Source organism: Pomacea canaliculata, linkage group LG3, assembly GCF_003073045.1.
Source record: "Pomacea canaliculata isolate SZHN2017 linkage group LG3, ASM307304v1, whole genome shotgun sequence".
In the NCBI taxonomy this organism is placed as follows: domain Eukaryota; kingdom Metazoa; phylum Mollusca; class Gastropoda; order Architaenioglossa; family Ampullariidae; genus Pomacea; species Pomacea canaliculata.
The window spans coordinates 24,849,608-24,971,503 of NC_037592.1; the positions used below are offsets into that span (position 1 = coordinate 24,849,608).

General features: G+C 40.9%; 14 protein-coding genes, 2 long non-coding RNA genes, 1 other non-coding gene and 1 pseudogene across 20 annotated transcripts; 8 read left to right on the top strand and 10 right to left on the bottom strand.

Annotated features, from left to right (window-relative positions):
* Positions 1–7,417: 7,417 nt before the first annotated feature.
* Positions 7,418–20,142, bottom strand: LOC112559581 (leucine-rich repeat-containing protein 74B-like). Its single transcript, XM_025230913.1, has 11 exons — positions 19,894–20,142; positions 19,491–19,595; positions 19,251–19,344; positions 19,006–19,055; positions 18,570–18,651; positions 12,900–12,985; positions 12,560–12,754; positions 11,877–11,972; positions 9,665–9,937; positions 9,043–9,128; positions 7,418–8,609 (listed from the first exon to the last, which is right to left on the bottom strand). Exons 1-11 carry the CDS (start codon positions 20,056–20,058, stop codon positions 8,381–8,383), a joined length of 1,461 nt encoding a protein of 486 aa, XP_025086698.1. The 5' UTR covers positions 20,059–20,142; the 3' UTR covers positions 7,418–8,380.
* LOC112560546 lies at positions 14,277–16,045 on the bottom strand. 2 transcript variants are annotated; one of them, XR_003098556.1, is made up of 4 exons: positions 16,025–16,045; positions 15,321–15,415; positions 14,766–14,881; positions 14,277–14,337 (listed from the first exon to the last, which is right to left on the bottom strand). It is a non-coding gene; the product is annotated as an uncharacterized LOC112560546 (long non-coding RNA). The 2 variants fall into 2 exon arrangements; XR_003098555.1 differs by having other exon boundaries at positions 15,321–15,418.
* LOC112560545 lies at positions 16,044–17,235 on the bottom strand. The gene is made up of 3 exons (XR_003098554.1): positions 17,058–17,235; positions 16,735–16,851; positions 16,044–16,171 (listed from the first exon to the last, which is right to left on the bottom strand). It is a non-coding gene; the product is annotated as an uncharacterized LOC112560545 (long non-coding RNA).
* Positions 18,178–18,259, top strand: Trnas-gcu. The gene has a single exon. It is a non-coding gene; the product is annotated as a tRNA-Ser (tRNA).
* A 2,998-nt stretch (positions 20,143–23,140) lies between the features above and the next one.
* On the bottom strand, positions 23,141–24,684 carry LOC112559278 (mitochondrial import inner membrane translocase subunit Tim9-like). The gene is made up of 3 exons (XM_025230389.1): positions 24,529–24,684; positions 23,756–23,851; positions 23,141–23,446 (listed from the first exon to the last, which is right to left on the bottom strand). The coding sequence occupies exons 1-3, from the start codon at positions 24,562–24,564 to the stop codon at positions 23,189–23,191; spliced, it is 390 nt and encodes a 129-aa protein (XP_025086174.1). The 5' UTR covers positions 24,565–24,684; the 3' UTR covers positions 23,141–23,188.
* Positions 24,652–44,289, top strand: LOC112559276 (post-GPI attachment to proteins factor 2-like). Its single transcript, XM_025230387.1, has 5 exons — positions 24,652–24,945; positions 26,748–27,012; positions 27,824–27,930; positions 37,755–37,863; positions 38,337–44,289. Exons 1-5 carry the CDS (start codon positions 24,781–24,783, stop codon positions 38,564–38,566), a joined length of 876 nt encoding a protein of 291 aa, XP_025086172.1. The 5' UTR covers positions 24,652–24,780; the 3' UTR covers positions 38,567–44,289.
* Positions 44,290–44,622: 333 nt separating this feature from the next.
* On the bottom strand, positions 44,623–51,723 carry LOC112559274 (annotated as a pseudogene).
* LOC112559275 (alpha-amylase-like) lies at positions 46,513–60,622 on the top strand. Of its 3 annotated transcripts, none has more exons than XM_025230384.1 (15): positions 46,513–46,644; positions 53,801–53,925; positions 54,237–54,373; positions 54,843–54,994; positions 55,143–55,374; positions 55,535–55,738; positions 55,914–56,179; positions 56,385–56,622; positions 56,837–57,011; positions 57,454–57,582; positions 57,774–57,881; positions 58,915–59,025; positions 59,659–59,766; positions 60,074–60,209; positions 60,481–60,622. In XM_025230384.1, exons 2-14 carry the CDS (start codon positions 53,877–53,879, stop codon positions 60,121–60,123), a joined length of 1,959 nt encoding a protein of 652 aa, XP_025086169.1. In that variant the 5' UTR covers positions 46,513–46,644; positions 53,801–53,876; the 3' UTR covers positions 60,124–60,209; positions 60,481–60,622. The 3 variants fall into 3 exon arrangements, with proteins under 3 accessions (XP_025086169.1, XP_025086171.1, XP_025086170.1); XM_025230385.1 differs by lacking the exon at positions 46,513–46,644 and adding an exon at positions 53,352–53,370; XM_025230386.1 differs by lacking the exon at positions 57,774–57,881.
* Positions 60,623–60,997: 375 nt separating this feature from the next.
* On the top strand, positions 60,998–62,426 carry LOC112559582 (alpha-amylase-like). Its single transcript, XM_025230914.1, has 4 exons — positions 60,998–61,201; positions 61,390–61,593; positions 61,884–62,111; positions 62,373–62,426. The coding sequence occupies exons 1-4, from the start codon at positions 60,998–61,000 to the stop codon at positions 62,424–62,426; spliced, it is 690 nt and encodes a 229-aa protein (XP_025086699.1).
* A 164-nt stretch (positions 62,427–62,590) lies between these two features.
* LOC112559277 (alpha-amylase-like) lies at positions 62,591–65,424 on the top strand. The gene is given in 6 exon segments (XM_025230388.1): positions 62,591–62,737; positions 62,933–63,107; positions 63,862–64,119; positions 64,397–64,611; positions 64,613–64,629; positions 65,123–65,424. Coding segments are annotated over 6 exon segments (1,050 nt in total). The 3' UTR covers positions 65,361–65,424.
* A 396-nt stretch (positions 65,425–65,820) lies between these two features.
* Positions 65,821–69,529, bottom strand: LOC112560559. The gene is made up of 4 exons (XM_025232478.1): positions 68,869–69,529; positions 67,918–68,238; positions 67,234–67,407; positions 65,821–66,896 (listed from the first exon to the last, which is right to left on the bottom strand). Exons 1-4 carry the CDS (start codon positions 69,298–69,300, stop codon positions 66,573–66,575), a joined length of 1,251 nt encoding a protein of 416 aa, XP_025088263.1. The 5' UTR covers positions 69,301–69,529; the 3' UTR covers positions 65,821–66,572.
* Positions 69,530–74,934: 5,405 nt separating this feature from the next.
* LOC112559583 (iduronate 2-sulfatase-like) lies at positions 74,935–79,682 on the top strand. The gene is given in 11 exon segments (XM_025230915.1): positions 74,935–75,267; positions 75,513–75,697; positions 76,115–76,292; positions 76,635–76,720; positions 77,164–77,359; positions 77,729–77,889; positions 78,213–78,279; positions 78,282–78,338; positions 78,765–79,045; positions 79,251–79,406; positions 79,408–79,682. Coding segments are annotated over 11 exon segments (1,680 nt in total). The 5' UTR covers positions 74,935–75,182; the 3' UTR covers positions 79,636–79,682.
* A 1,061-nt stretch (positions 79,683–80,743) lies between these two features.
* LOC112559502 (iduronate 2-sulfatase-like) lies at positions 80,744–85,244 on the bottom strand. Its single transcript, XM_025230811.1, has 8 exons — positions 85,073–85,244; positions 84,464–84,600; positions 83,906–84,083; positions 83,569–83,657; positions 82,986–83,196; positions 82,373–82,533; positions 82,001–82,127; positions 80,744–81,561 (listed from the first exon to the last, which is right to left on the bottom strand). Exons 1-8 carry the CDS (start codon positions 85,137–85,139, stop codon positions 80,858–80,860), a joined length of 1,674 nt encoding a protein of 557 aa, XP_025086596.1. The 5' UTR covers positions 85,140–85,244; the 3' UTR covers positions 80,744–80,857.
* Positions 85,245–86,286: 1,042 nt separating this feature from the next.
* LOC112559503 (iduronate 2-sulfatase-like) lies at positions 86,287–90,823 on the bottom strand. The gene is given in 9 exon segments (XM_025230812.1): positions 86,287–87,096; positions 87,618–87,744; positions 87,988–88,148; positions 88,594–88,738; positions 88,740–88,805; positions 89,178–89,266; positions 89,556–89,733; positions 90,110–90,246; positions 90,721–90,823. Coding segments are annotated over 9 exon segments (1,674 nt in total). The 5' UTR covers positions 90,788–90,823; the 3' UTR covers positions 86,287–86,392.
* Positions 90,824–94,788: 3,965 nt separating this feature from the next.
* Positions 94,789–95,458, bottom strand: LOC112559508 (iduronate 2-sulfatase-like). The gene has a single exon (XM_025230815.1). It carries the CDS (start codon positions 95,422–95,424, stop codon positions 94,888–94,890), a length of 537 nt encoding a protein of 178 aa, XP_025086600.1. The 5' UTR covers positions 95,425–95,458; the 3' UTR covers positions 94,789–94,887.
* Positions 95,459–95,726: 268 nt separating this feature from the next.
* Positions 95,727–107,806, bottom strand: LOC112559504 (iduronate 2-sulfatase-like). Its single transcript, XM_025230813.1, is given in 9 exon segments — positions 95,727–95,984; positions 97,240–97,366; positions 100,374–100,534; positions 101,928–102,110; positions 102,113–102,140; positions 103,241–103,329; positions 103,798–103,975; positions 104,383–104,525; positions 107,171–107,806. Coding segments are annotated over 9 exon segments (1,203 nt in total). The 5' UTR covers positions 107,244–107,806; the 3' UTR covers positions 95,727–95,763.
* A 150-nt stretch (positions 107,807–107,956) lies between these two features.
* On the top strand, positions 107,957–111,061 carry LOC112559507 (thioredoxin domain-containing protein 9-like). The gene is given in 4 exon segments (XM_025230814.1): positions 107,957–108,061; positions 109,087–109,158; positions 109,952–110,020; positions 110,022–111,061. Coding segments are annotated over 3 exon segments (663 nt in total). The 5' UTR covers positions 107,957–108,061; positions 109,087–109,098; the 3' UTR covers positions 110,556–111,061.
* A 1,581-nt stretch (positions 111,062–112,642) lies between these two features.
* On the top strand, positions 112,643–120,830 carry LOC112560661 (histamine H3 receptor-like). Its single transcript, XM_025232664.1, has 3 exons — positions 112,643–113,773; positions 118,805–119,292; positions 119,599–120,830. Exons 2-3 carry the CDS (start codon positions 118,951–118,953, stop codon positions 120,685–120,687), a joined length of 1,431 nt encoding a protein of 476 aa, XP_025088449.1. The 5' UTR covers positions 112,643–113,773; positions 118,805–118,950; the 3' UTR covers positions 120,688–120,830.
* Positions 120,831–121,896: the final 1,066 nt, after the last annotated feature.

A 121,896-nucleotide genomic window follows, 5' to 3' on the forward strand; every position in this document is an offset into this window, starting at 1 on the left:
ATTGCACGCTGCTGCGACATGCAGACGTGCGCGACAATCAATATGTCTGCTCGTGCTGCATCATAGCCCCGATCCCCCCTTCCATCCTTCCCCCACCCACCCCGCGGCCCCGCCACAACCCGCCTGGCTGTTCAGTCATCCTTGGTTCCTCCCCTTCCCTCTTTCTTTACCCCTGTCCACCCCCTTCCCCAACAATTCCTCCCGTTCCTGAACCGGTGTTACGAACTCCGGAAAGGCCAAGGTCGGGTCAAAGTCTCTGGTTCACGTTTCATATAGAATACACAGGTCGCACCGGCTATAGGCATGCGCTTGTCAGCGACTACAGGAATGTGATGTAGGATTAAACTATCAAATCATGTAGGCTCATCGAAAACATTTAAAAAGAGATGTCTTGGAACATTCAAGAATGCTCAGCATTTCCACCGTTTCAAGATATGTCGCTGTAATGTAACACATCTAATGTAACACATCTACACACGCACATTAAAGTTAAACATAGGCATGCAACATTTTCATTAATGTCATCAGAAAAAAGTTGCTGTTAAAAATCAGATTAAGGTTAAACCAGAGATGAGCGACTTGTTTGTTTAATAGGTTAAAAGATGTTGAAGAAGATCACGCCAAGCAACATATTGTAATGCGGCCCAAACCAACAACAATATTTCATTACATGTATTACAATTGCGCAAACACCTATAGGTGCTAAGTTACACTCACCGACACCTGTCAAGAAGTGCGACACCTGCAGACTAGGTGACCTTGCCCCTGTTGTCTTGACGTCATTGCTCGCACGGTTGTAAGTTCGTTCCATAATCGCCAAGATATATGTTTGTAAACCCTATCACGTTTGTGAAAGAGATAGCTTTTAAATTCGATCATGCTTAGCAAAGCTTCAGTCATGCCTGCTGATTGTACGGATATGAATTCAATCATGCATTGTGACCGAGGCTTGTGGGGAAGTCAATCGTTCTTCTCAATCGAATCACGTGAGCGTTGGTTTGATCTTTAGTGATCTCTGAAATCCGGCCAGTTGTCGTGAAGCCGAAGGCGTTTCCTGTTCTTTGAATAAATGGTGTAAGCATTCATTCATTCCATACATTCATCTTTGTACCGGGTTTTCTTAGTCTCCTGCTTCTTTCACATGTCTATCACTGAGTTTGCCTGTTTTCGTATGTCTACCCTAGTTCCTTATTTTCTCGTTTTCTTTTAATTTCTTTTTTACTTTAGGGTAGAAAAAATAAAATGGAGAAACGTACCTTTGACAGTAGTCATAGCTCTGATACAGCATTTTCATTGAAATTTCAGTCTTGATTTATTATTATTGTTGTTGTTGGTAGTAATGGGTGTGACAAATATATCGGTATACCGTTACCAGCTTCTTCGCTTTAATAGAGATCAGCTAGCTTCCGTTTAAAAAAAGCAATTCATAGAGAGGGGACATCGAGAGTGAAGAGTGAAGACAGAATACCATACATTCCTCTGCGGCCACTCCCTTCTTTACTTTCAATATGCAGGCGAGGTTGTCAGGCAATGGCTTATAGCACTGCGTGGAGTTGTCAAAGCTCAAAAGATTTTCAACTGTTTTCTTTCGAAAGACATTGTGAACGCTGATTTAAAAAAAAGAACAATATCTCTTAAAAACATGAAGAAGATATTTTTGACAAGAGCTGCATCAGAATGATCCCAAACTCGCACAAAAGCACATTAAGTTGCCATGTTTTTCAGCCATACAAAAACAACTTGGGAAAGACCTCCTAAATATATGAAATGAAATTCTTTGACACTAGCAGACGGAATCAAGGATGCATAGAAAACCATTTTTCTGTAATATGAGATCAAGGAAGGTAGGGAGATGACCCACGACCTCGGTGTTTTTTCCTGCTTCACTTGATGGTAGATATTTTCATTACACAAAGTCTAAAAAGTACCTACATCGAAGACGGAGATAAGGTTCTTTTAATCGGTTCTTTTTCGCCGTGTCCGCAAGAAAAAAAAACCAACAAAAAAAACAAAACGAAAAATGTTTAATCTGCATCATTTAAAAAAGTATCTTAATTATGATTACAATTCCCTCTATTAATATTCTTTGGCGCTGTCATTCCTTTGTTTTCCTGAGTTTTGTTTTCTTTCTTACCTTCTTTTAACGGTGTTTACTTTTTTCTTTTACTTTCAACATCCTTCTGTCTCTCTCTCTCTTACACACACACACATATGAAGCCAATAGAGGCAGAAAATAATTGATGGAGAACGAACATGCAGCTGAAAGAAGCCCGTACTGTCATCAACGTATCTTTCTTGTCGTCCATTCGGCGATTTTTATTTCTTTGATGAACAAAGCATCACGCCCGACAGGGGGCTAAGGGACACAATCGAATGATTGCTAGGTATCTGAAGCCGTGCAGGGCCAGCCAGCAAGGACACGCCTTAAAATCGAGCTAGCTTGTGTTATAATTGTGTAAAAATTCACCTATTAAGAATGAGCGAGATTTGCATTCAGTTTCTGTTCTGTCGATGTGCTGTTCTTTGGGCGTGGTAGATAAACTTTCGCTCGATCTTTTTCTTTTCCTTTTGAAACCTGGAAACTGCAGATGTGTGCATGAATGATCGACCTCTTCGGCAAAGTCGCTAAAGGTTGACTTGAGTAGACAAAGAAAGAAAGACACCGATACCAGGACATTACGGTTTGGATAGGGTCCAACAAGTGTATTTTTCAACTATTCAGCACATTCCAAAAAGTGATTATTTCTAGAGTCGATCGTCCTCTGTAACCTGTTCAGCTATATGTCACGCTTGTCCACACATGCGCGCGCGCACACACCCAACCTACCATTGTATTTGTGAGATACTGTAACAAAGGATTAATTTCAGATTGACGACGACGACCATGATGATATATCTGCATTCAATTACATTACCACCTGTTCCCCAAAGGAAAATATTTACTTACTTTAATTTTATATATGGATCCATAACGGGAGGATACCGACACAGGCATTAGTTCCCCCAGTGTCCATCACACAAAATATCAGGGGACCAATCGACCTGACGAACCGGGACATGCGTCTCCATTACAGAATTAGGGAGGGAGAGATAATTATGAAAAGAGTTTAGCTGGGCACCTCGCTACCAGATACGTGGATGTCCCATCTACCCGATATACTGGCCTTTATTACATAGAAGGACATGGGGTGGATAAATAAGAAAAGGTCATAGAATAGAAAGGAAGGGAGAGAAGGTAACAATGGGTAAATTCCAAAAGATAATCTGTATCTCGCAAACAGTTCTTCCTTACAACAATACTTTGTGTATTCTACTGCAAATTGATAACATTAACCGAAGCTAAACTTAACCTAAATATCTACTTCTGTTTAGAAGTTATCATGGATTAAGATCGGCATTGTACATTCTCTCCTCTTCCCTACCGCTCACCTGTCGGCCCTCCTCACAATGTGTGATTGTTGTCACTACATCTCTGCTTCTGTCATTTACTGATATGTTTAGGCGTGCACCTAACAATCTTTTCGTAAACACTTCACTTCGGATAACAGAATCTTGTTTTTGGATAGCCTTATATACTATCTCTCTCTCGATCTCTCTTTGCTTGACTTGTCAGCCTGCTCTTGATTTTCTTCCCTTTTTGACATTTATTTCTATTATCGTCTTAGTTGCTGGCACGGCGTTAAAAACAAACAAACAAACAAACAAACAAATCAATTTCTATTATCGTAATTTGTATTTCCTCGTTGTTGTTTGATCTGATCATCTGCACTGCAACATGTGAGACGCGTGTAATGACTTCAATTGTATTGTTTGCTGCACTAAACAAATCATCATGGTCATCATCATCATCACTGTTGTTGTTTGAAAAGTACAGAAGCAGAAACTTATCAAGTGACTCAGACCGTATGCGTCAGTTTGTGTCGGTATGATGTCAGCCTCTAGCTGACCTTTGTGGTCGAAAGCGTTAATGAGATCCGTCTTGAAGAGCTGCAGCCGTTATTCCTCTAGAGAAAGGAAGAGCAATGAGTGGTGTGGAACAGCTGGCTGCGTCATCCAAACACTCACGACAGCCTGGACACAATCCCCTTTCACTGAGATGGGGCTGAGACTGAGACCAGTCAGTCGCCGCACTCTTAGTTTCATTTCTGGGGTTTAAATTCTCCACCGTTTGGTTGACTCAGATTGTAGAGATGGTAGCCTATAATAAATAATTATTTTGTGGTGGCCAAATGACTGTGAACACTTAAATTTTTTTATGTCCTGTCTCAATTTTTTTTAAATGCTACTGAAAGAAGTGGATATTACATGAGAGACAGCATTCATTAGAGCTAGATCTCTTAAAACACGGGTTCTTAAAAAAAAAAAAATAATAATTCCAATATATATACGGTATTTAATAAAATGAAAGAAATTAAATTCGACACCTTGCAAGGGAAAAGTGGTTGATTCATTTTTTTCCCTCCAATTTTCTGGAATACCAACATTATTCCAATGTCGTCAGTTTGAGATCGTCCGTCAGACAAAGGGTCAACATCCGACGATACGATTGGTCGACACCTACGAGACAATCAGCTGTTCCAAACGGCCTTCGCCTGTCTCTGGGAATACGTCAGCACCGCTAGCGACAGCCAGACAAAGGCTTTGCCTCGCGCGCTGCGATTGGCTGCAAGCTCGCGCGTGCTCGCGATGACTTCACCCCGGTCGTCTGCTGTTGGTTTTTGTCTCAGCGTAAAAGTTCCCCCCACTACGGCGATCGATCAGCGCAAGACTTCAAGGTAGAGGCACGTCTCCTAACAAGTTTGATTCCGCGACATCGTTCACTAAATGAGCCGGACGAAAAAAACAAAACAAAAAAAAAAAAAAAAGGGAGAGAAAAACGTACCGGTGGTTGCGGTGTTGGGAAGATGGTGGTGGTGGCAGGGGGGAACTCATTGTTGGGAGGAAGGTTTCAAAGGGCACAACAATCAACGGCCGTGACAAAGGGCGTTGTTTCTCTAACGCGTGACGAAACGGAGAAAAAAAATGATTAACTACAGAAATAGGCTCACAGTTAATCTCTCCTTTTCAATTAAAAAAGAAATAATATGGGAACATCTGGAAATTGCTTGGCTACCTCAGTCGCTTTGTGTATGTGTTTTACAATTGTATATATATTCTTTGCTGTTTATCTCCCTTTCTTTTGTTCTTTACCTCCCTATGTCTCCTTCTTTCCCAGTCCGTTGGTCTTTTTGTCCGTCAGCCAGCCAATCTCACATGCATGCTCACAACCACAAAGAAATTAAAATAAAGGACAACGACTGAAAGGGAGAGAGAGAGAAAAAAAGAGAGTACTGATAATCATACTAACGACTAGTGGGGACAGAATAAGGGGAATAGACATTCCGACATACACTCTCCTCTTCTCAAGAAAATATCCTATTGTTTGATTCCGTGCGAGATGAGGTTCTTTTGATCACCTTGTACAGCGCACTCTTTTTTGGACTGACGTCAGAGAACTCTTGAGTAGAAGGTAGTATTGGCCTAAAAATAACCTTAAAATGCTATCTCCCATAATTACGGTGCACGTCGAGGGCGGTTACAACGGGCTTTTGAGGCGGAGACGGCCAAGCACCAGGCGGCCTTGTCGGCTCGAGAGGTTGTCGTCGGCGCCAAGTGGCATTGTTTTGTGCTCTCGTGCACTCGGTGCACTGTGGCGGTTCTGTGCCAAAGCACATGATGCTGTGCACTGAGCCACCGGCAATCCTTACCCCCCTTGGTGTGCTGCCAACATTCGTAACCGAATAAAGAAAGAGACCAGAAACAACGAGTAACAACGCAAGAAATAAATAAAGAACGCAAGAAAAAAGAAATTAAAGATAGGAGCAAAGGAAACATGGAGACAAGACCCCTGCGAAACGTTGCACATCCCAACGAGGCACACACACACAGATTTTGAACCCGTGGCTATGGATCGACCGTCGGCTGTAGTTTGTCTGCCGACCCCGACCTCTGAAGTATGTGCCTGTGAGTTTAAGACATTGCTCCTTGCAACGGTTCATAAATAAGACCCCAGAAAACTAAACAGGGAGGTGAAAACTAAACAGAAAGGGCCTGTCAAACAGCAACAACAACATTATTTTTATTCCATTTTTTATTGTGGGATTCGAAAGTATTGTTCTTGGGGTTCACCGACCCTCGAGGCCTAAAAATGTTTGCAACCACATATTTCCACTGCTCCCGATCTTTAATTTATGCCAGCTGGCTGCTCTGCACGCGCATACACACAAACAAGAATAATGAATAAATAATATTCATATCAGACACGTACATCAAAACTCACACGCACAAAGATGTGAGTTGGAGCACACACTCGCACAACCACATGAACTCAGATGTTGCTGGGTGAAATGACCTGACGCTCAGATGACGTTTTTGCACTGCAGAGGGTGGGATGAACGCGCTGCGCTGTCGCGAGATCGATGACCAGAATCTTCTGTAAGCCAGGAGAATGAAGAAGTCGCTTTGCCTTTTAAAAGAATCACAGTTGCTTAACGACACCCATCTATACACCTTCTTCTGCCTCCCTTACAGCACAGGCGTCAGATTTCACGTTGTCGGCGTCGATATTTCCTGCAGGAACGTCAGCATGCAGAGATATATTACATTACCTGCTGGAGTCAATACAACTTTCACAGACTACTTCTCTGTCTCGCAATATGTGTATGTGTGAGAGTGCATTTTAGGGGGAAAATAAAGGAACTGAAGTAATGCAATGCTGTCATATGTTTGTGTTTGTGTTGACGACTCTTTATGGAATTATAACACTGCTGATATCAAAAGCTCCATGAAACCTTGCATGAACATTAACATACAATTTCATAATTTTAGCCGTCTCCGAGCTTTTAGTAAACATCCTATTTTTCCTCAACTACTTAACTGTTTCATCCGACTCCAACCCGTCTAATGCTCCTTTTCAGCCAAAAATTATTTCTGAAGTAAAAGTTGATGTGTAGTGATCTTCACGAATTTGTTTCTTTCCACCGTGTGTTTGTTTTCTCTTGTTAGTTCCTCCTTCTTTCCTTTGCTTTTTCCCTTCCAAAACACTTTAATTCCATGTAGGGGGGGGGGAAAGGGGGGATAAGTCACTTACGATTCTCAGTCGTTTTGGTTGTATTCATTATCGTCCTATAAAAGCATTGATTCTCTGCTTTTGTTTGTCTAACGTTCTTCTTCTGCGTGGGGTCAAGGGTATCACACTGCAATTTTTTTGCACTCAAGAATCTGGGTGGTTCTTCCTGGTTCATGTTGCTCCAATACAGTTAGTCTCTCAGATTTGTTGGGGAAAAAAAAATCAGAAAAAAAGAAGAAAAAAAAATGACTCCGGTCTTTTTTCAAGAGGTGGTGTGGGTTTTGGATGTCTATGCCACAAGGAAACTTACCTTTTATTATAGTGTGTCATCACATTTTTCAAGGGCCTTAATTCGTACTCGCTTACAGTCATCGTAACCTGCCATGTGACCTAACCAGCAGCGCCACCACCTCAGTCTTTGCTTGCATTCATTCCACACCACGGCCCAATGCAAGAACAAAAAACCCTAATCAAATGCCCGAACACCGTTCATAAGAAATATAATACTGCATGAAAAGGATATTTATTTGTTATGATTAAGGCAGGGAATACGGTTTAGTTTCTTTTTAAGGAAATTAAGCTTTCCATCGAAAAGCATAGTCCGTAACGTCATGTATAAATACATGTATGTACATGTTGATACAACCGTTCACGTGGCATTATCTCGGTTTAAATATGTTGTAAATAACTACCACTGTTAAGAGTTGTGTGCTCTCTGCGGGGCAATTCCTCCCTGGGCCATCAACATCAGTTTAGATTACAGTGGATCTGAAGCTTTCAGCCATAACAATTTTCATCAAGCGCTGCTGTCCACAGCTATCAGCTACACCTTCTGGAAAGGTCCCCGTTCCCTCCGCCCTCCGGGTCATGACGATGTCGATGAGAAAAGGTAAAAGTGGATATTAACTTGCCAGTGGCAGTCCTTGGATGTCAACATTCATCTCGGCTCAATCGTGACGAGAAAAAAATTCCACAAAAAACAGCAAAAACAACCCACCAAAATGAAAAGCAAACCATTAAGGCATAAAACCCCTTCAAAACAAAACTGTTTTCTCTTCCAGAAAAACAAAACAAAAGAAAAACAACCCTTTAAAAAGCTTGATTTTTTAAGAAAGCATGAGAAGTACTATATCTGCAATTTAGGATTCTTCCCTTTTATTTTGGACGTAGATGCCAGAAAATAAAAGATTTGATTGTAATAATAATACAAACAAAATGAAGAAGATAAATAAATAACAGGTAAATCTGTTGACATCCAATGACTTCCCCTGCTCAATTATTCTCAGCTGGCCTTGACCCGTCTTCAGGACTGCCGACAGACGGAAGCTGTGTTGCAGAGTCATCCACCTTGACGGCAAGCGTGACGGGATCGACGTGCGCTTGTTTGAAAGATCGAGAGTATCTGGTAAAATTCTCTCCCCTTTGCTTGCGTTCAGCCTTTGAGTTTTTTGCGTGGTTTCGTGAGAGCCGTTTCATTTTCTTGTCACCTGTCATGAACTCCCTGGTGAAAGTAGTCAGATAGTTTTTAAAAAAAAAATTTAGCTACCTTCAAAAAAACCTAACATAATGCATTTACTGATGTTCAACGTCGCCTACATTCTAACATATCAATAATATTAGTTAAAATCGTATGCTCTTATTTTTGGTTGGACTTTTCATCCTTTCCCCTTCCCCGCTGATTCCTGTCTTCTCATACATTTTCATTAATGTATGGATTGTCAAAAATGTATTTTTTATTATTTGATCTTTTGCTTTGCATCATAAATGTAGAACAGACAACGAGCTCGGAATGACTACAAGACGGAAAATTACAAGGTAAACATGGCTGTGGTTAGTAACTGTTTCTTTTTATTCTTTAGCCACTTTTATCTTTTTTCCCTTCGATGCCAAGTATATTTTATAATCTGAGAAAGTGTCAAAGTCTGAGTACTCACGAAATGTCGATGGTGCCATCCCCGTTCGTATCCATGAAGCTTATAATTTTGTCTATCACGCTCCCTGTAACCGGAATGCCAGCTTCCTGGAAACATCAGTAGGGGCAAGAAAGATGCAGAATTTGAGAGGTACCCTCTGAGATGTAACATGTGCGTGAGTGTCCTCATACACACGCGCGTGCATGGTGGTAGCATCACAACATATGCTGCTAACTCGTGGAGAAATTTCTCACCCAGTTATCACAATCATAAAAAATTATATAATATTCAGAATAAGATAAACTTTATACTCGTATTAATCACATTCAAGATTTGCAACCCAAAGGTGTGACAAAAATCCCAGTGTCTTCTTTGATTAATGTCTTTGTTTTGTAGTGAACTAGTGTTAATTTTTCCTTTCTTTAGTTCGAGGTCTAGAAGTTAAAAACAACATAACTTTTACTTATTCTGTTAGCCTTGTAAATAAAGATTTGTCATCTCTCTCTCGGCTCCTCTACCTTTTTGTACTTTGTTAAGAACCATATCTCAAGCATTGGGCATAAGATATTGTTGCCGCCTCTGTATTTTTTTTTAGATGGCTGCTGACACCCTTACCCCCCTGGTTCCTACACCACTGAGGTACCTGGAAGAGAAGGTTGAGCTCTTCGCGACAAACACCTTCGTTGTTATCTTTGTTGATTTTGTGGAAGAAGTCCGACGCTCGCATCTTCTCCTTGAGAAGATAAAACATGTGCAGGGGGTCCAGATTGTAGGCTCCTGGCGCCTGAATCCTCCTCAGCATCTCTTCACGACTGAGGGACTTCACGGGGAGGATGATGTCATAGTTTACCTGCAGATGTCGAGTCTTTCGCACGTCGTCCAAGATGGCTTGAAAATCGCGATCGACAACAACTCCCTACAAAATAAATAAATCGGAACATAATGGAAAAGGTAAGGGAAAGAGGGAAGAGAGAGAGATGTTGGAATTCTTCTGCAGGCGAGGATGGTTACCATGGGTCAGGAGGTGTCTGCGCGCGTGTGTGCTATCTGTCTGCAAGATTGGTTTATCATGAACGTTACCCTCCTCTCTCTCTCTCACACACAGAGCAGTACATTAGTATAATCACCGATAATTAAGATATGAATCGGGATACATAAAACTGTAACAGGATACCACGAAAGACTCGCGAAAAAATAAAAGACTCACGAGTTTATAATGTATAAATAAGATATTAATTATTATATATTTTATACAATTATATTATAATAAAAGACATAATACTTGAGAAATTACAGAGAAGGGTTCAGGAGTCAGATGAGAAAGAGATCATAATGAGATTACGACATCACAAAACAGAGAGAAAAAAAATCAAGGGGCATTGCAACGAGAGCCAAATCAGAGCCAGACAAGCATTAGACGGATTATTAAAAACGAGACACTAAAAGACAGAACAAGCAAACTAAACTTAAAAAAAAAACCAGTTCAAAGCACAGGAAGATCACAAAAAGGTAGAGCCACAGAAAAAAAGAGAATTGGTTGAATGAGACATCACAAAGGACGCCTGATCGAAATACCAACACTGTAAAAGAGGTGCACAAAAAAAAAGAAAAAACAAAGCAAAAGAAAAAAAAAAACAACCAAATATACAAAACCACACGAGACAAGATAATAGGGACCACCAGAAAATAGAACATGGCGTCTTGTTTTCGCTGTAATCATGTTGAGAGGATAAGAGGGTGCAACATCCTGCAGCTACTCCGTCATATTAGTTGTTCTTTTGATAGAAAAAAAAAATCCCTGAAAGTTGAGGCTAACGGCAGACACATGATACGCAAGAGTACCGGGGAGAAATAGCTGTTTGCTACTCAAGCCTTGATTTGCTGCTGGTCGCCATTTCTTATGAAGTCCAACTTTTGTGCCCGCGAATGTCTGGCATGTTGTGTCTTAAAAATATAATGTCGCAAAAGGTTAATTTTTTAAATTTTTTTTTCCCATTACGAACATCGGAACTCCTCCATCATAAGAAAACTGAAGCAGACCCTTTATTTCTTGTAAGCCACAAGATTTCCATCCGCTGTTTCTATGTGTGTCACTACTGTTTGTTTGCATGGAAGGAGGGTGCATGTATGTATTTATGCACATATGCATCTACGGATAGATGGAAGTAAATGGGGTTGTATCACCTGTAAGTAACCACAGCGTAAATATATACTGACTAGAAGCTACAAGTTACTGAGATTTTACTAAAGCTTTATTATAAAATAAGGTGTCAGAACAAAACCTTACAAATACCATCTCTTATAATGCCAGATGATCAAAGAGACAGGTCAAGCCGCTGGACATCACGCGCTTAGTCGTGACCTGTTTGCGCGACCGGCATGCGTATCCTAGTGACATCGTATCGAGGGCTGGACAGGCCAAGACATGCAATCAGTCACAGGTTCTAGCAAAACTGTGTCAAAGGGTAGCAGCTGCTTTGTATAATGTGCGCGACCGGAGTCTTCTGTGTGTGGAATATCGGGACAATAATGCTTGCCCACTTTTATCAGCTTCTAGTACGTGTTGAAACCTGCGTTGACACATGAGATAAGGATTTCAGAAGAGAAAACTTCTTAGGTGGTGAAAGTAACGACGGCGCACGCACATTCACATATAAATATAGATGTGCATGAGCAATGACTTGAAAACTGAGAACAAGACACGTGTACATGCACCATGAGCACAAACGCGTGCATGTGTGTGTATGTGTGTGTCCCGCGTGAGTGTAAGAGAGAGAGAATGTGCACGGACATTTGAAAGAGCGTTTGGGGTAGGTTTTTTTGTTTTGCTAAGGGAGGTAATCCAACAGCCTTACCTCCATGTCGAGAAGTTCAAGGGCGACAGTCGGGTGGGCATGTATCGAATTCATCAAGACACTCGTGAACGAGGCGGTGATCGGATTGTTTCCAATCTGGACATTCCTGACGCAAATAAAGCTACTTAATTCAATCTTGTAAGGACTAATAAGATCCACCAACAACAAATGAAGCTACTTAATGCCGTATTCTTGTAAGGACTAACAAGATCCACCACCACCACCACCATCACTAGAGATTCATGTATGAACATCTGTTTTACTAAATCATGTCATGCTGAAAGTTACATATACAGAACTTTGTTAAACATTCATCAATATATAATGATGGGATTTTTGGAAGTGCACAGCACGAATATATGCTGTGGATAAAGATTCCATGAGATGAATGGATGCTGTGGATAAAGATGCTTCGAGATGATTGACTGCTGTGGATACAAAAGCCATGGGATTAACGGTTGCTGTGGGTAAAGATACCGTGCGATCGGAGATTCAGATGAATAGATGCTGTAGATAAAGGATGAACAAGTGCAGATAGAGATACCAACTAAGACGCAAGGCATGAGTGGATACTGTAGACACAGATGTCTAGATGAGTAGAGATGCTGGGTGACATGAGTGAATGTTGTAGATATATATGCCACTGCAAGAAGAGACGAGGAACTGGACTACTTTCCGCTGACCTTTAGCACACGGAGGGTCTTGTTGAGTACGAGGCCTCTGACGAGCTCTAGAAGGGCAGGTGGATGAATCCTATTGCACGTGAGATCCAGTTCCCGCATCACATGGTTCCGTGCCAGAGCGTCGCCCAGAGCCACACAACCCTCAAACCCAAAGCCGTTCCATGCCAGGTCCACTCTCTGGAGTGACTGGTTGACCTAAAAAACGAAATCAGTATTACTAGTTCGCTATCGTGCAACGAAATGCGTGAACTAAAGGCAGCAACCTTTGGATGGATGTAGTTTAGTGGTAGTAATTTCGTGACCTTCGTACGCCTCTTCCAATATTTTGGTGCACACCCACCTCCAGACCTTTGGCCACGCAAATAGCGCCAATGCGTCTGATATGGTTCCATCGCAGTTCCAGCTCTTGCAAACTTCGATTCTTCCCTGAAAAATAATGCAGATGTATCTATGAATAGTCGTGTACTGGGTAGTACTCATGTAAGGTGTGAATCAAGATAGAATGAGACAATAAATAAGCTTGAACCAACAAAGGGAATTAAATCAATTTTTATATCACTAATTAGTCGACATTTATTTCCCCTGCTAAGTCGAAGGCAACATGATATAAGAATTAGGTAAGGGCCTTTCTTAGCCGAGCAGATCGTCTCACCAAGACCGAATACCTGAAGGTGCAGGCGATAGAAACAAGACCTATACCCAGCCTGCAAGAGTTCATCGGCCCCGAACGGGCCCGTTTCGGGCTGAGAAATGGGGCCGTTAAGGGAAGTTACACTCCCAGCCCGCCGTATTATGGGAGCCTAAAGTGCATCGGCCCCTTGCGGGCTTGGGAGAAATAACTCCCTCAGCCCTTCAAAGCCCCACCCTAAAAACACCTCGCAGCCCTTCCATAGTCCCTCAGCCCTCCAAAGCCCCACCCTAAAAACACCTCGCAGCCCTTCCATAGTCCCTCAGCCCTCCAAAGCCCCAGCCTAAAAACACCTCGCAGCCCTTCCATAGTCCCTCAGCCCTCCAAAGTCCCAACCTAAAAAACACCTCGCAGCCCTTCCATAGTCCCTCAGCCCTCCATAGCCCCACCCTAAAAACACCTCGCAGCCCTTCCATAGTCCCTCAGCCCTCCATAGCCCCACCCTAAAAACACCTCGCAGCCCTTCCATAGTCCCTCAGCCCTCCATAGCCCCACCCTAAAAACACCTCATAGCCCTTCAAAGCCCCTCTCAGCCCTCCAAAGCCCCATCCTAAAAAACACCTTTCAGCCCTTCAAAGCACTTGGTAAATACCAGCAGAACAAAAATAGACATGATTCAACAATTTATTAAATACAAGCAGATACACAAGGTTTTCATATTAATTTACAACAAAGAAATTTTCACAAATGCCTGACCAAAAAATATTCATTGCAATTTATCATATACATATACAAGCAAAAAAAATAAAGGGTTTTAATATTTATTACAACAAAGAATTTGAGTCTTCAAAAACTTCAGGCTAATTGTTGCGAATACCTGACCCCCCAAAAAAGAAAAAAAAAATCATTACAATCTTCAAAACAATTTATCATATACAAGCAAAAGATAAACAAGGATTGAATATTTATTTACAACAAAGAATTTGTCACAAATGCCTGACCCCCACCTCCAAAAAAAGAAAAAAGTCATTACAATCTTCAAAAACAACTTATCATATACATATACAAGCAAAAAATATACATGGTTTTAACATTATTTACAACCAAGAATTTGAGTCTTTACAGTCTTCAGGCTAGTTGTCGCGAATACCTGACCAAAAGAAAAAAAAAAAAAGAAAAAAATCATTACAATCTTCAAAACATAACATATACAAGCAAGCAAAAAATATACATGGTTTTAACATTTATTTACAACAAAGAATTTGAGTCTTTAAAGTCTTCAGGCTAGTTGTCGGGAATACCTGACTAAAAAAAAAAAAAATCCTTACAATCTTCAAAACAATGTACTATATACAACACAAAAAGGAGAGAAGAAAATTTATTATATACAAAGAAATTTATTTATATACAAGCCAAAACTAAACATGGTTTTAACATTTATTTACAACAAGAATTTGAGTCTTCAAAGTCTTCAGGCTAGTTGTTGCGAAAGAAGCTTTAATTAGATTTCACAACAGCCACTTTCCCCCCTAAATTCTCTACACACAGATTCCTCTTCCAGCCTATCAAATTTCTCACCTGAAACATGGGATTGCTGCTGGAGTCATTACTTGTTCACCTACATTTCGTAACTTGATTCATATGTGGAGCAAGCTTCGAAACATTTCTCTGTGCTCCTCAACAGCATGACCCATCTGCAATCAAAATATTAGTCCTTTAATGATAAGCAAAACAAGGCATTTCAATTTATTCACTTCTTACCGATGTGCCATTCAGTTGAAGTAAAACGTATTTCTGTTTCTTACTATTTATGAGCTTTAAAGCAGCTAGGAGGCAACAGGAAGTTGATGGCCAACACCACTTATGTAAATAGATTCATGTAGGCTTGCTTCTAGTGTTGATTACTATTTGTGGATTAGAAAGGAAAACTAATAAGAGGTAGAATCACTAGAAACCATATCACATCAAAGCAGTTGCACTTGTAAACAGGTGTACAACATGCAGAGATTACAGAACAGGGTAATAGGCAGGGTTAACTTTCTTCATAAACAAATCATGAATGATAAAGCCATGCTTACATTGATAAATTAAACACATGCATAGTTATTTTCTTTGATTTCTTATTGCACTGACCATCAGATGGCTTTGTCCTTGGACTTGTTCCTCCATTCTTGCCAGTTACTTCCAAACTATTTGTAAGCAGTGGCAGATATAATATCCCCAGGCTGCTGCTGTGCACAAGGGAAATTGTGATGGTTAAAAGTCAAATACAAAATGTTTCATTGTAATGCATTTGTACATGAAACTACAGTCTACTTCAGGGTCATATGCAACCCAAACAGGAAACATATTGACTTGCAAAAAACAAAACAAAAACAATCAAGTATGCTCTCAGTATCCCAACCTTTGCCCTACATAACTAGCACCACAATTTCTACCTGCCTGCCCCACTATTTCTTCAAAGAAGCATTTTGACTAAAAGAGCCAGCTCTGTAGTAACAATTATCTCGTTATGAGTAGCAACATCTTTCATGTATTGATGAAATGTCAGTAGTTTTCAGTGTATGGTTAGATATGCTATCTCTCTCTCTCTTACATATCTATATGTAAAGTTTTCAATCTACTTGAACAGGAACATTAAAAATGGAAAAATTAAAATTTTGACAAGCTATCAAGTGACAGGACACTTAAATGAAAGTGGAGCATTTATCTTGTGAGACTGACTTATAGCTAAACCCAGTCAGACTCACTGCAAGAATCTCTCTCCTTGCAAAATAAAGTACTTAAGCTCACATAATAAAAAGTAGCAATTTAAGAAGCCACTTCAAAACACTTACTGGTACAGCAATAATCCTGTTCATATGCAGAGTGATGAAATATTTTAGTTCTTTTATAATTCCACTCATTCCAGATTGGGAATAACCAGTCTCGTCATATACCATGTCAGTTGATTTTCTTACAACCCTTCCAGGATCTTGAATATCCTACACAAATAAAGTTAAAGCATCCTACACAACATGTTAATTTATGGCATTGTCACAACTCTTCATGAAAAACTCTAATTACTGTTATCTTATCACGTGTGTGCACATTTATGCAGAAACAATCTGCAGCCTGTGTTGTCTCTTTTTCTAATATATATCCTACAGTGCCCAAAGATTACTTGAAGTTATCACTAAAGTTTCAAATAGATGAAATTTTAAGCTAATGAGGTAATTGGTTTGGTTGTGTTTACATTGTGTTTAACTAAACTGTAACTGTGGTCAGTCTTCATGTTTGCAATAATGTACAACAGCTTACAACAATGTTATTTTATATATTATAATTGCAGAATGCAAACACAATAGAACACACTTTAAGCATTCATTGTAAAAGTATGCAAATATTATAAAACTGACTACTTTATATGAAAGAAAAAAGTATATATAACACATTTTACCAAACTGAAACACTAATGTATTTCACTCTGTCAGGAATACTGTTTGCTGTTCTCAATGATTAAGAAATGTGTAGTCTTATTTTACAACATGGAACGGTTTATACGCACACTATACATTCAGCTTGGCTCATCTTCAGCCACGCTGTGGAGTTATCTGTTGACTGTTTTGTAGTCGGCATTATTACAATGCTTTGACTAAGCACGATCCCCGATCTTCAGCATTTCCTAGAAAGTGAAATAACCAAAGTCAGCATTAAAAAAAAACAAACAAACAAACAAACAAAAAAACGATTACAATAATCTTTCAATACACGATCGAGTGTTCAAATTTCAATAGAAGGTAAATTGCTAAGAACTATTATAGGGTCAATTAATTATAAGGATTGTTTGAAACACTAATATTTTGCTTCGAGAATTTATACATAAAATACCTTGTGTTAGCCATGCGGCATCTTCCTACAGCGAGCACATGGCACAAAGCGGAAGTAGCACGCAACAAATCGACGATTCGGGCTGAACTATACAAATTAAATTAAACTAATACCAGAAATCCTGATACTGTACAGACAGTTTCAACTGGTATGAATAATTCGTGTTATAATATTTTACAGAATTTTAGGGTACACTTTACACTTAATTCACAAACTCACCGAGAGTGCGATGACCAAAGCGGTTGTTGCAGGTAGAAGCCCATCGGGCGGCGAGTGTGGAGTCTGACAGCCGGTCAGCAAATGCGGGCGCGAGGTCAGAGGGCGGAGTGAAAAGTCCGACATACGGGTCACTGTCAGCGCGTAACGGCTACGCCCTATGGGCGTTCGGTCAGTTAGGAGCGGGATAGCCCGTAGCCCTTACTTTCACCCGTCCCCCCGATCGGGGCCCTTCAAAATCTGAAAGCTTATGCAGGCTGGGTAGGCGGTACGTGACAATGGGAGATCGAGTTCTGTACGAATGGCTGGAGGGGGATGGAGGAAGGAGGAGCGAACGCTTTTGCAAACTAAGGTACATGTACTAGTTTGGTTAGCAAGTATACCTTATACGCATTAGCCCAAGGACCTTCTAGAAAGCTTTCCTGATCGGATGACATATAAGTAGAGGTATCTCAAGTTGAAGAGAGAGAAAGTTTAGAGAGATGGAGAGAAGGCTGAGAAGCCCTATGCAACGGGAACTATCATTCCACCCTTGGATCATGACTCGCAATCGAGAGAGCGCAGGGGAAAGGTGCACGCGAGTCACCGGCCTTGCAGCAGCTCGAAGTACATAAAAAAATAGTAGTCCCTCATAATGACAATTAGATACAAACGACGACACAAGGAATAATAATAATAATAAAAGCGAGAATTTATAGGGGTAGATGTCATACAGTGCGCATTTATTTCTGTACTGGATCTCTTGAACAGTCCTATCCCTTTCATACCCTTCTCAATATATATAAGCATATCACTTCTTCATATATAAGTAATCACTTGCAAAAATGCACGAACGCGCGAGCACACATCACACGTGGAAAAAAAAGAAAGATAGTTTTTAAATATTTGACACGTGTTACTAACTGACGAGGTGGCCGAGAGGTTAAGGCGATGGACTGCTAATCCATTGGGGTCTCCCCGCGTGGGTTCGAATCCCATCCTCGTCGAGGTTACTTTTTTTTCCCAATTAGTTGGAAAAGGCTCAAAAAACAAAAAGTCGAACAGTCAAGTGCACAGAACTAGCGATTATGAGTCATATAAACTACTCATAAACTAAACTTTTAGCTGATCCCTTGATCTAAATATGACATATCAAACTGAGATCGAGTCCCCCGAGGGCCGCATGGGTCACATTTGTGTTGTCATGAGGGACGCACTCGTGTACAGTGTCTTTTGTGCGAGACACAGGTGTACTTGCAAAGGGTGTGCCTGATTCAAATCACGCCGTTTTGCTGGCTAAACGTAGCAACCTCATACCGATTGCAGCGCCAACTGTCCGTCCACCCGACTCTCTGAGTTCGTTGTGATTCAAGACGAGGACGCGAAGACTGTTGTTTTTCTATAAAGCGAAAGAGAGAGAGAGAGAGATTCAAGTTGTAACATGATACAGGGTAAATGCCTATAGCAACTGTCATGGACTTCATAGTTCGCGTCATCAAAGATGAAAACACACACACACAACGGATATTTCATACATGCACTTTCCACTGCAGCACTGAGCAGAAATTTCTTTAAATATTTTGTAGCGTGTATCTTTATCTCTCTCTCACACACACATTTTGTAGGTTTATTCTGAATCACGATATATGTTTAATTTATCTTCCTTGGGGAGAAGAAACATTTAAAGCACTGACTTGAGAGGCTTAAAAACAAACAAACAAACAAAAACAAACACCCTTCCCCCACAACATACCAACAAGAAATCCGCTATTGCACGAGCATCTCCATCCGTCAACTTGTTATCTGCAACAAAAATTATGAACCTGTGATAATGATGAACGGTAATAAAAAAAGGATGGCACTGTATACTGATCTTTCTTTTGTCTGGAGGAGAAGAAGAAAGTATAAGAAACAAGTGCTTACAAAATCTTTGAGAACAATGGGACATCCCCTAGCAAGTTAACTAAAATATAGACACCAAGAAGCAGGTATAGGTACTTGACAGATTCAGCCATGTTAGGTTGCTGTCGTTGCTGACAAAGTCTGAAAGGCGGCGCAAGCCTGTTCCAGTGAGACAGTTGTTACCCGCGTCCTGGAAGAAAGAGTAAATAATAATGTGTGTGGAGAGAGAGCGAGAGCATGATGCTCTTGAAACGAAAGAAGAAAAGAATTACAGATAGGGAGCCAATTACACCAACAAACAGGAAGGTGGGCAAACCTACGAACAGACAGACTTACGAGGGTCTGGATGCTGATGCGGGTTAACACAGCAATGACGTATTCACTTTCGTGCGCTCCGATGGTATTGCCGGACACATCGAGTCCGCGCGCCTGTCGCTCGTGCTACAAGCGAAAGAAAATAAATAAACAAACAGTGGAAGGAAAATAATTCTCGCGAGGAAGTGAATACCTGATGACACGTGACCATTGAAGCGAATGTTTCATACAATTTCCACTAAAGCACTAAGCAGAAATTTCTTTAAATATTTTATATCATGTATCTTCATCAAGATCCCACCTGGAACAATGTATGCCTGTCTCTTCCTTTCTGCCCTTCTGTGTGTGAGAGAGAGAAGGTCAAAGATGAGAGAAAAGGGAAAAATTAGGAGGACAGTGGGAAAGAGAGAGCGATTGGCACTACCATGAGGGCTAGGCAGGTGGCTTTCAGCTCACGCAGAGTCAAACCGAGATCTCGGAAAGTCAGGAAGTCTCGACCAAACTGCCCGATGACCGCGCGCTGGGGCACCACGCCCAACTTGACCGCAGCACGTCGGTACGTCCGATGACTTGCTGTCACGTCCGGCATGTCCCCAGCACGGCTGTACGTCACGTATTTTCCCGTGACCGCCGGGGCCTTGTGTTGCAGCGTCGTTACAGCTTTGGAAATAAAAAACCCACTACCCTTAAATTACAGGTACCTTTACAGTCTGTCATCACAATCATGTCTCATCACATTTCTTTTTATTATACAGGCTAACGGATTGCGTGGCGATCGAGTCATACTGTACGATTCATGATCTTGTAATATATAGCATGCAATAAAATACAGCAAAATTTTTTTAAACCGTAGGGAAAAAAAAGGACTCAGAGGAACAAGGAGATACAGTAGCCTAATTCACTCTGTCTTGGGATCGGGTCTCGTCTCTGTCATCCCGTTCTGGCAACTGTTCTGCCTTGGCAGACATTGTTGCTAGTTTAACATAAAGCACCAGTTCTCATCTACCCACCATCAACACAGCGAACCACTTACAATTCGCTGCTCCTACGACCATCTTTCATTATTTCAACACGATCTAGCGTTCTTTCGCTTTGTTTTGATGATTTGGAAAAGTAATTTTAAAAAAATCGCAAGATAACATGTTTTGTGTAATTATACTCACCTGAAGTAGGTTCTTCAACATTTCCTGATACCATTTCGCTCATGACGAGGGTTCCATGTAGGTGCCGATCCACTAGTGCTAACTTTGCCTCCGATTCCGTGCACGAGCTCAAATTTGAGGGCAGACATGAGACGTCCAGAGGTACCTCGCGTTCATCTTCTGACATTGCTGTTTATTTTCTTCAGACACGAAAGTCTTCAAAAGATATTTTCTTTTTCTCTTAAAGTTCTGCTTTTTAAGGCAAAAATGACAGTGAGGGATAGATGGGTTACTAAAAGAATAATCCAGATCGTAGCATCAGTAGCGAGTTACATAGTTTTCGATATTGCCATGTCTCAGATTGTCCTTTATAGATTGCAGCTGTTGATAACTTGCTCTTGGCCTTAATGTGTGTGTAATGTGGCTGGCTGACCTGAATGCAGTACGAACACGCAGGGTTTTAACATCTGTGTTTAATTGTTTTTCATCCGTCTTAACTTTTTTCTTTTAAACTTTAATTTCCCAATGGAAATTCAAGACAATTGAAAACTGCAAGCGGCAGCACATCTCGACTCTGAGAACCCAAAGGACGACGAAGGCCTTTTTGAAGTAAACTCGCTTTGTATACTGCTATTAGCATGCAAAAATGCCAGGAGCAAACAGCGACGCATTGAACACACAACTCAAGAACACAACCTGCTGCTCCCGCTGGATGTTTTTGTGTCTTGTAGGGTGGGGTGGGGTTTATCACCATGGCACTGCGTCTAATTTTGTGAAGCTTCTTCTGATCGCTCTGACAGCAGCGATGCCTGAGAGGCTTAAGTAGCTGTCACCTCAGCTTGACATCGACGTCTGGATCTGTACCAAGCCAGAATACCATGTAAATGTCTCATCTTGAGGATCCATCTCTAGCTGGATGTTCATTGAATAGGAAATGTTAGCATTCTTTTTTTAAAAAAGAAAATGAACTAAACATGACTGTATCTAATATTTGCTTCCTGAAGAAAAGGTAACAGCTTTCATAGGTATAACATTAAAGCACCATCTCATCATTTTCTACTGAAAATTGCACATGCTAAGAGATCAGGAGTAAGTTACTGATAAATTTTTCAACCTTGTCATAAAAAATTAATGGTCAGTCTAACCCCCTCTCCGATCACCTACTCCTTTCATAATACTTTAATGCACATCTGTTGTCCTGTTTTTTATAAGCAGATATAAACTTCTTGCCTTAGTGCTGGGAAAGAACCATTGTAGTCTCTCTGGAGATTGCATTGGTTCTTGGTCTTATTAATCATTGGTAAATTTAGGTGTCTTCTGCATGGAACATGAAAGTCTGGTCTATTCAATTTTGCAAGGCTGAGATAAGGAGTAGCTGCATTCGCAAGTTTTTACTTAGTTACTTACTCACACTTTTAAGTTTTGTTTGCATTATATCTGACTGCAATATTCAGAGAAAGATGCATAAGAAGCTAATGAAATTTTTTTTATAAAGAAGGACATGGTAATTAAATGTGGCATGGTTTGCATTAGCTAGTTTAATGGCACTTTGCAGTCTGCAAACTTAACACTAAAGCCAAAGACAAGCAAACATATTTATTCTGTAAGTCTAATCCAGACCTGTACCCAGCCAACAAACTACACAAGTTCAAATATGTTCATTCATATGCATGCACTTGTGTGTCCTCTTATAACACAAATAACAGCCACCTTTCACATACAAAACAGTGCTGCCGTTAAACCCAGTGTAAAAATTGTAGCTTCCTTTTGATTCTACATTAAAAAAACAGCCAAAAGCCAATCTTAGTAAAAATTATTTTCAGATAACTGAATTTAGTCTATTACAAGAGATTCATTCCCCAAAGCTGAGTGAATAACTTATGCACCATTCATAGGATCTATGCCTATAAACATCAGAATTGTCACGTGCATTTTAAAAAAAGGTCAAATCTTCATATCCTGCTACATCACAAAAGTAGGCTTCCAATGCCGAGTCAGCTGCTACTCAGAATTCAGGTGTCTTGCCAGTCTCGGACAATGTACATGAAGAGGTTCTTGCATTAACTACAGATTTCAATCAGCATTTAGATCAAGCCATATGTGCTTGCATTATCTTCCCCCTTCCTCGACCGATTAAAATAATCACAATGCACCACCATGAAGAAACCTTACCCTAAGTAGTCGATTGAATTTTTTTACATGGAGATAACCAGTAAAGGACTAATCTGCAACTCTATTTTAAGCTCTTTATTCAAGATATTAATCTTACAATTTAGTGTTCTTATGTTGCATTTACTGCACACAATAATTCCAGATAATTCCCCCCTTTTCTCCTCCCCTACCCATACAAACAGGTACCCAACCTAACATTATTGGCATGATGCTCTTATAAATGAATAATTATCATACTGAAATAAGCATAACTATTCTGTTGACTACATTCTACATTTCCTCTCACTCACTCTCTTAATCTCATGTACACTCCCCCCAGACAGGTATCAGCAGACAAGAACACATAATAACAACACATGTATTTCTAAACACTTTATTTCTAATCCTAGTAATTACTTATATTAACTATTCTGTGGTTGTGGTTGATGTCACTGAATCCTGCTTTAGCATCTTGTCTGCAACAGATGTCAAGTCTGAGGCACTTGAAAGCTGAGCAGCAGCTGACTCTGCTGGTATAGGTGTTGTTCCCCCTTGCACATCAGCTACCGCTGCTGCTGCTGCTGCTGCAATTTTCTGTTTTTTGTTTTGATAGTCCATAAAGATAAGCATATGCCTTTGATTGAAACCAATATACTTGTCAGAGCAACAGTTCACACACTGCACCTGGAGAAATAAAACAAATTTAGGCATGACTGCTCATTTTTAAGTGGGAGAAAAGTCTCTGTAGGCACTACAAGCACAGAGTTCAGAGCTATAAACAAATAAAATTTTATTCTGTAATTAAACTCCACAGCAATTATTTTAACAACTTATATATTTTTCAGCTTGGAACTTCTTGCTGATATGCAAAATATGCAATTTGACTTTGTATTATTTTAACAATAAAAGTTAAAAAGAAATACAAGTTGGATAACAAGGTTATTTCAATTTTATTTATAGTTAAAAAAATAAGATAGTAAAATAAGAATGTACCTCCTCTGTAGTCAAATCTCGGTAGTTGAAATTTTTGACACATGCGTCAAAGCAATGATGTGTGAGCTTGTTGTAGAGTTCCAAGAAATCCCTCATCTGTAGGCAGTACAGAAACTAATGAGCACTAAAATTATGGCAGAACTGATTTACCTCTAAATTACCTCTGTTAAATATACCTTTATACCCTCTTACGTTGTCAACCTCGCCTCTTGCTCAATGTCTGTTTTATTTTGTATGTGCTCAGTTTACCTAGTTGAAGAAGTAAAAACCTGACATCCACCCTTTCTTTAGATTTTTTTTCACAAAATAGTGTCAATTACAATCTAAAATGTAGTTTACAACTTTGTCGAGATCCATTTGATTATCATTAACACAGTGAACAAACTGTTATCAGAATGCATTAATGAAGGTTCAAAAATTTACCAAGTATTTCGACATTCAGACTGGTGTCAATGACACGCACTAACACCGATATGTTCCTCTGTGTGTGTGTATTTGTTTGGTTTTTTTTTTTTTAAAGGGGTGACCTGTATCACAAGCACGATGCAGACATTTATATATATCTTAGTCTTAAAGAACGAAATACTAATGTGCTGCGTTATTTTCAATGCAACTGTTACTGCTAAAAGTCAATAGTAACATGAAAAAAGATGCAATCCTCGGCTTAAGTTCCATCAAGCAACTCATCATTTAGTTAAAGATCTAATATATTTGACTGCTAAAAGTTAACGTAATATATTATATTTATGGGATGGATTCAGGTGTAAACTTACAGTCCGGTTGTGAACTTCGTCTGGAAATTGATTCATCTTGGTTGTCTTTACTTAGCCTCGGGAAGTAGAAAACTCTTCTGTTTCGGAACTATGAAGAGTGCGTTCTTATTTGGCTTTAATTCCCAAATTCATCTTTTTAGTGGCTTAGTTCCGGTTAAACTGATGCGCGGACCGCCGGCAACGCGCAGTCAGATAAATAACTAACCATTGTTGAGATTTAAGTAAACATTAAGTTATCTGAAACAAATAACAATGGATCAGATTCACCAAAAAGGGGTGGCACATGGTATTCTTTTTCAACTAAGGGTGTGGCATTTTGGGCTGATGACTGTGTCATTACCTGCAGTCTCTTTAGCATTCTGTTTCATTACTGGTTTTATTTTTAGTTTCGACGATGTCAACGAAACGATGTGCGAGGTAAATATAACTAGCTTGGTTTGATCGATTGATGAACTGGGAAGATTCAGGCAGTTATGTTTATTTAGCTTGAAGGGATAATTTTTATTGATAATATGAGAGTTGCCCATGCATTATTATAATGATATTTCCTCCTGGGGGTTTTTTCTTTTCTGTTTGTAAAGTATTTATTGCTTTGGTAACGCAAATATAAATATGTAATAAAACAGCCTTACCTTTCTGGCAGTTTCTTTAGTGGGTTTTATATGTCAAATTCATTCCATGGTGATGATCTTTGGTGATGTTAAAACAACCCCTGACAAATATAGTTGCTTTTGATTTTGCCGTTTGCCCTTAATTAAACTTGGAGGCCAGCTCTCCATGCTGAAACGTAATCATCTTCAGAGCATCCACAGGACATTACAGCTTGATGTCTAGGGGCATTGGCGATGGCCTGATCTCTACCTTCAGTCAGTTGTCCCTTTACCGGTACTTGTCGTATGGGAAAGCACATAGACAGACCACGGACGTGTATAGGTTGACTGTATGCCCAGACCAACATTTGGTCTTTTGCGAAGTTCTCTGCTGCTAGTCTCGGCGAGCAATTGACAGTCAGACTTCCACTTCAAACAAATCTTGGTTTTCAATAGATTTAGACTTTTGTCAGAACAGCCTATAGCATGAATGAGAGTGGCTCGCCACTCATCTTGCTCTTTTGATATACAGTACCTGCCCGCAGAAGCGAAAAAAAACTTACACCGAATTATTTGACACTTGCACAGTGGCATCCTTCCACGCAATAATATAAACCACCTCCTGACTGTTTATTTATTGTTGTTACTATCGGAGACTCTGCTGACATAGCCATTGTCGTCGTTTGCTGAACCAGAAACTGTTTTGTCGATAGCCTCATTCTAGAAGTTAATTGAAAAAAGAAATCCAGGGGATAGATTCATGGATAGACATGGCAGCAGAAAGGGCTTGCCACTCTTGCCTATTTTGGGTGATAGTGAGCAGCTCCTTTACAGAATGACCAGTCCAGTCTTTGATGTTCGTAAGCCATTTCCTCCTCTGGCTACTGCAGCATCCACTACCCTCTAAGGTGCCTTGAAGGATCGTCTTTGACAAGGTGTCATTCTGCCCAAAGAAGACCTGCGTGTGTCGCTTGACTGTTGCTAGTAGAGGTTCCTGGTGTCCAACAACTATGGCAGCCTTGTTTGGTATAAAGTTGTTGGTTCTGTGCTCTCTATGAGATCCGGAGTAGCCTCCTCAGGAAATTGTTTTCAAAAGCCTGGATTCTTCTGTTCATTTTGGGGATGCTCATGCGTCACATCTGTTGAGCACGATCAGTACTACAAGGGATTTGTACAGATTGTACTTGATGCTATGGCTATGCCAGATCCCATCCAGCTTAGCCATCACCGCCATTGCTGTTATGATCCTGATCTGGATATCTAGTGTGGAGCTGCCATTCTTGGTGGTTCCCAAGTACTTCAAGCTGCTTACCTCTTCGAAGTGTATCCTATTTATGTAGATCTCCTCTGCTTTGCCATTGATGATAACTTTGCTCTTTTCAGAAGTGGTCTCCATTGCAGATGCGAAACTTTCTTACTTACTAATAAACATGGCATTTAACACAGAATTCCTTTTGTAATCTGCTGCAAAATAGTTATTTTGCTTGGTCACATAATACAATTTTAGATTAAAAATATAAAACAGGTGATGTTTATCAATCTTTTGATCATATGAATATATATATATTCTCAAGTGTAGCGCAAGCTTGCTACTTTCAACATTTAATTTTTGTTTGATTATTTGCACAGGTAAAAAATTTTATCCCATCGATCAGTGCTGTGACAGGCATCACACCACAGACATATGTCTGGCGAATATGCATTGCTCTTCACTGTGCACCCCGCTTTACGATTGCTTTCTTCTACTACAATTATTATCTACAACGTCTGCAGAATGTGCATGAAAAATATCAGGGTTTTTTCAAAATTCTGATCAAATTGAATTTCTGGCTTAACACTGTGGAGAATGCCTCATTGGTTGGTGTTACTTATGTGACAAATAGAGAAAACTATCGTAAGTAGTTACTATTTTTTCTTTACATGCGTGTGCATGACAAATACACCCATTCTTGTGTGCATTTACTTTTGTTTAAAGACTTGTGGGGGTACAAAATGTTTTTATGGTGACAGTGTCAAAGTCAATGCAAGATACTATTTTCCCCTTCCATTATCGAGATATGCTCCTAGAAACATTACCATAAACCTCAGAAAGAGCTCAAAATTGTGAGGTTATATTTGTGCATAGAAATGCCTAATTAACTGTGGTCCCAGCTCTCAAAGTGGCTAAGACCTGACTGGGGAGGATTGTCTAACCAGATTTGGGAAATAGTGTTTTGCATTGAGCTTCGTCTAATCACTAGAAAAAATGTCCACCTCATTTGCCTTATAATGATGTATTATCACCTGCATAGTGCATGCACACAGAAGCAGTTGCAGGTATCATTTATTCCTCTAAATTATTATATTCCTTTAAGATTTTTCATGCTGTTATAAGTAGTGCAAGTTTATCTGCATTTAAGTGTTTTTCATACTGTAAAAAATTTTGTAGAAGAATGCAGATTGATTTTCTGAACTGCTTCCCTTCTATCATAACAATGTTTAATAAGTTTCATTTACTGCAATAGAAAGTCACCTGAATTATTGTTAACAGTTTGTATAAAGTGAACAAAGCTTGACAATTACCTTGTCTTCCTTTGTACATTAAAGATGTCCAACAAGCAGATGGCTAGATGTTAGAGACCTGTGTAGAACAATTTGAGGAAAGGTAGAAAAGCTTCTGGCCTATAACAAACATTTTCACTTGCTTTTTCTTTATTTTTTTTCAGCCATTCATGAAAAGATTTTTGTTGTTTTCATGGTGACATCACTGTGCTACATGCTGAGCAACCTTATCTGCTTCAGGATGTCTCGTGGACAGACCATGACCCAAGATGTAAAATCTTTGTCCAGTCAAAAATTTTTAAGAGTTTTATTGACCACATTCTGTAAACATCAGTATACATGTTAATATTATTGTCTTCTTGATTATCAACTTCAAGAAACTGCTTTAATTAATGTGAATCAAAATCTGTTTCACTGACATGTGAAAATGAGTACTTACCAGATATCAGTTTTTATATAGAAAGTTTATTTTAAAATGTCTTGCCTGATAAGACCTTCCACCTAAACTTTTATACATTCTCATTCCCCCATGGGCCTAGCTTGTGTCAGGGGTGAACACCCAGCCTCTCTCTGCCTGGGTGACTGTGCAGGCCCACCCCTTTCTCTTCTGTTATTCTTTTTTCTCTCTCACCAGCCCTTTCACCTATACTTTTTTTTTAACAAGCCCTCTTCCTGTCAAGCTACAGTTTTATCTTTCCCATCTTCTGCTACACTAATCTTTCTCCTGTCCTCTTTTTCCACAATGCCTTTCTTTTGATGTATCTCTTTTCTCTGTGGCCTTCTTGAGGTTCCCTGCATTTGCCATTCAGGGCGACCCATGTCAGGGGAGGATGGGATAATGGAGGTTGAGGTCCCTGATAGGTTGTAGCCCTTTATACCAACACACCTCTTTGGCCCAGACTTCTCATAGATGGCAGGTTTGTGTGGGCTACACCAATCAATCCACTGGTTGTGCATTGCCCTAGCTTTGCTAGAAGGCCGTGGCCAGAGTCAATCTGGTGTTCCTTTCTGAAGGCCAGAGTATACTCCTTCTGTATTCCTGATGCAACCCTGCTAGAAATGCCCTAAGTGGTACCATTCGGTCGCATCTCCTTGTTGGACTCCTTAGAAGAGCAAATGGAACAAAGTAAACTTTTGATTATGGCCAAAAAAATCAAACTTGGGCAAAAGAATAAGATTCAAGATTCAAGATTCTTTTATTCTGTCGCCCTCCAGGGGGTATTGAGAAATTAGGAAGTATCAATGCATATACATTCACATTCTTATCATTAAATATATGGGTCTCTCATTTACATATATTCAAAATCATCCACTCATTCTTTCCTTTTTCAATCATTTCGTGTAAACTTGGATATTTGTAAATCGGGGGTGTAGGTTAAAGCATCTGGACATATCAGAACATAGGATAACACTCTCTTTTCTCCCTCACTCTCTTTCACAGGTTTCTGTATTCTTTACTATTTCTTTATCACAGGGTAATGCACTCCCATCCATCCCTGTGTACAATTATATCCACACACACACACGTTTTATCAATTTAACTAATTTACTGTCTTATATATCTTACAAATTGAGATAGTCTACTAAGGTCTTTTTATTTTTTGAGGCTAATAAAGATTGAATTTGTAAGCATTTGGGTACGAGTATAGTAGCTGTAAGTATTTTTTTCGCTGGTATCAAATTTTGTACAATTAAAAAGATAGTGGAATTCATCCCCTATGTCCTTGGTGTTGCAGAGTCTACAGAACCTTTCATTTCTATGATATCTGTTTGCCTACCTTTATTCACTGGAAAGTGGTTATTCAATGACCTAAATTTTATTAAGGGAGGTATCATGTGGGTAGGATTTTTAAGTAGGGTTCTAGTAAGAAGCTGCTTTTTAAACATTCTATAATTTGAGTATATTTGTTGGAGTCTAGTTCCCCTAACCAATTCTGGTTATACTGGTCCTGTAGGACCTATCTACTTTCTTCTTGAACCAATCACTGTTATGTTTATGCTTTTCTGGTTTTCCATATATTCCACTTAGGCCAAGGTCTTGCAGCGTTTGTCTGGATATACTATATATATAGCTAGACTTAAGAATGTTGTTTCGTGTAGATTTAAGAGCATTCTATATGTAGTGCTTGATAGTTTATTACTGTTGCTAATCAATTTAAACCAAACTAAGCATCCTACTTTTAAATAGAAGACTAACAGGGAAGCGATCCACATTCTCCAAGCACTATACAAGATGGGTGGACTTTCTTATTTGAGGAGACCATTTTAATAAATCTTAGCTGTTAGTTTACCACAAATGTCACTAATTTCCTGATGCCCATATTTCACAACCATAGGTAATACTGAAGGAACAATTCTGTCAAACATGTCGAGTTGAAATATCTAGTGGTAGCTGTGACTTTTACATTTTTTCAGTAAAGCAAACATGGCTCTTGAGCTCTGTCATATAGGTCTTTTTGTGCGACTAGAAATTTTATTGTAGTTAGTTTCAGGCCAAGATAGGAAGTAATAGTCTACATTTCAAGTTTCTCACCGTTATAAACAAATGTTGGTTTCTTTCTTATTTTACCTCTAGAGAAATAACTATTTTTGTTTTGTCTGAGTTAATTGTCAGGTTCCACTTGTCACAGTAATTTTTCATGCTGTCTAAGGCATTCTGTAGATTTTCTGTGTTTCGGATAAAATAACAGTATCATCTGCATATAGGAGTATGATAAATTTAAGAAGCACATCAGTTTCTTGGGGTGAGGTATTTGGTGTCAGTTTGGCTAGTTCTGGGACACTAACAGAGTCTGCTAAGAGGATCGTTTTCAGATCATTAAGATAAATTGCAAAAATAGAGGAGATATGTTCTCCCCTTGTCTGACACCATGACTACTTTTAAAAAACTCTGACTGGTTTCCATAATCTTAACACAGGATTTTGCCTTTTTGTATATATCTTGATTATATTCATTGAATCTTCCCTTCGCTCCAAGATCTAGCAATTTTCCCACAAAGTAAGTTCTATCTAGCTGTCGAATGCTTTCTGGTAATCTATAAACGCGCAGAAAACTCGTTTTTTTCTACTTAGTAAAATTTCGAGGATGCTTTGCATGTGAATAGGTGGTCAAGGGTGGATAACCCCTGCCGAAAGCCTGCTTGTTTCCTGTCCTATGAGATCATTTTCCTCTAGGTAATGTTTTAAGCGTACATTAAGGACACTTGTGAATAGCTTACCAAAACAGCTAAGGATTTAATGCCACGTAGGTTATTTGGATCACTTTGTTCTCCTTTGTTTTAAAAACTGGTGTTATAATACCTGTTGCCCATTCTGTGGGGCATGACCTGTTGCTAATATGAGGTTAAAGATGGCTGTGAATAGGGTCAGAGTCTTTTGGTTGAGAAAATTTGAAAAAATCTTTATTATATTGTCATTTCCACAAGCTTTATTTCCTTTTAGCTTTTTTAGGCTTAGCAACCTCACTCTCTGTTATCACTGTTGAGATATTATTGCTAGTTTCAGTGGTATCACAAGTAGGTCAGTTTCAGGTGATTGTAATGCCAGGATTTGTTTATCTCATGAAGTGCTGTAAAAATTCATTACAGGTTGGGGTTTCCTTCTTTATTTATCACTGTATTCTTGTTCAGAATGTTCCAGAAACCTTTGGGTCCTTACTTCTTAAGTGTCTAATTTTCCTAAACCATTTTGCTGGTAGAGTTTAAAACTGCTTTCTTATTTCTCTCTTGTAATTCCTGTCCAGCTCATTCATTGCGTGATTGGGATTTCTGGTTGTTACACGTTTCGTTATCTTGGCGCCGTGCTTTAAAGAAAAACAAAAAAATGTTTGTGCGTCTTTCCTGCGACAGTTGGGGTTAAACCATGGTTTGTTTTAGGTTTTTGATAGGACTTGCTGTTTCTTTGGGTGCTGCATAAGGGCAGTACGGCACATCTACTAGCACTATCCAGCATAATATTACATACCTCTTGGGTTAGTGCATCAATCTTGTGTAAGTCTACTTCATGATTTCTTTGTAACAGCTCGTTGACTTCATTTTAAGTGGCTAATCTTTGTTGAATCTAGGGAACTAATAAAGTCATCTTTCATTCTGTTTTCCATTTGCTTCTTTAGTGTTGTTCCTTCTTACTTTATCATCATTTAGTAAGGATACTTGGTTGAAGGTTTTGTTTGGAAGGTAGTTTGAGGTGGAGTTCTAGTGGACAGTGAATATCAGATATAACTTCATTAAATTCTAGGACATTAAATCTTTCAATTATATTAAGAGTTCTCTAGACAGTATGAAGTATCTACTATGCTTGAGTTTTTACAGGTAGCTTTCCTGTGTTTTTGTCGGACCTGCTCTCCATTGACAATTGGCAAGGTTTGTTTCTGCATAATTCAATTAGTTTTTTACCATTGTATTATACTTTTGTCTTGGGAGACACGTTTGGTAGATCATAATAATTATTGACTACAATCAGGGTTCAGTGGTTCATCACTCAGGTTTCTGAGATTTGCCCAGTTCTAGCATTTAGGTCTCCCATTATACATATATGTTCTGTTTTAAGAGCAAGAAGGGTCTCCTCGAGTTCACTAAATGCATCTAAATTTACATAGTGTGACCCTTCAGGTGGTATGCCTACATGCCCACAACATAATATTCCTGTCCTATGCTTCCTTTTTTACTTTAGAAATAGCATCCTGGTTTAGCTTGATCAACAAAAGAAATAACTGCACACTATCGTATCTATATTATTTTTCCAGATTGCTCTTCAAAAATATTACATATTGAGCGAGCGATTCCTTACTAGCATAAGAACACCTCCGATCTTCTTACGCATTTGCTACGTTCTTGTAGAAAGACACATAGCCATCAATGTGGATCGAATCAGTGTTGGTCTAACTTGCTTTCACACAGGCAACAAATATCGTATTGACTTAATCAAGTCTTCTAGCGTCTGGGAAAGTTAACTTCGAGGTAACGCCACATTACATCAGGGTAAGGCAGGACAAAAGATTTACTGAGTCCACAGGTTTCTTGGGTAGGTACTACTACCGTAGGCCACGACGGCATGGAATGTCATAACGTGCATATGCCAGTCGCAATGTTCAGTACATTGTTGGCTCGCTAGTTGCAAGACACAGAGTTATCCCCCCTTGGGCTGGCTAGGCCTGATGATCGGTCGTAAGGGTTTTCATCTTCAGGTTCAAGGGGAGATGCTCGCTGCCCGGGACTCGGACAGTACTCCAATCCAAGAGAGGCGTAGTCGAATAGCCTTCACCCCAAGCTTGAAGAGGTCATCTGTCTCGTCGCTATTGTTTTGGATGATCTGTCTCCAGAAAGTCCAGGTCGGAGGAGATTTCTTGTGCACATATTTGCGGACGTCTATAGTTTCACACCCCAATTTTGTAGCCAGTCTCGTTTGACATAACCGAAGCAGCCTGGCGCGAAGAGGAGTTGATGTCATGTTATGAAGGTGCGCTCGTAAACCGGGGTTTACTTTTTTAAATTCTTTTTCTTTACCAATCACTTCATTCCTTTTGCGCCTAGAGACAAACTTGACCAGCACAGGTCGGGTCCCCCTGGTTGCCTTTCCTGCGCGTGGACCACAGCAATGTCAGTAGCAGAGACGTCTACTCCAGTATCTTTGAGTACTTTGATTGCTTTCTGCTCCACTTGTTCTGCGTTCTCCCCATTCAGCGGAATACCAAACACTCTAACTGATTCACGACGACTGTACTGCTGCAACCTATCGTTTCGTAGGTCAGTTTACGTACAGCAGCTAGTAGTCTTTCACTCCCTGGTTGTTGTTGTGCCTGTAACGAGGTGGCTCTGTGTAAGCGATTGTCGAGCTCGCCGTCACGCCTTTTATTACCTCCCCTACCATAACGGATAGAGCTGTCGCGAGGATGGGAATCATTTCCCAATATGATCACTTTCATCACCACTCGCAGGTTTGATAGATTGACAATGCCCTCATTTACTTTCGAAAGGATCTCATCCTGGAATGACGAAGACCGCCGTCCATTAGTTTCCTGCAGCTTTTACCGTTGAATGCAGAGGTAGAGGCATACTGCAACAAGCACAGAGCTGGTGAAAATGACGAGGATGAGGAGGGAGCGGCGTCGCGGTATTTTAGTTTTTCAGTTTCTGTGGGTTCTCCTTGCTAGCAGAAAAGGGTGATGAGAACAAACTTTTCTTTGCTTTCCCCGGAAAGACATAGCAACCTGCTAATACTGGGTCAAAGGGAGGTTAGCGCACACTTACCAGCGCAGGGGCCGGTATGACGACGTGAGAATCAGGTAGACTAGGTCAATTTCGCACAAGGCACATAAAACTTATATCCGGTGGATCAGCACTTCAAATCCTTCCAAGAGGGAAAAAAACCATGGCACTATTACACCACAACAATAGTAATTATCCAAAAGTTCAGCAAGAAATCATAGAGCTCGAAAACACAGGTGCTACCTCCACTGAGCACAGCTCACCTCTAAGAGAAAATGAGTCTTTGGATAGTGAGGATGAGATGTGAGTGGATGTTGAGGAGGCCTAGCCCCGTTTTCTTGTAGTGGATAGTGCATAGCTAGCCCAGCTGCTCTCGTCCCTTTCCCATTTTGCAATTGCTAGGGGTTTAAAAATATTTCTTCCACTGGTTTTACTTCTATCAAGAGCTTGCGCTCTGAACAATTCCTCATTCAGTGTGCAACCCAGAAAGCCTCAGAGGCCCTGCATTGATGGGATGGAAAACAGTTTATAGATAGACCTATTAAAGTAACACCACACTGATCCCTCAACTCTTCCAAGGGGGTTGTCTGTTGCCCTGCGCTTGCTGGGATATTGGAGGTGAACATCAAATCATAAATGGCATCCCAGAGTTTTTTTGGCTATGCAGAGGGTCCACCTCAGTAAGGATGGAAAATCTGTACCAGCTATCTTTCTGACCTTCTGCTTCCCCCAAATACCTGACTTCATTGAGGTTGGGTTTCTGCATATTAAAATCTCTGTTCATTCCTTCACTATTTTACTACTTCAACTGTTAGCGTTATGGTCAAGGAGCCATCTTCTGTAAGTCGCAAGTCTGCTGATTTTGCTGCAGCATGCAACAAAGCTGATTGTTCCTTAAGCGTCCACTGAGAGGGTGTCCATGTTGCTTCATCTAAAGACTGAAATGGCAAGAAGAGGCAGCCATTTGTCTAGTGTTTCTTATTCTAATGCTTGCCGCCTTGTGGGTGGCAACCAGAGAGCAACTTTTACTCCAGGCTCCACTTCCTACTCTTCAGCTGTTGCAAAAACATTTGTCAGTTACTGTTTCTATCCAGACTCATAATATGAGTCTTTTCTGAGGGCCCTGTCCCAGTCCATCATGCTATGCCTCCTCCTCCTCCTTTTACAAGCAGTGGTGGCACCTGGTCATCACAAACAACACAACATCACAGTCCACGCAACCTACACCGGTCAGAAACACTACACGCCAACAAGCATGCAACACAAAATCTCCCAAAAGTTAAAATACTGTGGCAACACCACTGGGACACTTGGGCCAAAATAAGTTACATGCCATTCTTTCCTGTCTTTCTGGCTTCCCACCTTTGGCCATTCTGTGCAGGGGGAGGAGACGATATTGGCCAGACTTCGGGTCGCACATCTGTGCCTTGCATACCCCTGTCAGTCTGCCCATGGTGTCTGGGACATTTTACTGTGTTTGTAGATACTAGGTGAAAAGCATTCCACGCTCGCTTTGCATCACCCTGCTGCAAGTTATTGAACTGATCATCTTTGAAGAGCTCTCAAATCAGAGGAGCCACAAAAACTCCCTCATTAATCTTTACCTTGGTGAGTCAAGGAAATTTTTCATACAGATATCGGAAAGCTGCCGGAGTCTGTCCATGGCCTTCATGAAGTTCTTCATCAAACCTAGTTTGATGTGAAAGGGTGGTATCAAGATTTTGTGAGCCTCGACCAGAGCTGGGTGCTAGATATATTTTTCTCTCTATCTGCTACATTTTGTCTTTGAGTCCATTCCTTCCGCAAGTAGTGCATTCCCTTGTTCGGCTATCTCACTCACATAAGAAATATGTATTTTATATGTTTCTGCGGTCCCGTTAAAGGGCAATGATCTTCAAATTACTACAGAGGTGCCAGCTGTACTTGCTATCTTCTTCATTCCTATTCGCCCCCAGTGGAGCATAGGGCCGCAACCACACCCCACCATCGGACCCGGTCCTGGGCATCCCTTTCCAGTTGGGACCATGTCATGCCAGCTGTCTCTGCCTCTCTGTGGACTGATCGTCTCCACGTCTGTCTGGGTCTCCCAACCTTGCGCCTCCCATGTGGGTTTCAGCCCAGAGCTTGTCGTGTTATATCGTCGGCTGGCTTTCGTAGAATGTGGCCAATCCAGCCCCACTTCCGCTTCTTGATGTCTTGGCTGGCAGGGTTTTGGTTGGCTGTCTCCCACAGGTCTGCATTGGAGATCTTCTCAGGCCATCGGATGTTAAGGATGCGGTGCAGACATTTGTTGATGAATGTCTGTATCTTGTTGGTGATGGCATTTGTCACCCGCCATGTTTCAGATCCATACAGAAGGACTGACTTTACATTGGTATTGTAGATGCGGATCTTGGTGTGTAGAGACAAAGCCTTGGAGAATTCAGTAGCTGCTTTAAGTTATCATATGTCTCTTTCATGTGAACAGCTGCACTAATGGAATAGATGAAAGACGGTTTCCATTGTGCAAAAGCACAGTATTAAGACTCAGTTTGAAGAGTCTACCAATAGTCTCCATTCTTGTGGGTCATGAGTGATTTCTAAAGCTTTCATGATGTCCTCAGTATTGGAACAGAATACCAGATTACCATCCTTTCTGAAGAAAGGCTCCAACTGCTGGTGGCACTTTCGATATGAAGTAGTTGTAACGTCTCCTAGAGGATTCCCTTGTTGGAGTCTTGAACCTAGCAATACTGCTTTGTTCTTGGATAAGTCCAAATCATGAATCAGGTCATGTGTTATTTTATGTGGGGTTTATGATGCACCACAGTGAAAATCTGGATCACTGCATTCTGACTGACAAGGAGAAGAATAAGTCAGCTCACCCACTAACTCATCAGCTGAACCAAAGAATATTCTGGTGAAAGTTCTGGAATAGGAAGTCCCTCACCATGTGGAACTGGTCTCAATGCAGACAGAATGTTGGGGTAGACTTTCAATCTTCTTTTGCTTCGTTATCCCGCCGAAAAGTGAAGGAACCAAGCAGAAGTCAGGGGTATGTCATCACAGTCATTTGTGTGGCTGCTTGGCTCTCTCCACACCATGGGGACAGCAAATGGCATTGATGATCTTTTGCCATTCATATCAACCATCATCAAAACGGGACAAAATTTTTCATGCTCATATTTGTGTTCAGCACACCAAGATACCAGAGATTAGGACTTTTTTAAGTCAGCAATAATTTCATTGTTGACCAATGTTATCGATTCCTTTTTACTGAAGGCTCTTTTTGGTTTTCTTGTTTAGGTCCATTGTCAGCTATTTTTTCATTTTTAAAGATGATAGGGCTTTACCGTAAGATTTTTATGTCCTGTTAGATTTTGGTTTCAGATTCTGGTTTGTTGGTGGCTTTTTTAGGCCACGACACTCTATGCTTTATAATTTTGTTCCTTGTGTTGGCTTTTGCTGTTAAGGATGTTATCACATCACCTGGGATTTTTGGTCTTAACCTTTTTATGTAACATTATGTTTTCTCGCCGTAATATAGCCTTAGTTGCTGGCTTTGTTAAAAAAAACAAGTAAATTGTCGCATATCTTGCAACAAATTGTTTACATGTTCAGACCATCAATTTTGTTTTGAGATTTGGAGATCTCTTTTATAATTAAAACACATTTCTTTGCAATGAGAAACACTGTTCCAAAATTGGATTATGATTAACAAGACTCAGTTGCATAGAAAGATGTATTATCTGAAAAAAATGATTATGATCTCAGTATATCACAAGTGATTTTGTGAGATGATATGGGATTACCACATTATTTGCATTGGGAATCTGCAGTGTATATATATATCACATAATCAGTACCACTTTCAGTAATTTCACTTACATATACACTATTGATTTTACAGGAACATAGATCTTATTTCTGGAAGAAAGTAATGTTTGCATCCATCATGAGTGCCACTGCTGGACTTTTATACTTCTTTGCACGACACCGTTTGCTTTGTGAACCAGGAGGTAGGTTATGTGTCTGAGAAAGAGTACTGTTACGCACTGCTTAACAATGTCGATACTATCTGAGAAATATCACTAGATGATTTGTCACTGTGCATAGAGGGTACATACAAATACAGCTGTTTATTATTGTTATTAAGTATTATGTGCAGGATATGATTGGGCTTTTTACACTACTGGGAGTCTAGTAGGTTTGTTTACACCAGTGTTATAATGTTATAAGGCTACCATCATATATGCAAGCCATCATTGAGCAAAACTTAATGCCTCACATGACTACATGCATCAACTTGAGCAAGTCTGTATATTATGCAGTTGCCTAGATTGGTTTTATCACTAAAATATCTTGTGAAAGGATAAATACAAAATGTAGCTTAAAAACTTTATTTTTTAGGGTTTGTTATCATACACACACATACATATTACCAATGTGACAAGTTTGTAACATTTTGTATTTTTTTTTGTTCTTGTTTCAGCATTTAGCTACTTTTCAGTCTGCGAGTATATTATTGCATACACCAATATGGGCTACCACATGACAGCTGTCTTAGACTTTAAGGACAAGGTGTTACTTTTTGGAACATACACACCTCAAGCTGGCAATGGTTCCATAACCAACAATAACAACATTATCAGGGACAAATGTAAAGTTCCTATGGTACTACCACACAATACAATAAGTGGAAACAAGAAGAAGAGGAACTGATGCTGATAAAATGTAGCACATTTGTTTCGATTGTGTCAGGCTAGTTTCTTTTTTCTGACACATCTGACCTTCATCAGTTTTATGAACAACTGTCACTTTTAATCATTGATTTTGTGGGTGACTGATGCATATTTTTTGAGCTTATGATGGTATAAATAAAAGAAAAAAAATTTGTGGTGTATATCAGATCAGGTTTTGGTTATGTAAGAAAGAGCATGCTATTGAGACATTTTTCATTTTTATAATTTTTACACTTGTAAACATCAGTTTTGGACAGAGATACACAAAAAGTAAGCAGCATAAGCATGACCTCTGTGCTTCTGACAAAACTGTTTAATGGGTACATTATATGTTCATTACAGCCATTTGTTTTAGTCTTTAATTTTTAATTAGTTTGCTGAGTTTGTGACAAAATTCTTTCAATATAGTTGTTTTATTTTCAACCATTATTTTGTCACACTTATGCACTTAACCCATGTTTGGAATTTGAAGAACTTTATCTTAGATTAGAAGTAGATATTGTACTAAATTTGCAATTCAGAGAATGTCTACGAGTTTGTAAAAATCTGCCATTGTTTAGTGAATATTATGTCAATAGGAAATATGTACTGTTAGTCTCTTAGGGTGCATTTATTCAGTCACGATGGGCTTGAATGATTTGCTTTCATACTTCCAAAACCTTTCTCAGTGTCTGTTACAGTAAATATGCATGTCTTGTGGATTGAAAACAGTCTAAAGGCTTAGCTCAAACCAAAGAGATTTCTTTTATTTGCACAGGGAATAAGGGGTTTAGTCTCAAGTCAACATCAGTCTGATCATTTTACAATTATATGACATATGCCAACAGCATGACTATATTTTTTTTTCAGGGATATGAAACCTTTATATAACACAAACATTTTACTTCTCATTTGTATGTAGTGCTCAGGTCGAGTTGTGAGTCTATGTTATAATTCATTAAGATTTTTTCCTGTCATCTTTAACTATGTCAGTTCTTTTGTGAAAATGCATTTTTTTCTTAACTTGAGATGTTGTATCATTATGGTTGGTCCTGATCATTTTTGTCTTCTTATGATCATTATGTATTCTCCTTTTTTTGTCCATAAATCCTAAGAAACAATGGCTTATTAAAAAGTTTAATGAAGAATGTTTTTATAATAGATACAGGTTAGCATTTTTTGAATTGCAAAAATCATAATTAATTATTTGGATGAGAAATTTACAAAGATTTTTGAGGTGTATTAAACATGAACATTTAAACAATGGCTTATTAAAAAGTTTGATGAAGAATGTTTTTATAATAGATACAGGTTAGCATATTTTGAATTGCAAAAATCATAATTATTTGGATGAGAAATTTACAAAGATTTTTGAGGTGTATTAAACACGAACATTTATTTTAGGTCATTCTGAAGCTGTGCATGTTTTCTAACTATGTAGTACTCATTTTCACGTTTTTATTGAGTCCTGTGTAAGTTTTAACATATGTGTACTTTCAGCTAAATTTTGTTTATGTTGAAATTGGGAAGAATTTTTAATCTGATAAGTTTATGATGATTCTTTGTGCCTTCGAACCTTCTGCCTGATGTTATAGTTGTTTACTTTTATTTTTGTCGGAATCAAAAATTAGAAAGGAGATATGATTTCTGAAGAAGCTATACAGTGCAATCATGTTTATAATTTATGTTGTAAGTGTGTGGACATATGTTGGAGAGCTTGTGTAGATGAATGTTGTGAAGAATTATGCACACAGCTCTATGGGTGTGTGTGTGCTATCCTTTTCCTTCATCAGTTGTTCTTTAAAACTATTCATATGATTCCTGCATACTGAACGTGTAATTCATTGTGAAAGGACCCCTTTTAAACTGTGCAGTGATGTGATTATTTGACATGATGCAGTTTTTTATTATTTATTTCCAGATGTGTCATATTTATGCAGTTTTCTGGAATTTGAAGAGCCATTATCTTACAAATAGACAAACTAACAATTACAATTTGGAATTGCCCAAGAAGTTCTTGTGACAAAATCCCTTTGTTTTGTGAAAGTAATGATGATATTTGCAGGCAGTATGTGCATTCTCTCACAGTTTGTTCATTCAGTTATTATGGATTTGAAAGACTGCAGCATCAACAATTCTTTTTGATGTCTTGTTATGAGTGATATGTTTGTGACTGGACTTTAAACTTTGCCAGTTGCTGATGGGGAAGGAGATATAAGCAGATTTCTTGCAGTTTTCTGCTTTTTGGCCGAGTCACTTCTAGATGTAGATATTCAGTACCCAGCATTCTTTTGAAAAAGTGATGTGTATGGGCGCATGTTTGTGTAACAGATTTGCTCTACAGTGATTTATGAAATTTCATTTACATAGCCGTTTTTAAAAACTGTTACAAGAACGTAGCCGACTTCGTGTCATTTTCATTGATCTTAAAAGTGAAACACTTTCATGACTTCTACTGGTTTATGAGCTATAATTGTTTCACATTTTATAAACAATATGAAGACCAAGCAGGGATAAATCAAGATTTGAAAGCTGTTTGTAGAAAGTTACTGAACTGCAAAACATTTTAGGTTATTTTGAATTTAATTACTTCTTAACTGAATGTTGATCACCTCAGTCTTTGTGATCCTGGGTTCTGACTGATCCAAAACTGGTGGAAGTAATGAACAATAGCTGATGCTCTCTGGCACATGATCTGTTGAAGCTACTTCATTTTTTCAATCTCGATTTTAGCTTTGTATTATTTGCAATTTTATTATAATATGTTACTCTTTTTAATATCTTTGAACTTAAAGTTCTCTCTATAAAGTCTGCAGGCATTTGAATCTACTGCTACCGCAAACAGTGAATTTTCAGGGTATTTTTTGTGATACCACTAAAGGAATTGTGTCACACTTGTGCTCTCCTCTTGTCCCCTGTTTGCCTTAGTTTCTGGCACAGCATAAATCTCAACCATCCATGCTCTCTGTGCATGCATGCTAAAACACACTTGTCTATGTGTGTGTTCTTTCTAGGCTTGATTACTGCAACTCCTTGCTCGCAGAATGCTTCTCATACCTCATTCATAAACTCCAGAAAGTACAGAACTTTGCTGCACATCTGGTGCTTAGAGCTAGGAAACAGAACTATGCCACTCCTTTCCTTTGTTTTCTGCACTCTCTACCCATCTGCTCTTGCATCCAGTACAAACTGTCCTTGCTGTGTTTTAATTTCTTTGCAGGCTTCTGCTCTATTTTTCAGAAGTTCTCCTCCCTACATTCCAGCCAGAAAACTCCGCTCTTTGTCTGATGACCGTATCCTAACTGTTCTTGTGACCAGAGCAATATGTGGTCACTTGATTTTTAGTTACTGTGCAGCAAAACAATCAAACAATCAAACTCTCTCTCCTTCCATATCTGCCACCTACCCACTAAAAACGCAGCTCTTCTATGAGCATTACTCCTAACAACAGTGCACACAATGCTGGTCCTATCTTCTACCCCTTCCCCCTCCTTTCTTCTATTGTCTGCTTCCCCTACTGATCTTTCTCTTCAGAATCATGATATCCCCAGTTTTTGTTACTTGATTGCTCATTTCATTTTTTTATATTTGTCTTTTATTAGTCATCAGTAATGTTGTTTATCCTTCCGTCCTTCGTATGTTGTCCATGTCTCGTTCTTCGTCTCAAATGCTTAGAGCATGCTCCTTACAAGCATGAGTGCGCACTATATAAATCATACAATTATTATTATATTGTCTCTCGTGAAAGAGCTATTGTAATTTCAGGCAGTCAGCTGAAGCTAGAGATTCCCACAACTGTGTATTCCTTAAGGTCTAATGGATGCTGTTTTTTCTAATGACTTGGGGCAAGATACTGTTTGCCAAATCTGGGCAGATACTCCCCTTGCGTTCTTGATAGATGCCTACAAATGTCACCATGCACAGAAAGAAGTCAAGCTCATGATGTCATATTTGTAAACAGAGGTATATTCTCCCCGATTTCCTGTTGGCTGAAGCCTTTACAGTTTAAACACATCTATGTTCAATCCTAATGTCTGTGGTGTTTACTTCTTTATGTATGTGGTGTGCTTAAATGCACACTTATCACCCAGATTTGCATAAATAGTATCTTAAGCATCTTGCACAAATTTTAATCCACTCGCAAGAAAAAGAACTGCACCCTTCTAGACGTTAAAACACCATGAACTACATTTTGATGGCCTTCTGAAGCCAGTTTGAAAACATAGTTGATAACTAACTGCTTATTATCATCAATCATCACTTATAGGTTCATTGGAAAGGTCAGCCTTAAAGTATTTATTGTTCTAAAGAACAAGATTCTAAAGATACCTGGTAACCTGGGCTATTTAGTTTCAAAACATTCAGTCAGTGAATTGCTCATTCTTGTGATGATGTATTATTTCCTCTGTATATACGTGTATGCTTATTTAATCTTTTTTTCGATTTTGTGAGAATATCTTGAGAGGAAGCATCCTACAAGTTGTCTCTTGATAAGAGTGTTGAGTGCTTTTTTTACTTTTTTTCTTTTTTTTTTTTAAAAAAGTGGCATTCAGTTTATTTGTATGCAATACAAAATAGTGATGCTAATCTATTCCAATGTACAAAAAATAAATAAATAAAACCCCTAGAATTTCTGGCTCTTGTTAGAGATAAAATTCATTTAAATATTTGGAAGTTTTTTTTTTTTAAAACAAGGATTCCAAAAGATCTATTTCTGTCTTTGCTTAAAATTTTGTTGGATAGCAGCACTTATTCTTGCAGGAAGCAGTCTATGGAAAGCTGTCTCTTTTATTTTTGCTTTCAGCATGCTGCACAAAACCCATTCTCTCTGTTTTTGATTCTTGGAATTACAGTGCTCCTCTTTTTTTGTACAGAAAGTCTCACAAGATAACATGTGCAAAGACGTCATAAATAAAAGACAGTTCAAAGAATGAACTGTAGTAAACTGAATAGTCTGTACTTTTTACATTTTTCTATTTCAGTCATATTTTAGGTTTATCTATTAATGGAACACTTCCTATTCTGGTGCTAATTTCCTCAGGTACATTAATTCTGTGTGCACCTCTCAGGATGTTGCACAAACATCATTAAACATTTTGATACTGAAGTTGCAACTCAGTAACACAAATAAAATAACAGTTAAATAGGCAATTAGAGATTTTGAACATCTGCAAGCGTGCACTGAACTAAATAAATGTAACATTTTTGTTGGAAAAAAGCATAAGTAAAATTACTTCACTGCACTGAAATTTGTAATCATATCCTTTAGCCTAACCAATTCAGGTTCAACTCCTTCCATTATGTTTGGTTGTTCTGTGGCTTTATCTACTGTTTAGATTTTGAGATCTGATTATATCATCTGCTTGGTCTGATGTACCTTCTTATTTGTATGTCATTCTTAACTAATGTGGTTACTTAAAATGAAATACTAACACTCCTATCATCACCATGTGACTATTTACCCTAGATGACTGTTTTTCTGGTTGCAGCGAGCCTGCACTTCGGTCTCATTGGTAATCAGTTTTTTCACTTAGTATCGATTATTTTTCTTGGACAGTGTTCTGTTGGGGAGGAAAGGGGTTGGAACACAGGACAGTTTTTATTGTTAAACATGTATGTTTGATAGAGCAATGTGAGCCTCGCTTCCATTGGCTTACAGCACCATATTATTTATTATTATTAGTGCATTGGTAGGCAGTGGAATATTAAAAGAAATCATAAGTTTTAAAAGTATAGGTTTATTTTTATTTATGATTCTGATACTTTCATGAGGAGAACTAGAATTAATTGTTTCAATTACAGGCAGTTTCAGCTGATGCATTTTCTTAATATTTATTATGTTTGCAACATGCCAAGCTTTGTCATTTTCTGCCTTGGAAAGTTTGTACAATATTTTAATATATAATAACAAAAGTTAATAAGTTTAAAAGTTGACGGGAATTAATATGTAACACACACAGATGTCCAATTTGTTTAAATTTGATTTAGAGCTGCTGCAGCTAATGAATTAAAATACGATATACATTCATTTCCCCAGCATTATTAGTCCATATTATGCAATCTTTTAACACATTTTTATTTGGGTTATCTTGTTTTAATTATGACAATGGGTTAATGGAGCAAGATCCAGAATTAAAGTGAAAGACATTGACGTAGCCACAGCGGGCAATGTGATTTTTTGATGAATATGGAGGAGTTCCACCCCCTGATCCAGTGCAGGAGTTTGAAGAAATGTCTCCCTCCCAGCTTCCAACAATTGCTTTTAATTCGAAATAGCTGTTTTCAGTTTTTGAACAGTCCATGTCCACATCAATCAACCAGTAATGCTGACCATATCTGAAAAGAAAACATTTGTCAATTTTATTCACATACAAGCTCATACATTTCTCAAGCAGATTATTTTTACGGCAGCCTTACAGTTTTGCTTTGTTTCTGTGTTTCATATTGTTTCTGGTTCTTTAACAAAAAAATTTTTTTTTGCAGTTTTTTCACCAGATATACCTCATGTCTTTGTCTCCAACAAGTTGTCCAGTTAAACAAAAACCAAGAAACATGAAAGCCTGACAGGACAATAGAATAGCAGGACAACTGACGTGTTGAACTGGCTGTAGCCAGCGTTGGAGCGGTCATTTGTTGTCCAGACGGCAGGAGTGCCATCAGCCGGCTTTCCCTGGTAACTCCCTTGACCACTCTCGGCGCCATACCAGTCTAGATAGTTATCACCCTGGCTCCAAGCGTTGATGTTGTTGAAGTGCGGGTTGTTGTCGTACTTGCGGTGCTTGATCGGGATGGCGCACGCGCTGCTGCCTGCGTCGCTGGTGCAGCCTGCGGCAGAAAAGAGACATCTCTTGAGAATCTATGGTAAATCTATTTGTCTGTTTGCTTTTGGTTTCTTATAATTATAGTTGCTTATTGCGCCGACTTTTTTGCACGAGGATCTGCACGATTGATTCTACCAGAACGGTGCGTGTGGTCGATGCCGCCCCTGATGAAGAGGTCCTGGCCTGGAGAAGTCTGTTTCTCGATCAGTATAACGGTCCGTCGCCAGCTATCAGAGCCGTAGTTCACCGTAGTCTGTGGCACATTCTGAGGAGCGGAAGTGACAGAACCTCCAGAGCCTGTAGACGTTGAAGGACCTCCTGAAAAGGATCTTCAAATTTGAGCAAAACTAGATTTTCTTTAAAAACAAATTAAACTAGACAGAACAAAAGAAGAGAATTATCACCTCCCCCCAAAAAAACAAACAAACAACAAAACAATACAAACCCAACAACAACAAACTAACCAGAATAATAATAAAGACAACAGGAACATTAATAATCAAAAAGGGTTAAATAATATTACTTCATTCATTTTTGGAATGTCAAACCATCCGGTGTTCTGCGGACCACATTAAACGGTGTTGCAGTTTCTTTGTTTCTAAAATTCCAGTCAAAAGTAAGCAAACACACTGTATGTATGCCCCATTCAGATATCTTTGACAGATACATTGCAGCTGCTTTTGAGTTTCACTCTCAACATTTACAACAGGTTTTAGCCATGCACACTCAACACTGGAGATTTGACACTAGCAATGACAGTGCGTTATCTCTAAGAAACAACGAACATTCGGGGAAAGCAGCTTAAAAAAAGGGGGAGGGGTTAAATTTTAAATTCGAACAGCAGAAGTTCCTAACATGGAACGATGCACACAGTACACCACGACACTCATCCAAATGAGCAGTCAAAGGTCATGCACGCCTCGCCAAGAAAGATTATTATTTTTCGTACCGACGACAAAAGCAACCACAGGATCTTTGTCGCTCTCAGGCTGAAGATGGGCGTTGCCGCCTCCATCGACAGTAACCTTCACCCTGCAGTCACTTATAAGATCGCAATACTGGCCAGCGGGTAATCCAGTTTTGAATGTATGGGAGAATCTCTGCTTGCCCATAGCAAAGAAACCCTGCAGGAAACATTTTGAGCATCTGTTAAAAGTTTTGCCACGAAAACGCAAAGCTTTCTTGATGAACGAAGGAAATCGCATTTGAGGCTGTCTGATTCTCTTGCACTGTATTAGTTTCTGCGCATCATACATCAGTAAGTATATACGTATTTGCGTATTTGCATAGATGATGGACTGCGTGCTTGATATGTTTGCAAGCATCTGTGCATTTCATATGTATGAGCTATTCATGAAAAGTTTCTTTTTGTGCCCCTCTTTCTGAACCTCAGATTCTCTGCATATTTGGAAAAAAAATTGCATTGTGATTGTATCGCTTCTCTTTGCATCTGCACCATGTACATTTTTTTTCTTACCTTATTCCCACGCGCGAAGCCTACAACATCGCCTTGCTGTTGGTAATTTGTGACGCTAGTTCCGGCGACCGCGTTTCTGAAGGCCGCCATGTTGCCGATGGATGGCCATCGGTGTTCGCACACCCATCCACCCCCGCAGCTGCCGTCGGAGTTGATGGGGACATCGGCCGTGGTGTAGTCGCTGTTGTGTGGTGGGCCCTGATCCGAGTTGTCCCGAAGAAATACGAGCTCATTACTCTGGGTTGAAAAACAAAACGTTTCTTTTCAGTGGACATTCTTATTTCTTCCCATATATATTTTTTAAATTTCGGCCTGTTGAGCGCACCCGTATATAAGCCGCACCCACTAATTTTTTTTTTTAGAGTCTCTGCTTTATTCATAAATGAGCCGCACTGGTTTATAAGCATCGTAGGCATTTCGTCTCGCTTTTGGCATGATGAGGGGTGAGATCTGAAAGGTTTAATTGTACGGGGCTTTAATTTAAAAAATGAACAGTTAAGACTAACAAAGTGAACAGTTAACACTTTAACACCGAGCTCCTTGAAAAATTAATGAATGGTAAACACGATATTTTGAGTTACAGAGAAGCTAAGAATAGACGAGGATGCGGTGATCCTGGAATCGCAAAAATTCACAAACAGGCTGCATCGCTGTTGAAGCCGAAAGGTTTAAAACTGAGGAAAAAAGTCGCGGTTTATAACCCGAAATTTACGGTATTTGAAAGTCGATCAGGTAAAAATCATTATGTTTGAAACAGGAAATACATTCTGACTGCGTTTAAAAAATCTATTAAGTAGACCAGAGAGCTGAATAGTATACACCAGTACAAACGTTTGTCAGCAGAATTAGAGCTGTAGCAATTCTTGTCAACTAATTAAGGACCAGGACGCGAAATGGCGATTGGACGCAGGCTCAATTTTTGTAAAGGTTCTAACTTTACTCTGGAGGATTTGAATGTCTTTTTTTAAAAAACAATTTTCGTTTTGCTGAAGCATTGTGTGTGTGCTCGTCCGCATGTACGTCATGAAGCCGTAATTGTCACGTATCTGATAAAGCAGTAGTCGTCACGTACCTGGTAAAGCCATAGTTCCAGGCAAGGGTGAAGGCCACGGCCAGTCTGTACTCGAGGGGCTTCTCGTGGGTCAGGATCTGTCCACCACCGCCGTGCCCACGCTGGTTATCGTGGTTGTCGACAAAGACGAAAGCGTGTGCGTCGTCTGCCATTCCCCAGCCGGGGTCATACACACCGCCCAGTTCCCCAAAGTTGGAGACTCCCTGTCTGATCTTCTGACAGTAACGAAACTCCGTCACTCGGCCCACACTGTAATACTCGTTGACCTGAACAGTAGGCAATGGCAATAAGGGAGACTGAGTGCTTACTGCAGACGCAAGGTCAAAATGAGATCATTAGTCATCTTCCTAGCATAACTCAAAACATTACTGCTTAAACACGGAACATATAAAGTAGTATTTGCGGTCCCCTTCCTCCAAAAGACTCGTTGCTGATGCCAGGCGTTGACAAACAAAGAACTGCACGAGGCACTTATAACAAAAGACATTTTTTTATGATTTATTCATGATTGATGGATATGTGTGTGTGTGTGTCCACAATAAACTATCTCGATATTCATACAAATTGGGAATATTTAAACTTTTTATAATTAATATTTAGATTTATAGTTTAACATACATTGAATTCCCTTATTTGGTTCCACTTCTTACAGAAATACTAACATATCTTCACGTCTGAATATAGAATTTCATTTTAACTGTTCCATGCTTATCGTTGTAATAATTAAAAAAACCTGCAGTTAATCAGCGAAACTTCTGAGATCGTAAGCGTTTTTAGCTTCACCCTTTTACGATTATTTTACCTTAATTGCTCCGTCGTTCTGGTCGATGACCTCGTGGTAGTAGAAAGGTTTGCCGCCAAACTGAGTGTCTTTGGTTCCAGCCTGAATGGCAGCGATGTCCTGTGGCCACATGTGTTTAGAAGCGTCCACTCGGAAACCAGCCACACCCAGATCTATCAGGTGATTGTAGTACTCGATAATCTTTTTCCTAACGTAGTCCTGACTCTGTGAAGATAAAAGAGGTGTTTATAAAGTAAGACACGTGACAAAGAAAACGCGCTCTGGTACACAGGCAAAGTGGTTAATAAATAATGTAAAATGTATTTGTCCCTCCCTCGTCGCTACTCAGAGCCAGAAAGCAGGCCACACCTGGTCCAGGTCGCTGAGACTGAGCAGGTAGCAGTTGCGGACGTTGTTGGGGTCGCCGTAGTTGTTGACATGACCGTCACCAGACGGACACTTGCTGCGTGGGTTGAAGTTCTGAGCGCTGTAGGGTACCCCCGGGTAACTGAGCGAAGGTCCGTCAAAGGATGTACCGCCAGATCCTTGACCTTTATTCTCGGTTCCGCTCATGTGATTGACGACAGAGTCGACGAAAATCCTTTCAGAACATCACGAGACGGAGGGTCAGAAGTTCGGAGATAATTAAATTCAAGTAGTATATAGAAAAACAATGCTATACTCATGAAATAAATTTTTAGTCTTTGTCATCTTTATGTTTAGTGACTGAAACGCTGCCCTTGCTTGGAGACAATAGTTTAACTTTCAGCAAGAGCACGATTGAGCATGATCGAGACTTTCAGTAAAATTGGAACTGTACAATTTTTGGACAGTCGCATTTAAAAAAATCATTTAAAAATTTACTATTCATTCTATGATTTAAGTGTGGAATCTCCTGTAAAAGAAATGCACGCCAAGTCGCCATAAAGCTGTGCTTTTGTCTTCAAACATACCGGAACATCTACACATACCTAACGCCTACAGCATTACAGCGTTTGGCCATGTCCGCAAACTGTTCTTCGTTACCAGACCTGGACACCAGCTTGTAGCTGACTGGCTGATACCGCTGCCACCAGGGGTAGGGAGGGCTTTTGATTACCACGTGCTCCATTGGTGGTGATACCTACCCGAGATATGATGAAAAAAAAAAACCGTGCATAGCCTTTATCATCTTGTCCGTCCTGCATGTTATCCATACAGAACACAGTCTCGAAATCTAAGGGAATGCGTTTTTATTCCAAACGTAGTCTTGAGAAAGGAGGATAATAACTTTTCTAAGTTTAAAATTAAGAAACTAGTGGAGGTTACTTCCTCTCCGATACTTGAAAGCTTTTAAGTTCTTTCCACGAACTTGTATTACTGGACTGCTGACAGACGAACTACTAAAACGAGGCAGGTGTGTACATATCTTCCGGTTTAGTTACATTTATTGTTAAGGCTCGCCAGGACTAACAGCGGAGAACTTCGCAAGAGGCTAAGCGTTGGTCTCGGCAGACAGACAGTCCACCTATACACGTCCGTGGTTCTTTCCGAAGCTAAAGTAAAGATAATCTGAAATTGGTGTTCGATTTTTTTTTTTTTTTTGTGGTATAATTGAAAATAGACGGTGACATAGCCGTGTATCAGGTGATAGAAGCAAGCAGCCTTACCTGCACACCACAATACCCCTTGGGCCCTAAGTAACGCTCGCATTCCGCCGCAATGTCAGTCCATTTCCATTCAAAAAGATGCACTATCACCTGCTTGCCGTTACAGTGGGGATCCAGGTACTCTGCTTTACTCAGCTCTTAACACAGAAGAAGCTAACAGTAAAATTCCTGAACACAAAATGTCGCTGCAGAATAGAACTCTCTCTCTCTCTCTTTCACATACAACTTTCACAAAGGTAAAAATGAAAAAAAATGAACGACATTTACAATACTTTCTGTGTAAGAATTTATCCAAATACACAAAGATTTGAAAAAAATGAACCGCGAAAACCATCACCGCGTGTAGATATTTATTGTGTCATATCGCCGCATTTTATATCTGATTTGTTTGGAAACAGCTGTTTGATGTGAACAACAAACAGTTTCTTCGTAGGTCAGGTGGTATTTAAAGAGTTAACAGTCTGGGTTTCTACTTAGAATACCATTAGATTACAAGGCTAAACAACAGATAAAAGAGCTCTCTTTAAATACATATCTGTGTCAATGTGCAGGAAAAGTAGATTTTGCACAGAACAGCGATTGAGATTAATTTAGTGAACGAAATATGCAGGACCATGTGGGGGAAAAAACCGTGGCCGTGCCCTTATGCATTGATGTGTAAACTCTGAAAACTATAAAGTATAAAATACTATAAATCATCTAGTGCGATGTCTTCAGATTTTTAGTTTTTATTCTTCTCAAACTTCTACAATCGAAGGGCAGAGCACACCTGACAGCCAGTCCAAGTATTGATCTCCTTTCACCGGATAAATTTTGTTTTTTAACGTGCTCATTTTTACTGTGATTCCTGACACCTGTTGTGTACAGTAGCACTGTAGCAGACTAGAGTCACAAACACTATGACAGCTTGATTCTGCCATAACAATGATTTTCCTTGTCTAGATTTTGTTAAACTTTGACACAATTCGGATTTTATACCAGGCCCGTAAACTGGTTTTGCTTCATATTTTCGATAAAATCAAAGGACTTAAAAGTTTCTGAGCCTGACACATTTCTCAATCACACAAGTACAGGCTTTATTTTTATATTTCAACCCTAGCCCTTTAACAGTTAAAGATTAAGTGCTTGATTAATGAAACCATACCATTTAAATATTAACATTCGTCCCAAATACACGGCAGGGAGCGTGGGGGAGGCTAACACAGACGGTGTAATACTAGTCGCACTCTTGAGATGCACAAAGTACAATAGCTTACCTAGCCAAGAAGCAAGCAGAAACACATAGACTATGACAGCCGACATGCTGATAAGACTTCTACTCAGCAAGCCTGCATGTGGACGGTCTACATTCTTATACCATCTCTAATATCATCAAATTAAAAAATACTTTTACCTACAGATAAGAACACACTTCATTTCATTGTGTCCTTCAGTGGCCACGTTTGTACCTTTACACGTAAGCTTTGCTCCATTGTTTTGTCAAATCATTATTTACATTTTCTGTTAGTACAAAAGGTCTCAGCAAGTGGGACGACCAAAAAGTTTACAAATATGTAAACAAATAAGAGCGGCGAACGCATGCACACACACACACACGCACGCATATAGCTATGAAGGGAAGGAAAGGTTACGTTCTAAAAATTAAGAGGAACTCCGTGTTTAAAATATTAAAGTATTGAGCAGAAAACGCAAGGATTGCCCAGCTACCAGTTGGTATGAAAGGTTGGATGAGCTAGGAACAGGTGGACAAAATCTAGTGCCTCCGTTATCTCGACAAACAGGCGCCACACCTTTCAAGACTTGAAAGAGCACAGATTATTGAGAGAGGGTGCACTATGTTACACGGTGCTTGGCAAATGCGTTTTTCTTGAAACTGTTACTGAAACAGTATTGCATAACTGTGTGCTATACACCACAACGTGTTTCACAGACTTGTTTGACAGACTATTTCTCTCGTGTTTTGGCTTTACAGTATGCTATCAGGCATGGAAAATAACTGAGGGCACGTCTTATTTTGAGAAAATAGCAGGAAGAACGAATGTTAGTTAAAAAAAGTGGATAAGAAATGACAAATCAAGGATTTCCCCAAGACCTGATGAAGAAAGGACGAAACAAAAGGTGGAAATACAACGAAGAGCTTTATACTAACACGTTAACATTGAGAACAAAGAAAGAAAATGGAAACATGGAACCGTGGTAATCTTTTCCTATAGCAATCTTTAGCCTGATTAAGACGTGAAGGTCGCCGAGCTATTTTTGATCGCTCACTCAGTGGCAGGGGGCAAGGGGGCAGCCGCCTCCCTAAAAAAGATACTGAGGAGACAAGAATATCTCCCCCGGCCCAGTACTTATTGTTGATAAAGTACAAAAGAAGGGTAGATGAGCCGAGAGAGAGAGATGAAAATCATTTTCTTTTATAAGGGTAACAAGACGCAAACGTTATGCTTTTTAAAATATCTAGCTATGATTTAATAAAAGGAAAAAGACTATAAAACGACGACATTAAAGAAGACGCTGGGTTTTCGTCACACTGACTTACAAACCTTGAATGTGATCAGTGTGATTATACAGTTGATCTAACTCTAAGTATTACATGATTTCTTGTGATTGCGATAACCGATTGCCGGGTGAGTCCTTTTTCAGCGAGTTTTGTTTCTTGTTGAGTGTTGCTATGCGCTTAAAACTGAAAGCAGCGTCCGTTGTGATGCTACCAGCGTGTGTATGGCTGCACCCACGCACCTCCTGTTTTTGTAATGTTCGAGTGCGACACTGTCAGCATAGAGTTTGCCCCTCCCCCTCCCGACAAAACTGACCATCTTCTTACGTCACTGTCACTGTCTCACACACACTATTGTTGGTCCAAAAACGATTAACAATAATATAGAAAATACGAAGGCACCGTTTCCATTGTCTTGAGCAGTATATGTGAACGTGAATTTTAAGGACGTCGAGTCCTCTGGACGGCGTGTCAGTGGTTCATGTGCCCAGCAACTGTCGTCTAAATTGTGAGTAACGCTTCGTGCTTGGTCAGTCGACCCTGTGAGTTCGTGTCACAAAACAGTTCTTTTGCCTTTCAGGTCCTGATTATTTCAGAAAGAAAACCTCTACTGATATATTTAGTACGGTGTCAGTCATACTTTGAGAGACTTTCCGTGTTTCACGGTTTTACAGAAAATATTTGGTTGGATTTTGCGGTTTGCACCAACCAGTCAATGTCACGATATATTTTTTTTTGGTTTTGTTTTCAGCGACGAAGAAAGCCCGTTTCATGGACATAATGGGAGTGTAGGTCTGCGATTAGATACGCCGTTACAAAAGTTCACATAGTGTCACAGTAGACAAAGAACTAAGATATTGCACTTTATTTGTGCCCCCTCTTTTTTGCCCCAGTCACTGAACTAGCAAATTCTCTAAAACGTATGTTCAATCTTCCAGATAACGGTTTGGGCAGTCTGAACTTTACCAGGCACCAGATATAAGAGCCGCCAGTCGTATATCTCTACCTACCACAATGCCGAGTTTCACAGAAAGGATTCTGTTTCTAATCTTTATAGGCATTGGTAAGTATTGGCCTATTTGCTCTGACTCAAGCGAACGGTAAACAACATTTTTGAGAGAACGCCTTCTTTGAAAGGTCTCATTCGTTATCTTGGTGTAAATTTCAAATCACACATAGAGTTGATCCGATTTAAATATTTTTCAGCCATGTTACTGACCAGTTTAAGAGAAAATGTCAGATAAAGGAGATGTAACTTTTTTTTCCTGAGAATAAATTAGTAAGGGTGTCATTATGTGATGATGATTACAAAAAAATTAAGAAAGACTAAACATGTTATGACTCATTAAATCTTGGGGTTCTGTGTGATGTCAGTGCTCTGTAAGGGTGAGTACCTGGATCCCCACTGTAATGGCAAACAGGTGATTGTGCATCTCTTTGAATGGAAATGGTCGGAAATCGCGAAGGAATGCGAGCGATTTCTGGGGCCATGGGGATTTTGTGGTGTGCAGGTGAGGACAAACATTCTTAACTTTGGCGTTGAGTGCTCGCGAATAGTGAGAGCTACTCGTTAGACCACTTTCTGACTCTCAAGAATAACGTAAGCTTTGTCGAGTTCTAGAACTTTCACCTGGAAATCCTTCAGTAAATCGTTTTTTTCTCAACATCTCAAGTTCCTGACCAAGCCACTAATGAGACCTGAACATAAACATAACTCACATTATAATACTCAGAACGGAAGTACGATTCCTAAAGGATTTTATACGACAGTGACTGTTCCCAGCAAATGCATCTTTATTAGGCTTGCTCGTAAGTCACGTGACAGCATTTGCAAGGGACATCTTTTGAAGAACATTCAGTAGCTCAGTCATATATGAAACATCTAATCTTTCAATGTATTTCCAGAAAAATGCACGCGCTATAGCAGCGTTTTGATTTCATTGGTCATAACGTGCATGGCGTTCGCTTTCTATCTGTTAGCTATCCCCTCCCATGGAGCACGTGGTAATCACAAGCCCTCCCTACCCCTGGTGGCAGCGGTATCAGCCAGTCAGCTACAAGCTGGTGTCCAGGTCTGGTAACGAAGAACAGTTTGCGGACATGGCCAAACGCTGTAATGCTGTGGGCGTTAGGTATGTGTAGATGTTCCGAGTTTCAGTCACTAAACATAACGATGACAAACACTAAAACTTATTTCATGATCATAGCATTGTTTTTCTATATACGACTTGTATTTAATTATCTCCCAACTTCTGACTACGCCTTGTAATGTTCTAAAAGGATTTTCGTCGACTCTGTCGTCAATCACATGAGCGGAACCGAGAATAAAGGTCAAGGATCTGGCGGTACATCCTTTGACGGACCTTCGCTCAGTTACCCGGGGGTACCCTACAGTGCTCAGAACTTCAACCCACGCAGCAAGTGTCCGTCTGGTGACGGTCATGTCAACAACTACGGCGACCCCAACAACGTCCGCAACTGCTACCTGCTCAGTCTCAGCGACCTGGATCAGGTGTGGCCTGCTTTTTGGCTCTGAGTAGTGACGAGGGAGGGACAAGTACATAATTACATTTGTAATTAGAATTACTTTGTTTATGTACCAGAGTCGCGTTTCTGAGTGCGGTTTCATTGTCACGTGACCTAGTTTATAAGCACCCCTTTTATCTTCACAGAGTCAGGACTACGTTAGGAAAAAGATTATCGAGTACTACAACCACTTGATAGATCTGGGTGTGGCTGGTTTCCGAGTTGACGCTTCTAAGCACATGTGGCCACAGGACATCGCTGCCATTCAGGCTGGAACCAAAGACACCCAGTTTGGCGGCAAACCTTTCTACTACCACGAGGTCATCGACCAGAACGACGGAGCAATTAAGGTAAAGGTCCCAGCGGTAATCAAAAATCTAGTGTTTCTTCAAAGTGCCTTTCCAACAAATGAAAATTACCTCGGCTGTTGGAATTAATAATTAAATTACTGGAGAAAAGATTGCTTGCTTCTTGTCTCATTTTAGCGTTATGCATAAATTGCCTTTTCCTCCCTTGGTGTTGAAGGTCAACGAGTATTACAGTCTGGGCCGAGTGACGGAGTTTCGTTACTGTCAGAAGATCAAGATGGGTATCGAGAACTTTGGGGAGCTAGGAGGTGTCTATGACCCCGGCTGGGGAATGGCAGACGACGACCACGCTTTCGTCTTTGTCGACAACCACGACAACCAGCGTGGGCACGGCGGTGGCGGACAGATCCTGACCCACGAGAAGCCCCTGGAGTACAGACTGGCCGTGGCCTTCACCCTTGCTTGGAAATACGGCTTTACCAGGTACGTGATGGCTACGGCTTTGCAATGAACGTGATAAGTACGATTTTACGAGGTACGTGATGACTGCTGAGGTTCTTAAGCTAAATTACTCATGGGCAACAACAACGACGACGACGACGACTAGGCACGTGTAGGTATGGAAAAAGTCGCCTTTGTAGGCCAGCTGCTGATCAAAGATTCAACTGTTTGTGTGTTTGTTTATCAGAGTGATGAGCTCCTATAGCTTTGGCGACAATTCTGATCAAGGCCCGCCACACAACAGCGACTACAGCACTGCTGACGTGCCCATCAACTCCGACGGCAGCTGCGGGGGAGGGTGGGTGTGCGAACACCGATGGCCCTCCATCAGGGGGATGGCACTCTTCCGAAACGCCGTTGCGGGAACGGAAGTGCGAAACTACTACAACCAGGGAGACGTCGTGGCCTTTACTCGAGGGAATAAGGTATGTTGTTTTACTGAATCTAAATATTTTAAATAAAGAAGAATCTTGTTCCGCACTTATAAAATAAGTATTTTGATATATTTTAACAGCAGCAACAATAAAATTTACATTCTTATAAAATTATAAAAACTGAAATCGCATCTGAAATGCAATAAAAAAATGTTGGTTATGGCATTTTGCAATGGTCATCTACAAACTCTGCCTTTTATTTCAGGGATTTTTCATCATGGGCAAGAGAGGCTTTGACCAGCAGGTTCAGACGGGTCTGTCGGCCGGTCAGTACTGCGATCTCATCAGCAACTGTCAGCAGAAGATCACAGTTGACGGGAGCGGCAACGCACGTGTACGGCCGTACAGTAATTCCGACCCCGTCGTCGCCATCATACAAGGTAATTGGTGACTGTTGCTAGACCGGCACTTCGAAAGTTTCAGTGAATCTCATTCATGGGAAAATAGACTGTATTTCCGTGCCAAAGGGGAGATTTTAACCCAACGCACTTACCGTGAAAGATGTAAATATGCTGGGTAACTTTGTACGTGACGGGGGCACAAAAATTCAAACCCCCTTTTCACTGGGTTAGGGTTCGGAAGCAAGATGGGTAAAACTGAAAGCAGTGAGCTTAGATCTACACATATCGCTATTTTGGAGGTCATGCGGAAATAAATAAACAAGAGAAAAAAAGGATACGACATATAAGGTAAAACAATGACCATAGGTGCAAGATCCAGTTACTGTCTCAGTCTTGAAAGCATTAACACTATTTTCAGTATTTGTGCTAACGAATAATTCAAACAGAAACAAAGTTAATGTTCACATTCACTGCTTTGCAGGGGGTCCGACTGGTCCCATTCAAGAAGGAAGCGTTGGAACAAGTTCCGGAGGGAACCAGGGGTCATCTGGAACTGCTACAACCGCCAGCCCCGCTGTAGTTACGACTCCGAAGGCAACGTCCACACCAGGTATCACATTTCACGAAAATTTTGTCCGTTTCTATAAAATTCACTTCATTCGAACTTCACTGGACTATTTCAGCGCTTGCATAAATCAAAATGGAAACCATTGTTCTTTCTTCGTGTTTCTTCCTAAAAATTTAGGTTGAAGGCTAAGCCCATCCAGATAATACTAAGGACCTCTTATCGTTATCCACTAGAGCCTTGTGAAGACAAATATACAGACGACTGCAGCGAGTTCGAGGGTCAGTGTGACAATGAGTTTGTTGGCCGAATTTGTCCTAAATACTGTGGCAAATGTCAACTGCGTAAGTACCAGAAAGACGTAGGTCTCTTACAGTATTTGTTTGCATACCATTCCCAGTAAATGTAGTTTGGAAACTACGTTTAATCCTGCCTTTAATATCCAAGGTCAGTGAGTACTCAAAGGCAGTACTTTTTTTTCAAAAAGAAAGCTGGCTGAATGTTAGAATCGAGCTTATTTTGGCTTTCCTTTTGTATAAGCCATGTTTAAATAAACTATTTACATATCTATCTGAACCAATCAGCAGTTAATATAACAACTCTGACATGCTTTTACCCCCCAAGGCAATTATTTCCCTTTCCCACTATCAGACGAACTCATTAAAATAAAAGTAAGAAAGAAAATTTACCTTGGTCAACCAGCTTACAGACACCACTCAGCAGTCATCATTGTCTTCAAGATTTTACAGAAACGCCTTGCTGTTTTGTCTAAGAGTTGGGAAAGAAATGTAATGAGCAATCTACTAAATTAATTTCAGCCTTCTTTCTGACGGTAGTTTGGTTTTCGAGCGCATAAAAAATTCCTGCTAGCAGTTGTAGAATTCAAGAGGTTTTGCCACCTATGACATGGAAATCTTAAATAACCTAAATATTGTTTCAAATGTTTATGGAGAGTCTGTATCGATGAAAGGACGCAAAAACTCGATAAACTGTCTATTAAAGAAGAAGCGAGAGAGCGCGAGCGAGAGAAGGTAGGATGGCTAAAATTTAACGTATAAATTGTCAGTTATTTATCATCAATCAGAACTTATAAATCGATCGGCAAGAAGAATGCATTAAAACAGCATTAATTTAATATCAGAACACTCAAATTCGCAAGCATGGGAAGGGATTAAGACTTTTTTTAGTCTATAAATTACTAAAATACGCATCATACTGATAAATATTCGAAATGCCAGCTAAGGATTTAAGTTCAGTAAGTTGGTCCGGGGATAATTAATTTTTAAACTGAAAACCACAATAGCTTATCAGTGATAAATAATATAAGATTCGTACTGTGTGGAATGACCAAGGCATCTGCAATGTCGTGTTTTCCAGCTCCCCCATGCGAAGACAAGTACACTGGCGACTGTAAAGAGTTCGATGGCCACTGCACGGATCTTATTGTCCAGCACGTCTGCCCCAAGTTCTGCGGCATCTGCACACCCGGTAGGTTAATGTGAACTTAGATAAATAGGTCTTCCTTTTGATTTGTCCATTAAGTTCGCTTTTAACTGGACACAGACTGTCGACTAAGTCAGACATGTTTCTGTGTCTGCCTTTCTCTCTGAAAGGCGCGTTACAGCAGACGACGTTTGACGTCATATTCCAGGCTATTTTTATCCAGTTCACGGGGGTAAAGGTCGAGGCCTTTCCGCTCATTGTAACAACGCCTGACGTCATGCCCATGCCACGTCACGCGTCGTCTGCTTAATTTCAGGCAATTGGTGATTATGATGGTCACCATAAAAACTAATATTACAGTCTTCCAATTCGTTTGCCAGTTTAGCTCCAAATTCTGGTAAGTATCGGGAAAATCATTAATAGTCGCTCTCCGATAGAAAGTTTGCAGGGGACAGGTAACTCGAGAAAAAGCTACGCTAGACATGTCTGCTTCCTCATCTCGTGGCCTCTTGCGAAGATCTGTTAGTCTCGGCCGAGCCGTAACAAGAATGTGAATAAACCGGAAGCTATCTTTTTGTAGTTAATCTGAAATGTGAAAAAACCGGAAGTTTGTGGTCCGAGCTCTAGCTCAGGGGTACGTTCGTGATTCTAGGATATTTTCACTTTCTTTGGTTTCAGCCGCCACCAACGCTCCCGCCACCAGCGCTTCCGCCACTAATACCGTCAGCACCTCTGGATCTGCTTGTGAAAGCGGCTGGTCAACTGCCGGAGCAGATGCCAAAGCAAGTGAGAAACTACAGCAGTTAGACCGACTGGGGCTTAGTCAGCCTTGATATATGCAGCATGTCAGTGATGTAGCATTTTCCTTTGGATAGATTTAAGCAAAACATCCTTCTACACCTGCAGCAAATCCACATGCAGCTTTGAAAAAGACGGTTTGTTTTTCCGTCAGAAACGTTCATGACAAATGCATGATTGTGTTTTACTGTCGACAGTGACATACTGATATTGCGTTTTACTAAATTCCACTGAGGACTTGTGAAATGGTTTTTTACAGCTAATGCCTTAGTGCGTGTGACATTCTGATCCACAGCATCACACCTGGGGACTACACTGATCCCCATTGTGACGGCAAGCAGGTGATTGTTCATCTGTTTTCCTGGAAATGGACTGACATCGCGGCGGAGTGCGAGCGCTTCTTGGGACCGAAGGGATTCTGTGGCGTACAGGTGAGCAAAGCCCTGTTGGCGTGGAAGATATAGTGAAGCTGTGTGATGTGATGTAGTTTGGTACAGTGTGGTGTGGCGAGGTGACAAGTGAGGTCCTGATGTGGTGTGATATGATATGTGTGTGTGTGTCAAGTGGTGGTCTGACGTTTTCTTGAGCAAGATACATCATAACAAAAACAAAACAAAACAAAACAAAATCGTCATCTGTCTTTTACTTGAAGGTTTTTGTTTTACATCACAACTCTACCAGTGCTTTTATCTACCCCGCTAGATATCGCCACCCCAGGAGCATCCCATCGTGACGACACCACGGGATCCTTGGTGGCAGCGGTACCAGCCGGTCAGCTACAAGCTGGTGTCCCGCTCTGGCACTGAGGAGGAGTTTGCTGACATGGTCAGCCGCTGTAACGCAGCTGGTGTCCGGTCAGTTACACATATGTCCATGACGTCAGGTTCTTGGATCTATAAATAGACAACACTATGAGGCAGCTGTTTTAGTTGTTCGCATAGATGTATCATTAAAGTATCCGACAAACGTTATGGTAAAAAGAAAAAGCTCCACTCACTTTAAACAGTTACACAAAAAATTTAGCTTATTTATTTAAAAGCCTCATTTCATTGTCATTTTAACAGAACTTGGCAGCTTCATCGTCTTACGTGATTTAAAGTGTCACAACACATTCACTGTTTATACGTGACTTGAAGACAACACATTTCACTGTTTCTGTGTTTGTTTGTTTTTTCGTGACGTCGTGTACAGCATTTACGCCGACATCGTGATGAACCAAATGACTGGCACAGAGCGCTCAGGCGTGGGGACCGCGGGATCCAAGTTTGACGGCGGCACTCTGGATTTTCCGGAAGTGCCCTACACGTCTACACACTTCAACCCCCGTTCTAAGTGTCCGAGTGGTTCTGGTTCCATTCAGAACTATGGAAACGCAATGGAGGTGCGCAACTGCAACTTACTGACCCTGGCAGACCTCGATCAGGTACGCCATAATGTGACAGTCTTTTCCAAGATCTTTCTCTTTCGTCTCTTTGCAAAATGATTAAACCCGTTTAAGTACCATCTTACTGTAAAGAAATCCGTATTAACGGTGCTTTTGTTAGTTTGTCCTCACTAGGTGAGGAAGGTTTGATTTTTTCCTGTGAATGCATCGTGAACGTGTCCTCACAGAGCCAGGACTACGTGAGAGAAAAGATCGCCGGGTACCTGAACCACATGATAGAACTTGGTGTGGCGGGATTTAGGGTGGACGCTTCCAAGCACATGTGGCCCAAGGATCTCACGGCCATTCAGGGTATGTTGAAGGAAACCAAGTTTGGAGGGAAACCTTTCTTCGCTCACGAGGTCATCGACATGGGAGACGGCGCCATTAGAGTGAGTTGCATTAATTAGATTGAAACACTAGAAAACATGATTAACTCTTTATTAATTGAAAACATTGCAGTGTTTGTGTGTGCGTTTGTTTGTTTGTAAACTATCCTTGACATTTTTGAACACTTTGGAATATTTTAAAGAAAATAACCGAACACAAATACATAGGCACTTATCTATAGCTTGTACTAGTGGGATGTAGAGTTGTTGCACAAGTTTTGGGTACGAAAACAGGGAGACAGGAATGGAGAGAGGAAGAGGGTGAGATTAAATGCCGTTCTTTTCACGTGCAGGCGACGGAGTACACCGACCTGGGCTACGTGACGGAGTTCCGTTACGGTCCCGCTATGACGCGTGCCGTGCAAGACTTTGGGTCCTTCAAGAACGTCGGTGTTGGCGGCGGGATGCTGGACTCAGGCCACGCCCTGGTCTTTGTGGACAACCATGACAACCAGCGGGGTCACGGGGCAGGCGGCAACATGGTGACCTTCCACAGACCGGATGACTATAAGTTAGTTCAGGTAAGTAATTCATGCCACCAGTTGCAATATGATCAGGCTTCCATTTCTGCAGGCTTTGTGGTTGCTCACTTTTATTCTAGTATCAATCGCTGCATAAAAATCGCCATTTTCAAAAAATTAAAAAAGCAGGTAAAATGCATTTTTATGAATGGAATATTCATATTTTTTACACTTAATTATTCCTTACATACAAACATGAACCGTTTTATTTATCCGCAGCAGAGCAAATTAAAATACTTTTGATAGCTCTATCCATGAAAGAGTACCCGCAAGATCTTTCAGTGGACATGCATTGCCAGGAGGCGACCCCTATGACAGTAAGCTGAAGACTTTCTGGACTTTTTCTTTCACTTAGGCCTTCACCATAGCTTGGAACTTTGGCTTTGTTCGCGTCATGAGCTCCTTCGAGTTCTCCGATCCTGACAGCAGCCCACCCCACAACAGCGACTACTCAACAGCCGATGTCACCATCAACGCCGATGGCAGTTGCGGTGGGGGATGGGTGTGTGAGCACCGGTGGCCGGCCATCGGCAACATGGTGGCTTTTAGAAACGCTGTTGCCGGAAACTGACGTCAGCCATTACTTTCAGGAAGGCAGCGTTTTGGGCTTCGCGAGGGGCACAAAGGTGAGTCGAATCAATTACAGAAGAATTTAGTAGATATTTTCACACATTATGACTGATTCCCTTACACCAGACATAGATTCATGGCTTTTGTAATCAATATCTTAGCAAAGAGATTATGGGAAAATAAATGAGATTCATTGTCATAAAACACATGAGGTGAGGTTTCACACAGAAGACTCGTTTCTTCTTTTTCAGGGTTTCTTTGCCATGGGTAAGGGTGGGTTTGATAAAACCTTTGACACAGGGCTACCAGCTGGGGAATACTGTGATCTCGTCAGCAACTGTGCCCAGAAGATCACTGTGGATGCCAGTGGAAGTGCCCATTTGACTCCATACGACTCCAGTAATCCTGTTGTAGCATTTGTTGTTGGTGAGTTATGTGGTGTTTACTTGTGGAGTGATTTTCTCCATGTCTAGAGTCTGAAAAGGGTTATTCATGCTCATTTTAATAAATGTGGAACAGAAAATGTTTTAACAGTTTTAACTTTGTTCCTCATTTAATTTTCTGCAAACAGATTTCTTAACTTAAATTCAGTTGAGAATTTTTGTGACATTTGTGGCATTCTGTCTCCCTTTTCTCTCTTTGATGGCCGAAATTTTTAAAAAACCCCAGATTAATTGATGTGTTATATTCCGTCTCTCTGATCTCAGCATCTATTAAACAACAACAGACCATTTCCCTATATCACTTTTCAGATACATGAGAGCCCTGGATACGGGGCCTTAATTTAGGCAAATAGAGCTGTGGGGCCTTTCCAAACCGGCATAGCATCGCGCGGTAATAAATGACATAGTGTTATCATAGTGTAAAGAGTCTAAACACTCTTTCATGCCTTCTGTCTTCAAAAGATTACCTAGTTAAATGCGATAGCTTTCTGATATGAGGGAAGTCTAATGGGGGAAAGAACCGGCTAAAAGTAATGTGCAAACGGTGTTTACTTTTACTCCGCTGAAAGGGAAGGCGATTTGAGTTCTTGGACTTTCAAAGATTGTGAAAATTACTGATTATCTCCATCTCCCAAGATACCATCCCACCAGGCGCTATGCTCGGCACCTTGGGCGGTCGTCCCTGCTCGCCATCCCTTGACGCCGGCGTTGTATATCACTTAGTTGTTGGTCAACAGATGGTCCGAAGACCGGATGTAATGTAGGGATGGGAAGTGGCACTGGCACCGGGACTGGCACTGGTACCGGCACTGGCACCGGCACTGGCACTGGCACCGGCACTGGCACCGGCACCGGCACTGGAACTGAAGCTCCAAGGGCCACAATCGACTATGGAGACAACCCATGGCGAAGAACAGTCATCTTGATAGAGAGACAAACCAGTGTAGGCCAGGACCTCTTTATTCGGGGAGGTATTGACCACAAGCATCGGTCAGGTGAGGCACCATTAACAATCGAATACAGCTCACGCGTGTATGCATGCATCCCTGTGTGTATGCCTAAGTGGTCGGGTGGGCGAGATTTGAACTAATCAATAGCAAGGATGTTCTCATTTTTAAATTCTACAAGTCCCTGGTGTTATTACCTGATCAACGTTAGCAGACAGTGGTCCGTGGAGGTATGAGCAGGGGTCAGTTAATGTAGACGATGTCAGTATTATATTCTTTGGAATATCAATGGCTGCATGACACTTTCTGATACCTGTGACGCAAGGCTGCACCAGCGTTGCATCCAGCAGCGCATGCGCCATTCCCATCAAGCACCGCGACTTGGGCACGGGGAGCCACTTTGCTAAGGTGAGCGCTTGGAGCGTGGGCGATGATTACCTGGACTGGTACGGGGCTGAGTCGGGTCAGGGTAGCTTCCAAGGACTTCCACCCACCGGCACCCCTGCTGTCTGGACAACAAACGACCGCAGCAATTCGGGCGTACAGCGAGTTCAACAAGTAAGCAACAACGCAAATAAATATTTATCTATACTCAGGGCAGTAAGTGATTTGGTAGATTAATATTACACGTGTTTTATGCATTTAAAGAATTTTTGGACATTTTCTAGTCTTTTGCAATTTTCCGCAGTAGGCCACAAAACTAAAAAAATTAAAACAAATTAAAAAATCCATTTACCTATTATTATTAATTGATGGCAAACTTGTGACTTATCAAAACTCACGAAAGTGACGGCTGTGGATAATCTAAATCTGAGAATGCTGATAAGGACGACTGTAGATATTTTTGACGGTTAAATGAATGTCACATTCTAGTCTAGATGGAATATTTGATGGCGATGTTTGTGCTATTAAAATTTGCGTGAAGCACCTCATTTATTTCTTATGGTAAGATGATAATGAGTTCTTACTCTTTTAACTCTTTATTTACTTTATTTAACTTTATTTTAACTCTCTCACACACAATGACGTTTGATGCTTCTGTCCCTTGCAGGTATGGACAACATTACTGGCTCATAGACGTGGACATGGATTGCTCCAAGACTGAAGACAGTTACTTTGAGTTCAAAGCGATTGTGGGAAGCTGGGAAGGTGACATAGGCGCCAGCACGTGCACAGGAGCAGGAGGCGGAGCCGCGCCCTACACGTCCGTCAACCACATTGCTCGCTGCGGTTTTCTCAACGTCTTTCATTTCGGAAGCAGCGCGTGCACCATAGACACACTGTCCTAACTTTCAGGAAGACTCCTGCCGAACTTGACTCGCTTGTTTGACGATAAAACACTGAGGATTGTAACTCTTGTTATCTCTTATTGACTGCTCTGCTTTGGTTTCTCAGCGAGCATACGTGCACATTTACCCAGCCACCCAGCCACCGACCCTCCCCTACCACCCGTACGCTCGCACGTACACGCATGAATATGAAAACACACACACATACTCTCTCACACTCACAGAATGACAATATTTGATTTATGAAGTTGGCAGTATAAGCTAATCAGTGTGGTGTTTTTATATTTAATCCTCATTTTGAGAGTGGAAAGCATCTTGACTTAGAAGATTGCAAAAATAACAAGAAGTATATAATGAAACAGTAAATGGAGGGGAATGGGGAAAAAGAAAGGAGAGCACAGAATACATTCACTAGCATGCAGTCCCGAATGCACATCTCATGTCTTCGCACGCATGCAACCAACACTAAACACCAAATGCCTTCAGAAAATTTATTTTCATCTCCTTGCAACTTAGTATTCATTTTACTTTCGTACTGACATTGATAGCACAGAGACGGAGAATCAGCAGACGACAATCAGAATCAAGGCCTGTGTGGGAATCTCACATATCATTAACTCACGATGATGGACGGCATGAAGCGCGCAATGGCATACAAAATGCAAATACACCAACGACGGAAAGCAGTCTTTCTGAGCAACGCCATAACCCATACACATAGCATAACAATTTCATTTTAACCATCTAAGCCATCCATTCTTCTCTCAATGCTCCAGACAAGGCACTCTCCAAACTGTTAAATATTTTCTGGAAAAAAGAAAAGCATAGCGATGTTTGGCGACAGATAAATTTCTGACTTCTTCCACCTCTACTCCTGGAATAAATTTCGGAATTCCAAAGTTTACAGGGTCAAGAAATTAAAGGCCAATTTCTGGTGAGTCTATTTAATGGCTTTTCTTATGTTCGTGTACAACTCTCAAGACACTCGCTTGCAGGTAAATATAACAAAATCACATTTTGTTACAGTCAAAGCCAAAGACTCGGTGACAGAGATAACAACACAGGACAAGGAGTTGATGAGATTAGTTCCTACTTGGCCGCCATCTTCAATGTGAAGAACAGAAATCGCTGTTATTATCAAGCCCCTCCCCTTCCTTCCTGCATCACAACACAATCACAGACCATTCAGATGCCCCGAACAAGCAGACCACATCACAGCTCCTCTTTGGGCACTTGATAGTTGAGCCCGTAATGTTTTTTCAAGCCCTGTAGCAACATAAGTGGCTTGCTGGTGAAGTGAGTCTCCATGGTGCGGATGATCTCCTTCCGGGGGCCGACCATGTACGGGTCCGTCATCGTCCGCTCGTAGAAGTCCACTGTCTCCACGATGGCTGTCTCCAGGGGCGTGGGGGACCAGTGCAGACTCTCCTGCGCCTTGGTGATGTCAATAGGGCCGCTCCGCACGGACGGGAACATGTGGACGGCGTTGACGGAGTTGTCGGTTATGATGCTGAGGTCTGTGATGTTGAGGGCCAGCTGTAAGAAGGCAGACGACTACATGTCTATTCTCTGATAAACGCACATCCACTAATTTTATGTCTAAGCCCCTGCCTTCGACCAAACAAGCAAGCGAAGAAACAAAAATGGAAAAAAGTCTGTAAGCTCCTTAGTTTCCACGTTGTTTTTTTATTCAGATAAGGCTTACTTTACCCTGAAAGATAAATATTTGTTGACTATCATTGTTGGCACCCCACTGGTAGACAAAACTAGAAATCGAGCCAATGAACGGACACGAGTTGCAGTACAAGAACAGAGGTTGGCAGCTTCACTGACCTAACAAGTTACAAGCTCGATGGAAGTCAAAAGTACATACCTTCATGTCCCCTAGTAACTGTAGCAAGGTGGGAGTCTCCTTAAACGCCAGGTTAAAGGCCTGGTCAAAAACTTCCGGTTTTGGATCCATGAGCCGGACTATGACGTCAGCAACGTCGTTCACGTAGACAAGGCTCATAGGCTTGTTCACGAGGAATGATGGGATAGCTAAGGGCTGATTGTGACGAAGGTAAGGTAAGATTATTTTTAATTTTTTCTCTATCGTTTCTTAATAAAAAAATGGCAATCAACAACGTTGTAAGACATGCTCCTTCTCTTACTGCACTCCTAAAACTACTCCCATTCTCCTCCTTTTCCTACTACTCGACTACTTTCATTTACACACACTACTCTATTTCTCCTCTTATTCCTATAGCGGCTCCTACTCCCTGTACTACAACTTTTCATCATTATACTCCTAACTAACTACTGCTGCTTGTAGTACTCATACAATTACTCCTACTAGATTATGATTACACACACTCTTCTTCCTCCTACCTAAAACTACTCATCCTTGTACTGCCATCCTTTCTTCTGCTATTACCGCTGCTAATTATAGGATGACCAAAAAAAAAAAAAGTAAAAATAATAAGAGAAACAAAATACAAGCAAATCCCATAGCATATAAACCTTAAAGAAACAAAATGATTGCAAAATGACAAACATGTCTGCATTGTTTCCATACTTTTTCCAGGTGGTCCGCAAGGCGTATCCACAGTTGGTAGATCCACCACCTGTATGTGTTGTCTTTGGGCCCTATGACATCCGGCAGGCGTAGCGAGACAAAGGGGATGCCACCAGCCTCCCGTTGCAGGACCAGCTCTTCCTCGATCATCAGCTTGCGGTGGCCGTAGCTCTCGACAGCCTGCAGCTCCTGACGCCGCTGCTCGGACGCTGGTCTGACGGCGTCGCTCTCTCGCGTGGGGTCCGCGTGAGATTTGTCGCACACGTCGTAGACAGAGTCTGTGCTGATGTAGATGTAAAACCTGGCTTTGTCTTTCAACACCTGTCACCGGCGCCCCCACAGGAAAAAAAACGAAAAACAGATGGTGAAGGAGAATTTGAATGTAAGAAGATATGAAGGTTCTTTACTATTCTATTTGTATTCCTTCTATTTATGTTTGTGACTAGCTCACCAATTTTTGTGATAAGCTGAAAAAGGTCTGGATACCACCTGTTGCAAGTTGCACTGTAAATTAGTGTGTCACATTTGATTTCCCACGCAAGCCCTTCTCCAAATAATAACTGTCTTGTAAAACGATTGTAATGATGCGCAACATCGCAATCCTCATAAGGCGCAATAGTAATCACTGTAATGATTACTGCGATGTTTACACGAAAACATGGTAGCAGTTACGAAAACCCGCGCATAAACACTCTCACACATGCTAACCAATGAACATGCTCTCCATCTCTCAAGCACACACACACATATGCGAGTGCATCTTCTTTAGCTCTTTCCCACGTTCACACACAAGCACAACGAATGTGCATGCTCTCTCATACACAACACGTTTGACACACAGGACATACATAATACATGAACACACCGCGGACTACTGCACACGGACCGTACACGCGGCTTAAAACAAACAAGCAAAACAAACTCGACAACAGGGCAAGTGTTTACACTAACCTTGAGCGCTTCCTTGATGGAAAACGGATGATAGGCGCTGAAGTCCACCACGGCGTCAAAGCTACCATTGTTGTTGACGAGGTCAAGGAGTTGAGGGCACTTGTCCAGCGATAACATCCGGTCACACTTGATGTGCGTCACGTAAGGTTTGACGACGAAGGCCGAGTCCCAGTACCAGTTTCCCCGGTGGACCGTCACCACCCTGTGCCCCGCTGCCAACAGTCTCTCCACCGTGGCCCCTCCCAGAAACCCGTTGCCTCCGAACACGAGGACGTACCTTGGCGAATGCACGGCTTGCCCCACGGCCATGCTGTCTGCTGACGTCGGCCCCCGCAGCCACACGGACGCCGCCAGCGTGACGATGGCTAATCGCGAAAGGGTTAACACAGAGACCAGGCTGGGACTTCTGGAGAGGCACACCCCGACACCCATGCTTCCAGACGAGGGAGGAAAACCCTCCTCAGATCGAATCTGCGATGTTCTCTGACGCAGCAAGGAGAGGACCAGTTGCTTCGAGATGACTAGAACTGCGGGTTGCTGGAGTTTTGAAATTTCGTCTGCTGGCAGTTCTTAGCTCGCGCTGCTCACTCGGCCGCCATGTTGCAGGAGGCAACGTGTACATGAGCCCAGCGAAGAGAAAGAAATCTGATGCCGCAGCAAGCAGCGGCCGGAAACCGGTTCCGTGACTAGAGGAAGGGGTGGAGGGTCAGGAATGTAAAGGGAAAGGCATGTAGAATTGTACCCTAGCTGCTGCGCCGACTCGGAGGCTGCTAGACGCACTGACAGGAACATCTTTGGCTTAGTTAAGCTGGACTTTATAAAACCTGATAAAGTATTTACAGACAAATTAAAACAACCGACTACAACGCCTCTGTGTTACTGCTGACGGTTACAGTAGCGAGCTAAGGTCCATTACCTTCAGACGAGCGAAAGTCATGATGTTCTCCTTGTTAGTTACCGTACATGCTCACTTGCTCACTTTGTAATAAAAAAGGCGACTAACATAAAGTTATAATTATACTGCAAGTAGTACACATGTAGCTAAGCTGCAATTGTCTAACAAAAAATTATAGCTATACTGCAATTATTATACATCTAAGGAGAAGGCTCAGAGACTGGGATCAGCTAAGTGCATGAGCCCACAACTAAGGGCACCTACTCTGCAAAGCAAATTTTAATGTACCCTTAGTTTTGCCTCCCTTTAACAATTTTGTTTAAAAATAAGGACAGCCGGGAATTAGGGGGGGGGGGCAAGCTGTTTTAAAAATCTCACATAGTAAGAAATTCCTTTGACACTTTTGAATAGAGAGGAAACAGGCGAAAGCCACAAAGAGCTGAAAGTTACGCAACACAGGAGTAGAAGTTATTACTGGTGCTACTGTCTTAATACATCTTGGTACAATAAACTTACCGCCCTGAATGAAGGGGGTCCGACAAAATTACAGCGGATTTATAAGTTGCTAATGCCACACGTCACACTGGAACCCTTATAATTACAAATACATTCTTCAAGGAAAATATTAATCGCGCCATGAAAGTTTTATGAAAATAACAAAATGCCAAACCGATAAATTCAAAATAATTTAGTCTTATTACATCTTTTACTGGTATAATTGAGGCGGAAGGTGTGTGCACATCACTTTAAACAAAGACGCTTTTTAAACGAACTGTAATTATAATTATAATTAGATTTTGCAGCATTGCTCTTGTAAAATTTTCTACCACAAATACTGTGTACACACTTCTCAGAACGATATTTGCGATGTTTGCCACAAGCAAAGAAAACAGCAGCAATGAAAGTGGGCTAATTGCTTTCTTCTAAACAGCAGCAGGTTACTTTGATAGTTTTGGGCCATGAATAAACACATTATTTTCAACAAAGATGGGAGTACATTCGAGTACACATACGTCTAATTATTTTGTATTTTCTGTATGTGAAATTCTGTTGGAATAGTATGTCACCATTGCAATTTAATCGATTTTGTAAACAGTCCTCCTCTCTTTTTCTAACTAATGTAGTTTACGGCCTATAAAGCCTAATTGCCGAATCCCCACCTAGTTCCGATTGCTGAACACATTAACCACGTCTTATGCGAAAAAAATAAATAAAAGGACATGTTTGTTTGTCCTAAACAGTTTTCCCACAGCCATGTCGGCCTCTAGCTCAAACAGTTGCTTGCTGGCTTGCAACACTTGAAAGGGTTCGTGACGTTGCTACGAGTCGACACGAGAGTCCCGAGGATCAGACAGTGTTTGTTTATCGTGGAGGAAAATAACAGTTTCATGATGTCCATTACCGTTAGTGAGACTCCAGGTAGTGCTTAGTCTTCGATGCAATGCGTGTTTGTGGATCATCGGTTCTGTGGAAAATTCCCGTAACGCTTAACTTTAATAAGTGTGTGTGTGTGCGCGTGCGTGAGTGCGAGCGCGAGTGAGAGATGGAGAAGGGAAAGAACGAGACAGCATCACAAGCATTCTCTCTACACTTCCAACGGCCATTTAAAATATACATTACTTTGAAAAACATTTAAAACTATTCATCTAACTTGAATGGTTGATTTCTCTTTTGCAGACATATTGAGCTCTACACGAGCTGAAGCTGAAAACTACTCACGCTATTTGAAGAATGCGTCTTCGCTCGAGAAAGATCTCGATGACGTCCTCGACATGAAGACGTACAAAATAATCGCGGCGGTGTGTGACTACTGTGTGTACCCATTGCTCTTCGTCGTGGGAGCTCCGACTAACGTGGTCAACCTTCTCGTCTTTTGGCGCAGGGCCTTACGACCGCATAAACCTTTGTCTATTCGCCTTGGCACTCACTGACCTGGGCTACGTCCTGGTCGTCAGCACCCTAGCCGTCCTCAAAATATTCGAGTTTTTTGATCCCGACAGAGGTTCCGAGTACTACACGAAAAGTCTGGCTTGTCTGCTCGGCCTCATGTACACGTTGAAGACGATATCCGGGTGCGTGACGATGGTGATCGCGGTGGAACGGTGTATCTGTGTCGTGTATCCGCTGCAGGCGAGTTCCGTCATCAGCACCCGCGCCATGGCCACGCTACTGGGTGCTTTAGCGGTGTCATCGTCGCTTCTCCATGTTCCGGTGAGCTTGAAGTACTCGGCGGCTGGGGTTTACAGTCAGGAAACCGGTCGCATCCAGTGGAGACTGATTCCTTCTCCAATGTTTGCTCAAAACAAAGCTGTTTTCGAAGCGATCCACGACCTCCTCTTGTCGTCAGCTGTACCGCTCCTCACCTTTCTCGTCGTGTGGTTTGCCACAGCCAAGACCGTGACGCAGCTCCGCTTTTCGGCCGAATGGCGCAAAGCAGCGGCTAACCTTTCCACAGGAAGTGACGCAGCCGGTCAGCTGCAGCTGGCCGCCACACGCATGCTCGTGTTGATCTGTTGTGTCTACATCATCTGCTCTTTCCCCATCCTGGCCTTGTCGCTGACTAGGGCCATCATCCCTGGGTTTACGTCCGGAGGACGTTACTACAACGTTTTCCTCGCCGCGCACCTCTACGCCATGGCCCTCACGGTCGTCAACAGTTCCGTCAGTTTTTTCGTTTACTTTTCGCGCTCCTCCCGCTACCGTAAGACCCTCAGCGCCATCTGTGGACGCAGTCAGCGGACCACAAATGCACTTCGCCTTCGACTACAGAGTATAATATTTAATCGCGGCAGCACGCGAACTAAATTCTTCCAGCATTCGTAAAACAAAGTTTATCTAGCACATAGAATTCTTTAAATATAGAAAGTGCTGAGAATTGTTTTAGGGAATAAAAGGTTATTGTCTCTTGAAATGCCAGCGAGTCTTACCCTCGGGGTATTGATGCGTAATTCTGACCCCGAGGACGTGAACCAAAAGAATACCCAAAGAATGACGGGTTGGTTTGGTTGTGTCCCTCTTTAATCGCACATTTAAACTTTTTATAGACCAACTTAAATGATCAGCGTTTTTCGAAGATATCGGTAGATATAGGCGATAACCTAACCTGTAATTTTCAACTTCCAAAACCCATTCGTTAATTAATTATCCGCTAGCAAAGTACGCAATTCACACCTTCGTTCAACGACGACACCATTCACAACACTGCCAGCCGTCAACACCAATCAGAGCGAGGTTGGGTTTTTTCGGATGTTGAAAGTCTGCATTTCTCGTGCTAAAGTAGCAGTTGTTTTTTTTTTTCAGAAGCACGAGAAATGAAGACTGTCAGCGTCCGAATAATCCGAACCGTCGGTCATTATCTCTCTCTGATTGGTGTTGACAGCAGGAAATGTTGTGAATGGTGCACCAATGTGACGTAGTACACTGTTATCAGCGCTCGTTGACCGCAGGTGGGAATCGCGTGGATAATTGATTAACAGGTGGGTTTTGGAGACTTAAATTTAAATTTAAATCGCATATATCTACTGATATCTGAAAAAAAAACCGCAAACCGATCAGGTTGGTCTTTAAGATAGTCTAGTGAAAACGAGCTACGGCTTCCGAACTCAGATTTCACCGCCTGCATGAAGCATGCTTCCTCCGGTTGACCAAAGTAGGGAATGGATCCCTGGGTCCATTCCATGGCGAGGAAATGGGCGCTTGCCTTCATGAACTTGTTGGCCCCGAATTCAATGCAGTCTTTAATACCTAACCGACGGGATCATTTTGCTTTTTGCCGGTGCACAGGAGCCGTCCATAAGCAACTGTAAGAATTTATCTGTACGTATTAATTATGTTTGATGAGATATGGATACATAAGCATATCCTAGTTACTATACTAAAACCAGCATTTGTAGATTAGACACCAGCTGCAACATGAGAGTTTATTGTTTATAGTGCGCTTTAAAGAGAGTATTTCAAATAAAGATTTCTCAGTTATAATATAAAAGTCATGTAGATTGTATACTTTCGGAGAGAAATACAGAAGAAGTTGAAGAATTTATGTAAATTGAGGCGTTCGGTGTATAATCTCCTCATTTCAAATGCACACCCTGAAGGGGTTAATGACCTCGATCTCGAGCTTGCCAGTTATTCTTTTGTTTTCTTTGTAGCGAAGAAATGGACCGATATTTTGCTCGTGACTCTTTAGACAATAAAGTGTAACATCTTATGTCAAACCTTTTTTTCGATCTGAGACTACTTTTTTATAGACACGTGTGCGGTTTTAAGATAAAACTAATTTTTAACTTGTTTTTCTGATCAATCAGATGTTTATTTTAGCCGTCGAGGGGAGGTGCCAATCACGCACCGAGTGTCGATGAACAGTAGCTGTGTTATAGTTCCTTTGCTGCTTTTCTGATTTGTGGCTTTGATAATTAGAGAGAAAAACTCAAAGGTGTATCTCAGGTGTTTTGTTTGGCTTGCGCGTGCGTGCGGGTGGACGTGTGTCTGAAGCTGAGTGTGTGCGTGAGAGAGAGAGGGCGAGAGCGATAAAAAAAGAGAGAGAGATAAAGAGAAGTATTGTATTGTACAACTCTAGTACAGTAAGTTAGGCTCTTGTCACGTGATCAATTACCGTCTGACATATTATAAATCTTATCTTTTCTCATGCCTGATCTCACAAACCAGCTGACTGTGTGTGTGATTGCGCTGGGAAGAACAAGTCGTAGTACGAGTGATATGGTTTAATTTCTGTTTGCTTATTTACATATGTAGGTATAATTTGTCGTATAGTTAATTCACATTTTCGAGTCGTTTTGCACAATCCTCAGCTCAACGAATATCAGGTGATCCAGGTGAGTGTGATGTAGGACTGTGACACAGTGAGCTGGGCAAACATGCATTCCGATGGGTGTGTGTGTTTTGAATGTAAGTAACCTTGTGAAATTATATTTCCATAGCAGCCATGATGAAGTCTGCAACATGTTTTCTCTCTCTCTCACACACACACAGGAAGTAATTTATAGAAATGGCGGAAACACTTTTCGACTTTTCACTCTCCTAAAAAAATATTAGTTTTCGGCTCCCGAGGACTCTTGTTGTTCATCTTCTACTCGCATGAAACAAAGCTTCCATTTTAAAGATTCAGTGAACCCACATGCCATTCAGAGCTGACAGCTGCAACTGTTTAGCCGGGATAGACAGATAAGACAAAGGTATAGTCAGACACTTTTGCTAGGGTGTATCCGTTGGAAATCTTCTCTCTGACATAACTGGTGATGAAGCTCTTGTAGCACGGAGTTATATAGGTTACATCTTATCTCTTACTCCCAATATTCTCTCCACTCATGATTGGTTTGTAAATGCCTTCACATTTTGAGAGAATAAATCAGTCTGCTGATTTGGATATTCGTACACAGAAGAATTAGGATTACAGGGAAACATGTTCAACTCGACCAGGCAGATGGCCTTTGGAGTCATCGTGGTCATTCTGGTTGTCTTTACTGGCGTTCTGAGAGCTCAAGGAGGTAGGTATTTAAGTCTTTTATTAGGTGACATTGTTTAAAAGTTTTTCTTAAAACCAAAGATACTTCTTAATATTCGAAAAGTGTCATACTTTGGATAAATCATATTTCTGAATACGTGTACCGTCTGTCTTTTTTTTTTCTTTTTCATTTTTTTTCTACTGAAAGCTCAGGAGAAATCATTGCTTAAGATGGTATAATTAAATAAGACATGATAAGCTGAAAATGCCTAAAATTGTTTGTTTCAGTAACCTCTGAGGATTCCATGACATCATGGCTGAAAACGGTTTCATCCTCTCCGTCAAATGTGCTATTCCTGATTGCTGACGACCTTCGACCTAAACTTGGGTGCTATGGAGAAAACAACATGGTGACCCCTAACATCGATCACCTAGCGAGCAAAAGTGTGCTGTTTAAGCGAGCTTACAGTCAGGTAATGCTTGCTAACTCTTTGTTTAGTCCTTGGATTTCTCTACTGGAGTCTGCAGGTTTTTTTTCCTTCGTCGTATCCAACCTTCATATTTAGCTAGCTTGTCTGCTGAAGTCTTTGTCTACGTTGTTTGTCTTTGTCTTACTCATCTATCTCTGATTGTTATGTAAAACAAAGAGAGAGATAAAGAGAGAGAGAGTGAATGAGAAAAAGTGTATCTGTTATCTATTTCTTTTTAATATCTTACATTGCTCGCCATGAGAGATAGTGTTGACCACATGGTATTTTCCTGACACGATGACAGCCTTGAGGTGCTTTTTTGATGTCACACTGACATATATTTATATATTTAAATTTTTAAAAATGTAATGGCGACATCGTAGGTCCGCTTTTTTTTCTGTTACACACGTCTACTTGCAGCAAGCACTTTGTGGGCCGAGTCGGACCTCCTTCCTGACTGGGCGACGACCCGACACGACTCGGGTGTTGGACCTACATGCCTACTGGAGGGACGTTGCCGGCGACTTTACCACACTGCCCCAGTTTTTCAAAAATCATGGCTATGTTACACAGGGTGTTGGCAAAATATTTCACCCAGGTGAAACATACCTTTTCATTTTCTTCTACTTCTGCTTTCTTGTATCTAGAATTTTTCTTCCATCGTTTAGTCTGAAAGCTATCTTGATATTTAAGTGACTGGAAGATTCAGAGAATGAAAAAAGTAAAGAAAAAAAAAAGAAGAAATAATTAAAAAAGAGGGAAGACGGAATGGAGGAGAAGGACAGACAAACGGACCAGGCCAGCCCAGACCAGACCAGGACAGACCAAGACCGACCGACCTACCTTCTGATCGACCAAGACAGACAGACAATGCAAAAATGAAAAATTACTAGCGGGATTGATTATATGTTGTCTTTTGTTTGTTTTATATAATTTTCAGGCACAAGCTCGGGAGGACACAATGAATTTCCAGAGAGCTGGTCAAAAAGAGTTCATTTAGGCGAAGAACAGCCGCCACTCCCTAATGTATGAATCACATTCCATTATATAATTAAGATTAAATCCGATTACAGAACAAGGACCGAATCAGCTACATACTCGATCAGAATTGAATCAGATTTAATACTCTTTCTGAATTAATTCAGATTTAATATAGAATTGAATCAGATTCCACAGGTAAGAAAGGTTTACTTTACATACCTATTAAATTCTACTCCACAAGTATTACTCACCACCGAGTCATAATCCACACTAATCGAATGTAATCAGGACTGAATCCAAATCCTTATTTAACCAGGATTTGGTCAGTTTAATTAGCAGGGCAGATACACCAAGCTATGTATACACAAAGCTTAAAAAGATGATTAGAATTCTGACCTCTGATCTGAAAGGTGTCAGTGATGGTACAATAGCTTAATATATTATAATATATAATTTAATATTTTTGTATAATGCACAATGTGTGGCAGGTCGGGCCACAAAACAATCCCGCCTGCGACCCAGTCAACGTGACCAGAACAGGTTTTCTTCAAGACAGCGACATTGCTTCCTTCGCCATCGAGTGGCTCGGCAACTACTCCGCTAACCACCGCCATCAACCCTTCTTTCTAGCCGTTGGATTTCACAAGCCTCATCTGCCCTTTAGATACCCTGCTGAATTTGAAAGTAGGTGTAACATGTGTGTAAAGTCATAATACTTACATCTTAGTTCTCCACCATTTCAAATGTTTCTTTCTTTCGTCTCTTGTCGTTTCATAGGAAGAGCTTTGCATAATAAACTAGAATTTCTGAATGTTCTTTTTATGTGAGTCTGTGCAGGGGATAAAGTTTTAAAAAATGTCCAACGTAGTTAATTTTAATTAATAGAATGGACACAATTTTCTTCTATTAAAATGTTCTTTCTCGAGTGCGCGCTTACAAGCATCACCATTCACATAAACACAGACGTCAGCATTCTACATGAATGTGCTTACTTTGTGAAGGACTCAGCCAATGGGAGAGCTGGTACCACACATTAACTGATCTATTTTCCAGGTCTCTATCCCATGTCAAACATTCACCTGGCTGAACACAGAACACGGCCAGAGAACCTGACAGAGCTTGCTTGGAGCGATTTCGAGGAGATTCGAAACTATCACGATGTGTCTTCACTTTCTCTAATTGGACCTGATCATCTCATTCCAGACGACTTCCAGGTAGACATTGACTAGTATCTGATGCTGTTAGGTAGAAACTGAGAGAACTGTATAATAATCTAGTATGTAAAGACATTAAATATGCAACAAAAAATTCTACTCGAAGTATTTTCCACAAAAGCTACTTCATATCTTATAACAAACGGTGTCAACTTATTTTTTTTTTTGAGAAAAAAAATTTAAAAGTGCGAGTCACGCACGCAGAGGTATGTAAAAAATGTTTTGGGGTGTCGCTGATTTGCCGACAATGTTATTTGTAATAATACGAAACTGGGTTGTATCTTCAGTTCATCAGACTTGTTTGTTATCTCATCAACGTGTAGAAAGTTCTCCGCCAGAGCTACTCAGCTGCTGTCAGCTACACTGATGATCTCATCGGCAGAGTTCTCGAGGCCTCGAAAAGAACGGTCTGTCCTCAAATACAATCGTCTCCTTCCTCGGCGATCATGGTGCGTAGATCGTTGGGCTATATCATCGTCTCGGTGATGATACACACTAGCTATCGTCTTCACACCTTCATGCTCATATTTTATTATTCGAGCGACTAGATAGACAGAGACAGAACTAGAGAGAGAAAAACACATTTATAAAATAGTAAATGTTTGAGAAAATGGATTCTTCAATTTTTAGAAATATTTTTTGATATTTTGTAAGTGAAGATAAATGACACTTTAAGCTTGTCATACAATGCCCATGATTATTGTTAGTATGGCTTCTCTGATATAATTTTTCAAGCCATCCTTCGGCAGTTTTTTTTTGTTTTTTTGTTTTTGTTTTTTTTAAAGTGGAGATCGGCTGAAGTTCTTCGGCGTTGTTGACATTTGTGGTCTGCCGACAAACTGAATTCTATGCTTGACATGACAATTGGTTTCCAGGCTGGCAGCTAGGAGAAAATGGCGAATGGTGCAAGCACACCAACTTCGATATCGCCCTGAAGATTCCCTACATGCTGCACGTACCGGGAGTAACATCACCTTTGGACACCTCTGGTCAGTCCTTCCGGCACATCAACGCCCTGGCCGGTGAGCGGTTCAACGGTCAAATCCCGTATTCCACGAACGAGCTGGTGGAAGCCGTGGACCTGTTTCCAACGATCACCGAACTCGCTGGACTTGAAAAGCCTCAGACGTGCCCCGAAAACTCGCAAAACATCGAGGTATCGAAACTTAACCCTCCTCATTGAAGCCCCTTCTTGCGCCCAAGTGATCCTTCATGATTCCTAGATTTGCAATTTTTTTTCGTATTTTAAACATTATTATACATTCTTAATCTCAACTTTTCTGCACAATTTTTTTTCTTCTGAAACTGCATTATATACACTTTCGTTTGAAGGTTTTTTTTTTTTTTTCGCTTGATTAAAGGTTTGCACTGAAGGCACGAGCCTCGTGCCGCTTCTTCGTCACGTGATCGAGCCGTCGACCAATGAAAACGTTAAATGGAAGGATGCCGTGTATAGTCAGTACCCAAGGGAAAACAAGAAGGTGATGGGGTACACGATGAAAACGGATAAGTACCGGCTACACGGAGTGGGTGGGATACGACAAGGTCAGCTACACGCCCAACTGGAGTCACGTCCTGGGGTCCGAACTTTACGTCCACGACACGGACCCCTTCGAGTTCCACAACGTAGTGGAGGAGGAGCAGCACAAGACCACCGTGCAGCAGCTGTCACAGAAACTGAGGGACGGCTGGAGACACACGCTGCAGCAGTACCTAAGGTCCCTGCCGGACCCTATTGTTGGCTAGCTGTGTTAGTGACTTTGTGGCAGAATTAAATGACAACTCAAGACGAATTTTGGTCTTCTTCCTGAATGGGTGGCAGTATTTCCTGAATGCGTGCGTGAGAGAGAGAAAGAAAGAGAAAGAGAAGAAAGGAGAGAGAGAGAGAGAGAGAGTGGTATGTGTGTGAGTTTATACCCGTGTGCGTCAGTGCATACCTGAATATATATATATGTTTAGTAGATGTGAGAGTAGGTACCTGTAGATATATCTTCATGTGTGTGTGTGTGTCAGAGAGAAAGAGAGAAAGATAAGAGAGAAAACACTCACTTTTTATTTATTCTCTAAGAGATTTTTATGTTACTGACTCAAGTGATATCCAAAGCTAACTAAAGTATCAAATTTTGGTAGAATAAAGGAAAAGTTTTCTCTGCGGAATGAACCAAAATTTCTTTCTCATTTAACACTTCTTTAATTTTAATTTAATTTCCAACAATAATTCACGGCAAAATTACATTTCTCTGACACCGCGCCAGCCAATTCAGTATTTCAACCCAAAGTTTTAGTTTTTAATGTGTTTTCTAGAGCCACAGAAAGGAGGGCGTATCTAGGGGAGAGATAAAAATGCCAGACTTATCAAGTCTGAGGCGTTCCAGAGTCTGTTGAAAGTCTTTATCTACAAAACCACATGCGATAGTCACGAACCAGCTGTCAGGGATCTCACTCATTTGTTGACAACATTGCGAAATCATGACTATTTGATGGAGCACAGAAGTGGGGTGACACAGCAGTGAAAAGCAATTTATTTATTTATTTTTTTGTTTTTTCTTTTTTTTGAAACAAAGGGTCTAACCTCTCCGTACTCTACTGGTATGTTGACTAAAAGCTAGAAACATCATATGATATATCACCTGTGGGTACAGCAGTATCACCATTTGTTCAATGAAGAAAAGAGCGATCATTCCTTTGTTTACCTCTCACTTCGACCACATTTTATTTGCTAGTTGTCTCCTTTCCCGTCAGTAGCAAGCAGTCGTCATTTGAACAAAATAAACTCCAAAGCTTGAAAACCACTTTTCATCTTCACACTGCTAAGTACACGCATGCATGAATGAACAAAAAAAAAATGAGATATATATTTCAAATAAAAAACTTTTTATTTCTATGGTCAACCAAGCTTCTGCTAAGATCTTCGAACTAACAAAACTGACAGTATGCGCATGCCTGTTATCAGCTTCCGGTCATGACGTCATGACTCAGCAATGACTGGCAGCGCCGCCCTCCAGCCTCGCCTCAGCTGTTGCGAGAGCTGCGTCAGCAGCTGGCTGTACAGCGGCGCATCCGCCACGTTGTAGTTCTCCTCGGGGTCCGAGCTGTGCACGTACAGCTCGCGCGCGTACACCTGCGTCCAGTTGGCCGTAAAGGTCACGGGGTCATAGGCCACCCACTCCGTGTAGCGGTGCTCGTCGGTGCGCATCGTGTACCCCATGATGCGGATGTCTTCCAAGTTCGGCAGGTCGCTGTTTTGCTGGATGGTGGCCGACGGACGCGGGTACTGACTGAAGGCGGCCGACTTCCACTGGAAGCTGGAGTTGGACGGTGATGTCGTTAGATTTTTGATGAGGGGAACGAGGCTGTACCCCTCGGTGCAGAGTTCGACTTGGGAGGAGTCTGGAGGGCAGAGGGGTGGAACCGGCAACCCGGCCAACTCCGACAGCGTCGCGAAGAGGTCCACGGCTTCCACCAAGGCATCCGTGGAAAGTCTACCCGAGGGCATGGCCGGCGCTTTGTAATCCGATCGAAGAGCCTCGAAGGGATCGAAGAAGGGAAACAACTGCCCTGGAGGGGCTTTTGGCGCCGTCGTGCCAGGGATGTAGACGAACATTGGGACACGCGTGGTGATTTCGAAGTTGTCGTGTTTGCACCATTCTTGATGCTCGCCGAGCTGCCAGCCTGTTCGACAAGCAGAGAACTGTCACGTGACAAAAATTTTCTGCGAATATTTGACGGGGAAAGGAAAAGCGTTTCCTAAAGTACGAGAGAGAACATTTTGGTGCGCGAGGAAAGAATTACTAATTAAGGCAAACATTTCACTTTGTCTGCAACAAAGAAATAAAATCAGTTCCTCCCTCTCCGCCCTCCAGTAAAAGAGCATAAAATTACGGAAACATCAAAAAAAAAATTTTGTGTAAACAACTCTAAACCAAAATACCCCGTTATCTGTTTTTACAACACAGATAAAAACATGAAAGAAAAGAAAGAAAGAAAAAAAAGAAAGGATGATAGTAAAAAGTACACGCATTAAACGACATCAGTTCTTTTTTAAACTAAAAACGAGTATTGTGCAGAGATTTATTTCCCCTCAGTCGTGACATCTACTCTAGTCTCTCACCATGGTCTCCGTGGAAAGTCACGATCGTGTTGCTGGCCAGCCCGAGGGTGTCCAGCGCCTCCATGATCCTGCCCACTTGCGCGTCAATATACGTCACAGCTGCCGAGTAGGCCTGACGTAGCAGCAGCTGCAAAGGTTTGTCAACGCATGCGCAGATGTAGACGTGTCAGCTATCACCTCAGCCCCCTCCTAGCCCTGTGATAGTCCCACCGATAATGATTAGGTATACAAGCACCAAACGATGATGGACGACTTGCCTTAAAGAGTGAATATACTTGTGGAGAATATTCCTGGATTAAATAAGATTAAATAAGACTAATTTTATACACTTTTTAGCACTTCTTTATTGAACACTTTGACAACTCAACAAACCGCGTATTCAGGAGGCACCGGACCGTAAGGGAAGCTGACATTGAGCGCCACGATGTCATCATAGACACGCAGCTCTGGCCATGGCGACCACGCCACCTCGGGTAGGAGCAGCGGGTAGTTGGGATTCGGGGCTGGAGCCACTTTGGACAGCGGGTATAGGTCTGTGACAAATGGGGCTTGCATGTCTTACAGAGTGGGAGCTAGTGTATGAATAAATGTGAATATTTTTGTCACACACAAGGATACAGCCTGGACCTTGCCATCTTTTTCTTTAGCCCAATTTTTAGTGTCCATTGCAGGACGAGAAAAGTGTAACAGATGATCAAAGTGCTTCAAAGATTTCTATGAAATCGCTATAAATTTAATTTAGTGATATAGGATTGGTAAGTGTTGTGAGTGACAGGACATTGTGTTTGTATGTGCTTATTTATTGGTTAGTATTCAGATGCTTGTCTGTGTCCCATTAAAAAATCTTCCCTTCTTTCTTCCTCCCACCCCCCTCAGGCACGCACAAACATTTTCAACTTTGTCAGTCTCTTTTATACGTGAATGTAAGAACCGATAGACCTAACTCAAAGGGAGCAGGTGTCCATGAAAAGACAAAGGTACTCACCCAAGTATTCTACAGGAAACCTGAATGGCAGGTGAGGCTTCTTAAACCCCATACCTAAGAAAAACGGTTTCTGGTCCTCGGACCTGTTGTGTAGGAATTGTATGGCGAAGTCTGCGTTCTGGATGTCTGGAAGTGATCCTCCGGGCTGCTCGGTGACATTGACTGGACACCGTGCGGTGCGATACAGAGTCCCTCCAGACCCAGGACATACCTGGAGAACAGGAGAATAGCAAAACAAATATCATCCAACGGCCCGTTCGTTTATATTCCTTTCAATTCTTTCTTGGGACATGTTTTTGAATGTTTCGGATATCACACATGAATTTGGTTGCGAATTTCTGACTAGTAGATGTGACTTAATTCTTTAGGCTTCTTCCTCTTTAAAATGAACCCTAAACCTTAACGTGCTTTACACAATCTTACAAATTTTATTATTCTATAAGACCTTTTGAACCCAGAAAATACACCATATACTGAGATAAGCAAAAGTTTTTTTTCTAGTAAGTTCATCAATGATCAAGTCATGTTGAAGGTAATTATGTGGACCGTGACTAGTGCATGTGACATAACCAGGAGACTGAACCTTCTGGATTGCATATTTTTCTGTAGGGGCATGGTAAGCAGGAAAGGACCAGCTGGCTGGGTAATCATCCGTCTTACCAGATGCTATTCCTGGAAAATGGACATGACAAAGAAATGACACATCAAAGTCAAACATTTCAAAGACTATTTTCAAATGGAAGCTGTCAATTGTCGACCTCACCAAACATGATAAAAATATATTTTAACCCTATCGTTCGTTCCATCGACAAAACATTTTATCCTCTAGGAAGTTAACTTGTAAAAAAACCTGCCTGCAATGAAATGTAATCAAATACCTGTTTTAGCAAAACATTAGAAACCAGACCAGTTGGTCTCACCTATGTGAAAAATTTTGCCTGACGACTGGGTAATGTAGCCATTGTTCTTGAAGTGCTGAGGAATAGTGGAGAAGTTGCCGGTGAAGTTTCTAAAGTAGGTCTTGAGGTCAAAGACGTGGGTGGTATCCGGCCGCCGCCCGGTCAAAAACGAAGTCCGACTTGGAGAACACACACCTTGCTGTCAAATAATGAGAACATGGTTGTTGTTGACAATTACTGAAAACATACGTGGTATTGGCCATTGCTGAGAACATTATATTTTCACATTAATAACAACGTACCATAATATTGAGTCTCACGATAACAGTAAAGAAAAACCTTGTCTTTATGAGAAGGATAAACTCAAAATAGACGAACAAATTTTGTGTGTAAACAATTTTTTTTTATTCTTTGTTTGAATTATAGTAAAAAGTAGGAATCAGACAAATAGTAAAATGAGTTTGTTTACTCATAATCCCAAATGAAGGAAAAGTCAGATTGTCGATTTAGGAACAAAAAACTGACCAAGAGAATTATTTGTTGAAAAATAGAATAAATGCAAAGAATAAGTTAGCTTGCCTGGACATAGGCTCGTTCAAATGTAACACTTTTCGTTGCAAAGTTGTCGATGTTCGGTGTCACCATGTTGGGGTATCCATAACAAGAGAGTTGCGGTCGCAGGTCATCCACAACGATGAAAAGAACATTAAGTCTCGCTGTTAGTCCAGTAGAAAAAGGAATATTTTAGTCAGAGCAAGATGGCAACAGTGCAGCGATCTTCGTTATATTAACTTCCCAACAATAACAATAAATCACTATTTTCTTTGGTATAGTTGGTGGTTCTCATGGACGAAGCGATGGACGAAAGTAGTGTTCTTGAGAGTAGCATGCAATGAGGAGGTCCAGTTACTAATTTTTAATATAAAATGTAATCTTTTTCCAAGTCGAAGGACATGGTCTTGAGTGAGTGTTCGTGAAATGTGATTGTACTATCATCCTCAAAGTGAACAAATGTGTGGGAGCATGCGCAAGAGGACTGACATACACCTGATGAATGTGTGTTTCCTGAAATCATTTCACCTCCATACTAAACACTACATTATACTGAACAAATCTGAAGTGAAAGCACATTTTACGCACGTTTTCTATCTTTATGTATAAAATAATAATTAGATCGTCATAACTTACCGTAAACATTTACCACCAGGTAGGCTGAACACAAGGTTACCAACGCAACACGCGCAGTCACACCCATGGGTGAAGAACGAGTGGTGAGCCAGGAGCACAAACAGACAATGACCTCGCTGATAGGTAACCACCTGGGTGAGCGATGGTCATATCGGAGGTAGGACGTGTGCGTGACTTCCTCAGCCCCTCTCCTAGCCCCTGTGATAGTCCCACCGATAAAAATTAGGTATACAAGCACCAAACGATGATGGACGACTTGCCTTAAAGAGTGAATATACTTGTGGAGAATATTCCTGGATTAAATAAGACTAAAGATTAAATAAGATGAAATAAGATGAAACTACTTTTGCCTGTACAGTTTCACAAGTAAAGTATAACTGAACAATTTGAGTGATATTTCATTGTTTAAAAAATTGCTGTTTTATAAAAAATATTTTGGTTCTTCATTGTTAGCTGCTGTGAATAAAAATGGGTCTTGCTATTATTGCTCTGAATCGCAGTTTGTTGGCTGTTACCTCGAGGTTAAATAAATTTGTGAATTTCTATTATGCATTCCTACATAGTGAGGAGAAATAAGTTTTTTGTGAGAACAATATGGCTGCAGTTTTTGTGTCATTCAAATTTTAATTTATGCTGGAAAAAACTGCACATTTCTGGAAATTGTTTTGCAGTCTGTGGTATGCAACCAATGAAGATGAAGGTTCTTTGTTAAAAAAGTTTGCAATCACAACAGCATGAGTCTCCAAGCTTTTATTGTAATCTAAATACTTGTTTTGCTAGCCCTTCAGCCAGTAAATCAATCATTCAATGATTCATTCATCATCATCCTCGTAATCATCATCACTATGTGTAACTTGTACTAATGGACTGCCTGCAGGCAATTTCTTTTCAATTTCTGGAACGAATGACTGTTACCTTATGTGTATATGCTTGTATTATATTGCAAGGTACTGTATTTTTTTCTATTTCATGTATTTGTGAGACAAAATAAATGTTTAAAAAAAAAAAAAGAAAGGAGCGCTAATTCCTTTGTTTACCTCTCCCTTCCACCACATTTTCATTTGTATAGTTGTCTGCTTTCCAGTAAGTAGCAAGCAGTCGTCATTTGAACAAAATAAACTCCAAAGCTTGAAAACTACTTTTCATCTTCGTGCTGTTAAGTACATTAAGTACACGCAAGCATGAATGAGCAAAAAAAAAAAAAAAGTGAGATATATATTTCAAATAAAAAACTTTTTATTTCTATGGTCAACCAAGCTTCTGCTAAGATCTTCGAACATACAGTATGCGCATGCCTGTTATCAGCTTCCGGTCATGACGTCATGACTCAGCCATGGCTGGCAGCGCCGCCCTCCAGCCTCGCCTCAGCTGTTGCGAGAGCTGCGTCAGCAGCTGGGTGTACAGCGGCGCATCCGCCACGTTGTAGTTCTCCTCGGGGTCCGAGCTGTGCACGTACAGCTCGCGCGCGTACACCTGCGTCCAGTTGGCCGTAAAGGTCACGGGGTCATAGGCCACCCACTCTGTGTAGCGGTGCTCGTCGGTGCGCATCGTGTACCCCATGATGCGGATGTCGTCCAGGTTGGGCAGGTCGCTGTTGTGCTGGATGGTGGCCGACGGACGCGGGTACTGACTGAAGGCGGCCGACTTCCACTGGAAGCTGGAGTTGGACGGTGATGTCGTTAGATTTCTGATGAGGGGAACGAGGCTGTACCCCTCGGTGCAGAGTTCGACTTGCGAGGAGTCTGGAGGGCAGAGGGGTGGAACCGGCAACCCGGCCAACTCCGACAGCGTCGCGAAGAGGTCCACGGCTTCCACCAAGGCATCCGTGGAAAGTCTACCCGAGGTCATGGCCGGCGCTTTGTAGTCCGATCGAAGAGCCTCGAAGGGATCGAAGAAGGGAAACAACTGCCCTGGAGGGGCTTTTGGCGCCGTCGTGCCAGGGATGTAGACGAACATTGGGACACGCGTGGTGATTTCGAAGTTATCGTGTTTGCACCATTCTTGGTGCTCGCCGAGCTGCCAGCCTGTTCGACAAGCAGAGAACTGTCACGTGACAAAAATTTTCTGCGAATATTTGACGGGGAAAGGAAAAGCGTTTTCGAAAAAAAAGAAAAAAAAAAAAAGAAAAAGAGAGGCATGCGCGAGGAAAGAATTATCAATTTACTTTGTCATAAACAAAGAAATAAAATAAGTTCGTCGCTCTCCACCCTCCAGCAAAAAAGTTTATTTCAGACCATGCGCTTGCATTCTGACCACTGATTTAGAGGATAAAATTAGGGAAACATCCATAAACGTGATTTGTGTAAACAACTCTAAACCAAAATCCCATGTTATCTGTTTTTACAACACAGATAAAAACGTGAAAGAAGAGAGAGAGAGAGAGAAAAAAAAAAGAATGATAGGAAAGGAAGAACAAAATTAAACTCCAGAGAAATGCTTTACAAAGAAACTCACTGTAAAAAGTACATACATTAAACGACATCAGTTCTTTTTTAAACTAAAAACGAGTATTGTGCAGAGATTTATTTTCCCTCTATTCTCTCACCATGGTCTCCGTGGAAAGTCACGATCGTGTTGTTGGCCAGCCCGAGGGTGTCCAGCGCCGCCATGATCCTGCCCACTTGCGCGTCAATATACGTCACAGCTGCCGAGTAGGCCTGACGTAGCAGCAGCTGCAAAGGTTTGTCAACGCATGCGCAGATGTAGACGTGTCAGCTATCACACCGATAATGATTAGGTATTAAAGCACCAAAAATGATGGTTGACTTGCCTTAATGAGTGGATATACTTGTGGAATACGTATGGAGAATATTCCTGGATTAAATAAGACTAAAGATTAAATAAGATGAAATAAGACTAATTTTTTATACACTTTTTAGCTCTTCTTTATTGAACTCTTTGACAACACAACAAACCGCGTATTCAGGAGGCACCGGACCGTAAGGGAAGCTGACATTGAGCGCCACGATGTCATCATAGACACGCAGCTCTGGCCATGGCGACCACGCCACCTCGGGTAGGAGCAGCGGGTAGTTGGGATTCGGGGCTGGAGCCACTTTGGACAGCGGGTATAGGTCTGTGACAAATGGGGGTTGTACGTCTTACAGAGCAGCAGCTAGTGTCTGAATGGATGTGAATATTTCTGTCACACACAAGGATGCAGGCTGGACCTTGCCATCTTTTTCTTTCGCTCAATTTTTAGTGTCGGTTACAGGACGAGAAAAGTGCAACTGATGACCATAGTGCTTCAAAGTTTTCTATTAAATCGCTGTAAATTTAATTTAGTGAGTCGATATAGGATTGGTCAGTGCTGTGAGTGACAAGACATTGTGTTTGCATGTGTTTTTTTTATTGATGCTTGTCTGTGTCCCATCAAAAAATCATCCCTTCTTTCTTCCTCCCACCCCCCTCAGGCACGCACAAACATTTTCAACTTCCCTGTCAGTCCATTTTATACCCGAATTTAAGAACATACAGACATCAAAGGGAGCAGGTGTCCATGAAAAGACAAAGGTACTCACCCAAGTATTCTATAGGAAACCTGAATGGCAGGTGAGGCTTCATAAACCCCATGCCTAAGAAGAAAGGTTTCTGGTCCTCGGACCTGTTTTGTAGGAATTGTATGGCGAAGTCTGCGTTCTGGATGTCTGGAAGTGATCCCCCCGGGCTGCTGGGTGACATTGACTGGACACCGTGCGGTGCGATACAAAGTCCCTCCAGACCCAGGACATACCTGGAGAACAGGAGAATAGCAAAACAAATATCATCCAACTGCCCGTTCGTTAATATTCCTTTCAATTCTTTCTTGGGACATGTTTTTTTAATGTTTCGGATGTCACAAATGAATTTGTCTGAGAATTTCTGACTAGTGATGTGACTTAATTCGTTAGGAATCCTCCTCTTTAATATGAACCCTAAACCTTAACGTGCTTTACACAATCTACAAATTTTATTATTTTACAAGACATTTTGAACCCAGAAAATACACCATATACTGAGCTAAGCAAAAGTTTTTTTTTCTAGTAAGTTCATCAAAGATCAAGTCAAGTTGAAGGTAATTATGTGGACCGTGACTAGTGCACGTGACATAACCAGGAGACTGAACCTTCTGGATTGCATATTTTTCTGTAGGGGCATGGTAAGCAGGAAAGGACCAGCTGGCTGGGTAATCATCCGTCTTACCAGATGCTATTCCTGAAAAATGGACATGACAAAGAAATGACACATCAAAGTCAAACATTTCAAAGACTAGCAGATATTCTTATTTTAAATGCAAGCTGTCAATTGTCGACCTCACCAAAAATGATATAAATATCTTTTAACGTATCGTTCGTTCCATCGATGAAATATTTTATCCTCTAGGAATATAACTTGTAAACAAACCTGCCTTCATAGCTGGTTGCATGTAATCAAATACCTGTTTTAGCAAATATTAGCAAATATGAGACTAGCAAAGTTTAGAAACCAGACCAGTGGGTGTCACCTGGATGAAAAATTTTGCCTGACGACTGGGAAATGTAGCCATTGTTCTTGAAGTACTCAGGAATAGTGGAGAAGTTGCCGGTGGTGTTTCTAAAGTAGGTCTTGAGGTCAAAGACGTGGGTGGTGTCTGGCCGCCGCCCGGTCATAAACGAAGTCCGACTTGGAGAACACACACCTTGCTGTCAAATAATGAGAACATGGTTGTTGTTGACAATTACTGAAAACATCCGTGGTATTGGCCATTGCTGAGAACATTATATCTTCACATTAACAACAACGTACCATAATATTGCGTCTCACAGTAAAGAAAAACCTTGTCTTTATGAGAAGGATAAACTCAAAATAGACGAACAAATTTTGTGTGTAAACAAAATTTGTTTTTGATTCTTTGTTTGAATTATAGAAAAAAGTAGGAATCAGACAAATATAAAAATGAGTTTGTTTACTCACAATCCCAAATGAAGGAAACGTCAGACTGTCAATTTAGGGGAAAAAACTGACCAAGGGAATAATTTGTTGAAAAACAGAATAAATGGAAAGAATAAGTTAGCTTGCCTGGACATAGGCTCGTTCAAAAGTAACACTTTTCGTTGCAAAGTTGTCGATGTTCGGTGTCACCATGTTGGGGTATCCATAACAAGAGAGTTGCGGTCGCAGGTCATCCACAACGATGAAAAGAACATTAAGTCTCGCTGTTAGTCCAGTAAAAAAAAAGGAATATTTTAGTCAAAGCAAGATGGCATACAGTGCAGCGATCTTCGTTATATTAACTTCCCAATTAGGAACATTAAATCACTATTTTCTTTGGTATAGTTGGTGGTTCTCATGGACTAAGCGATGGACGGAAGTAGTGTTTTTGAGTGTAGCATGCAATGAGGAGGTCCAGTTACTAATTTTTGATGTAAATGTAATTGATTCCATCTTAAGGGCTTAAGTGTGTGTTTGTGAGATGTGACTGTACTTTCATCCTCAAAGTGAACAAATGTGTGTGAGCATGCCCGAGGACTTTCGTACTGACATACACCTGACGAATGTTTGACTTTCCTTAAATCATTGCACCTCTATATTAAACGCTACATTATACTTAACAAATATGAAGGAAAGCCAATTTTACTCACGTTTTCTATCTTTATGTATAAAATAATAATCAGATAGTCATAATTTACCGTAAACATTAACCACCAGGTAGGCTGAACACAAGGTTACCAACGCAACACGCGCAGTCACACCCATGGTTGCAGTACAAGTGGTGAGACAGGAGCATAGACAGACAATGACCTCGCTGATAGGTAACCACCTGTATATAGAGTATGTCAAGATAACTGGCTTCAAGGATTTGTGATGTAACCCTTTTGAAGCTACGGTCACTGTAACATTGTATAATATTTCGTTGCCCTTTGCCACCAGACAGCCTTTACTCTCCCACACCCGATGTTGCTGACACATTGTTCTTAGACCAAGAAAGACAAGAACAATGATAACAGGAACAAAAATGTGATCAACTTTATTTCAATCTTTAGAATTAAAATTTACCAGAAATGCGAGTAAGCGAAGCTTGTTATCTATTGACTTATTAAGTAAGGTGGTTTTTGTCTATACAGTGCAATAATGAGGAGTGAGGTCTGAGCCACTACACTACCGGGCGCCCATAATGTGTGAAAGTGTGAGAACCTGTGTACACAAAAACAGGAGTAAAATAGAAAAATCCCGAGGACCAGCCCTCGAATAGAGATTACCCCGAGTAGCATCTGAGCCCAAGAATTTACAGGTAACACGTAACCTTACTGGACTGCCCCACCTAGTAGGGTTTATACTATAGTAATTAACTATAATTATAATATAATTATAAATTGTTAGGCTATCTTTCTAAATCTGTTCTGAAAGGTATTCTTAATACTGTAAGCTTGCCCTGCTCACAAGAAGTTAACTCTATCGCGGACAAAGCTCTTTAGCCTAAACCTTTCTTATCATACGAAACTCTGCATTCATACATTTCTTTTATTATTTATTTGCTGTGTTTTTTCCTTGGTATCTCAAAAGTAAAAGCAAAGCAGATTCTAAAATTAGTGGAGAGACGGAAAGGGAACTTAGAGGCAGATTGTCTCCCTTTCACTAGCTGAGGCGAGACGCTACCCTGTGAATGCCCGAGTGTTCAAAATTGTCAGATTAGGTGCAGGCCATCATTGTCTTAGGAGATAACATTTCAAAGTCTACAAATGGTTAAAAATTATGATCAATTTTGCACTGCGCTTTGCAAGTTAGATTGTATAATATAGAACGGAAAAATTGTTTAAATGTCAGAAACTCGGAGGAATACCTAGCCAACATTTTTTTTAAATTCTAACTTCACACACACACACTGCCATTACTCTTTTTTTCACTCTTTCTTCGTATCCCTTTTGAGACAACGAAATTAATAAATTTTACTACAACAGTGGCGCTCCAAGTAGCAAACAAAACAAAATGCACTCTTCAGTCACCTATATAGGTTAAAATTCCACAGTTGTCGACGATTTCATCAATTAATATTTTGAGATAAAAAATAGGAGGTTTATAAGAGGGCACGAAGTAAATAACAATATAAATCTGTTTCCTATACAAGTTTTATTTACAATAAAGCAGTCTAATATTTATTATACTGCAAAACACATAAGAACGCTCAATGTCACGAACCAAAGACAACATTCAATAAATCCAAGACTGTTTCTAGGACTTGACATGCCAACTGACCCGTCCTTTCTCCCTATTCACAGACAACTGCTCAGTCACCCCACACATCATTCACTCATTCAGCCAGAGGCGAACAACAGCCAAGAGAAACACGAGAGCATGACTAAACACAAAAATAATAGCAAATAAATTGTGAAAATAAAAAATAGAACAAAAGGAGGAACATTGGACAGGAATTCAGGCAGATAAATAAACTGTTCAGTGGTGTCCAGGACACGTGCTCTCCCTGCTCGACTCTAGATGAGGAACTGGACTGGATGGGGATCCAGAATTCAACAGGGCAGGTCAGCTTCTCATTAATCATCTTTGCAGTATTTATTCCTTGCTGTCTTTGATACAGGGGAGTTATTCCATCCTGGTAGAATTTTTGGAGGAAGATAAACTTCCTTCCGGAAACATCAAGCAAACAGCAAAAGCCTATTTCTGCTCGTAAAGTTTTATTGCCGATGGATAACTATTAACAGAAGACTGCATCTTCCAATAACTGATGAAAATATTTTGCCTCGAAAGCAACACCGGCATGCACTCTGTAAACAGTTAGTAAAAATAAGCGTTCGCACACGCAAACACACAATTCCAGTTCTCAAAGGAATAGGTGTTCGTACTTACATGGAAAACAGGAAACACAGACCACCCATGGACAAAATTAATTTACCGTTACCTACACCGCCATCTTAAATTGTCGGTACACTTCAATTAACAAGGGTAACATGCACAAACACAAAAAGTATTTTAGGGAAACCACATCAGTAGTTAAGACATGGTGATGACACGACAAACGATAACAACCAGAAGCGGCGGAAAAAGTTGTTGATGCAAGGGCTCGACATTAAAGATTCCAGATAGAAAGTCTCATTGGCAGCAGCTCATTCGCCTTCCTGAAAACTGTTGACTGGAATGGGCAGGATTCTAATTTTTCATAAGATTTTATTTGTTGATTAATTCCTTTGGAACATGTTTACTTTCTTGTCTTTTTGTTGTCGACGACAATGCAAAGATTATTCAACAAGGAAGATAATAGCACACCGATAAGTAAGAAAATGAAGAAATTAGTTACTGTCAGGAATTGCTACTGATCACATGTTCAAAGCCTTTCAACCAAAAAAAAAGAGACTAAATGTATCTCATTGAAATAAACCAAAAGCGCTTGTTCTGAGTGTGTTTATAAAATGTCTGTGTATTTATAAACTTTCAAAATGTAAAGTATTTATAAGGGTAAACACATGTCGCAAGACACTAAGTCTTTAAACTCCTTCACGTATATATAGTTTTTAATATTTTAACATACGAGCCACAAATAACACACCGCGTTCTCACGTGACACATGCAATCCCTGCTGCCATCTTTACATATGTATAAATATAAAACAACGACAAACAATAATTATGTAGGGGTTAACTCTTTTTAAGCAATGTGACAGTATGCAAATTACACAGGCACTTCTTAGATGATCGCCATTTTGTGAAACTGAGTGTTAAATCGAAAAATGTCATAAACCGAAATAGTTTTTGTAAGATTTTCATTACGACTGTCACTCGGCAGCAAAATGTCCGAGCTCATTCTGTCGGGTCTTCGACATTCGACATCTAGTTCATGTTTCTTTACCCAAGGACATCTTTACCACAGCTTTATGACTACTGTTCATGTGGTAAAAACATCTGCGGAGTCTAGAAACCACCTTAGAACCTCGGACACAAGACACTTGTTCTTGAGTTCCCCATGCTGCTTGCCCCAGGGCAGAGACCTACACTCACTTCATGACTGCTGCCCCAGGAGTGAACAGCTGGCATCATATTCAAAAGTAAAACATTGTATAGTAAATTACGACTAGCCTTGCTACCTTTAAATTTTCATAAGACAAAGTCAACCCTGGCGAACTTAAGTTCCTGTTTCATTAAGGATCTGAGTGTCTTCTGCCTACCAGCAATTTGGATTAAAAATTATTTTGAATTTTTTTTCTACTCAAAAGCTATATTCTGTTCTAGGTAGCAAACTACTAATTTTTTTTTAAAGAGGAAGGAATTTGCTACAGACTTAAACATCTTTGAGTCAGGCGCAAGTTCACGTCTCTTTTGAGCCAAGATGTTGAAAATAAATTATAAAAACAAAATATTTTGTCTTTACTTTTTTCATAATCGTATTACAAATTTCACTGTTGTTGCTTTATTTCACGTTTACAGGGAAAGGGCTTGGCAGCCATGGGTGTATCTTTGGCAAGTGTGACAGTTTATGGGCACGAAGCACACACACATCAAATAATACAGATGCCTACAAAGATAAAGGCGTTTCCCTCAGGCAGCAGGTTGCGTGCCCTAAGCTTCACTGCCCTGCCTGCCCTCCCAACAGACTGTGCAACACGCGCATGCCTCCGACTCAGTGGGCGCGTCCTGTTCCAGCATTTTCTGACCCTCTTCCCTGTTTGGAAGTCAAGGACGGCCCAGAATGTTATTCCACCATGGCTGAGCGAATACTTCTGAGGGGAATGGGTGGTGTGTGGTGTGGTGGTGCCGGTGGTGGTGGTGGTGGTGGTGGTGGTGGTGGTGGTAGTGGTGGTGAATGGAGTCTCCGCGTTATGTCATTCAACTAGCCCCTGCAGGCGCGTGCTAATGTGAGAGGGGTTGGTGATGGCGCCAGCCTTCTCGTAGATGAAGCGCGAGTCTCTCGACCAAGGTGGCATACCGAGAAGAGTAAGCCTCGTTGTGATCTTCGTTGGGGTCTACGTCGTGCAAGTACAGCTCCTTGGCGTAGACGTGCGTCCAGTTGGCCGAGAAACTCGCCGGATCGTAGGCGATCCACTCGGTGTAGCGGTGCACGTGCGTGCGCATGGAGTAGCCCATAATACGCACGTCCTGCAGACTCGGCTGGTCGCTGTTGACACTCGGTTCCATCCTCGGTCTGGGAAACTGGCTGAACGCTGCGCTCTTCCAATGAACGCCGCTCACGCTCGGGGACTCAGCGATTCTAGACGATTTCTCTTTTCTCTGAAAACCGCGCGACATGTTTTGTATCACCGGCAGGAAGCTCGACCCTTCGGAGCAGAAAGACACGTTCAGGGATGACGGAGGACACGGCGGAGGGACCGGAAGTCCAGCGATATCCGCCAGCGTTGGAAACAGGTCAACAAGCTCCACCAAGGCCATCGTGGCCAGAGGGAACTCGGGTGGCACAGAAGAAACTTGAAAGCCTCTAGGTAAATGCTTGTCTATATGTAGCGAAAGTCTGTAATCTAGAGAGCTTTGAAGTGCCTGCTCTTTGCATGACACCTGTTCCTATTTTCGTGACAAACGGAAGCACACTGCCTTTGAAAATCTGCCGCCACTTGCCCTCTTGGAGGAAGGAACCGACTTTTGGCTGAAGCTGGACATTCCAAGACGAGTTCCAGGCCGTTTGGTCGCTTGAGGTGTCGTCAGGAAAACTGAGCAGGCGACGAAGGACTCTTCTTTTTATCCTGGAGAGGTTCTCGTGAATCATCTTTGACATTAGCTGTGATGAAATGACGAAAGGTTGCTCCTGGCCAGGTTTCTTGATCGCCTGGGTGCATAGTCTTGGATATTGGCGAGTGCATCAAGAAAAGGGAAGTTACTCCCCGCCACTGTCACTCGGGATGTCACTTCCGGAACATAAACCATGAGTGGAACTTTCACGGATACTTCGTAATTGCTGTATTTTGACCATTCTTGGTGTTCCCCGAGGGAGACTCCTGAAACAAGACATGATGTACTGTCATTCGTGTAAAGTTAGTCTTAATAAGTAGTTTATTTTACTTACCAAAGAACTATCAGGTAACTTCAATGAAACACTTGTGTTTGATTTTCTGCATTTATTCTCAAGTTTTAAAGGTGTTCTCCTTCTGAGAAATAATATAAAACGCAAACGTGATTGTCCTAAAAATTTTTTGTTCAGTCGCATGGTATGGTTACTCTTTCCAATGACCAGTTGTACATGTTTCTAAAACTTAAAAATTGTTATGAAAAGCAAAAATTGTTTCTATGTCATTTAGATACATTGCACGAGTGTTTTATCAGCATTTTAAAAGTGGCTGTACAGAGAAAATGATCCTTTCGCTGTTTTTTCGTGGCAAACTGTTAGCACGTGAGAATGAAAGCAGAAGTTTGACCTAAACAGTTTATCTTGTTTAAAACAGTTTTTATTAGAAAAGTTCTCAAAATGTGTGCTGCATGGAAGTACTCTATAAATCTGTTTTAAATGAATTTAAGATAACAGTAATTAAAATTAGAAATGTACTGTGCAGCTCGCCCTAGAACCTTCACAATGATATTAATGGAAATCACCAAGAAAAATGAGAAAGTCGCATGGGGTTTACCCAAATAATATTCTTTTCCTTTAAATATAGAACATTCAAAACTTCCCACATTTGTTTAACTTTTTAAAAAAAACGGTTTGTTATGTCACACTAATGAGTCTGGTTTTTTTTTAGCCTTTGTTTTTTTATGCTCCCTTCCTTGCGAGCGACCGTGCGCTGAATACACATCAGACTGAAATTTCATCTTTATGCCAGAATAATGGCAATTTCTCTTGTTCTGTCCGAAATGCGCCGGCTGAACTAACATGTGTTCTCTTATCTTTTGCGACACTGTTTACGGCAGCTTTACTGACTGTTTTTATCGTTAACTTCTCGCGCTGTTACCGCGCGGCGTGTGTCTCCGTGAACTAAAAAAGCAACGTGCACCAGGGTCAGGCTGGAGCCAAGTGGTTCGTACCCACTCGGTCAGCGAACCGCGTCCGTCAGCGGACCTACAAGCCTTATTCTCTTTCTCTCTCTCTTTCTGTCTGTTTTTCTTTCCTATTATCCCCCTTCCAGATCACACTCGCTCTACGTCTGCTTCGAGAATCATCTGATGAGCATCGTGAAAACAACTGATGTTTTTTACACACGATCGCGAGCCAGTGACAAGTGGAAAAGTAGACGATGACGAAGAAAAATAAAATTTCACCGTTATCTCCTATAAAGATGATAGTTGTGCTGCCAGCGAAGCCGTTGTTGTCTAGCGCCTCCAACAAGCGACCCACAAGAGCATCCACATAGCTGGTAGAGGCGTAGTAACTTTGGCGCAACTTTAACTGCAAAAAAAAAAAAAGAAACAAATAAATAAACAAATCAGCATTTCTACTACCCAAGCTCTTATGGCAAGAAATGACTGAGGCTTACTAAGGTTGTCCACTTGGCCATTATATGGTTCAGTATTGAATAATCAGATCATTGCATAGTTATGTATCCAACCCTCATATCACATATCTAGATATATTCAACTATCGTATCATCATATGTATTCGACCATAACATCATCAAACAGCTATATATTTAACCATCATATAGTCACATGAGACATATTATATATATCGTGAGTCAGTACTGTGCCCCTGAAAACAAATATGAACTAGACTGTGTTGTAATTTTTTTTTTGTGAAACGACTTGAGCTTGCCCATAGGGCAGGATTAAGGAGGTATAAAAGCGATTATTATTATTATTATTATTATTATTATTATTATTATTATTATTATTATTATTATTTATTTTTTAAATAACATACAACCGTCCTATCGTCATATAACGATGTATTTAGCGTCACGCGGGTTTTGAATTTCATGCAATCGCAGAGACAATCAGTGACTGAAGTTTTCTTTTCGACACTTATCAGCTATTCAGATGACAGCCGCCTCACAATAAATTAAATTGCATTCCACAACACCATGACGAAATAAATGTTTGTTAAGCGATGTGTGTGTGTACATGCGATGTATGAAGGGAGGGGAACGAAATAGGGAGGCGGTAGCGGATGGAGGACAAGTGAGATGCCGGCCATCTTGGCTATGTTGGCTAGGCCGGGATCCCTCAAAACGCAGTGGCAGTCTGTTAGTCTGTACAGCCCGCGAGGAGAGGCAAGCTGATTCCAGACACAAGAGCTGGCTTCACATTCCACTTGTGGGAATTCTATCGCACTTACCATAGGCCTTATCAGTCAAACTTTCTTACATTTCTCTGCCAGTCTTACCTCCTTCATTTTCGAGTTTATGGATAGAAAAATTGGAAGAAAGATACACATACACACAGAGACGAAAGATAAGACCCCCCCCAAAAAAAAAAGAAAAAAAAAAAAAAAAAAAAAAAAAAACGAAAAAAAAAAAAAAAAAGAGAGAGAGAAAAAAAATAGGTCACGGCTTCCATACAAGATCGCGAGAATTGAAACCAGAAATGCTGCTAAAAGGATCGCGCGATAAACGACAAAGTTGTGTCGAGAATCCGCCTTCGTGTGCCCGGGGCGGTGGAACATGTGGTTCCCGTGAACTCTTCACCACCAACAATTAGCAACCCTGTGCACAAAGATCTGAAGTAGGGACGCTGGAGGCGAAACTGAATTCCTGCGTCTGTGAGAGCGACAGCGGGTTGATTAAGGAGTTCAAGTCTTGGCAAGGATGCAAAAAACATTTATTGTTTTAAACTTACTTCAAATTACTAATTAATCCCTCCAGATTTAAATTTTTTAAATATTAATATCCGGGTTTTTAAAATTTTTTCTCTTTTTTTGTCGAGGGGCGTTGGAAGGGTAGGGGACCATAAAGAAACGCTCTTTAAGAAAATGGGATAGGAGTTCCAAGATGGTTAAGGGTCTTTACGAAACAAAAAATGAATAAATAAAAAATACAAGCAAAAATTGGCAAGGGATTCTGAAATTCCGATATCTAGGAGAACTGTAAAGAAGGTCTCTTCTTCTAAACAGCGACCTGTGTCGCAGTGCCAACAACACCCGCCATTGTCTTCGCTGCTATCGCCTCGGATCGCCATCACGAAGGGCCCCACAACTTACACAGCACAGAAACACGAGGATGGGAAAGTTCAGGGCAAAAGTGTGGCGAAAAATGTTTTTTTCACAATGGCAGCTGTAAACGTCTGCACCATTCAGAGGGAGTGGATTTGCTATTTAACGGATGTTTGGCATAAAGAATGAACCTAAGTCCACCTCTGACTGCCAAGTGATCTTCTTGGTAACAAATTTAATGTCATAAAAAGAAGCAGACATAGGTCTAGATATCATTCTTCAGCCATAAACGTTCTTTGAGAAGTTCCTGAACGCAACACTAGAAGTAAAAAATGACAAGTGAAAATAAAACATCTAATGTAACAACAAATATTAAAATTTGGAGAAAAAGTTTTGGGAGTGACGTGCGATTGTACGATAAAAGAACAAAGGGTCTCGAAGTCGAAGGTTTTTCAAAATCTTCTCATTGGCAACAGATGTATTCTGCTCTGAATTTACGAAATGATTTGGTAGATATGATAACATTTTCTCGTTTGTCTTTCGTAGCATGAATCACTGAGATACATGTTTGACGAATCAACTTTTCCTGACATTTAAGACTTCATACGATGAAAAGTAGCTTTGAGTTCTCCCTCTCTTTCTCTCTCTCCCCAACTCCTCTATTTCTCTCTCTTTTCTACATAAAGGAATCAAAGGTCACGAATGTACATGAGTGTACGTCATCAAGGTAGAGAGGAGACATGTTGTCCTGTGGATATACCTGACAAACGATTGCCTGATATGATGTACAGGTTGACATTTGAAAAACTGTATCTCGACAATGTCAGGGAAATATTCATTTAAATTGTTGGAAATAATTTACTCTGCCTAGTAAAAGTGTTGCACTCTCGTAATTCTTTAACGTGGCCTACAGAACAGAGACGTCTGGCGGCACACGAGATTTATCGAAAGCTTGGATATGACGAACAGCCGGAGAAAGCTTACCACACCCTTAGAAAAACAAAATGAAGTAAAATATACATATACAGCGACCGAGTAAATGCTTCCTGTAGGATGCAGCGAATTTGAGAACGAGTGTGTGTGTGTGTGTGTGTAAGAAAGAGAGAAAGAAAGAGAATGGCTGAGTGAGCAGAAGGAGGAAAAAACAAAGACGCAATCATACATAATTATAGACCAATCCTGACATGCTAACGTCTGCTTTCTTTCTTTGTGTGTGTTATTAATTGTGTTTTGCTTTATTTATTTGCTGTTTAATTATTGCTTTTTTTCCTTTTCATCCATTCATACATTTTTGATGCAGCGTGATTACCTGAAAGTCTGGCGGAAGAGCCCCAAAAGGGAAGGAGACGTTGAGGGCCTTGACGTCATCAAAGTCCCGGATGTCGGTCCAAGGGTTCCACGCGACAATTGGCAGCAAGTCTGGGAAGGTAGGATTGGGCGCCAAGTGCATCTCTGACATCGGGTACAGCTCTGATTGTGAGACAAAAGTGCAATTCAACAGGTTCCAGAAATGAGCAAAATGTACTGGCGGGACTTCGTGAGGTCATGAGTATGAACGAAGACGCTTGTTTTCAAAGCAATAAATATTTTGAACTGAGCCACCGCTCGCCATGTAAAGCAGAGTATGATTGTTGACAGAGATCCGGTGAGTCTTGCCAGACACACAGAGACCGCCTAGTGCACCGCAGAGTCCGGGGGTTCAAAGATTGTTTGTGCAAGTTAGTGTCAGGTTGACTGAGGTCAATAGGCTAAAAATGCTTGGTGGCAAGGGCATTAACCAAGCAGGAGGAGAATGAAACAAAGGAATACGAGAGGAGAGGAAAAAAGAATAAATTTATGAATTCAGAAGAAAATGAGAAGGAAACAAATTTTGTTGACAGAGACAAAAAAAAAAAAAAAAAAAAAAAAAAAATCAAAAAACAACAACAAAAATACAAAAAAAAAAAGCAGAAAAGTAAAACTAGAAAAAGATTAGATTCTAGAAAAAAGAAAATATGGACAAAAATAGAATGAGAGAGGGAGAGAGAGGGAGGGTGAGGGGGATGGAAAGAGGAAAGAAAGCAGTGAGCGTGACTCAGTTTACGCATTCGAGAGCATTCGCGCGTTTTGTAGTTGAAGTTATCGCTCTTCTCTGGTCGACCTTGCAATCACTCCAATTACCACCAGTTCTCTTATCTCAGTCTCTATCTCTAGTCCCCTCATCTAGGTCCATGACCCTCTTCAGTCCCCGCGCACCCCTTCTCACACGTCCCACACTCGCAGTCTGCTCGCACTTCGGACTAACGGCATCTCCGGTGAGGAAGGTACAAAAAAAGGACAAGATTAGCTCATATACGTTCCACATTTTGGACTGGCGAAAAGTCAATAAGAAAAATATACAAAACGCGCAGGGATGATGCACTTTTTCTGGGAAGTTAAAAAACCTCTACTTGTCAGTAACACGTAGTTTATCTTTTGATAAAAGTTACAGGAAAAAGGATGAGCCGACTGAAACAGGAAATTAAGCTCAAAACTATTTTCAGAATACACAGCTGTTATGAGCTTGTAAAAAAATGAGGATTTTAATTAGGTTTTTTTTCAGCAAAGCACACGCGATTTGAACTAATTTTGAACTTCCGGCGCCACGAAACTTCAGGTAGGACCCGATCAGAGAGCCAACATTTGCGACTTCATCACTCGTGACTTTTTTGAAAAACCCATGTTATTATAATTGCAATGTTCAAAGGCTTGTATCTTCTAAACCAAGCAATTCTAACAGAATTTTTAAATGAACTAAATTGAAAATAGTTTTAAGCTCAGCTCAGTCTTTAGTGCTTTGACGATTACACATCTCATCTTCCACTGACCATTACAGTAACCTCACCCAGATATTCCCGTGGATACATGAAAGGGATGCCTGGTTTCTGGAAGCCAACGCCCAGAAAGAAAGGCTGCTCCCTGTGAGCACTTCTGTTGCGCAGGAACTCGATGGCAAAGTCCGTGACCTGAATGTCGGGTAAGGTGCCACCCGGCACCTCGCTGACGTTGACTGGACAAATGACGTTCACTCCAAGCACCCGTCTTCTCTCTGGCACACCTGAGTGAACAGATGAGAAACACACACTCGGGTGGCTGAGACTTGGATTAATTTACTGTCTGCAGTCATTAATTAGAATGTCAGGACGATGTTATGCATCTACCCGTATTGGAGAGAGCAACTGGTGAGTGCAGGTATGTGTGAGTTCGCCTTACGCGCGCACTGTGTTTGTAAACTGACAGATGCCCTCAACTCCACCCGAAAAAGAACCAAATAGGAAGTGAGTATTAATTGTATTCTTTTACCGTTGGAAATGGCTTTAAAAAATGAACAAAAATAATAGTGAAGGATATAGGCGTGGAAGGATATGTCAGTGGGAGAATCAAAATATTTGGAAACAAAACCTCCTGGCTTGAGATTCTGGTGCTGGCACCTCTAGGCAATCTGAAAAACATTCTTGTGCTCAGCCCCATCGCCATGGAGAGCAAGTAAAGAGGGAGAGAGACTGACAGAGACAGCGAGTTCTTACATATGCCACATAAAGGAAGTGCTTAATTGACGCACACACGCGCAGACACACAAACACACACACGCACACATACACATACACATACACATACACGCACGCTCGCACACACACACACACATGTACGTTCCCTTGGCGTTCATTAGTTTTTACACTGACACAGTTCATTTGTCCGGGCTCACGGTGTGACTCGCCTTGTTAACTTTAAAGCCGCAGGATCGTTTCTATGGCTCGACTTTAAAAGAAATGCTGAAACAGGTGGATTAAAAGAAACCAGCCCTCCAACCTGCCCCAAAGATAAGCAAATGGAAGAGCGTGTCTTCATTTACCGTTGGCAGCGATGATGTAGAGCAGCGGCCTCAGGCTGCAGCGAAGGTGGGAGGAGACGCTGGTCTAGTCTCAATTTCCGTTTAATTATCCCTCCCACCCTTTCATAGCTGCCTTCTTTAGCAGGACCGCATTTCTGAAATAATTATTTCCATACGTGTTGGCCGGGACTTTTTTTTATTATTAAAAAAAGTCTTCTTTCTGCCGGGTCACCGCCTAATCTCATTTACAGTCTAACGCACCGTGTTCTCTTCAAAGCCTAAGAGGTTATGTGGAGTGACAAGGGCTTTACAACACCTGGTCTCACCTTAGCCCGGGTGTACACCTCAGAGGACGGGTGGTAAGGGGGTGCACTCCAGCTGTACGGGAAGTCATCTGTCCAGTTTGAAGCCTTACCTGCAACAGGTGTGTCCATCACGTGAGATAGAGACGGAGACATGGGTACAGATCGTCCCGGTAAAAGATGTTGATGTGTGCATCCTCAGAAAGAGAAGGAAATTAGGAAGAGGACGAGGAGGACAAAGCAGACGAAGACAATGAAGCGTGACTGCGTAGTTTCAATTAGTTAATAATACAATATTTGTGTAATAAATTCCTGTTGTTTTGTCTTTATTTTACAAAAGACAGGAATGCAGGGAAGTAGACTGACAATGAAAGAAAAGAGGAAGAAAGAAAGTAAAACTAAATTAAGAAAGAAAGAAAAATGAAAATTATCCATCATGAAGCCGTAGATGACTCAGAAAACATAAGATCTGACAAAGAACGACACAGAACGGTTACAACGAACATCGAGGAACAACATTCGTGTTCATAACAGCAGACGACTTCCTTCAACATTGTATACCCGACAGGTACTTCACACACCTTGCTGGAACACACTTCCGAAAGACTGAGTGAGGTAGCCGTTCTCTTTGAAGTGCTGCGGCAGCGTGGTGTAGTTGCCTGAGTGGTGGCGCCAGTAGACGTTGTTGTCATATACTCTGGTGGTGTCGGGACGGCGACCAGTCAAGAATGATGTACGACTCGGCCCTCCCAAAGCTTGCTGGGAACAGGAGGAAAAAGCTCTAAGTCACTCTGGTTCGTAATGTATATACGAAGTATCAAGAAATAGATCGTTGGATCTTTGAAAGAAAGAAATGGATTCAGGGAAATGTTACAGGGGATTTCAGAAAAGGGAGTGCACTATTGTTGTTTTCATGAGTTGTCCCCAGCTTCCGGTGGGATCAAGCAGCGCTGCGTGTAGCATTTTTTTCTTCAAAGGTATTCAGCCATTGCTCAATAACTATATAACTAAGAGTAGAAAAAACCCTGGGAGGGAGGCAGGTGTACAGTCAAACAGACAGACACTAAGTTGGGTGTGTTTGTGAGTGTGTGCTTGCTTGACTACATTGTTCTGACTGCTCAGCACAACATCCACATCAAAGAACAATCAGGGATCGCGAGACCGACCTGAACGTACGCTCTATCAAACACAACGCTCTTCCTGGCCAGACTGTCGATATTCGGGGTGGCTGCGATTGGATCGCCATAGCAACCGAGCGTCGGCCGCAGATCGTCCACCACGATAAAGAGAACATTCGGCGTGGCGGCAGCTGCAAGAGGAACCATCTTGGCATCAGCAAAGCGAAAACAGTTAAGGTGAGAGCAACATGTGGTAACGAAATCAAGCTGGGTGGTAGGTTTATGAAAAATGTGAAAAGCGAATAAACACACTGAATGCTGTAAGCACGCATGCACGCGCGCACACACACATACACACAAGCCAAAGAGAGGGTAGACAGAAACTGGAGAGAGGCCAAATATTTTGTAAAATGACTTACTGGGTGGTGAAAGTATCTTGAGAAATCTAATATTCGTTAAGCGAAAATACAGACTACGTGTAACTGAAGGGTGATTTTTGTTTTTTTTCCCCCATGACGAATGACGATCAATTAGGTGAGTAAGTTACAGAACGATACATTAGAACTTGAAGAAGAAAAGTTCTGACATCCCTGCACGTATTGCCGTTGGTGCCCGAGGGGGAAAGTGTAGATCAAGCTAATTAATATTTGACGCAGCGCACGTGCCAAAGGTCCGAGCGATTTCACTCCTGATGGATAGTATATCAGGAAAGGCACCGCCCTATCTGAAATATGCAACTAAAAATAGACAAACCGCACGTGGCTTGGCCACCGCGCATTTTCTCTGATTTTTCTGTCCAGAATTTTTATTTCCACTGGAACAACACATTTTCTGTGCTGGCGCAAAAGGTGTGCAAGCGTTTCGATCGACGGTTCTCAGCAGATTAGAGTCAAAAGCGAGAGTTGTATCAAAAGCTGGAGTGGAGGTCACAGAGCTGCATTATCACTGACGTGGATCTTCTGTGGTGTTGGGAGCGGTGAAGCCCTCAGTTATGTCGGGTGCATGCAAGTCTGTGGCCCCGCGCGCTTTCTCGTCTGCTCCCACCTCGCGCTCGCCACACTGGAACTATCGTCTCCGGCTTTTTTTTTTCTTTTTTTTTTTTTCGAACAAGGCCAGGATCAACACAAGGGCTTCTTAACACCTGCAGGGTATGGCCCTGGACAAGAACAACAGCTAGAAGCACACAAAGAGAGGAAACGCCTGCAAACAATGGGATGCAATCGTGACCATATGTTTCAGTGTTTCTATGGGAGTGATTGACCCCTGTAACCTTTAGTAACCCCAGCTTTTGTGTGAAATAAGCATAATATATCAACCAAAAACGTTGTTATAACAGTCAAAGCAAGTCGACTTTACGAGACCTAGTCATACACAGTTCAGGGGTAGAATAGATGTCAAAAGTATTACTAACTCCGGCTTATACAAAAACATTAAGACATTAATTTAAAAGTATTATTACATTGTTTTGCGTGAGCGAAAGAGATATACTTAGAAGAAAACAGCCTGTCAACAAGTGTGTTTAAGAATACATATTGTGGCAATGAAGCAAAGAACAATTATTATGTTGAATTAATACTTGACGCACAGATGTCTCGGAACATCGTTACTGGCTGTTAGTCCCAGACCCACAGATTACTCAGGACAACACGAATGCAACATTTTTTTCTTTATGGTCAGGTTAAGTGTAGTTTAAAATAATAATTCCTATAATACTCGTGCATAATTATGCTTAATTTTCAAGACTTGCGCCTATACAGTCTTTGAACAAAGTTAATCCACTGGTATTTGTTGCCATTGTCTTTAGGATTTCCTAAATGAGTACAAACTACATCTGAGTGTCGAAGAGAATACTCAGCAACAGCACATTGTGTCCTGATCTGTTTTCTTTTACCGAGGACTTCATCTTTTCTATTCGAATTCAGTTTATGCAGGGGACGCTATTTTTTAGAAATACTTCCCTTTCGTCACTAACTGATTTTCGACAATCAGGTGTTATTAAGAGAAAAGCATTAATATAATATTTTCTCGTGCTTCTTTGTCAACAACACACCGGAATATGTTTTGAGATTTCCAGAGATTTTCGCTGAGCGCTCGTGTTTTTCCTTTAAGGCTACCTGATGTATGCCTGCATGTCGACATGTCTGTAGTAACTGCCAAATGTATTTTGCAGCAATGTAAACCTGTTATATAATATCCGCTTTTAAATAATCTCTCTGCTCCTGATGGCTTAAAGAAAATATGATTCTGCACTGAACGCGTGTGTTAACCGGTATGCCTGTAGTTATCTCGCAAGAAAAAGGAGAGCGGAGGTAAGAGAGAGAAATTCCTGAGGAAAACACACTAAAAAAAAAATAAAATCCGAAAATGGATGCCATTACGTATGAATGTGACATAAAAGAAACAAACAAATTAACGCTGAACGACAATAACAGCTTCATACACTCAAGAGTTAAACAATATAGTTTTAGAATATTTTAGCATGCTAACACGTTCCAGAAGAACATGCAATCCAGCAATGCTCTAGAAACATAACTTATGTAATCATACATGCCACATAATATTACATATTCACCTCTGTTCTAAACACATTGTAGCTGCTTATAATTCTTTTTCTCAGAAGAACATACTATAAACTGATTGCAGTAAAACAGAAATATGAACTCAAACTGTATCAATGTATCTTTCAAAGAATGGTCTGCAACTGTCTTCTAAAGCGAGTTTTAGTAGAGCTGATGTTTCTTAAGTCTACTTAGTGTGACCAGTTTTTTACTTGAAGGTGGAATGACTAGAGCTTTAAGCACTGAAATTGGAAGTGTGAATGAAATTCTTTACAAACCTTTCGAAATGATGGTAGTCGATCGACAAATGAGAGCGAGGACTACAAATGCCAGTGCAGTAGTTATTGACATGTTGACTTCTTTTGTAACACTGACACCTCTGATTTAGGTCTTGCTGCGAGATTCTCCGGATGCTGGCTGTTGTTCCAGTAGGCAGCAGTCGTCTGCCACGGCAGGCAGCATACTTCACGTTATATCACCAAGTAGAGCATGCAAGGTTGAATCTAGGGGAAGCAACCTCATTTCATCGAAATTACTAACGTCTAAAAGTTATCGACCCTTCACCCAGTGGTCTTCATTTTCTTTATACACAGCATCGTAATAATATATATATTTTTTAAATACGTGAATCATAAAAAATCGTGAGAAATAATCTAAGGTACAATTTGAACATAAGTCAATTTTTTTAAAGTTTAAAGCATGCTTTTGTTTTTATTTTAATTATTTTTATTTTTAATTTATAGAAAACGTTTTTACTCTTTATTCTGCTGTAGTTGTTTTTGCATGTGATCGAGACCACAAAACTACAAGAAACATCAGCCATTTGAAAGCATTTCTTTGACGGCAAGAGAAGTGGCATCTTCTATAAAATGTAGCCGTTGATGAAACCATGGAGATGTGACAAATGTCCGCTCGTACATCACGGACGTGTATATCCTAGTTACGTCCGTGACCTAAGCAACAAGCCCAACCTACGCAAAAGAATAAACGTTTCTTTTTTATATAAACGGCACGACGATTGGTCTACAGACAAACTCCAAGCCAATCAAAACACCTGATGGTTATGACGACCGGCTACAAAACGATTTCCGGTAGCAGCACGAACGACGTAATTTGTTTAGGATTGTTGTTGCTTTTGTGTACAGCTTGGAAAACCATTCATCACACTGGTTTGTAAACTGCATGTTCAAATTTGATTAGTTTTCATGAACATTTAGACTTAAAAGCCGTTCAAAGCTTACGGAGGGCTGACTAGTGGCCATCGATTAGTTTCAGTTATAACTTCACTGTAGTAGTAGCAGCACACCTAATGTCTGTCACGTTTTGAAACTGCGTGCTGAGTAAACGCGATAGAAGACTGCAGAGTAAAGCATATCAATCTGTTTTCACCAGTCGTTCATTAAGATTAGACAACCATATTGCTTCCTATGCCTATTACGTCCTTATTTGTGTCCTCTTACAGAATTTTCGTCTGTAGATCACTTTCTTGCAGATCATACGGATAATATTGATATGATTTTGAACAGGCTTTCGTTTGAGAAGAAGAGGAAAGGAACTTGCATCTTAGATCATCAAAAGTTGATTTTTTTTAAAATTTTAAAATGGAGGATGTTTTGGTAGTACGTGTAGGACAAAGACGCGTAAAGACTCTGAAACGGCTAGAAATGATACATGTATATTAGACATTTGTTAAGTGTAGATTTTTTAGTCTTTTTTCAATCCAGTATGTTATAGACATATAGTTCCATGTATTGTGGAGGTAATTGATAATTGTGGCTATACATTTAACCCCCTCAGCATGACATAAAAAAATAATATTACAATGACTGTCTTATAACTGGAGATGACAGTGGGTAAAGTTTTTTTTTATTATTATTGCTGCTCTCAGGTAAACATTTGATAAAGAAACCTTTTGGAAAGGAGAAAACTTAAACTTTGCAATAAAAGTAGTGAAAATCGCCTTCCCTGTTCTTTCTTGGTGAAGCCTCAATCGTGGCCTATTGTACCCAAAGGGTTACAAGAATTATATATAGCTGAAATATATATAAAAGCATGGTTGTATTATGTATTGTAAATGGGGTTAAGGCAATGGGTGTAGCATATCAAGCCCATAACATCAGTTTTCTTGTTTATAGTGAAATGAAATACAATGAAACTAGCAGTTGACAAAATTGCATACATTGTAAGTTTTCAGAGCAATTCCAGCATGGCTGCCAATGCTCTAGAACAAACCTTGTTAAAGGCTACAAAAGTCATAGAGGATCAGGTAATATGTTTTTTGGTATTTGTAAGTTTTATTTGCTGTATTATGTAAGTTTCAGCTAATGTAACATATGAAAGTAAACTTGCTTTCCACTAATGTGAAAAATAGGGTTGCAACAGTCCTTAAAAGAACATTATAAGTTATGTTGCTTTGTGTATATGGTGGACAGAAAGTTGGTCATTATCTTATGACTAGCATAATCTTGAAGTTATTATGATGTTGCATGGTAATCCCTATGGTTATAAAAATGGCAGATAACTCTTTGTGTCTGCACATAGTGTATAACACATAGTGTTTGACAGAACACCCCCAGCCAGTTATTGGAATAGATATACTTTGTTACAGTTTGAATAGTCATTCTTTTAAAATCCCATTTTTTTTATTGTGATGCTAGGGTAGCAGAAAGCTGCATTTCTATAGCTGTATTTCTGTTCAGACTGTCGTATCTCCAGAATCTGATCTAAATCAGTACACAGTAACCAAAATTAGTCCATATGTGCAGACTGCTGGTATTTTGTTGACAGTTTAAAAAATAAATATCTTTGTTCCCCTCTCCCTGTCTTATAATCTGTCTTTAGAGCTAGGAACTGTGACTGCTAACACTGCAAAATATCAATGTAGAAAGAATGAGTTTTTGTTGCTTTAATTAGTATTTCAGATTCAATACTTCTTATATTCACATAACTGGAAATGTGCAAGTGGTCATGTAACAATGTAGTTTCTGACAGATGGGAATAGTGCTGCAAATAAAAGTTTATAATGGATTTTTTTTTAACGCAATACTCAATGTGTGCAGATTGATGCAGAAATTGCCAAATTAGATAATCTAGATGAAGATGATATGGAGGCAATTCGCAACCGACGGAATTCAAGCAATGAAACAACTGCAGCAGCAGAAGCAAGAATGGCTAAACCAAGGCCATGGAGAGTACACTGAGATCACAACAGAGAAAGAATTTTTTGATCAGTCCAAAAAGTCAAAGAACCTTGTCTGTCATTTTTATCGTGACACCACTTTTCGATGCAAAATTGTTGACAAGCATCTTGCCATCCTTGCACCCAAGCATCTTGAGACGAAATTTATCCGTATTAATGTAGAGAAATGTCCTTTTCTTGTGGAGCGACTGCGGATTAAAGTTCTTCCTACAATTTGTATTGCTAAAGATGGGAAAACCACAGACTATATTGTTGGCTTTGATGATTTAGGGGGATCAGATGACTTTCCAATAGAAATGCTAGAATGGAGACTGGGACGTGCTGAAGTCATTCAGTACTCTGGTGACCTGTTGACCCCTCCGTGGGAGCCATCAAAATCCTCAGTAAAGAAGATTTTTAGTCATGCCAAAAAAACCATCCGTGATGATGGGGATGATGACAGTGAAGACGATGGAGACTGGTGAATTTAATTTAACGAAGTTTTGTTTGCTGAGTGATATCTGCGTCAGATATCATTTATTTAGGTGAAAGTTTTTGTGTGCATTGAGCACAGATATCCAAATGTGTGATTAACAACCCCTGTGAAAATATCTGAATGGGTTGGGCTTAAGAATACAGACAAAAACAATCGTTTTACAAGGTGTAGGTTTTCCAGTCTAGTTTTGGGGGACATATTTCATTTTTCAGTTTGGTTATGATAGTAGAAGAGATGTTGACCATCTGCAAAATTTATTTGTGTTGCTGAATGCTGTGGCATATGGAAAGAGCCCTCTCCCTCTGACAGCCTCTTAGGGAAGAAACTGAATTAGCTTCTCTGAGTTACCTTATGATTACTTCCCTTCCTGCTTTTTTATTTACTTTCTCATTTGTAAGAGACTATGGGTATAAAATAAAAGTTAATACAAGAACTGAATGCTTTCTACTTAATATTATATTATGTTGAATAAAATATGCCTCTCTTATCACAAAAGATGTCTTTGTTCTGTTCAAAGATTACAGAAAATATGCTGAAATATGTGAATGCAAAGTTAAATCTTAATGCTTCTCTCTTTCCAACTTTAAAATTTATTGTGATAAATTAGATGTTGAGAAATAATAAATTATAGATCAAAATGTCACAATTTTGCATTGAGGCCTCTATCAGCCCTACCGGTAGCAAGATATCTAATCAAAACTAAAGAAGAGTAACAGATGTTGATTTCCTAGTTAAACACAGCAGAGCAGCATGCTAGTGATGTTTCCTTTCAAAGAGAAACCATTTTAATTTTATGTGTTACAAAGTTGTGTGATGGGCTGTATGTGTATGTCTGCCTGTGAAAATGCATTTTTTTTTTATAAAAAAGCTGTATGTACAGTTGTCCGTGTGATATCTTACATGACTGACAAAAAGGGGCAGAAAAAAAAATTCAAATAAAATGTGCTCAGTTTGCAAATGTACTATTAGGTACCGCATGAAATCAAGAAAGGATCGTGTAGTTGGAGTAATGTTTTGGGCATCTGTTGCAGCCACATCTTCACTTAATTCTGAGATTAAAGCTGACAGATTTACCTTTGTTGAATAGCATGTACTATATCAGCATGTGAATTCTGTATGCTGTTTCCATGCCCTCATTTTTCACCTTTTCTTTGGTTCTTGATACCCTAAGACAGGAACATGGCTATGGGACAGCAGAAGTTCGATACACATTATCGGGAATGTGACGCGTGTGTTAAACGATCTTATCTCGTTATCCATGTCATCGCAGGTGCATTTCTAGAATCTGCTTTTATCTGTCATGATTATCAGCTGCCCTCAGACGACAGGACAGTCCATTATTTGATACAATCCTCCCATCTGCTAGCCCGCTTACTCGTGAATTGGAGTGTAAATTTTCATATACGTCTCGTAGTTTTTTATGACCATCTTGCATACGGTGTCCATCCATATTAGTAATATTTTATTTATAAGATTTAAGGATCTTGGGATAGCATGTCATCTCTATCACCTTAGAATTTATCAATCTGATCCAGCAACTAGAAAAGACTAGACTTCGATGTCCGTGTCTGATTTGTCGCAGCATAGTGACTTCGATCCGTCTTAAGATCTGTAAGTGAGCTAGCAGCCAATAACAGTAGAACGAAACCTAACACAGTACCCTACTTCTAAACATAAGTACAGTAAAATATTGTGGCAGTACACTACGCTTTGCTGTCTTTCCGATCCTGGTCCATGTGTTCAAGGATGGCGTGATAATGTAGCGACAGTCGAGCCCCAGACTTTGATACTCAACGAGACCGGTCGTAACCCGAGGAACCTGTAATCAGATTTGAATTTTCCCTGCGGGCCCTGCCCCAGTTCCCAATTGCCACGCGCTCAAAGACAGTAGCTGCTCCTCCCTGTTGCTTTCATTAGAAAGGTCAGCCTCCAATAAATCTTTCGCCGTCATTAGCTGATCTGTCTTCCGGCTATTACCGAGTCCATTTGCTTGGAAAACACAGTCATTCCGAAATGTCAATGACAGTCACAGAACAAGGATGTATTCAAAGAAGAAAGAACAGGAACATTTTCTGTCCTTGTGTGGTAACGTTTTCGTATTCAAGATTCTCGTGAAGTCGCGCCTCTCTTGATGGTGGAGGACATGATTGTTAGTTTCCGGTCTTTTCCAAGAAGCTTTTGTCAACGTTGATGCATCAGCTGTTTCACGCGCACATTGCATAGTTATGCACTTCATTCCATGCTAGTTGTGCACGAATGCTGATGACTGTATTCACGCTGCTAATGACACTTATTATCCTCGAGTTTCAACTTTCAGAGAGCGCACCGATTAGGGATTACAGGCGTCTGTCGTAGCTGTGGTGTAGCCAGCTTCCGGTCTGTCAGGTTTTACATAAGAATTTCCTCAAGACAGGATACAACTGTGCATCAGAAGGCCACCACAGTCTGGCGTTTTCCTTCCCTGAGGCGGTTCGGTATTTACTGGAAGACAGTAGTGCTCTCTGGAACAGAGAAGCAAAATTACAGAGAAAGACTCTGGTGCGCAAAGGAATACTTTAGCGTGTAGAGAAAGTGTGAGTAGAGAGAGAGAAAAAAAACTAGTCTGTAAAGGAAGTCTATGTAGTGTAGCAGATATCTATGAAGAGGAAAACTGGTGTGTAGATGATAAAGAGTTTGTAGAGGAAGACTGGTGGTGTGTTGAGGAAGAGCCAACCGCTGTCAGTGACGATTCTGTCGTCACATCACGCAGCACGCGCGCAGTGGACATGACCACGAGTTATTTGTTTCTGGGACTGGGTGGAGGTTAATGTTAGGAAGAGGGTTCACGTGGAATTCGACAAAGACACTTGGCAACGGAAACAGCCTCGTTCTGTTGCATCGCTGATGAGGCGTGCACGCAGACAGCACCAGAAGCAGAGCAAGCGCATCGGTTCTCTGAAACCGAGTAGGGGGAGGGGAACTCCGCTTCTGATTAGGTCTTTGGAATTCCTAGTAGAAAGCAGCACTGCTTGTGGAGAACGATTAACTCGAATCACCGACAGCATCCGTCATCGTTTCATCTCAACTGTTACCAACACCGTGCCTTGACCCTACCATTACCACGGGTGTGTTACCAGTTCGGTGGTGGAGCACTTACCGGGGAGTACTTGCTTGCAGCCAGCATCACGACGGCGATGGTAGCTTCATGCCTCAAGTTGCACAGATAAGGTTTGTGCTTTATAAATTAAAAAAAAAATCGCGATCTTCTGCGGCAGGTAAAAGATTTTTTTGTGGCGCCGAGTAAATGGCCCTGCGCTGCTCTCTAGCAACATGAGATTAAAATATGGGTAACGGGAAACTTTTAGTCAACTAGACTGTGCATAATAAAGATGCTGGGGATTTTCGAGCACAATTTAGATATATACTCGTTTAACACTTCCGATCTTTTTTAGGTCCAGACATCGCAGAGAAATTATAAATATTTTGTAAGTGACCTTTAGATAAACTTTGTAAAATTTCCCTTCGATAAGAACTAAAAATTCTATGAATCTAGGCAACTAAAGTCATTGCAATCAGGGCTTTTGTTTACGCAAAAAATTGCGTACAGTACGCATTAAAAGTTCGGAGGACCCCTTCAATTTTCGTCAATGGGTCCCTTCAAAATTTGGCAAAGAACAGGGACCCTTAAAAATCTGGGACCCAAAAAATTTAGCCTTAGCAGAAGCCCTGCATGGTTATTAAATATATATATAAGTAAGTGATATGTTTATTAATCCTTGTCGGCTGAGTTAGGTGTTCTATATCTACCATATTTTAGTAAAATGTACCCCGCTGTATTCGGAGTCTTGAACCAGCTGTAAACAGGTTACATCACGTAGAGCACCAAACGATTCAGGTTTGTTCGGTTTTTGTTTCAGCTTTTAAGCCTCTTCTTGCTTATGAGTGAACGACATTGTAACTGTACCTTCTTTTAGAAGAAATGTAATTTTTAGACCGGTAGATAAACTGGTAATTTGGAAGTCGAGATGACACCAATACAAAGATGTCATTTTAATAATTTTACATAGACTGGTACAAATGTTAAACACAAAAATATAAATGACAAACAGAAATAATAAATAAATAGCCGCAGTATCTCAATCACAATAGATCAACGAATAGCGAAAGCAATGAAGCTTCACAAGTCGGAGGGAAACAAAATGCCATTCATTTACCCAGTGCTATTTATTTATTATTTCTTTCTCTGTGTGAGAGAGAGAGAGAGAGGTCCATTATTCGAGAGGAAAAAGATACTGAGGGTTATAAAGATTTGTAGTGAAATCTTGAATCAAGGCTTGTACCAATTGTAAAGTAAACAAATCAGGAACTAAGGGTGGGATGCACTCGTGCTGTACAGTTGCTTAAAGTCGTCAATAAATTCTTGCCAACTGCGACTTTCGAGAGAAACAACCAAATCCATTTTACTAGAGGTAAACAAGAGTTATAAGTTCCTCAGGATTCTTGTTATCCCCAAACCTTTAGCTAAATACCCAAAACATGTGGGAGGAAGCTGGAATACCCGGAGAAAACCAACGCAGACATGGAGAAAGCATGCAAACTCCCCCCGACCCCATCCCATCACATCACAAGTTAAGTGAGGATGACCTGTAGTTCGCGCATACATTTGCAAGTTTATCGTTTTTCCTTTACAAGATCACAGACTTCAAGAGGGAACGGCTGCTTATGAAATTTCCAGCACCTGCCAGGAAGAGCCTGATATAACTACGATCGTATTTCTTTTATCTGTTCTGAACTGTTCGCAAGCTCTCGCGTTTTTTTTCGTTTGTGGCGGCTGCTGTGTGTTAAAGGTCTAGTGGGGTGCAAACTATTTTTGCAGGTGAAGCTTCAGTGACATTATTTCCCATGAATACATCACCTTGCACAGAAAAAGGTTAACAACACGGAGGCAATGTTTGCACATGAATATGTATGCGTTGTGAATGCCTTAGCCAATGAGGGAGCTGGGATGTTATGTTAATTAAAGCATATCTGTGTACAAGCGTGACGTCATGATTTTGACCTCTTTCTGTGCATGGTGATATCTGCAGACATGTATCTTGAGAACGCAAGTGATGTATTCGCAGCAAATATTATCAAAAATAATGACATCTTCATAATTAAAAAGATACCACACACAGACACATTGCCAGACACTTAAAAACCAAAGATGTGACCATCACTTGAAGACAGACTAAGCTCCCTTTAATAAGCTGTAAATATTTCGAGAAGGCTTACCATGTTCGATTTAAGCTGAGCGACGATATGAATTGCTCACTTTTTAATAATTAAAACAATATTATAAAATATTATGAAACGATAATATAAAGCATCATTATTGACGTCTCCTTTTCTGACCTTTTCGTCTCCTGTTCTCAAAGTCAGTTATCAGAGGCATTACTATATAGTTGGACACATTGGCCGACGATTCTGAAACTGAACTCAGAATTTGTCTCAATTCTCGGGGTGTTTCGGCTTCGTTACCCTCAGGCAAAAGGTACCATCTTTTGTTGTCTTAAAGTCAAGAAATGGAGCTTGAATGGGTTGGTCAGATTTAGGACGACTGTAATCAGTCACTGGAAATACTTCACGAATCGAAGAGAGAAGGATCGGCGTCGTTAATGTGGTCATCACGGTACCTTCTCAGTTGCCAACCCGACACTCCCATAGCCTCCCGCTCGACAGTGGATTGTTTGATGGGAAACTCCTTCAGAGGCCAATGGATCCATCCGACGGTAAAAATAACATCTTATCAGCTTCGACAGCTAACATCGATTAGTTGGGTGGTTTATTTAGTAGGAAAAAGCTTCTACCTTAAGGTGAGTTAGCACTATAGAGAGCTGGGAGAAAAGATAACCGGAGTACCTGGAGGAAACCCCAGCACGCAACCCTGCGGACTATTGTCACATACAGTGTCCCAAGACGAGATCTGAACCCGGAGCCTCTCGCTGCCGTTGTGACAAAATGTTTTAACCAGTACCGGGCGCTCGTCTTCGACAGCTGGCTGTACTGTATTGTCTCTTTATAGCCAGAACGGGATTTACCTCTGAAAGATGGTTAAACTGAGCTGACATCTCTTGGCATGATGAGAAGACTGTAACTATGTGACTTCCGCTCATATGAGATGGGAGAGAAAATTCGTCGTATGATAATATCTGTAGGTAGGAGACTAGATTCCGAGGTGTTTTTTTTTTATAATTCATAATTATGTACCGAGCATACATAAGCAAGAGGAAGAGAAGGGAAGGATTGAAAGAGATAACCAGCCGCCTACCCAGCCTGCCAGATAGAATCAAACACTCGCTAAACAGAAGACAAGCAGGAGACTGACACTTAATAAAGATGTTTTCCTTGACAAACTCGAAGCCAAAACACACGAGTGAATTAAGTGATCACAGCAGATGCCAGGACAAGCTTGAGATTCATGGACATTTAGTCAACCCCTCGAACTCATAGGCGCCCACCTTTTATGATCACTACTTGACAATGGCGCGCGTCTTCAGCCTGGATGTCCAATGTCGAAAAGAATGTCTTTCCCTGATGTAGAAAGAAAGAAAACGATCCTAGGAGAAAAACTATGAGACCACGAAAGTCGGCTTCAATACAAGGTGGTAGAAACACCCTGATGGATTGCATCAAAAACGTTAAAGTTCTAAATAATTATTGTATTTATAACTTTTTGATATTTGTTTTGTATCACCGTAATTGATATTTTTTGCGCATCTTGATCGTCACATTTTGCGACGGATAGTTTGTTACAAAATATTGTTTTCCTGTTGGATTTTCGATTCACAAAAGTGCAGTCTTCCTGGTAATGTGAGAGACCACCCAAGGGCACATCGCGATCTGCGCAAATTTGACACAGAGAAGGAAGTGGAGGTAGGAGGTATGGGGATGGAGGTAGAGACAGAGGAGGAAGAAATAGTCAGGATTGGATGAGAAAGAGAGAGAGAATGTGTTTGTGGCGAAGGGAGTTGTCAATCAAACACTGCATGCCGCAAGAGACTAAAGGGCATCACGGTTCAGACCGCTGCCTCCAGAAAGCAAAAGCGGGTTCTGCGATCTTTCATTCCGAAAACACTCTAGAAAAATCTTTTATTGCGACATATCGCGATTGACCTTGCGAGGGAAGGGAAGGACAAACAGGTGGTGATTGGGCACAAGTTTCCACTTTCAGTAAAGTATTCTAACATTCTTGTTTTCTCTGAGATTGCCAACATGTTCTTTTTAATAGTGTCAACTGTCTAGCATTCGGCCTTTTCTTCCACACGTAAATTTACTTAATGATGACACACAAGTTTCGTGTGCAGCTGGCATTAACAACAAGCAAATCCTCTAAGATGTTATCACATTTAATGTCATTAGACTTGTTTCTTTGATAGAACATCGAGCTAAGAAGATATTCCGCTTTTTTTAAAAATACAAATTTTCGCGAAAGGACAACAGACACAAGTAACCTTTTGTAAAGAAAATGAATGAATAAAAAAAAAAAGAAATGAAAATGGATAAAAGCGCAGTAATGTTTGCTAATCAAGATCTATAGTCCAATAATCGTGAATAGTTTTACGAATGCAAATTATTTTATGCTTGTTGGAGCGGATCATCAAAATAGCTACCTGTCATTCTCCTTACCCAGATATGCTTCTTGGATGCGTTTGGCTGACAGATAAGGACAGAGAAAACCGTGATTACCCCTCGCGAGCCTTCCTGCTCGATTATCATGAGAACAGCGGCATGGCATACCCTGATCGCTTATCGATGACAGGATGCTGGTTTCGATAGCTATCCCAAGCCCCATGATAATCAGACAGCGAGCTGCTCGAAATGAAAGGGTTAATCGGTCTGATAAGCGAATGCCGCCAGGTTTAGAAGCTGAGATGTATTTATCATTGCTAGGCTTACACACCACGTACTATGTTGTTGTTGTTGTTGTAGTAGATGTAAATTAGAAAAAAAAGTGAATATTTGTGGGTCTTGTGGGAAGGGCTCCGTCTAGTTAAAGACTGGGTGAAATGCGTATGTCTTCACAAAGAAGATTAAATAACAAATTAGACTAAATTAAATGTCTAAGTTTATTAGAATTTACGGTTTTGTACAACTGCACTCTTCAGCATACAAGCACGCACTACCGCCTGCCAGTAAACATAGCAATAATGCTCCAGTCACTGAGCTAACACAGTCTTCTTTTTGACAAAAATGCGCTTTTTTCATTTTTTTCCACAGATCATCACGACTGTTGATTTTAGCAAGCTTTTGTAGTCTATACAGAATCACCGGAAAAAAATTTAAGCACGGATAGCTTAAATAGCTTTATTTAAAATATCCTCAAAAAAGAAAAAAAAAAAAGAGAAAGATAGAGACCCTCGACGATGCCTGCGACACCAGAGTGGAGTCCATGGTCAGAGCCCGAGAACCAAAGCATCTTGTTATACGACTCCTATTTCCTATTCGCCAATGAGACGCATCCTCTGCAAAGTCAGCGTCTGGTGCCGACAGTGTTGTGTGTGTCCACTATGATCTTCTTCGCCGTCGGTGGTAACCTGCTGGTGCTGCTGTCGTACTGCAGGGACCCCCGCCTCCGCACCGTCAGCAACGTCTACATTTGCCACCTGGCCATCTGCGACCTGCTCCTGGGCGGAGTCAGCATGACTCTGCATCTCTACTTGACAGTTTCCCGCGACGACTGGCGCCTAGGAGCAATCTTCTGTAAAGTATGTTGAGCAGCTATACCTACTTACTGGTTCTTTTAATCCTGTGAGCTTTTGCATGAACAAAACGCGGGAACTTATCTCAGTAACAAGGATATTTCCACTTTGTCTTTTTTTTCCACTTGATCAATGTAAGGCAGAGGGAAGAAAAAAACCGAAAAACACTGGCTATACTATTTAATGTCCTTGGTGTGCTGTTTCTTCTGTTTAATCCTCCTCCTCCTCCTCCTCCTCCTCCTCCTCATCATCATCATCATCATCATCATCATCATCATGATGTCTTCAAGCACGTGTTTCGATTTCTTCCAGCTATACCTGATGAACGACTACACCCTCTGCGCCCAGTCCGCGTTCTTGGTCGTGCTCATCAGCCTGGACAAGCTGCTCATCCTGCGCAAGGGCATCCTCTACGTCACTGAGGAGACTAAGCGCAAAGCTTACGTTAGAATCGGCCTGGCGTGGCTGGCGGCTGTCTTGCTGTACAGCCCCGCGATTCTTATCTGGGACTACTGTGTAGGCTACTCCGTCCTGGGTCCACACCAGTGCGACACCGAGTTCTACAGCAACAATATCTTCACCCTCACGACGGCCATCATCGAATTCGTGGGTCCCTTCACTGCTCTCCTAATCTTGAATACCTGCGTGTACTTGGAGATCAGAAAAAGAACCACAAAATTCCGCAAACAACGGCCAGTCAACATGGCTCCTGCCGGTGCTCCAGAACAGAGAAGTCTTCGTGGAGCGCCTCGTGCCATCAGCGACAGAGGAAGCGACAATAAATATGGTAGCGGTGGTGACCCGTTGTTTGTGTTGTTTCCAGACAGGTGTGGACCAACGACATGTCCGATAATGAACGACAGAGGCGATAATGACGGAAATAATTCGGGAAGCTCCGAGGATTCGACGTCAGAAGACAACAGCAGCTGGCTACAAACCATGGACAGCAGATCGCGAAGCTCACCGGAAGATGCCGAGGTCAAGCCCTCGAGGACGCAGTCCTGCTCTCGAACGAGCTTGTACGGAAGAATATTTGGTCGCCATTCACAGAAGAAGACGATGGACACCGCGACAGAATCAAGCTCTCCTGAAGTGGAATCTTCTGCGGTGGCGAATGATCCCTCATTACATCATGCTACGGACTCACATGGAGATTCGCCACCTGCAGATAACTCGTGCCAGGAGTCGTTTGGACCCCGCTTGTTGTCTGGAGGTCAACTGGTGAGGGACATTCAAAGATCTAATGACAACCAGCAGCAACAAATAATTACAGGCAAGGATAACAATCGCAAGGTGTGGCTGCCAACATTAACATTTAATACTCTCGAAAAGAAGGACTTGGGTCAGAATCGTGCAGGTCCCTCAGCCTCAAGGAAAGGCGTAGCCATCGAAGACTGCTGAATGCCAACGCATTAAAATTTCGCAAGGACCTAAAAGCAGCCAAAAATCTCTTCGTGTTTATTTTTACTTTTGCTCTTTGCTGGGCCCCTTACACAATCAGTACTATTATCATCGCATACTGCCAAGACGACTGCGTGGACGAAAGTGCTCACCAGCTCTTTACCTGGCTTCTGTGGTTAAAGTCTTCTATTAACCCTTTCTTATATGCTGCTAGCAGCTCCAGATTCAGATTTAACTTTGCCAAGATACTAGGTTACTTGTTTTTCTGTTGCCCCAAAGTGTGTGAGAAAATCTGGTTATCGCCCAATGATTTCCGTGGTCGCTAAATGAAATAATGATCGAGATCTGGTTATCCCCAGCGAACTTTGGAGGTGCTTTGCTTATGGCTGGTTGTAGGGAAAATCTGTCTCCCTGTATTTTTACGGTCGATTTGATAGAACAGAAAATCTGTTTATCCTCAGATGATTGCTGTAGGGGAACTGTTTGTATAATTGTGATGGTCACCTTGATTTGCTGCTACCAATTGTTTCCTAACCAGTCAACCGATGAGAAAGGTTGGGAAAAACACGCATCAACACAAACCTAAAGAAATACAAAATGTATACATGAAGGTATATTATTGCTTAGTCGTGTGAATCGTCTGTATGCGGACCAGTACGGAAGTCAAGTTGTTAACATGTCGATAGTCTTTTTTGTATTAAAAGAATATTACAAATGACTTGCCAGTTATAGTTGCAATGTGTGTCAATGATCTATACATGTACAACTAACCCGATAATTTCTCCCAAACTTAGAATTTCAGAGAGACAACGCAGATAAAACTACTGTACACTTTTTAGAAGTTCTTTTGGCACCGATCTTTTATGAGTAGAAAAGGTTAATGGATGGATGAACAGCACAAGATACAGTACATTTTTCAAACAGAATTCAAACAGATTCTATAAGCAATTTTTCATACGTCGGTAATATCTTAGTTATTATTAAGCAGATAAGGTCTGAAAGCAGAATTAATCGGAGAGATTTATGGTCCAGCAGTGAAAACAAAAATAAAATAAACCACTTTAAACATGTTCATTCTGCCATCTCCTTTATAACTAACAACTTTTATCTAATTTACTGCCAGAGTGATTAAGGTAGTGATGGTGAGCATGGCTGTATATAGCTGCCACAACAAATAAACATGGAGCTTGTTATGTGCAGTTACTGAGC

Excerpts from the sequence above, each read along its gene's own strand:
- LOC112559581 (XM_025230913.1), bottom strand. The coding sequence starts at position 20,058 with ATGCCGGACGTGACAGCAAGTCATCGGACGTACCGACGTGCTGCGGTC. Across the intron at positions 18,652-19,005 it reads CAATAGCGGATTTCTTGTTG|AAAAACAACAGTCTTCGCGT; the intron begins GTATGTTGTGGG and ends TTCGCTTTATAG. Across the intron at positions 9,129-9,664 it reads AGCTCAACCTTCTCTTCCAG|GAAGCTGGCATTCCGGTTAC; the intron begins GTACCTCAGTGG and ends TGATGTTTCCAG.
- LOC112559278 (XM_025230389.1), bottom strand. The coding sequence starts at position 24,564 with ATGAATCAATTTCCAGACGAAGTTCACAACCGGACT. Across the intron at positions 23,852-24,528 it reads ACGAAGTTCACAACCGGACT|ATGAGGGATTTCTTGGAACT; the intron begins GTAAGTTTACAC and ends TACTGCCTACAG. Across the intron at positions 23,447-23,755 it reads GAGATTTGACTACAGAGGAG|GTGCAGTGTGTGAACTGTTG; the intron begins GTACATTCTTAT and ends TTATTTCTCCAG.
- LOC112559276 (XM_025230387.1), top strand. The coding sequence starts at position 24,781 with ATGGATCAGATTCACCAAAAAGGGGTGGCACATGGTATTCTTTTTCAA. Across the intron at positions 24,946-26,747 it reads TCAACGAAACGATGTGCGAG|GTAAAAAATTTTATCCCATC; the intron begins GTAAATATAACT and ends TTATTTGCACAG. Across the intron at positions 27,931-37,754 it reads GACAGACCATGACCCAAGAT|GAACATAGATCTTATTTCTG; the intron begins GTAAAATCTTTG and ends TTGATTTTACAG.
- LOC112559275 (XM_025230384.1), top strand. The coding sequence starts at position 53,877 with ATGCCGAGTTTCACAGAAAGGATTCTGTTTCTAATCTTTATAGGCATT. Across the intron at positions 57,583-57,773 it reads GAAGGCAACGTCCACACCAG|AGCCTTGTGAAGACAAATAT; the intron begins GTATCACATTTC and ends GTTATCCACTAG. Across the intron at positions 57,882-58,914 it reads CTGTGGCAAATGTCAACTGC|CTCCCCCATGCGAAGACAAG; the intron begins GTAAGTACCAGA and ends CGTGTTTTCCAG.
- LOC112559582 (XM_025230914.1), top strand. The coding sequence starts at position 60,998 with ATGACTGGCACAGAGCGCTCAGGCGTGGGGACCGCGGGATCCAAGTTT. Across the intron at positions 61,594-61,883 it reads TGGGAGACGGCGCCATTAGA|GCGACGGAGTACACCGACCT; the intron begins GTGAGTTGCATT and ends TTTCACGTGCAG. Across the intron at positions 62,112-62,372 it reads ATGACTATAAGTTAGTTCAG|AGTACCCGCAAGATCTTTCA; the intron begins GTAAGTAATTCA and ends TATCCATGAAAG.
- LOC112560559 (XM_025232478.1), bottom strand. The coding sequence starts at position 69,300 with ATGGGTGTCGGGGTGTGCCTCTCCAGAAGTCCCAGCCTGGTCTCTGTG. Across the intron at positions 68,239-68,868 it reads CCATCAAGGAAGCGCTCAAG|GTGTTGAAAGACAAAGCCAG; the intron begins GTTAGTGTAAAC and ends CGCCGGTGACAG. Across the intron at positions 67,408-67,917 it reads TTGCGGACCACCTGGAAAAA|CCCTTAGCTATCCCATCATT; the intron begins GTATGGAAACAA and ends CGTCACAATCAG.
- LOC112559502 (XM_025230811.1), bottom strand. The coding sequence starts at position 85,139 with ATGGGTGTGACTGCGCGTGTTGCGTTGGTAACCTTGTGTTCAGCCTAC. Across the intron at positions 83,658-83,905 it reads AGGCAAAATTTTTCACATAG|GAATAGCATCTGGTAAGACG; the intron begins GTGAGACCAACT and ends TCCATTTTCCAG. Across the intron at positions 81,562-82,000 it reads GACTTTCCACGGAGACCATG|GCTGGCAGCTCGGCGAGCAT; the intron begins GTGAGAGACTAG and ends CTTGTCGAACAG.
- LOC112559508 (XM_025230815.1), bottom strand. The coding sequence starts at position 95,424 with ATGGCCTTGGTGGAGCTTGTTGACCTGTTTCCAACGCTGGCGGATATC.
- LOC112560661 (XM_025232664.1), top strand. The coding sequence starts at position 118,951 with ATGCCTGCGACACCAGAGTGGAGTCCATGGTCAGAGCCCGAGAACCAA. Across the intron at positions 119,293-119,598 it reads TAGGAGCAATCTTCTGTAAA|CTATACCTGATGAACGACTA; the intron begins GTATGTTGAGCA and ends GATTTCTTCCAG.